The sequence below is a fragment of the Rhinolophus sinicus genome, chromosome 4 (assembly GCF_057876585.1).
Source record: "Rhinolophus sinicus isolate RSI-liver-muscle chromosome 4, RSI-T2T, whole genome shotgun sequence".
Classification (NCBI taxonomy): domain Eukaryota; kingdom Metazoa; phylum Chordata; class Mammalia; order Chiroptera; family Rhinolophidae; genus Rhinolophus; species Rhinolophus sinicus.
In genome coordinates this window covers 59,087,810-59,220,357 of record NC_142504.1, presented here as the reverse complement: position 1 = coordinate 59,220,357, position 132,548 = coordinate 59,087,810, and the positions used below count along the sequence as shown (strand labels likewise).

Here is a 132,548-nt window from a genome sequence, read left to right as displayed (position 1 = left end):
TTCCTCAAGAACAGCTTCTTGAGTACTGTTCCTCTTGATCTGAAGATCTGTGAGCTACAGACATGTTATCTGCTCTCCACAGACTCAACAAACAGAATTGACAAACATAAGATAACCGGAGCAGACACTTCTGTTCAAAAAGGGGAAAAACAGGAGTGACATAGTTACCACTGGGTCATAGCAATTCTGAAATCCAGTTAGGCACAGTTGGCAGTTCTTTGATGAGGGTCCAGTCCTGCTTCCTGGGAATGATTCTTTGCAGCTGTTGCCTCCACCTTCTTGGTTCATGGGTTTCTTCTGAGTCCTCCTTTCTTTTCCATAAGAAATAGTGTACATTTACATCTAAATAGTCATCTCAGTCTGCTTCTTGGAAGACTGAGCATTCACAAGTCTATTTTTCTCTTTTTATTTTTGTGCTCTGCTTTTTCTTGTGTTCTCTGGTTGCTATTTTATCTTTAAACAGCATTTTGAATGGCTGTAGAATAGGGTCGAATTATCATAATTCTTGGCCTTTGAGACTATTTCCAATTTCCATTTCCCTGAATACTATGTAATTGGTACTCATTGAGCACATACTGTGTTCCAGCACTGTTCTAGAAATCAGGAATAGTAATGAATGAAACAGACAAAAATCCCTGCCCTTATGGAACTGCAATTCTAGTGAGAGAGATGGACAATAAGCAAACAACTAAGCAATATAAAGAAACTAAGGAAGGGAGATAGCAGTGGGATGTTTTGTATCCAGTGGTGATAGAAGGGGGAACTTCACTTGTCTCATTAGGGAGACCACCTCAGGGATGATGTAGATGCCTGATCACTGCACCGTACACCTGAAGCTGAAGCTGAATAATAATGAATGTCAACTACAATTTTATATAGATAGATAGATAGATAGATAGATAGATAGATAGATAGATAGATATGTATATACATATCTATATGTAGATACATATATCTATATATAGTTACAAGAAGCAGAGTACAGCATTAGGAATTGAGACAGTGGAAATGTAATGGCTGCATGCGATGTCAGAGGGGTAGTAGATGGAGGAGGGGGATTATCACTGTGTGAGGGATATAAATGATAAATGTCTATTACATTGTTTTGTACACCTGAAACTAATAAAAAAGAGTTTAAAAAGTTGAAAGACATAAAAATAAATAAATAAGGGAGACCATTCTTTCTCACTGAGATGACATTTAAGTCAAGACCTGAGGAAAGTGAGGGAATGGCCATACAGATACCTGAAGGAAGAACCTTCCAGATAGAAAGAAATACAACTGCAAAATTCTGAGTTAGATGTGTGTGTTCTCTTTTCTTAAACTAGTATAGTTTGAACACACTGATCAGAGGGGACATTATAAGGAGATGACGTCAAAATACTATTTGGGGTCAGGTGGGGTAGAACCTTTTGCTTGTATGAAGTGTGATCAAAAGATATAGTGAATGTTTAAATATTAAAAAAATTATTATAGTAGAGGACACATTGCCAGTAATCCCCCTCAAAATACTCCCCCTCGCTTAGAACACACTTATCCAATCCTTCTTACCACTTTCTGAAGCAGTTCTGGAAGTCCTCTTTTGTGAATGTCTAGTTCATCCTCCATCATGACCATGCTCTGTGTCACAAATCACTTCTGGTACGGCAATTTCTGTCAAACAAAAACATTACAATGTGTCCTCATCCACCTTATTCACCAGATCTGGCACCATGCAACTTCTGGCTCCTTCCCAAAGTCAAAATGACCATGAAAGGAAAACATTTTGAATCAATTCAGGACATGAAGGCAGCCATGACAACGTAACTAAAGACACTCCTGAAAGAGGACTTCCAGAACTGCTTCAGAAAGTGGCATGAATGATGGGATAAGTGTGTTCAAAGTGAGGGAGGGAGAGTATTTTGAGGGGGTGTTAATGACAATATGTCTTTTACTGTAATAACTTTTTTAAAAACTTAAACATTCACCGTATTGTTTGATCACACCTCAGAAAGCCTTTAGTTTTTGCTCTGACCTATGGGAAGAATTTGATTAGAAGAATGACATGGTTTGACATTTTTATAGAATTACTCTGGCAGCTACGGTACATTGAGAATTGGTAGAAGATGAGGTGGGAGCAGGAAACCAAGGTTGTTGGAATAATCCAGCTAAGAAATGTTGGAGGTTCAGACAAGGTGGTGGCAGAGATAGGAACAAGTCACATTCTGATTATCTTTTGGAGGCTTGGATGAAGCGTACAAAAGATAGAAAGGGGACTTGAATTAGTTTCCTAGGACTGCTGAGACAAATCATCACAAGCTTTGTGGCTTAAAACAACAGAAATGTATTTTTTCAAATACACTTCAAATATTAAAGTCCAAAATCTAAGTGTCCCCCTGCCTTTTTTATTGCCTCTTTCAGCTTCTGGTGGCTGTTGGCATTCTTTGGCTTGTGGCTACTCATTCCAGTCTCTGACTCCATGTTCACATGGACTTCTCTTTGTATTTGTATTCTGTGTGTCTCTTATAAGGACACTTGTCTCTGAATTTAGGGCCCACCTGGATAATCCAGGATGATCTCATCTCAGTAGCTTTAATTGTATCTGCAAATACGCTTTTTTCAAATCAGGTTACATTCACAGGTTACATCCAGGATGTGGACATATCTCTTGGGGGGTCAGTATTCAACAGGAGTCAAGAATGATTACAAAGTTTTGGACTGAGCAACTGAAGGCATGAAGTTTGCATGAACTAAGATAGGAAAAGACTATGAGAAGAACGTATTGTTGAAGATGAAGTTCTGAGTTGATCTTAATGTGTTCACACGGGGTAGGGTGCCCCACCCTCCTAAAAGCTCTTGTAAACGAAAGTCCAGAGATACCTTTTTGAAAAGAAATTTAAAGAGGGTTTACTCAGATAGTAATTTGCAAACCAGGAAAAGTAGCCCTCGCTATGAACAGAGAATACGTTCCAAAATGGAAGAGATAGGACAGGGTTAATAAGGGCAACAGTTGCAAGGAGCTGTTGATCAAAGAGATAGGTTATTAGGGGAAACCAGGCCATAAACTTACATCATTTGTTTTCTGATTGGGAGGGCAACTGGATGTTCAATGATTGGCTGACTCAGCAATCAAGTAAGTGGGGTTGTGAGGTAAGAACAATGGATAGTATATGACTAAGCATTTTATCAACGTCCTAGTTTCAGCCCAGGCCGTTAAACAAAAAGGCTGTCTTTGATCACACAATCATAGTACAAGGAGTATTATTCAACAACAATGTAAGGAGTGCAATTTATTAAACAGTATAATCAGTGCAGGGGGGCGTCTGGCTCTGCAGGCCGTTCTGGAGGCAAAAAGGGCAAAGTTGTGCTCTGTAAGCAGCTCAAACTATAAAAATCCAAATATTGGGCCAAGAATTATGAAATTAAATTTCTTGTAAGTCCTCATTTCCCCCTTTTTATCAGACCTCACAGAATGCGATGGTGCTGATGAATCCAGTGATTAATCCAGTTTCTCTGTTCTTGAGTCCCATTGTTGTTGCCAGAGTGGTATAGCTCCCTGCTCTGGGTCCCTCTTGTCCCATGGAGGAGGGAAATGATTCCAAAGTTTCATGAGTTTTAGCCCCAGTGGCCAAAGTCTATAAAGGCTGGATGACTAGGATGTAAGAAGTTAGAGTGGCAGAACATGGCTTTAAGCAAAAGCAATAGTTAAAACATAAGAGACTATACACTTATTCAGGATTATAAAAGTTAAACAAATGTGATATCCCGATTAATCATTTCTAGTTCATGTGCTACCATGATTTTAGTCTCTGCAGTTGATTTCAAATAATAAGGAAAGTCGTAGACCACAAAATTAAATGCTATAAACAAGATCAGTAAATCTATTAATAACATGACAATAATTTGTAATATCAATCAGAATCAATTTCCTATTCTGGAAGGTAACCAGCTAAATAAGTCATGTACTGGGTCATATTTCTCTTTTTTGTCCCATATACATTTATGTAAAAATATAAATATATATGTATTTATATATAAACGTATTTATATATATAATATATATTATATATATGTATATAATATATATACAATGAGGGGACCAAGGAGGGCTGTGTTTGAAGTTAAACTTAGATTTAAACTTAGTTTTGGCAGGATTGACAAGAACAAGTTAGTAATAATCAGGGAGTGGAGATTTTTCCTCCCTTAATGACATTTATTTGAAAGGTAGTGTTTGAAGAGAGCAAGTCTGGGTAAACAATAGGATCAGGAACAGTATCAAAATTGGTGACGGGGGCAGCTGGATGGCTCACTTGGTTAGAGCGCAAGCTCTGAACAACAGGGAACCAACAGGGTTGCCAGTTCGATTCCCACATGGGCCAGTGAGCTGCACCCTTCACAACTAGATTGAAGACAACAAGCTGCTGCTGAGCTGCCAGAGGGGCGGCCAGATGGCTCAGTTGATTAGAATGCGAGCTCTCAACAACAAGGTTGCTGGTTCAATTCCCCCATGGGATAGTGGGCTGCGCCTCCTGCAACTAAAGATTGAAAACGGCGACTGGACTTGGAGTTGACCACGCCCTCCACAACTAGATTGAAGGACAATGACTTGGAGCTGATGGGCACTGGAGAAACACACTGTTCTTCAATATTCCCCAATAAAATAAAATAAATTACTTAAAAAAATTGGTGACAGGAACTACTAATATTGGTTCTCTATTGACTTAGAGATTTGGTGACATATCCAACAATCAAAGAGGTTGCCTCTTTTAGCTGTACTTTGGGAAAGCTTTATCAAGACATTATCTTTCTAAGCATAAATGATTATGAAAAGGGATAAGAAGAAAAGGATGCTTGATTTCGTTGTCATTGTAACAGTTGAAAGCATAAACAGTAAAAAAAGTGGGAAAAGCAGAGTAAACTTTTAACAATTAATGTAAGGGACAAAGAGGGGATCAGGAAGTATAGAGCTAATGGAGATTATAAAGAGTTTATGAATTTATACCAGGGGTAAAAAAACAGAGATCCCAGGCTACTTCCAGTAGATCTTGAGGGTCTGGGAGCTGTCAGCTAGATAAAAGAGGGTAAAAATAGTAAGGAATAGAGTAAAAGCAGAATTGCTAACGTTGGGCATTTCTGATAAAGGATTAGGCATTAGGTGTCAGTTTCTTTACTCTCGGGATTGTCTAAGACAAAGTTCTTGTCTTAGAGACAACTTTGTCAGGTGTAATCTGGTTTCGGAGATAGGTTTTGAGGTCCAATGTTTGCCTGGAGTCTGAGCCTTCTTTAAATGAGAAAGATGAATCTAAGGTCAATACCTTATAATTTGGCAGCACAAAGATTGGTTAAAAGTACCCCTGATAAGGTCCTTTCCAATGAGGTTGGAGGGAGTCTTTGAGTTGATATCTTTTCTCATAGACAAACTCTCCTGGTTATAAATGGAGAAGCTGGTCTTCATCTCTAGGAGTGCACTGTGAAAGGAATCTTGAACAAGGTTGGAGTTATTTTGCAAGGTACTAACTAACTAACGTTGACAATAATATAAAAGGTCTCCTTTTATAAGAGGTTGTGGATAAAGTCCTTCAGTCAAATGTATAGGTCTTCCTGTTATATTTCAAAATGAGAAAATTTATGTTTACCAAGTGGAGTGGAGCAAAGATGAAAAAGAACCAAAAGGTGACAGCTATGGGTCATGAGAGTCCAAATGCCATGCAAATCTTGGCCAGTTGAGTTTTAATTGTGATGTTTGTGCATCTACCAAACGGGAAGATTAGGGGTGGTGTGCACAATGCAAGTGTTGGTAAATAGGCCACATTTTGCAAATGACCTGGACAATCTGTGTCATGAAATGAGCTCCTTAATCACTGAATAGTTCTGGAGGGACTCAAGTTGGTATAATCTTTTCTAGCAAGATTTTAGCTTTGGTCATAGTTGTAGCCTGATGACAAGGGAACTTATACAGCAGTTTGTGTTTTCAAAAGGCCACTTTCTTTTTTTTTTTTTTAACTTTAGTCTATGTGGGCAGTGTTTTGGTTAGTTACTGGCTGTTTACATTTCTCAGACATGATAAGAGTCACAACTTTCAGAGACAGAGAAAAACTAAGTATTTTAACATTTATATTATTTCATAAACATAAATATAATCAAAGGTTCAGTATTATTTATTTGACAATGTTTCCCATGTGACTTACACATACCCAATACTCCTAATTAATTTAATTTCCTCCTTTTATAAAGAGAGGAAACAAATATTTGAGGTATTTCAAGGGTCCTTCTGAAAAACACCAAAGTTCTTTAAAAAGGTTAAGAAAAAGACTATTTTTTGAATCTTCGGAAGCTCATCAAACATATCAGAAGTTCTAAAACATTTGATCAAGTAAGATAATAGGTCATTGTGGAACAATACTTAATTTATCCATATACATGGTGACAAACAAGCTTTTGTGGACAAATACAGAAAGTTAAATAGTTGTAAGCAAAATTTAGGTCTTTTAGTATTAAGATGACTCAGTTTACTTAACTAAAGACTTGATGATAAAGAGTACAGGAAATCATTTTATTAAAACATATCTTTGTTTTTCTTTTGTAATCTCTTATTAAAAGCATACTAATAGCACAGGAAATATCTCATTCTTTCAGCAGAGAAATAACATAACGCTTTAGCTTTGCATAAACACATCATTGATACTAAAGCTTAATTTTTTAGCCGTTATAATAATAATTTAAATTTAGCCAGCTTATGTATGAGGTAAAATTATCTTTCTTTCCATTCTGAAATAACCAGAACAAAATTATTTCCATTTCCCTTAATGAAAACATATCTCCATATTTTATACCTTTTTTTTAACTGAAAACATGTATCAATTTCTTTCATATTAATTAGAATTCTTAATCCATAGAAATCTTAATTTTTGTGACAACCAAAAGAAGCAATCAGCATTCTTTAGATTGGCAAATTTATTAATACATTTCATAACCTCTAGAAACATATGCTTTTTGGTAAATATATTTTACAATTTTTTAAAATCATGTATTTTCTTAATAGAGTATAAGGCATTTTTTACTAATAGACCCAAACATCTTTAGTTTTTCTGTATTAAAAAGCCCAAAGTAGGTAAAATTAGATTCACTTAACAATTAATGTTTCAGTATTTCTTCTTACTTGGAAATAGATCTAGATATTCAATCATTTTTATCTTTTAATTTATTAATTCCCCAAAAAATATGTTTACATTACTCATAAAAATTTTATGAGACATTAAACAGAGCCAATTGTTATAACTATCTTCCTGTTGACAAACCCTATAACAGAAATAACATGAACTTTTTTTCATAAACCTAGATAAAAATGAAATATTATATTAGATGTTAATAAATTTAAAGACATGTCTGTTTTCATTAAACTAAACTTAAATTAGTTTCAATATTAAATATAGTTTCAGGTAGTGTGATCCTGAAAAGTATTTGGGTTATTTTCTGTTATGCTTCTTAATCTACGTAAGTGCTTAATTTCTTTTAAGCCATTTAAACAGAGCTCTTATATAAACTAATTTTAGTAATTTCCTCAGAGGTAGATATGAGTATACATACACATATATGAAGTCTGACAATTAAGTTTGCGAACTCATCCTAGAAAAAGTGCTACATACCTCATTGCTGAATATCACTACGGTCACCTTCGAAGTACTCCCCTTGGGGAGCTATGTACCGATGCCAGTGCCTAGTCCACCCTTCAAAGCAATTTTGGAACTCCTTTTTCTGGAATGGTCATTAGAGCTGTCATTGTATTACCCTTGATGTCCTGAATATCATCAAAATATCTTCCTTTTAATGTTTCCTTTATCTTTGGGTAAAGAAAGAAATCATTGAGGGCTAGATCAGGTGAGTAGGGAGGGTGTTCCAATACAGTTATTTGTTTACTGGCTGAAAACTTCCTCACAGATAGTGCTGTGTGAGCTGGTACATTGTCGTGATGCAAGAGCCATGAATTGTTGGCAAAAAGTTCAGGTTGTCTAACTTTCACATGCAGACTTTTCGCCACTTCCAAATAGTAAACTTGGTTAACTGTCTGGTTGGTACAAATTAGTAATGAATAATGCCTCTGATATCAAAAAAGTTAGCAACATCATTGCAACAAGTTTGCAAACTTAATTGTCAGACCTCGTATAGACAGAGACATGCAGAGACCTGATAGTTCAGTCTAAAAAATTTAGCAATGAGACAGGTTTATAAGGCTAAAGAGAAAAAGCCATTAATTTATAACAGTTGGAATAAGTTAAGTTTATTCATCAGGTGGCTAAGGCTTTAAGATTTTCATCTCTCTTTGATAAACAAGTTTTAAGGAGACTGGGCAGGGCAGGGGTCTGCTTGGGAAAGGAGGCTTTCAGCGACTTGTATTTTTAAAAAGAGCTTTCTTTTCCATTTTTTTCTGTTTTCTTTGGGGTTAGTTCAGGCAGCTGAGGGCTGTGTTTACATTTTTGGTTATCTACTTCTACTTCCTATTAGACTTTTACTTAAAATTTCTAAACATAGAGAATAGTCATCTATCAGGGAAACTCCTGTAGATCGGACGATAGGGAGGGATATGTGACAGCAACTGAAGGAGCGTCTGACGGGCTTTGAAGAGAAGAAGGTGTAAGGAATTTTGAGAGTAAGGGAGGGATGTCACTTACACATGCCTTATCTTCTAATTTCTGGAGGTATTTATTAAGTTTAGAATTATTTTCTTGGAGGGAGGCAATGGTTTTCTTCTGGTTTTGAGGCCTCAAAATACCAATTAAAGAAAGCCTCTCATTTTCTTTGTTGGTTTTGAAAACCTTGGCACTTGAATTGAGATCTCAAATAAGCTAATTTGGAAATTTCAAAGGTACCCCATTTTGGCCAAAAAATGTTTAAAATTGTCCCGTGTAATTCTTGTTCAGAGATGAAACCAATTTCAACTATCAGGACCACAAGTTTTTTTTAACATAAATCTTGTAGGGTTGCTGGATGGCGGCTAGCCAGCAGAGGTCATTTTAGAACTAGAATTATTTACTATGTGAAGGCGTCCCTAGCAGCATAACTTGAGAAGATTTTTATCTAATATTTTACAGGTAACTCAGACTCTTGTGACCCCTATGGAGGCGCCTCGTCCCTCCATGAAAAGCCTTATAGAGGGGTCCTTCCCGTAAGAATACAACTGTCAGAATAAAACCCTCAGATCTCAACCAAAAGCATGGGGGATGGAGGATTTGAGAGGACTCAACCATGCATGCTTCCCCACAGTGGGGGAAGGCAACTTGAGCTCAAAGGGCTTTGAAGGCATGCCTAATGTAGTGAGTTCCACAACAAAGGGAGATTAGGGAGCTGCTTCAAATCCCATCTTCATCACCATTCATGTAAACAAAGTCCAGAGATACCTTTTTCAAAATAAATTTAGTTTATTCAGATAATGACTTGCAAACCAGGAAACATAGCTCTTGGTATGAACCAAGAATATGTTCCAAAATGGAGGGGATAGGGCAGGGTTTATAAAGGCAAAAGTTGCAAGCTATTGATCAAAGAAATGGGTACTAGGAGAAATAAGACCATAAACTTACATTTGTTTGCTGATTGGTGGGGGCAACTGGACATTCATTCAATGGTTGGCTGACTCAGTGATCAAGTAAGTGGGGTTGTGAGGTGAGAAAAATAGGTAATATGTGGTTAATCATTTATCGAGTCCTCGTTTCAGCCCAGGCCTGTAGAACAAAAAGGGTGTCTTTGATCACACATTGTATGGATGAAAAATGCGGTTCTATGAAAAGTAACCTCAAGGGTGATCTGATTATAAATTCCCTGTTGGGCAGGTCATGAGGGGTAGTCATACCCCAGGCCTATATGTTCTTTATTGAAAGGTTTTAAGCCAGCCCTGTCCATTGTTCTTGTGCATCTAGGTTAACACACCTTTTAATGCCAAAAGAATACACCTTAAAAGGGGTATTAATTCTCAAGAGAGCATGTAATTTTGTTAACTATCCTGCAATCCTATCCTCAATTTGCTTTCTGCAATCTTCCCTACATCCCCTCCTTAATTTCAAATGCATAAAAGAAGTTGCAAAACTGTTATTTTCCAGAGCATTTGAGATCTTGCTCCCTGGCATATGTAGTTAGGCTCAAATAAACTTTTATAAAAATTCTCTACAGGTTTGGATGTTTTTACGTTGACAATAGTACGGGGAGTATTATGTAACCGATAGATACAGCAGTACAATCAATTGATACAGGAGTACAATCAAACAATACAATCAACACAAGGGGGCTGTTGGCTCTGCAGGCCCATCTGGAGCCCAGAAGGGCAACGTTATGCTCTGCAAGCAGCTTCAGAGCTCAAGCTGTAAAAATCCAAATATTGCGCCACAAATTATGAAATTAATATTCTTATATTCTTAAATCCTCACTTTTCTGCAAGAGAAAGTGTTCTGTTAATGTGTAATTCTCCTGTGTCTCTACCACCTTGCTACATCATTGGTACAGTCATTTCCAGTTTACTAGAAAGATCAAACACATTGGTATCAGACATATTTGGTTCACATCCCTGCTTTACCACTTAGTGTGAGGTAGGTCAAGGTACCTGTGCTGGGTCTCAGTTCTCTATTTCCAAAACGGTTAAAATAATCTTAAAGTGGTTAAAGTAAGGACAAATAGAGATAATCCAAAGGTGTAGTATGGGTGCACAGTAGGTGCTCAGTAAATATGGATGCCCTTCCTCTCCCTCTGTAAATTTGTGAAATAACTTCTGCCTTGTCTCCCTGGGAAAACCCCCTTCCTAGAGCAAACTTTGTTGATGCTGAAATGCTCGGCACACAGGACTACTTGGTTGACTGATCAGTGTCTCCTGGAAAGTGACACTAATGGAAGGTTCAATTTATCCTCTCTTTTCTTCCCCTAGCACTCTTATTCCAGGGGAAAGGGGGATGACTGAAACATCGGTTTTGGGGTTCAACATAGCGCCGTCCTGCACCTAGCACAAGACTCAAAGATGGCGACAACCTTCCGGGGGCAGACATATTTGTAGCACGTGATCCAGGCTTAGGCCAAAGGAGGCCAAACGTGACGCGGGGTTAAGGCGGAGCTCCTCCCCCGCACCCTTGGCGTGTAGCGACTCGTGACAGGTACTTCCGCTCGGGGTCGCGGCGGTGGCGGAAGTGGGAGCGGAGTCAGATTCTTGGCCGTAAAGCCTGAGGCGGCGGCTGCGGCGGCGTTGGAGGTTTAGAGAGCGCCGAGGAGGCCTTTCAAACCGGAACTTGGACTTCTCTGCGCCTGTCCTCCCTTGCGTCTCCTCGGTGGGAGTCCTGTGACGCGCCCAGCCCGGAGCCCCCAGCGGAGCGGCAGCGGTAAGCAGCGGGCCCAGCCTGGCGGGTGGCCCAGCCCCATCCCCCTCCTCAGCCCCTCGGTCGCCAGGGCTTCGCGTCATCCCTTTCTTGGGTAGGCCCTGGGCCCAGCCCCGACCTCGCGGGGAATGTCCTTGTTGCTAAGGGCCCAGGAGCAGGCCCGGACCGCGCCTGGCCGGGGAGAGGTCAGAGGTTGCCGAAACCGGCCACCCGGGAAAGTGTCCTGACTTGGGTGGCCGCTGGGCACTGGGGACCCTGTGCTGCGGCGAAAAGAGCTAGCCGGTTGAGTTCGTTGGAGCGGCGAGGTGGAGGATGTCGAAGCCGACCCCCCGGTGCGGTGTCTGGCGGTGGACGCGATCCAGGCGCCACCAGCCGCGCGGGCATTGGTAAAAGGCGCCCAGGGCTGAGCCACGTTCCCATCTGTCTCTTCAGTTGAACAGCCTGACCCTGTTAGTGAGAGAGGTTTCCTGACGGCAACTAAATCAAGGCAGTGAGTCAGGTCACGTGCACTGGGCTGGCTTCAAACACTTGTATACATGTGATACGCCTTTGGCTCTGGGAGACGGGGAACTTTTTATCATAAACTTAATGGTAAATGCTGAAAGAAATTTTAAAACTAGATTGTGGGAAAGGTGGTGGTTGACTGTAGAGCTGTGTTTGAATTCCAACCATCTCTTACTGCATACTGATTCCAAAAAGTGGGAAAATCGAGAATAATAATAGCAAACATTTGAGCCTTATTGTATGCTGGACAGCCTGGCAAGACCTTTGCACAGGTTATTATATTTAATTCTCAGAACAACCTTCATAAAACTTTAGTACATAGGTTTTCAGCCAGTTGGTTCTTTCCTGTTGAAAATACTGTATCTTCTCTTTAGGTTTCAATAGAACAGGCTCTTGTCTCTTCCTTAAGCAGCCGATTTAGTCAAATGACTTCTCATCCATGGATCAATAAAATCTATTAATGTGTTTATCTTTTCAGACTTGGGAGAGTTTGTTCAGGTTTAAGTCTAAGAACTGGAAAGTGAGGTTGTGAGTACTTTTGAAGACACTGGCCAAAGAGTAAAGCTTAAAACTCGCAGCCCTATTATATTCTTTTTCTTTTTTAACTTTACCACCCAGCTTGTTATTTAAGTGGGTAATCAGTATGGTAGCTTTAAATAATATTTAATTTTAGGGGAGAGTAATGACGAGCACCTTTTCATTCATTTATCAAATGTTTTTAGAGTACTGTTCTTCCCCGAAAATATGACCTAACCGGACCATCCGCTCTAATTTTGGGAGCAAAAATTAATATAAGACCCGGTCTTATTTTAATATAATAATTAATATTAAATTAATATTAATACTAAAATAAGACCAGGTATAATATAATATAATGTAATACCAAATCTTAATATAATGTATAATACTGGGTCTTGTATTAGTTTTTACTCCAAAAGACGCATAAGAGCTGATGGTCCGGCTAGGTCTTATTTTCAGGGAAACATGGTATCAGGCATTGCTGGATATTGACTCAGGGAGATAGACATTTTTTCTGTCCTCAAGGAATTTAAAGATGGTGAGTGATCATTGCCTGGAATTGTGTGGTGGAATGGTGGTAGAACTTGAGGCTTTTGGAAAGAGGAGTTGTTTCTCATTTCTCATGCCTGCAAGTGAATCTGCAGTAATCCAGACAGTATGCTGTCCTGGCTAACTTGAAGGCTTTGTTACTTTTAACAACGTTTGTACGGTTTGTTCCTGAAGAGAGTATGGAAAATAATACTACATTTTGAATGATCATTCTTTTGAACAGTAACCTTCAACACTAAACTTATTTCTCCTTTTGCTCTGGTGGCATTTTTTGTTCATGCAAGAGGGAGTTCATGTCACTGCCATTTTACACTGCAAATGTTAGCTGTTGCATGCTCTTTGCGCAAAGGTACATTTGGCATGCTGGATTTTTCTTCAGCTGATGAAGAAAGTTTAACGTAGTGCCTATTAGTCATAGTACCAGTATCATCCTAGGTAAAACCTTACGCCATCTATCTGCCACAACTGTAATGGCTCCCTTTCTTTAAAAGGGGATGTGAGTTTTGCATTTGTGGTAGAACTGCATGAGTAAACAAACAGAAGGGTGGAGTGTAGCAGAAGGCATTCAAAAAACAGGTTTTTTAGTATATCCTTCCAGGTACTTCTTAGCAACCACTTGGTACAATATATATATATATTTTTTTTTTTTTATGGTGCCAACCGGGCGTAAGTCCCAGCCTCATAATCAAAGGGCATTGCTTTATAGTAAAGTGTGGCATTGAATCCAGTTCCTGACCCCACAGCCAAGTGAAGTAAAAAGGTTTTGGTTATTTGATTAGCTATTAATAAATCTCCGAAGAGATCTGCACTAATAATATTTTCACCCTTACATTAAGTATTAGCCTTCTGATGCAAAGGTGTAGCAAACCCAGATCACACATCTATGACAGTCATCTTATGTACTGTTCCTCTCTGAAATTTGACATGTTTACCATTATTCCTGTGATAAATTGTCTTCACTCTCCGTCTATATAATTCAACACATATGGCTAAGAAGGATTTGACCAGATATTGGGCTGGGAGTTACAGATGCAAGGTCTTCCATGGAAGTAAAGAGAGGAGTCCTCCTGAGTAAAGCTAAACAGTGGTTCCCCTTGGCACTAATATTCTCTGAAGGAGACTGAAGTTCTAGAAATTAACTGCTCCCCCCACCCCATTTTTGTGGCTGCTGGCTTTCTGTTGACTCTGATCTCCCATGTAAAAAATTGGCCATTGTATTCTCAGACATACGTTCCTATGTGTTATCAAACACTTATCTGTTAATGCTATCTAATAGATCTCTATGCTTCTCTGTCTGCAGTTTGCTGCAGCAACATTTTGCAGTGTGTCTGTCTCTTCAGTTATTTTCTTTCATATCTTCTATTTTCTGCTTTTTCCTTGCCACATACGGCATTAAACTCAGAAAAATAGTTTGTATTTATGTTTTAAAACTTGTTAATGGTGATTGTGGTCAGTGAATCAAAGGTAAAAGTGATGTGGTGGGTGAAATTAGAACAGGCTTTTTAGCAGTGTTTCTGACTAGTTTCAATTTTAGTAGTCCAGGCTGTGATTTCAAAAACAAATTTAAGAATAACTACTTGCAAAATGTCTGTGGGGGAGGAAGAAACCTTGGGTGTTGGTTCCAGTGGTGACATATGGTATTGGCTTTGTTCATTTGCCTGAAGATGCAGTACTTAATGCAGGGGACCTCAAGCCTCTGCCTGAGGCTCTCTGTTCTGTTGATGTCATCACTGCTGGAGAGATCAGTCTGACTGCTTCTGTTTTCCATTTTCTGGTTACCTAGGATTGCTTGCTGTCAGGACAGAGCAAGTTTGAGGAAGCATACTGTTAAGGGAGGCCTGGGCACCTGAGCAGTGTTAGGAATTCTGTAACCTTGCATGGCTCTCAAGTGGGCTTGTTTGTGTGACTGCTGCTGAGAAAGTGAAGGAGCATCTTTAGTTTTTCCCTACCCTTTCAAGTAAAGATGGCTTGCTTTTTACTACCGGCTTACCTAGCTCTGTTTGGGAATCCTTTAAATATTGTGAAGTAAATAGTTAAAACATTGGTTTCCAATCTTTGTATGGAATTTTAATTAAAACGTTTTATTTCCATTTGACAAAACTTCTAGTTTGAGTTATTTGAGACTGTATGACAAAGTGGCTATGAATTAACCTCTAAAAAACTGAGTTGTAACAACACAGAGTTTATGAAAAATAGTGCCTCTTACATATGGTATTAAATCTGTCTACCAACAATTCTCTGTGCAGTTACAGATCTGGGAATTCCCTGAAATAGCTCTGGGTCATCTGAGCAGCCCACAGGTTAAGAGCCACTCTTAAGTCCTCTGACCTGTGCCATTCAGTTAATAGTTGCTAAGGAGCATTAATGTTTTGTAGAAATTTCCTACCCAGTAGTTGTCTTTAAATGCTTTTCAGTATTTGTATAGTGCTTACAGTTTGCATAGGATTTCATTTGGTGCTCATAACAACTGTGTCGGCTTCAGAAGCGAGCCATTTCTGTATTTCTGCCTGAGATAGCTGAGGCTGAGACTGGATGGATGCTCAGGGGGCCCAGCTAGGAGAATGCTAATCTAAGTCTGTGGAAACATTGCTCACTGCTTTTTCTGATGTATCATCTGTCTTTTTTATTACATGTGATCACCATAAAGGCTTCAGCATTTGACTGCTTATAAAAATGTATCTTTCTTCCACTATCTTTTATTTAAGTGACATTTTTCTTTTGCTGATTCTTAAATTAGTCAGTTCATAGAAAAATAGCTAGGAAAATACAGAAGGAAAAATTACATTCACTACCCAGAGGAAGACCAAGGTGTTAACTGGTTATTTTCTTTCTATGAATGTATACCTTAATACTTTCCTTTAATGAAATTGAGTAAAAATATGGTGTAAGAATTTAACTGTGGAGGGCACTGGACACTCTTGGATCCTTTGACCTGTGGGACTTCTCCTAATAAAGACTCAGTGATGAGAAGTTGGAGATATCTCCTGGGGATCATGAGACTTGCTGTATTTTTCAAATGTTTAATGGCAGTGAGTAAAGAACCTGATGCATCCAGTTCCAGAATGAGGTTTGTTTGCCCTGGTGACACTGGATAAGTAAAGTGTTGCCCTTATTTTTAAGTGATTTGTCATTATTTTATTAAACTTTCAATTTGAAGTAGAACATACATACAGAAAAGTACACAAATAAGTGAACTTGGAGAAGTTCCATAAACTCAGTCTCTTGTGCCTCCTTCAGGTCATTATCATCCCCTCCTCCCAGGATAATGAGTCTCCTGATTTTTAACACTGTAGTTTAATTTTGCCTGATTTGGACTTTGTATAAATGGAATCATACACCACGAGGTGTGATTAATCAATACAGTGAATGCTTAATTAAAAAAAATTATTACAGTAAAAGACACATTGCCATTAATCCCCTTTAAAGTACTCCTCCTCACTTCGAACACACTTATCTCATTGTTCTTACACTTTCTGAAGCAGTTCCGGAAGTCCTCTTTCGTGAGTGTCTTTAGTTGTACTGTCATGGCTGCCTCAGTGTCCTGAATCAGTCTACTTTGGGGAAGAGCCAGAAGTTACATGGTGCCAGATCCAGTGAATAAGTTAGATGAGGACACTGTAATGTTTTTATTTGATAGAAATTGCTGTGTACTAGAAGCAATATGTGACACGGAGCGTTGTCATGATGGAGGATGATTTATGACACACTTTAAAACACCTACTCTCAACCATATTTCACACCGAACAAGTTGAACTTTGTCACCCACTGTTACTAAGGTTTGATGCACCACTTCCTGTATTGAAGATCCCTCCCTTTCTGTTGGATGGCACTCGACAGCAGCCATCCAACCATATTTTTTTATTCACTAGCCATTCACCATATTTTTTTTATCACAACAGAAAGACTTCATGTCACACATCTTTTCTATTACTGCAGTTTCTGTCAGATAAAAACATTATGGTGTGTCCTCATGCACATTCACCAGATATGGCACTGTGCAACTTTTGGCTCTTCCCCAAGTCAAAATGACCATGAAAAGTAAACTGTTTGAATCGACTCAGGACTTCAAGGCAGCCACGACAGCACAACTAAAGACACAAAAGAGGACTTCCAGAGCTGCTTCAGAAAGTGGCAAGAACAAATGGGGTAAGTGTGTTTGAAGTGAGGGATAGTATTTTGAGGGGGATTAATGGCAATATATCTTTTACTGTAGTAATTTTTTAAAAATTTAACTATTTATGTTTTGATCACATCTCATATGTACTCTTCTGTGTCTGGTTTCTTTGACTCAGTATTGTTTGTGAGACTTTGTGTTGAGTGTAGTTGTAACTTGATTTTCATTGCTCAGTAGTATTCCATTATGTGATATACCATAATGTATTCATTAACTTACTGATGGGCATTTGGGTCGGTTGTAGCTTATAGCCATTACAAATAATGCTGTATGAATAGTCTTGTGTGTCTGTTTTCTGATTGAATACCATGTTTCCCTGAAAATAATACCGGGAAAACACGGTACATATACACATTTCTATTAGGTTAATACTGAGGAACGGAAAGACTAAATTTTAGGGTATGTATCTGTATTCTTTTACTAGGGCTGCTGTAACAAATACCACAGACTGGGTGACTAACATACCAGAAATTTATTTTCTCATAATTCTGGAGGCTAAGAAGTCCAAAATCAAGGTGTCACTATATTTTTAGAAGCCTCTCCTTGGCCTGCAGATGGCCATCTTCTTCTACCTGTGTTTTCACTTGATGTTTTTTCTCTTCAGATGTCTGTGTTCTAATATCCCCTTATCAAGACATCAGTCATATTGATTAGGTCCCATCCTCGTAACCTCATTTAACCTTAATTGCCTCTTTAAATGCCCTATCTCTACATACAGTCACATTTTGAGGTATTAGTGATTAGGACTGAAACATGAATTTCGGGGGGAGACACAATTCAGGCCATAACAGTGTCTTATTATATTTTGGTAGTTACTGCCAATTTTCTAAAGTTGTACCAGTGGACACTCTCACCAGTAGTATATGAGAGTTCCACAAATTCCACATCTTTGCTAACACTTGTTATTTTTTTTGTCTCTTAATTTTGCTGCTCTGGTAGGAGCCTGTTTCTTTATGGCGCCATTTAGTACCAGTGTAGGCAGTCCTTGAGGGGGTGAGGAAGTTATTTCTGGAGCAAAATGTGCCATCGTTTGAGACTACGTCTTGTAAATGCTTCTTAAATTCATTGGGGTTAGAAAAGCAGAATGGCTTCAGTCTAGTAGGCAAATAGCCCTAAATAGTTCCCACTGTGGATTAGTTTTTGCATTTATAATGTGGACACATTGCCAGTGGTAGAATTGGCCCCAAAGTATCATCTATGGGGTATAAATCTAGCCAACCTAGTAGACTAAGTGCTTTCATTCAAACTCTTCTTTGGTCTGACACTTTAGTCCTTAAAATATGTATGCCCTCACACACATGCTAGAAGTAGTTCTCTTTTACATATTCTGACTACTTAGATATCAGTTAGTGTTTGACAGTTTTTTGGCTGAGTGATTTTGAGCTTTGTACATCTACTATAGAGCTTAGTTTTGTTGGAATATTATTACATGACTTTGTAATAATAGAATGAGAGGGCTCCCATTCTAAACTCCTTGAGGGCAGGGATGAATGTTGAAATATTAGTCAACTTTAAAGATATTTTCCAGTTCTAACTTTGTACAATTAGTTACTGTTTGTAGCATGTCAGTTATGCTTCTGGGCCAGTGATTAATATGTATGGCTTTCCTAAATGATAAACTATGTGCTCTGTGTTCACTTGACAGATTTTTATTGTCTGCTATTAGGAAAACACTGCTGGCAGCTATGGGGAGTATAAAATAAAGAACACCAGAGGTTTAGAAATTGTGAGAACAAGGCAGATGAGAGTCATAAAAATAGCTTAAAGAAAATGCTAGAGGTGTCCAGTGGCTGGATTAGGTGGGTGCTGAGTGGATTTTGGATAAATTGATGTGGAGGATAGACTTTAGAAAGCAATTACAGTTAGAGGGAAGGCGGCATAAGCAATGAATGGAGGTCAGGAAATGGTAAGGCAGATGGAGGGACTGCATTGTCTCCAATTTGGGAATGATTATATGTATAGGGGGCCAGATTGGGCTTAAGGGAAGATAGGCACTTCAGTGCCACATTGAAGGGTTGGTGTTTTAAAGTATCACCCAAGGTAATATTTCACTGGATAATGCTAGGATAGGGTAGATTTTGGTATCCCAATTATGGATGAGGAATGGTTTTAGTGTTTGTTATAATTCACTAAACAAACACATTTAGAAATTGATGGGGCTAGGCCTGAAGTACAAATGTTATGCTCAAACCTTCAAAGATGTGCTTCCTCTGCAGTACCTTTAATACCGATTAAAAGTGTAGAAGCTGGTTTGGGTGATGGGGTAGAGGAAGAGAGCAGTTTGGTTTTCCTCTAGCCAGCCAGCCCATTGTGGGCTCCTCTTAGCACTTTAAAGACAATGTATTTTACTGTTTACGAGATAAATGCCTGAGATGATCTAGGGTTGATATCAAAAGCTGTAAGCTATTGAAAATACTAATAGTGCTGTGTAACTGTTTTACTGTAGCTCTCTACTTTCCAGTTTCCTATACCAAAACGAAGAGGGAAAGGGACACCATCTTCATGGCTTCTTATTAAAAGACTCTTAGCTCTTGGTTTGGTACCTGCCTTTAGAAAGTTTAAAGGCAGTGGGAGTATCATGTTTACGAATATACTCATCTGGACTTCAGAATCCTCTTAACAAGAATTGCTTTCCAAGCAAGTTGCTTCTTTGTGAAAGTTGCCTTTGTTTTTTCCCTCCCTACATAAATGTGATGCCTGGAACAAAGTATATATATACATAAACGATCTCTTTCTATTTTATAGAGCTCAACTGTTACCTTGTTTAAACTTCACTTCAGAGTTCAAACTAAGCAGAATTTAAGTTGTCACCATCTTTTTTTCAGATGGGAAAATGGCCTGAAAGTACATGTTCACTGTCATGGAGTCCTGGAGTAGTCAGACTCAGTATTCCCAGTTGGCAGCTTTCTTTTCTTTTCTTTTCTTTTCTTTTCTTTTCTTTTCTTTTCTTTTCTTTTCTTTTCTTTTCTTTTCTTTTCCCTTTCCCTTTCCCTTTCCCTTTTCCCTTTTCCCTTTCCCTTCCTTTCCTTTCCTTTCCTTTCCTTCCTTTTTTCCAGTTCCAGTTGATGTACAATGTTACATTAGTTTCAGGTGTACAACATAATGATTAGACATTTATATAACTTACATCATCACCCCAATAAATCTAGTACCCATTTGGCACTATACATAATTATCACAATATTATTGACTATATTCCTTATCCTATACTCTACATCCCCATGACTTTTGTAACTACCAATTTGTACTTCTTTATCCCTTCACCTTTTTAACCCAGTTCCCCAACCCTCCTCCCATCTGGCAAACACCAAAATGTTCTCTGTATCTACGAGTCTGTTTCTGTTTTGTTTGTTTATTTATTTTGTTCTTTAGATTCCACATGTAAGTGAAATCATGTGGCATTTGTCTTTGTCTGACTTGCTCCACTTAGCACAATACCCTCCTGTAGGTCCATCCATGCTACCGCAGATGGTAAGATTTCATTATTTTTTATGGTGAAATAATATTCCATTGTATATATGTACATATATATATATATATGCCATCTTTTCTATTGATGGACACCCAGGTTGCTTCCATATCCTGGCTACTGTAAATGATGCTACAATGAACATATGGATGCACATGTCTCTTCAAAATAGTGTTTTGGGTTTCTTTGGGTAACTACTCAGAAATGAGATTACTGGGTCCTTCTTTATCACTTGTTATATCCTTTGTTTTAAAGTCTATTTTGTATAGTATAAGTATCGCTACCCCAGCTTTTTTTTTTTTTTTTTTTTGCATGAAATATCTTTTTCCATCCCTTTACTTTCAGTCTGTATGTGTCTTTCAATCAAGTGAGTCTTCTGCGCAGTATGTGAAAGGTTTGTTTTCTCATCCATTCAGCCACCCTATTTTTTTTTTTAGATTTTATTGGGGAAAGGGAACAAGACTTTATTGGGGAACAGTGTGTACTTCCAGGACTTTTTTCCAAGTCAAGTTGTCCTTTCAATCTTAGTTGTGGAGGGCGCAGCTCAGCTCCAGGTCCAGTTGCCGTTACTAGTTGCAGGGGGCGCAGCCCACCATCCCTTGTGGGAGTCGAACTGGAACCTTGTGGTTGAGAGGACGCGCTCCAACCAACTGAGCCATTCGGGAGCTCAGCGGCAGCTCAGATCAAGGTGCCGTGTTCAATCTTAGTTGCAGGGGGTGCTCCCCACCATCCCTTGCGGGACTCGAGGAATTGAACTGGCAACCTTGTGATTGAGAGCCCACTAGCCAATGTGGGAATCGAACCAGCAGCCTTCAGAGTTAGGAGCATGGAGCTCTAACCCCCTGAGCCACCGGGCCTGCCCCACCCTATGTTTTTTTATTGGAGCATTTAATCCATTCACATTTAAAGTAATTGCTGATGAATATGTAGTTATTGCCATTTTGTTATTCATATTTTTTATCTTTTTTCTTCTTAAAGAAGCCCCTTTAACATTTCTTCTAATACTGGTTTGGTGGTTATAAACTTTTTCTTGTCTGGGAAACTCTTTATCTGTCCTTCGATTCTAAATGATAGCTTTGCTGGGTAGAATAATCTTGGTTGTAGGTCCTTGCTTTTCATCACATTGAATATTTTGTGCCAGTCCCTTCTGGCCTTCTGGCTTTCAAAGTTTCTGTTGAGATATCATCTGACAGTCTTATGAGAGCGCCTATGTAGGTAACTAACTGCTTTTCTCTTCCTGCTTTTAAGATTCTGTTTGTCTTTAACCTTTGGCATTTTCATTATGTGTCTTGGTGTTGGCCTGTTTGGGTTCATCTTGTGTGGCATTCTCTGCTCTTCCTGGGCCTGTATATTTATTTCCTTTCCCAGGTTAGGGAGGTTTTCTGTCATTATTTCTTCAAATAGGTTTCAGTTCCTTGCGGTTCTTTCTTCTTCTTTTGATAGCCTATAAAGCAAATGTTGGTACACTTGAGGCTGTCCCAGAGTCCCCTTAAACTCTCCCGAATTTTTTTGGATTCTTTTTTTCTGTTCTGATTGGGTGTTTTCTGGTACCTTATCTTCTACATCGCTGGTTGGATCCTCTCCTTCATCTAATCTACTGTTGATGCCCTGTAAAATATTATTGTATCCTTTATTTCAGACTGGTTGTTTTTTATGTTTTCTGTCCATTTTTATGTTTCCTGTCTCTTTGTTGGAGTTCTTCATGAGATCATTGAGCATCCTTATAACCAGTGTTTGGAAATCTGTCTCTGTTAGCTTGCTTGTTTCCATTTTGTTTGGTTCTTTTTCTGGAGCTTTGTTCTGTTCTATCTGGGACATGTTTCTTTGTCTCTGAATTTTGGCTGCTTTCCTGTGTTTGTTTCTATGTATTAATACGATAGGGCTCCTATATCTCCTGGTCTTAGTAGACGGGGAGAATGGCCTAATGTAGTAGTTGTGCTGTGGGGTTCAGTAGCGCAGTCTTCCTGATCACTTGAGCCATGCACTCCGATTGTGTCCATAGTGTGGGTTGTGTGTGCTCTCCTCTTGTAGTTGAACCTTGGTTGCTATTTGCACTTCAGTGGCAGGGATTGACCCTCATGCTCATTGTTTGTGAGGACTGGAGGTAACTACAGAGGAGGAGTTGTGGTGCAGGGGCTGACCCTATAGCGCAGGATCTGCCTCAGCAGGGCTCTGGTGCTTGCCCAATCTGCCCCTTGGATGTTTTCTCCTTGGAGGCAGCTGGGTGCTGCCCCACCTCATTAGAGGCTTGCTGCTGGGAGCACCAGCCCCTGGGCCACCTGGGAGGCGACCCACTGCAGGTCAAGTTCAGCCAGAGCCAGTGCCCTACCCTGTGCCACCCAGCTGGAGCCACAAAGAAATCCACAGATAGCCACAGCCTGTGCCGTGCTTGGAAGTGCCTCAAGAGGCCAAGCAGCGAACCAAGGCCGGGTGCCGCTAGTGCCAGTCTTCGGGCTGGTCAGCCAGAGGTACAGGATATGCTTAAGCTAGATGCTGCTTGTCTGGGTTTCGTGAACCTTTGAAAGACCCTGGGGAAGTCTGCAGCATGAGCCAAGGCAGGCGGTTTGTACAAAAAAGCCACTGGAAACAGCGTGGCAGTGTCCAAAATTTGGGCAGGACGGGGTCTCGAATCTCTAGGGCGTGGCCGGTGAAGGGCATTAGCTAGCTTGATGGAGACTCAGTTATGGCAGCCGCCTGCCCCTGCATACTGGAAGGAAGAGGGCTAAACAAAGAAACAATGGCCTCCGCCAGCAACTCCGTCCAGGAGAAAGCTGCCTCTCCAGCCCCCGTCCTGAAGCTAGGCAGCTCAGTTCCCCACCATACGTCCATGCCACCTCTCCACCTGCTGTCCCAGCATTGGAGCTCATGGCCAGTGATTTCCGTTGGTGATTCAGTCCTTGCTCGGTCCCTGTAAGAGAAGTACCAGGATCTCTAGCCATCCTCTGTCTCATTCAGTCACAATCTCTGCTGGTTTTAACAGCCAGAATTTATGGGGACTTCTCTCCCCAGCACTGGAACTCTTGGGCTGGGGAGGAGTTGGGACCCTTCGCTTCTCTGGGGGGACCGCCACAGCCTAGATATCCCTCCCACTTTTTAATGGTAACACATGGGTGTGAGAACAGCCTGTTCAGTGTCTCTGCTCCTCCTACCAGTCTTGAGGTGGTGGCTTCTGTGTGTCCTTAGTTGTAGGGCTTTGGTTCAGCAAGATTTTAGGTGATTCTCAATGATGGTTGTTTTGTAGTTTAGCTGTAATTTTGATATGATCATGAGAAGGTGAGCACAGCATTCACCTACTGTGTAATCTTGACCGGAAACCCCAGTTGGTAGGATTCTTGAATTAATAGTGGTAAGAAAAAGAATAGCATCGTCTGTGTAAATTTTATTGTACAGTTTTTTTTTTGTTGTTGTTTTTTTAATTTTATTTTATTAAATTTATTGGGGTGACAATTAGTAAAATTACATAGATTTCAGGTGTACAATTCTGTATTACATCATCTATAAATCCCATTGTGTGTTCATCACCCAGAGTCAGTTCTCCTTCCGTCACCATATATTCGATCCCCCTTACCCTCATCTCCCACCCTCCACCCCCCGCCCCCCTTACCCTCTGGCAACCACTAAATTATTGTCTGTGTCTATGAGTTTCTGTTTCTCATTTGTTTGTCTTGTTCTTTTGTTGTTTTTGGTTTATATACCACATATCAGTGAAATCACATGGTTCTCTGCTTTTTCTGTCTGACTTGTTTCGCTCAGCATTACTCTCTCAAGATCCATCCATGTTGTCACAAATGTTCCTATATCATCTTTTCTTACTGCCGAATAGTATTCCATTGTGTATATATACCACAACTTCTTTATCCATTCATCTATCGAAGGACATTTTGGTTGTTTCCATGTCTTGGTCACCGTAAACAAAGCTGCAATGAACATTGGAGCACACGTTTCTTTATTTCTAAATGTTTTCAGATTTTTTGGGTAGATACCCATTATTGTACAGTTTTATGTATTTGTTTATCAATGATGCTTTGACTGTCGTGTTTCTTTTGGAATGTAAATTTCTAGGTAATGAATTTTCAAGCATTGTCGGTTGAATAGACTAGATTATTCTGTAGTAACAAATAACTTCAAAATGGCCCAAAACAACATAGGTTTATTTTCTGCTTATGCAGGATGTTCAGTATGGATTTTCCAGGGGCTCTACATCATTTTACTCCAGCTGAAGGAGCAGCCATGATATGGAATATTGCTCATTCTCTTGGCAAAGTGAAAAAGGATTTTGGAGGGTCTTGCTCCTGCAGTTAAATGTTCCAACCTAAAAATTACAAATCCCTTCTGCTTAGAACTCACTGGCCAGAATGAGCCACATTGCACAAGAGACCAAGAACTGTGATTCCACCATGGACTTGGAAAGCAGAGTTAAAATATTTGGGGAGGGGCCGGCCTGGTGGCTCAGGCGGTTAGAGCTCCATGCTCCTAACTCCAAAGGTTGCCGGTTCAACTCCTCGAGTTCCGCAAGGGGTGGTGGGCAGTGTCCCCTGCAACTAAGATTGAACACGGCACCTTGAGTTGAGCTGCCTCCCGGATGGCTCAGTTGGTTGGAGCACGGGCTCTCAACCACAAGGTTGCCAGGGAGGCAAAGGATGGTGGGCAGCGCCCCTTGCAACTAAAATTGAACACAGCACCTAGAGCTGAGCTGCGGCTGAGCTCCCGGATGGCTCAGTTGGTTGGAATGCGTCCTCTCAACCACAAGGTTGCTGGTTCGACAAGGGATGGTGGGCTGTGCCCCCTGCAACTAGAAAACGGCAACTGGACCTAGAGCTGAGCTGTGCCCTCCACAACTAAGACTGAAAAAAAAAAAAAATGGGGGGAAATGGTACTAGTTTTACATTGACTTGTTTTAATAGCTAATAACTATTGGGGAAAAGAATGCTTCATTTGTAAATTCTTGTTTTAGTTGGCTGGTAATTTAAATGCTAAAAGTATAATATGCTGCCCACCATCATTACTCGTAAATAGCCATCCAATCCTAAGAAATCTGTTTGTTTTAAATGATAGGTGTGATAACCTCAGTTCACGTGCCTTGAAAGGTTCTTTGCGTGAAGTAGGTGTGAAAGAAGTGATTGACTCTGAGCCCTCCCTTGCCTTCCATATTTTCAGTGTTGATATTATATGAGGTTTGACAATTTAGTGAACTTATTGTAACAATGTTGCTAACCTTTTTTGATATCAGAGGGATTATTTATTATAAATTTGTACCAACTGGACAAACAGATAACCAAGTTTACTATTTGGAAGTGCTGAAAAGGCTGTGTGAAAAAGTTAGACAACTTGAACTTCTTGCCAACAATTCATGGCTCTTGCATCACTACAATGCACCAGCTCGCACAGCACTTCTGTGAGGGAGTTTTTAGCCAGTAAACAAGTAACTGTATTGGAACACCCTCCCTACTCACCTGGTCTGGCCCCCAATGACTTCTTTCTTTACCCAAATATAAAGAAAGGAAGATATTTTGATGACATTCAGGACATCAAGGGTAATATGGCAACAGCTCTGATGGCCAAAGAGTTCCAGAATTGCTTTGAAGGGTGGACTAGGTACTAGCATCGATGGCATAGCTTCCCAAGGGGAGTACTTCGAAGGTGACCATAGTGATATTCAGCAATGAGGTATGTAGTACTTTTCTAGGAGGAGTTCGAGAACTTAGTTGTCCCACCTAATATAAGATTCCCTGTCTTTTTCTTGATTCCTCACCTCCTACCCCTGCTCTCCTTTTTGTAAAGTGCTACCAGATAGTTTTAAAGTACTCTTTAGGTCCTATTCCTTCCCCGTTTTAAAAAAACAAAAATCAAATAAATTTTAAAGGTCGTACTTACTGGCTTTATTCAACCTTTCATGAATCAGGCAGCATCCCATTTAGCAGATAGGAAGAGCTGTACAAAATGAGAGACTTTTATAGGGAGAACTAGGCAGAACAGGGAACTTAACTAGCAAAGAGTGGATTGTTTGTAGTAAGGTCACCTTCCTTTAGGGGATGATGTCTTTCAAGCACTGTTCCTTACTACTACTTACCAGGTAATTCCAGATTGGCTAGTTTAAGATTCCATTTCGGGGGAAGCTGAAACTAAGGTAGGCATTAAGTCTTGGTTTGCTGACATGGAGCTTAGTACAAGTGACTCCATTTGGGGACTTGTCTTTTTTTAATACTTGTCCACAGAACTTAAATGTTTTCCCATTGCCCTTGGTTGTGGCCCTCCACACCTGTCTTTAATTTGTCTTTCTGTCTTTGTTCTTCCTTTGATGCATATCCCATATTGCCCCTAGTTGCTTTACTTACTTTTTCCTTACTAAACTTTATTCCCAGCTTCCTTCAGCTTCGTTCTGCTATTTTCCTTCATTTCTATGTTCTATCTCTTGGCTAACTCTAGTATTGCCGGTTCCATTTTAAAGCTTTTCCTGGCCACTTCAGTAGTATTTCCTGGCCCATTCTACTTTCACCATTCACTGGATCCCTGTGATCTGCAGTTTATTTATGTGTGTTGCACACATTATATCTAATATCTATATCTATATCTATATCTATATCTATATCTATATCTATATCTATATCTATCTATCTTACCATAAAAGAGGGTCCTCCGGGTAGATCCTAGAATGAATTACCTGTTTCCTTCCAAAAGTTAACTATTTGAAAGAAAGCTAAAAATATATTCCCCAAGTGACTTTTGATAGATGCATATACATGTACATCTGTGTGTTCCCCAGCTGAAAAAAGAAATAACTGTAAATTCCTCACATTGTTTGAAATCATTGGGATTCCAGTTAAGGTAGTGGAGTAGATAAATGCTGTGCTTGCCTCCTCCCAGTGACCAAATCAAAATTACAACTAAATTACAGACCACCCATGAAAACCACCTGAGGAATAGCTGACTAGAACCCCTGTAACTAAGGATTTAAAGAAGCCACATGGAGACAGGAGGGGTGGAGACATGAAACAGTCTGGTGCCACACCCACGTGTGTTGGTTAAGAATCTGGAGGGATATCTCAGCTATAGAGGTTTCCTCTGAGGAGTGAGGGATCCAAGCACTACACTGGGCTCCCCAGCTAGGATCAGCAGTGGCAGAAAGAGGTGTTCCCACAACATCTGGTTATTAAAATCAGCAGGAATTCTGTCGGGGTGAGACAGAGGGCTGCTGTAGACCCAGGTGTCCTCTTAAAGGGCCCACACACAGACTCTCTTGCTCACAAACAATGGCCCAAAGGTCCAGTGAATGGACAGCAGCTTTAAAAGTGCCAAGAACATACAAAAAGGAGCTGAATAGTATGGCTGCAGTGCGAGGGCTGGAGGGGTGGCTCTCTCAGGGACTGCTGGCAGGCACCATTGTTCCCTTGTTGAGCTTTATCCCACACAGCTGGCAGTCTAAAGTGAGCAGAACAAGGAGATAAATATCAGAGCGGGAATAAATGAAATAGAGTCTTAAAAACAATACAAAAGATCAGTGAAGCCAATAGCTGGTTGTTTGAAAAGATAAACAAAACAGATAAACCTTCAACCAGACTCATCAAGAAAAAGAGAGGTCCCAAATAAATAAAATCAGAATTGAAACACAAGCGACAGCTGACACCACAGAATACAAAGGATTATAAGAAAATATGAACAATTACATGCCAACAAATTGGACAAGCTAGAATAGACAAATTCCTAGAAACATAGAATCTTCCAAGATTGAATCAAGATGAAACAGAAAACCTGAACAGAAAGATTACTAATAAAATTGAATCAGTAATCAAAAAACTCCCAACAAACAAAAGTCTGGGATTGGATGGCCTCACAGGTCAATTTTACGAAACATTCAAAACATTCAAGAGAAGTGGAGGCTTCACTCATCCTAGGAGGCCATCATTGCCCTGATTCCAAAACCACACAAAGAAACTACAAAAAAAAAAAAAGTACATATATATATATATATATATATATATATATATATATATATTATGTGCATGCCAATATACCTGATGAATAGATGCAAAACTTAACAAAATGCCCTCTTTCCCCCAAAATAAGACCTAGCCAAACCATCAGCTCTAATGTGTATTTTGGAGCAAAAATTAATATAAGACCCGGTCTTATTTTAATATATAATATAATACTGGGTCTTATATTAATTTTTGTTCCAGAAGACACATTAGAGCTGATGGCCTGGCTAGGTCTTATTTTTGGGGAAACACGGTAGCAAACTGAATTCAGCAATACATTAAAAAGGTCATACACCACAATCAAGTGGGAGTCATTGCTGGTATGCAAGATTGGTTCAATATGCACAAATCAATTAACGTGATGCACCACATAAACAAAATGAGAGAGAAAAATCATATGATCATATCAATAGATGGAGAAAGGCATTTGACAAAATCCAGCATCCATTTATTGTAAAAACTAAGGAAAGTGGGAATAGATGGAACATACCTCAACATGATAAAGGACATATATGACAAACCCACAGCTAACATCAGACTCTGGGGAAAAGCTAAAAGTGTTTTCCTTATGATCAGGAACAAATATGTCCACTTTTACCACTTACATTCAACATAGTGTTGGAAATCCTAGCACAGCAGTCAGACAATAAATAAAAGGCATTCAAAGTGAAAAGGAGGAAATAAAACTGCTATTACTTGCAGATGACATGATACTGTGTGTTGAGGAAACTGTAAAGGTTCTACCAAGAAATTACTAGAACTGATAAATGAATTTTGTAAGATAGCAAGGTACAAAATTAATATTCAGAAATTGGTTGCATTTTTATACACTGATAACAAAAACTATCAGAAGTTAAGAGAACAATCCCATTTACAGTTGCATCAAAAAATGAAAATAAAATACCTAGGAATAAATTTAACCAAGGAGGTAAAAGACCTGTACTCAGAAAACTTCTTACGTATTGAAGAAAGAAATTGAAGAAGGTACAAATAAAGGGAAGCATATACTGTGGTCATGGATAGGAAGAATCAATGTTGTTATAATGTCCATACTACCCAGTGCACTCTACAGATTCAGTGCAATCCCTATAAAAATACTAGTGGCGTTTCACAGAACTGCAACAAATAGTTCTAAATCTTACATGAAACCACAAAAGACCCCGAATAGCCATAGCAATCTTGATGAAGAACAAAGTTGGAGGTATCATGCTCCCTGATATTAAACTATACTACAAGTTTATAATAATCAAAATAGCATAAAACTGGCATAAAAACTGATATATAGGTCAGTGAAACAGAATAGAGAGCTCAGGAATAATATATGATCAATGAATCTGTGACAAAGGAAGCAAGAATATACACTGGGGTATAGTCAGTCTCTTCCATAAATGGTTTTCGGAAAATGGCAGGTGCAAAAAAAAGAAGAAGAAGAAAGAAACTAGATCACTTTCTCTTACCATGTATGAGAATAAAATCAAAGTGGATTAAAGATTTACATGTACGTAAGACCTGAAACCGTCAAACTCCTAGAAGAAAGCATACGTAATAAACTCTGACATTGCTCTTAGTAATGTCTCTTTGGATATGTCTCCTTTAGCAAGGGAAATGATAGAAAAAATAAACAAATAGGACTACATCAAACTAAAAAGTTTTTGTACTGCAAAGCAAACCATCAAGAAAACTAAAAGACATCCTACTGAATGGGAGAAGTTATTTGCCAGTGACACAACTCATAAAGGGTTAATACCCCCAAAATATAAAGAATTCATACAACTTAACACCAAAAAAACAAACAATCCGATTTAAAAATGGGCAGAGGACCGAATAAACATTTCTCCAAAGAAGACATACAGATGGCTAATAGACATGAAAAGATGCTCAGTGTCACTAATCATCAGAAAAATGCAAATTAAAACCACAATGAGATATCACCTCACACCTGTTAGAATGGCTATCATCAGAAAAAAATCAATTGTTTGCAAGGATGTGGAGAAAAAGTAACCCTCATGCATTTTTGGTGGGATTGCAAATTGGTACAGCCACTATGCAAAACAGTTCTTCAAAAAATTAAAAATAGAACTATCATATGACCCAGCAGTTCCACTCCTGGGTATTGATCCGAAGAAACCCAAAACACTATTCAAAAAGATATAGGCACCCCTATGTTCATTGCAGCATTATTTACAATAGCCAAGATATGGAAGAAACCTAAGTGTGTATCTGTAGATGAATGGATAAAGGTGGTGCATTATATATATACAATGGAATATTACTTGGCCATTAAAAAGGAATGAAATCTTACCATTTATGACAACATGGATGGACCTATAGGATATTATGCTAAGTGAAATGAGTCAGACAGAGAAAGATAAATACCATATGGTCTCACATGTGCAATCTAAGAAAAACGAACAAAGAAAGAACTGATGGCTGCCAGATGGAGGAGGTTCGGGGGTGTGAAAAAGGTGAATGAATTAAGAAGTACAAATTGGCAGTTACAAAATAGTCACAGGGATGTAAAGTGAAGTCAATAATATAATGTAGTAATAACTATGTATGGTGTCAGGTGGATACTATACTTATGGGGGGAATCACCCTGTAAGTTACATAATTGACCACTTTGCTGTGTACCTGACATTCAGTATAATACTGAATGTCAGCTGTAAGTGAAAAATAAAAAAAATTTAAAATACAGAAGTAAAGATAAAACTTTTTAAAAGAGGGGAAAAAAAGAAATCAATATACCAGATGCTACAGTATATAGAGGCTTTCTTAATTAGGGTCACAGTGTGGCTCTCAAGTGAATTACTAAAGCAGTTTCCACTTCTGAAAAATGCGAGTAGATTAGCTATCATAAAGATCCTTTCATGTTTTGACTTTATTTGGCTCTTGGTCATACTGCAGTGGCTTTTGCAATATCCAAACTGGCAAGATGACATCATCTAAAACTTAAAGGACCCTTTTGGCCATTTTAAAAGCTCTCACCTACATGGAGCCCTGCTCATTCACTTTTTTCTGAGGGTCAAGGGTGACCTCACTGCTAGGTGGTTAGATTTTTTTTCCTAAAATGGATGTGTTCCTTATTTACAGAAGCAATATAGTAGTCTTAATATTGAATAGTTCTCTATGATCCTCTGGATAATTTATTGACTATACTTCCAAACTTACATTTTTATGTTTAAATGGGATCATGCAACACACTTGTGTAACTTGCTTTTTAACAATTTCCCTGTATATATATATATACTAGACACCTTTCCTTGTCAGTACATACTGTTTTTAAAGGTTTTGTAATATTTACTATAGTTTCACCATCCTCTAAATGAACAATTCAGTTATTCTAACTTTTCTCTTTAACAAATTATTTAATGTTTGTCCACTGAATCATTTCCTTATGATATAGCGGTTATACATATTTAAAATTTGGTGTTTATTGCCATATTGCCTCTTGGAAGGTTGTGTTTTTAACATTTATAGTTTGAGAATTTTATATATGTAGTTGCCAATTGTCAATTTTCTTAATGGTTCCCAGTTGAACTAGTGGAAAAAATTTAAATACTGCCTCATTGTTTAACATTTCCATTTCTTTGATAAATTAAGCCTTTAAAATATATTAGCCATTTATTTTTCTTTTGTGAGTTGCCATTTGTTCTCTAATGCCCAGTGAACGTGGGTTTTGTTCTTTTTAAACCTAAACTTTTTATAGAGAAAGAATATTTACCCTTTTTCTTGTTGCAGACGTTTCTGGCTTATTTCTCTTGGCTTGGTTTGTTGATGTTTTTGTAGTATAGAAACTTTTCTTTAGTCCCATCTGTGAATGTGTTTTCTTTTCTGGGTTTCATTTTATACTTAGGTTTTCCCCATCCTTAGGACAATACAAACATTTTTTTCTAGTACTTAGCACACTTGAAATTCTTCTGCCTGATGTAATGTCAGAATCTTTTTCCAGATGCATAATTGTCTCAGCATTTCATTGTATTGTCATCCTTTCCTCACTGACTAAAAATTTATTATCACACACTAATTTCCCACCTACATGCATCTTTTTAAAAACTCTTGTTCCATTCTTTGTTTCTGGGACAGCCTCACTGTCTTATTTGCTTCTGCTTTATAAAACATTTTGATAATCTAGGCAGTTTTTCACTTTTCACTGAACTTTGTTGAAGTTAGGCTCAAATACAAGTTTGCGTTTAATGAAATGGTGCTCTTTCTACCCCTTCTCCTGGTCCAATTTGTCCGGCAGACTCATTCATCAAGAAATTTAGACGTAGGCTTGTCTAAGGTGCCCTTTCATAGGGAAGACGCTAAATCTCCCCTTATCCCCACTCCCCATGTATCTGGGACAGATACTGTGTAATTGCTTATTCAGTCAGGTTTTATTGAGTACCTACCATGTCCCAAGCTTCATTCGAGGCAGAAGTGGTACAAACAATAGAAAACCTGGTTCCTGACCACCCCACCACTACCAAGGAGCCTTGGGTTTGGTGGGGTAGTGGTACATATCTTTCAATCCTTGTATCCTGCTTTGTGTAATGGGTGGGAAAAATAATTTGAAAAGAAAGTATTAGGTTTTAAATTATGTTCATGAAGCTTTTAAGCATTTCATGTTTTGCCTTCTTTGGTCTTTTCTTGCAGTATTTGAACATACATAGTTACTTCGTAATCTGCACTCTAGATGGATTTTTACAGTTAATTGTTCTTGTTTAACTTTTGACAAATTAGATTTGTCACTCCTGGTGGAAGGTTATTAATAGCAGATTACATAGGAATGTCCTAGGCTAGGCATTCATTAAAAATGTTTCTTTATTAATTAATTATAACAGATAAAGAGGAGGTTAATTTTCACAGGTAAAGAAAGAGGAGACTGTTGGGCCAGTCTTAATTTTCAGGGCTTTTAAAGGACGATCAGCAGTTTGAATTGGGAAAAATGATGCTCTTTAGGTAGGAAAAAAGTACACTAGGTCAGCCAATTCTTTCCTTTTTTAAAAATCTTAGTTATCTTGTAAAGATGTAGCTAATCATTTCTGTATGTTGTTATATGAAATTTTGTCTACATGTGATTGACCAGCTTCCCCTGCGAAGTGGCAGTCTTCTGTGGCTTGCTGTTCTGTGAGCCCATAATTTCGCCTGGAGTTGTACAGCCTCCACAATCTGTGTGAAGGGTGGAACCTGTGGCCAGGTTCCATTCGGAGAGGTGAGGCAGAACTTTAAAGATTCCGCTTGGGGATGGGTGAAGGTGCTGAGGGGGTTAATGAGGAGCTAGGAGCTCGTGTTGCCCATCCCTGTAATGTACCTTCTGCTTGGGCAGATGGTGTACACAGTTAATGAGTAACTTCACCTGTGTTGTTCACAGACCAAAATCAAACAATGCATGTCAGAATCAGAGAAGTCAGTTGGTTTTTATGCTTCCGACTGCAGTGGTAGAGAACACGAGTTCTGCCCCTGGTGGTACACGGGAAGTAGAAGTGTAGTCAGTCAGACATGCAGGCACCCAAAGGATGCAGTGTGCTGGGTACTATTCTAGGAAATGCCAAAGGAGTAAAGAAAGTTCCTGTCCTGGAGGAATTCTGTTTGGCTATGTGACAGACACGCGAAGAGCCAGCTACAAAAGGGGTTGATGTAGTATGAAAAAAGACTTAATAGTGGCTTTCTGGACAGGTGTTCATTTTTTGTGTGTGTGAATAGATAATGATGTACTTGACAAACCCAGTTGTACAAAAGGAAACCTTAAAAACAAGGCTTTGTATCACCTCAGTCTGTCCCACCTAGAGATAACGATGAACCCCATAAAATTGCTTGGCTTTGATCTATGAAAATAACATTTTCATAGAACTTAACCTAATAAACACAAATGAGAGCATAACTTGTTTTGTGCCTTACTTTAAAAAATCGAACTACATTTTAGAATGTTTAATAATGTATGCGAGTCAGCCTGGTGTTTTGAATATGTATTTTGAAGTAGGGGCAGTTTTTCCCTCACTTGGGTTTGGGTTTTCTTGGCTAAAAGAGATGCATCAAGGGGAGGAGAGAAGTGGACTTATTATCTTCCAAATGTGTTAATGTGGCAGAATCTGGCAGAGGCTGTCGAGATTCTTGGCAGTGATTGATTTGAGATGGTGATAGGCTTGAAAATGAGGAGGAGGAATTGAGACTCAGTACAATAAGAAAGCTAGTGTGGTATGTAATACCACTCTGGTGATTTCAGGTGTGGTGGGCTTTGCATTTTTCAGGTATGTTATTATTCAAGTGCCCAGGTAGGAAGTACTGTGATGTGGTCAAAGCAGCTTTGTGGTGCTTTCATTTTTACATTAGCCACGTTTTATCATGATCATCTGTCCATGTTTACATATTTGAAGGAAATGACAGGAAAATACAGGGGAGATTCTTGTTGAAACGATTTGCAACCAGAATAGATGAAAATGACGTGTGCAAGCCTGGTCTAAAATGATGGCTGTGGCTATAAAAGCAAGGAAGCCTGTTTGACAGGCTTTGCACAGATAGGAGGTGCGCTTGGGCTTGGGCAAGCGCAGCAGAATCTGTGAAAGAGGAAACAGGGCTAATTCCTGAAAAACAGGATTAACCAAAGATACCTCGGCAGTTCTGGCATGATGTTTGTAGCAATTTCTGGTGATACAGAAGGTCTAACCCTCTTGCTGCTCACCAATGATCACATCATAGTCATGGCCACTAGACCATATAATTGATATAGTTTGGCTGTTTTTGGAGGAAGAACTTGTTTGGTGGAAATTGCTGACCATTAGAATAATCAACTTCCCAAACATTGTAACTCCTCACTTATCCTACTAATACAAATTAATTGTCTCAAAAGAGGTATGCTTTAGAGAGAGAAGTTTTCAGGAGTGAGATTTAAGTACTTTCTCTGCATGAAGTATTGTTTGTATCCTTCCTTATGTATGCTTCCAGAAAGATGCTTCTATCAAGACAAAGGAAGCTGAATATTTTAGGAAACATTCAAATTCTAAATGTGTGTTGGGCACAGAGAAGTATTAACTCCAGCTGCAATTTCAGAGCACTGGGCACTTGTTCCTAAAATGACTCTTGAGATATATTCTATGTCATGCTTCTTATCATCACTTCTTAATACTACTGCATTTCACTTAATACAATAATGCTTAAACCCAGGAGCCACTAGTTTGATGTATTGAGTCTGTGCTATTATATATTAGGTTATCTTTGTCTTCCGCCACATGTCGAATCCTTTCTGTGGTAGTCTTCTGTGGTCACTGAGATTTAAGGAAGGAGTGACCTTTCCTGATTCTTTATCAAACCTAGAAAACAAATCATACCTTATGTCCTAAGACTATAATATGCACATACTTGGTGCTTTCTGTTGAGAGAATGAGCAGCGATTCAAGGGCTTGAATGAGTTTGGTCACCAGGTATTTTGGATACAGTGCTTCTGAAGGTTATGGAGATGGCTGGATACCCCCACTTGATATGAATCCTGGGCAGATAACGCCGAGGAGTCTGCACACCTCCGGCATCCAATGGACCAAGTCATTTTGCCTGGGGTTCCTTCACACACAGTGTTTACGTGTTGCACTGCTCCCACCCGCAGCTGTTTGTGTCTAGCCTCTGACTGATCTCCTGTACCACATTGCTGGCCTCGCTGGAGCTCAGCATCTTCTTGTTTTCCATTTAAAATTCAGGGAGTGTGTTGACCTCCCCAGAGTCTTTGATTGTAGCCCTGCCTTGGCCCTCGACAATTTTAAAAATTACATTGGCTTTACTCTGGTCCATTTGCCATGATGCTTATTGCTGGATGCCCTACAGCAGAGATGTCTTAAAATAAAGTTCAGATACCCCTAGCCAACCCCTGCCAGCCCTGACTGGCCAGAGGGAGAGGCTGGGAGGTCACACCATCAGAATGCCCAGCGTGGAGGGAATTTTTGTTGTAGGACACACCCTAGGGGCATTTGGTTTCCTCTGGGGCTCCACTGCTGCTGTTGGTGTGGCTGATGCTGTTGGAGGAGGCGTGGGAGGCCCCAGGAGCATGCTAGTGGGGCTAGGCTTGGGGGGGGGGGTGTCCTCGACTCCATGTTGTGTAGGGGACTGACAGATTTTTTGGTCTTCTGCCCTGAATCTTGGTCCTCCTCAGGCTGCTGATTTTCTGCCTTGTAGAACCAAGTGGGAAAAGCAGGCTCACTACAGCTGTGTTTCACTGGGTGTGCAAAGACCTTAGGTGAACCTTGTGGGTTGGGGAAGGACTGCAGCTGTTGGGGGTCAGGGGTCAGGGAGGATCTGACCATGATGGTGTGGCCCTGCACCTTGGGTTTCTTAGAGCTCAAGGTCAGGTACGTGGCCATCACTCTGTCGTCGTATCTCCTACCTGTTAATGATATCTTAGATCTTGTCCCACTCAAAGTCCATGGTCATCATCACCTCTGTCACTTGGGGGTCCCTGTTGTCACAGGGCAGCTCACTCTAAGTTCCTCCTCCTGGCCCATGTTTTAGCCACAGGTCCCTCATTATTTCTTCTGAAGTTTCTGTCTCACTGGAGTCCAGGGTCATCAATTTCTTTACAAGCTTTTCACACTCTAAAGACATGAAATAGGGTATGTGGTAATGCCCACTCAGTATCTGCCACCGCAGCTCCCAAAAGTCTTATCCCACAAAAGGCGGGTTCCTAGTAACCATCAAATACAGAACAACTCCCAGGTTCCACACACCCACTGGGGCCATCGAAGTTTTGGCCCAGGCAGAGTTCTGGGGCAGCATAAATGGGGCTGCCACAGAATGTATTCAGCCTGTGACCAATAAACTCATTGCTGAGGCCAAAGTCTGTAATTTTTATATTCGCCTCACCATCAAAAAGCACATTCTCTGGCTTCAGGCCCCTATGTATGATTCCCCTCTGATGGCAGTACTGCACAGCTGATAGTAGCTGCCAGAATTTGCCTCAGGCCTCATTCCTAGTCACGCGGCCATGGACCTATAACTAATCAAACATATTTTCACCGCATGAGGAATAATGTTTTCTCAGTGTCAATCACCTCAAATAACTTACTTATTAGGGCGATTCAAGGTCTTCACACAGTGGACTTCACACAAAACTCCCTGGAGGCTGGAGATCTACTGACTCTTAATAATGTTCTGTTGCATAAATTAAGATAAGGTACACTATTAACATCCGTAAAGGTGAGAGAGAGATAGCTTTCATCATAGTTTTGCCAATAAGTTTGTGAGCAGATTTATCATCAGAAACCTTGGAGGCCTGAAGGTTGATGCATTCAGTGTTGAAGGAAAAAAGCTGTCAACTAAGAATCCTGTATCTGGCAAAAATGTCTTTCAGAAATGAGGGAGACATTAAGACATTGCCAGATGAACCATAGCCGAGAGAGTTCTTCACCACTAGACCTGTTCTGCATGAAGGGAGTCCTTCAGGTTCAAATGAAAAGATGTTGGACGAAAACAAATCCCTATGAAGAAATAAGGATGTCTGCTAAAAGTCAATACACAAATGATTTTTATAAAAGCTAGTACTATTGTAACTGGTTTGTAGTTCCATTTTTTCTTTTCTACTTGATTTGAGAGACAAATGTATTTAAAAACCAAATGATTAGTCTGTTTTTGAACACACACATAAAGATTTAATTTTGTAAGAGCAGTTTTTATATGTTATTGAAGTTAAGCTAATATAAATTCACATAAGAGTATTATAACTGTAGGATGTAAAATGTAATCCCATGGTCACCAGAAAAAAAAAAAAAGCTATAAAATATACTCAAAAGAAAATAAGAAGGGAATTAAAATGTTTCACTATAAAAAGTCAACTAAATGCAGAAGACATTCATGCAGGAAATGCGGGACAAAGAGCTATAAAAACGTATAGAAAGCAAACAGCAAAATGACATATCTTTCTTCATCATTAATTACTTTAAATGTAAAAGGACTAACTCCAATCAAAAGACAGATTGGCAGATTGGATAGACAAACGCGATCCAAGTATTTGCTATATGTAAGAGACTCACTTTAGATCCAGCGACACAAAAAAGTTGAACATGAAAGGATAGAAAAAGATAGACTTGGCAAATAGTCACCAGAAGATAGCAGGGGTGACAGTACTAATATCAGACAAAATTGACTTTAAATCAGAAAAGGTTATAAGACACAAAGAAAGACTATATATATTAATAAAAGGCTCAATACATCAAGAAGATAAAACTGATATTTGCACACCTAAGGACAGGCAATCAAAACATACGTAGCAGAAATTAACAGAACCAAAGGGAGAAATAGACAGTTTTACAATAAGAGTTGAGAGTGTGTAGAACCAGACAGAAGATAAGTGAGGAAATAGAGGACTCAAGAAACACAAACCAATTAGATATAACAGACATACACAGGACCCTATCCAACAACAGAATACGTATTTTTAAGTGGACACGGACATTTTCTAAGATAAGAGCATACGTTAGGCCACAAATTAAAAGTCTAAATAGATTTTTTAAAGGTAGATGTACAAACTAGCTTCTCCAATCACAGCAAGATGAAGTGACAAATTAACAGGAGGAAAACTAGAAAACATTCAAATTTATGGATATTAAAGAACACACTCTTAAAGAACTAATGGGCCAAAGAAAAAATCACGGCAAATTTAAAAATACTTTGAGATAAATAAAATGAAAATACAACATACTAAAACTTACAGGACACAGCAAAGCAGTAGTGCTAAGGGTTGGGGAGATTTATACTTATAAATGCCAACATAAAAAAAGAACAGGGGCTCAGGCGGTTGGAGCTCCGTGCTCCTGACTCCAAAGGCTGCCGGTTCGATTCCCACATGGGCCAGTGGGCTCTCAACCACAAGGCTGCCAGTTCGATTCCTCGACTCCCGCAAGGGATGGTGGGCAGCGCCCCCTGCAACTAAAATTGAACACGGTACCTTGAGCTGAGCTGCCGCTGAGCTCCCGGATGGCTCAGTTGGTTGGAGTGTGTCCTCTGAACCACAAGGTTGCCGGTTCGACTCCCGCAAGGGATGGTGGGCTGTGCCCCCTGCAACTAGCAACGGCGGCTGGACCTGGAGCTGAGCTGCGCCCTCCACAACTAAGATTGAAAGGACAACAACTTGACAAAAAAAAAAAAAAAGAACAAAGATCTCAAATCAACAACCTTACTTCTACTGCACTAGAAAAAGAACAACTAAACCGAAAGCTAGTAGAAGGAAAGGAAATAATAAAGGTTAGAGCAGACAAACCTTTAGCTAGATGGATTAAGGAACAAAAAGGCTCATATTACTAAAATCATGTAAGAAAATGGGGGTGTTGCTACCCATTCTACACCAGTAAAATGGATGATAAGAGTTCTATGCAAACTTGAATGCCAACAAATTGGATAATGGATGGAATTGACAAATTCCTAGAAACATTATCCAAACTGCTTCAGTATAAAACAGAAAATCCTACTTGTGAAGTAAGGAGATTAAATCAGTTACGAAAAACCTAACAAAAACCCTGGACCTGATAGCTTTACTGGTGAATTCTAACAAACTTTTAAAGAACTAACGCCAATCCTTCTTAAATTCTTCCTAAAAATCAAAAGGGGTGGGGGGGAGACACTTCCTGACTCATTCTATCAGACAAACACTACAAAAAAAGAAAACCACAGAAGTACACCTTGAGAACAACGATGCCAAAACCCAGAAAAAAAATACCAACGAATCAAATCCAGCAGCATATTAAAAGGATTATATACCATTATATACCATGATCAAGTGGGATTTATTTCTGGTATGTTAGGATGGTTCCACATTCAAAATAGTGTTATAGTTTGACACATTAACAGAATGAAGGGAAAAGGTCACATGATTATTTCATTTGATGCAGCAAAAGCCTTTGACAAAATTCACACACTTTCGTGATGAAAACACTCAAAACATTAGGAATTGAAGGGAATTACCTCAAAAGAATAAAAACCATATGTGAAAAACTCACAGTGGACATCACACTCAATGGTGAAAGACCGATAGCTTTCCCTCTTAAGATCTGAAACCAGGCAAGGATGCCCACTTTCATCACATCTATTTAACATAGTACTGGACATTCTAGCCAAAACAGTTCTGCACGAAAAAGAAGTAAAAGGCATCCAAATTGTAAAGGAACAAGTAAAACTATCTCTGTTGAAGATTACATGATTTTATAGTGTGTAGAGTACACTAAAGATTTCATACCATAAAAACAATAAAAACCTGTTACTGTGTTTCCCCAAAAATAAGACCTTGCCGGACAATCAGCTCTCATGCGTCTTTTGGAGCAAAAATTAATATAAGACCTGGTCTAATTTTACTATAATACAAACCTGATCTCATATAAGGCCAGGTCTTATATTAATTTTTTCTCCAAAAGATGCATGAGAGTTGATTGTCCGGCTAGAGAGTTATTTTCGGGGAAACACGGTAGTACTAATATACTAATTCATCAAAGTTACAGGATAGAAAATGAACACTCAAAAACCATTTGGTATGTTTATATACTAATGAACAATCCAAATAGGAAGTTAAGAAAATTCCATTTTTAATAGCATCAAAAAAGATAAACTATTTAGGAATAAATTTAACTTGGTAAGTGAAAGACTTGTAAACTGAAAACTAAAACATTGTTGAAAGAAATTAAGGAAGATACAGATAGTGGAAAGACGTCCAGCCAGTGTTCATGGATTAGAAAACATTATTTTTAGGATTACGTTACTACCCAAAGCCACCTACAGATGCAGTGCAATCCTTATCAAAAATCCCACTGACTTTTTTTTTTGGCATCCAGACCTAGTCCTTATTATGTGTTTTAATAACACTGTAGAGGCGGGAAGGATGATGGGATAGCTGAAATATCTACATTTTTGACAAGGTAATGGGTAAAAATTTAAGTGAAATTATTCTCAATAAAAAACCGATAAATACAAGTTTTTGTATTTTTATAATATAGCAGCTGCATAAATAGATGCATTTTTATTATGGGTTTCATTAAACATCAATTTAAAGGCAGTCATTTACAGGTAATAATTTTACAATTTTTACCCTGAAGTACAACTAAAAAATATATGCTTACTTTATTGACTCTTAGTTTGAATTATAATGTATGGTACTAATTTAATATCATGCCTGTCACTGTCTGACTAGACCCTGAATGTTATTTATTTGGAAATGTTGAATATTTACTAACTGCAAGGGTTGTTTTTTTTTTAACTTTTTTTATTAGTTTCAGGTGCACAAAACAATGTAATAATAGTTATACATTTATCATTTATATCCCTCACACAGTGATAACCTCCCTCTCCCTATCCACTACCCCTCTGATATCACACATAGCCATTACATTTCCACTGTCTATTCCTATTGCTGTACTCTGCTTCTTGTAAATGGATGTGTGTGTGTATATATATATATAGCTGAAGTTGAATAATGAATGTGAACTGTACTTTTATATATATATGCATAAAAGTATAGTTCACATTCATTATTGTTCAACATCAGCTTCAGGTGTACAGTACAGTGATCAGGCATCTACATCATCCCTGAGGTGGTCTCCCTAATGAGACAAATGTCCATCGGATACCCTACAAAATCTTTACAACATTATTGATTACATTCCCCAAATTGACTTTTGTAACCGCGTGGCAATCTTGTGGTTACTGATTGTGCTTTCTAATCCTCTCACCTTCCCCCTTATCCCCACCTCCCCGCCCATCTAGCAACCCTCAGTTTTTCCTTTATGTCTCTGAGACTGTTTCTGATTAGTTCATTCATTTCTTTAGATTCCACATATAAGTGAGATAACAGGTATTTGTCTTTCCCTGTCTGATTTATTTCACTTAACATAATGTTCTCTAGGTCCATCCATATTGTTGCAGCTGGTAAGATTTCATTCTTCTTTAAGGCTGCGTAATACTCCATTATATAAATGTATCACAGTTTCTTAATCCAGTCGTCTACTGATGGGCATATCGGTTGTTTCCATGTCTTGGCTATTGTGTATAGTGCTGCAATAAACGTAGGGGTGCATACATTTTTTTGAATTAGAGTTTTGGATTTCTCTGGATAGATAACCTAGGAGTGGAATTGCTGGATCATAGGAAGTTCAATTTTCAGAGGTTTGAGATACCCCCGTACTGTTTTCCATAGTGGCCGCACCAATCTGCAATCCCACCAACAGTACACGAGGGTTCCCTTTTCTCCCTGTCCTCGCCAGCACTTGTTGTTTGTTGATTTATTGATGATAGCCATTTTGACAAGGGTGAGGTGGTATCTCATTGTGGTTTTTATTTGCATTTCTCTAATGATTAGTGAGGTTGAGTATTTTTTCATATGTCTGTTTGCCATCTGTATGTCCTTTTTAGAAAAATGTCTCTTCATGTCCTCTGCCCATTTTTTAATTGGGTTGATTGTGTTTTTGGAGTTAATTTTTTTACAAATTTGGGATATTAACCCCTTATCGGATATATCATTGGCAAATATCTTCTCCCATTCAGTAGGATCCCTTTTTGTTTTATTGATGGTTTCCTTTGCTGTGAAAAATATTTTTAGTTTGATGTAATCCCACATATTTATTTTTTCCTCTTACTTCCCTTGCCTGAGGAGATATATCAGTAAAAATCTTACTCCGGGTAATGTCTGTAAAGTTTCTTCCTACATTTTCTTCGAGGACTTTTATGGTTTCAGATCTTACATTTAAGTCTTTAATCCATTTTGAATTTATTATTGTATATGGTGTAAGGAGGTGGTCCAGCTTCATTTTTCTGCGTGTGTGTGTCCAGGTTTCCCAGCACCATTTATTGAATAGACTGTATTTACCCCACAGTAAATTCTTGCTTCCATTTTTGTAGATTAAATGACCATATAGGCCTGGATTTATTTCTGTGCTCTACTCTGTTCCATTGATCTGTGTGTCTGTTTTTATGCCAGTACCATGCTGTTTTGATTACTGTAGCCTTGTAGTATAATTTGATGTCAGGTATTGTTATACCTCCCACTTTGTTCTTATTTCTCAAGATTGCCGAGGCTATCCGGGGTCTTTTATGGTCCCAGATAAATTTTAGGATTGTATGTTCTATTTCTGTGAAAAATGTCCTTGGTAGTTTGATAGGAATTGCGTTGAATCTGTATATTGCCCTAGGCAGTATGGACATTTTAACGATATTAATTCTTCCTATCCATGAGCATGGTATGTGTTTCCATCTATTTGTATCTTCTTTATTTTCTCTTTCAGTGTCTTATAATTTTCTGAGTACAGATCTTCTACTACTTTGGTTGAATTTACTCCCGGGTATTTTGTAGTCTTTGAGCAATTGTAAATGGAATTGTTTTCTTTATTTCCCCTTCTAATGTTTTATTGGTATATACAAATGCAGCTGATTTCTGAATATTAATTTTGTATCCTGCTACTTTACTAAATTCATTTATCAGTTCTAATAGGTTTTTGGTGGCGTCTTTAGGGTTCTCTATATATAGTATCATATCATCTGCATATAATAACAATTTTATTTCCTCCTTACCAATTTGGATACCTTTTATTTCTTCTTCTTGTCTGATTGCTGTGGCTAGAGCTTACAGCACTATGTTGAATAGAAGTGGAGAAAGTGGGCAACCTTGCCTTGTTCCTGATCTTAAGGGGAATGGTTTTAGCTTTTCCCCGTTGAGTATGATATTAGCTGTGGGTTTATCATATATGGCCTTTATTATGTTGAGATATGGTCCCTCTATTCCCACTTTCTTAAGAGTTTTTATCATAAATGGCTGCTGGATTTTATCAAATGCTTTTTCTGCATCTATTGATATGAGCATATGATTTTTATTTTTCATTTTGTTAATGTAGTGTATAATATTAATTGATTTGCAGATGTTGAACCACCCTTGCATACCAGGGATGAATCCCAATTTATCATGGTGTATGATCTTGTTAATGTATTGTTGAATTCTCTTAGCTAATATTTTGTTGAGGATTTTTGCATCTATGTTCATTAGAGATACTTGGCCTGTAGTTTTCTTTTTTTGTAGTGTCTGTCTGATTTTGGGATCAGGGTGATAGTGGCTTCATAAAAAGTGTTTGGGAGCCTTCCCTCCTTCTGGATGTTTTGGAATAGTTTGGGGAGAATAGGTGATAATTCTTTTTTAAATGTTTTGTAAAATTCACCTGTAAAGCCATCTGGTCCAGGGCTTTTGTTTGTTGGGAGCTTGTTGATTACTGATTCAATTTCCCTGGTGGTAATCAGTCTATTCAGGTTTTCTGTTTCTTCTTGAGTTAACCTTGGAAGGTTATTTGCTTGTAGAAAATTGTCCATTTCTTCCAGATTGTCTAATTTGTTGGCATATAGTTGCTCACAGTAATTTCTTATAATTTTTTGTATTTCTGTGGTTTCGTCACTTCTCTTTCATTTCTGATTTTGTTTATTTGGGTCCTCTGTCTCTTTTTTTTTAATGAGTCTGGCTAAAGGTTTGTCTATTTTGTTTATTTTCTCTAAAACCCAACTCTTGGATTCATTGATCTTTTGTATTGTTTTTCTGGTTTCTATTTCATTGATTTCCACTGATCTTTATTATCTCCTTCCTTTACTCCCTTTGGGCTTATTTTGCTGTTCTTTTTCCAGATCCCTTAAGTGTGAAGATAAACTGTTGATAGTGATATTTCTTGTTTCTTTAGGTAGGCTTGCATTGCTATGAATTTTGCTCTTAGGAATGCTTTTGCTGCATCCTGTAGATTTTGGGTCATCGTATTTTCATTTTCGTTTGTCTCGAGATATCTTTTGATTTCTTTCTTGATCTCCTGGTTGACCCATTTATTATTTAGTAACATGTTATTCAGCCTCTATGAATTTGTGTGTCTTCCAGTTTTTTCCCTCTAGTTCATTTCTAACTTCATACCACTGTGGTAGGAGAAGACAATTGGCATGATTTCAATTTTCTTAAGTTTATCAAGACTTGTTTTGTGACCTAACATGTGATCTGTTTTGGCAAATGTTCCATGTGCACGTGAAAAGAACGTGTATTCTGCAGCTTTGGGGTGAAATACTCTGAAAATATCAACTCAATCCAACTGGTCCAATGTGTCTTTTTTTTTCTCTTTTTTTAAAATGAAGGAAGATTTATCAAAGTAAGAGGAGGGTTGGTTGGGCAGAGTCTGCTGGAAACTACTGCAAACTACCGCTCCAATGTGTCATTTAATGCCATTGTTTTCATATTGATTTTCTGACTGGAAGACTTGTCTGTCCCTTGTTGTCAGTGGTGTGCAGAAGTCCCCTACTATGATAGTGTTACTGTTGATCTCTGTCTTTATGTCAGTCAATATCTGTTTTATATATTTAGGTGCTCCTATGTTGGGTGCATAGATGTTTACTAGGGTTATGTCCTCTTGTCGGATGGATCCCTTTATTATTATGTAGTGACCATCTTTGTCTTTTAATATAGTCTTCATTTTAAAGTCTATTTTGTCAGATATAAGTATTGCAACTCCAGTTTTTTCCCCATTTCCATTTGCATGAAATATCTTACTCCAATCCTTCACTTTCATCCTGTGTGTGAATTTTGATCTGAGGTGAATCTCTTGTATACAGCATATACAAACGTCTTGCTTTCTTATCCACTCAGCCACTCTATATCTTTTTATTGGAGCATTTAACCGTTTACATTTACAGTGATGATTGATAGTTATTGCCTTTTTTTTTTTATTTGCAGTTAGATTGTTTTCATCTTTTTTCTGTTTACAGGAGCCCTTTTTATATTTCCTGCAATTCTGGCTTGGTGGTAATAAATTCCTTTAGCTTATTCTTTTCTGGGAAGCTCTTTATCTCTCCTTCAATTGTAAATGATAGCTTTGCTGGATAAAGCAATCTAGGTTGTAGACCTTTGTTTTCCATCACTTTGAGTACCTCCTGCCACTCCCTCCTGTTTCTGTAGAAAAGTCATATGATAGTCTTATGGGAGTTCCCTTGTATGTAACCCACTGTCTTTCTCTTGCTGCTTTTAGGATTCTCGCTTTGTCTGTAAGCTTTGCCATTTTTACTATAAGACCTGTTTGGGTTCATCCTGGTTGGAACTCTCTGTACTTCCTGGGCTTGTATGTTGGTTTCCTTCATCAGGTTAGGGAAGTTTTCGGACATTATTACTTCAAATATGTTCTCGATCCCTTGCTTCCTCTCTTCACCCTCTGGTATTCCTATGATGCGCATGTTGTTTCACTTGATGTTATCCCAGAGGTCCCTTAAACCATTTTCATTGTGTTTTATTCTTTTTTCTTTTTGTTGTTCCATTTGGGTGATCTCTGCTAATTTGTCTTCTAAGTCACTGATTCAATCCTCTGCTTCATCTAACCTTGCTGGTAATTCCTTCAAGTGAGTTCTTTATTTCACTTATGGTATTCTTTAGTTCTAACTGCTTGTTCATTATGATTTCTCTATCCTTTATGTTGTCACTAAATCCTTAAATATTCTTATTAGTGTTCTGAACCTTGTCTCTGATAGGTTGGTGTTGTGCGGGGGACCCTGCTCGCTGCGCCATTTGTCGTGCAGGGCGGCCTGCGGGGTCTCTGTTCCCGCTCCCCATACTAGAACGCAGGATATGGTGAGGCCAAAAAGGAACACCCACGGAGCCATAGGTAGGGGAGTCATACCACTATATTCTCTCTGGCGGCACTCTACTCTCACTGGAGGCTGGATCCACACTGTCCGCAAACCGCCATCCACACTTGCCAGCCCAGCCGCCATCTTCTTGCTAGCCCCCATTCTTTCTCTCTTCTCTCCCTCTCTGCTAGCGTAGCCACAGCAGTTATATTGTGGCCAATGGCTCACTGGTTACAGCTGACGGCCAACTAGCCACAGCTGATGGCCATGCAATCACAGTTGATGGCCATTTACTACCTGAGCCAGCACCTGTCTATGTGAGGCCGAGAGCCTGCAAACTACTTTCTGGGGCTCTGCCCCCACAGTTGGTTACCTCTATTTCATTTGATTTCAATTCTGGAGGTTTCTCCTGTTCTTTTTTGGGGGACATGTTTCTTTGTTTCCCCAGTCTTGCTGACTCTCTGGAATTGCCCTTGGGTGTGTTGAATCTTGTGCCTCCTGAGCTGGGCCCTGGTATAGGGCAGTTTCAAAACAAAGCAAATCACCAAGCACAACAACAACAACAAAGAAGAAACCAAATACATCCACATGTAAAAACAACCGATAACCCACACTCAACACAGGCAAAAATATCAAAAATACGAAAACAAAACAAAAAAAGCAGCGCTAGTCTCGACTTAAGCCCACCAAGTAATCTCCAGGTTGTCCTCTGCTGTACCAAAGAGTCCTGTGCCTCTTGTGCAGGCAGAGTCGGCCAACTGGACCCCAGAGTGACCCTGGGACTGCAGTTCTAGATGAGTGGGGCTATGGGGTCTGGATGGTAGTTTTTACTAAATCAGTGCAGTTTCTGCTCTTGCCTGCACATATGCACACTGAGAGTAACTCAACCAGCCCTGTGCCCAGGTCTCCTGAGTTTTAGGGCACTTCTTCCGTGTGTGTGTGTGTGTGTGTGTGTGTGTGGAGGGTGGGAGGTTTCTGAGTTGCTGAAAGCCCAGAGCTGGGTCTGTTGCCTGCTGCTGACCCCTGGGAGTGTCTCCGCAGTTGTAATTGCCCTGCCCTAGGCAGGCCAGAAAGGGTGGGTGCTGGGATGGAGGGGTCTTCTCTCTCCCTGCCCAGCTGTGTCACATTCTTCCCAGCCTCTTTCCTGGGTCAGAGCTGCAAGCCAGGTCTTTCCAGATCCTGAGTGCTATGGCTCCTCTGTAATCTGACACTACTCCTCAGTTCAGGGGCCAACTTGAGTCTCCGGAAGAGCGGGGGTAAGATTGGCAGAGTGGGTGGAGGGGCCCAGGTATGGTGTTTATGTCCTTTGTCCAACCTAAGGCCCAGCTGAAGGTCTCAGCTGAGGTTACTTCCTCAAATGCTGAATATGCTGCTCTCTTGGCAGGAGACATCAGCTGTAGGACGCAGGGAAAGAGCCCACCTCCTGGCTCTTGTGGTCTCTGTTCTGTCCTGGAACCCCCTGTGTCTCCGTACCCGCCAGTGCGGGGCAGTATCTGCACTCTGCGCTCTTCCCTCTTCCCCTGCTCGCCCAATTTGCCCACCTTCAAGTAATCCTCATATGAGTCTCTTAGCGGTTCTGTGTGATGAACAGAGAGTCCTTTGATGGGTTTTGGCTGTTCAATTTGTGGTAAGTTCCGGAGAACTCAAGAGGAACACATCGCTGCCGCCATTCCTATGACGTCACGCCCAATGACTTTTTTTTATATAAATAGAACAACCTGTCCTAAAATCATGGGACCCTGAACAGTCAGAACAGTCTTGGAAGCTTAGAACAGAGTTCACGCTCTCCCATTTTCTGATTTGAAAACTTAACTACAGAAATCAAAACAGTGTGGTATTGTCATAAGGATACATGTGTAGACCACTGGAATAGAATTAACCTTGACATACATGGTCAATTGAATTTTCACAAAAGTGCCAAGTCAACTCACCGGTGAAAGGACAGTGTCTTCAACAAATGGTAATGGTGCTGGGAAAACATCCATGTGCATAAGAATGAGTAGGACCCTTAATATCACTGTATACAAAAAAAAAAAAAAGAAAAAGAAAAATCAAAACTAATGAACGACCTAAATCTTTGACAGTTAAAACTACAAAACTCTTAGAAGAAAACATAGGGAAAATTTTCATGACATTGGATTTAGCAGCAATTTAGTGGGTATGAATCCAAAGGCACAGGCAACAATAGAAAAATATAAGTTGGACTTCATCACAATTAAAAATCTTCAAATGCTTCAAATGACACTATAAAGGAAAGTAAAAGTCCACAGAATGGAAGAAAATACCTGTAAGTCTTACGTCTGATAAAGGATTAATATTCAGAATTTTTAAAGAACTGCAATTCAACAACCACAAAGAAAGAGCCCTATTAAAAATGTGCCCAGGACCTGAATAGCCATTTATCCAAAGAAGATACACAAATGGCTAATCCACACATGAAAAGTGCACATCAGTCATTAGGAAAATATTATACAAATCAATGAGGTGCCAACCACTTCACACCAACTGTGATGACTATTAAGAAAACACAAAAAAACATGTTGGCAAGGGTGTGGAGAAATTGGAACTCTTGTATTGGTGGTGGGAATATAAAATGGTGCTGGCGCTGTGGGAAGCCGTTTGGTTGTTACTTGAAAGGTTACACATAGAACTACCATATGTCCTGGCAAATTCACTCTTAGGTATATAGCCAAAAGCTTTGAAAACATCTCAGACAGGTATATAATATTGTTTACAGTAGAATTATTCACAACAGTCAAAAGGTAGAAACAACCCACATGTCCAACAGAGAAATGGATAAACAAAATGCTATATACAAGCAATAGTATATTAGTCAGCATATAAAAGAATGAAGTTCTGATGTGTGCTGCAGCATAGAAAGAACTTTGAAAACATGGTACGATAAGCTAGACAAAAAGTAACAAATACTGTATGATTCCACTTACATGAGTTATTTAGAAAAGGAAAGTTCATAGAGACAGAAAGTAAAATAGAGATTACCAAGGGCTGGAGGAGCAGGAAATAGGGAGTTACTGCTTAATCCGTATAGAGTTTCTGTTTGCTGTTTAGAAAAAGTTCTGTAAATAGATAGTCGTGAAGGTTGCACCATAGTGTGATGTTTTACAAATGAGGAAATTTAAGATCACTATCTTTTCAAAGTCTTCCAGGTTAAAGCCAGACTGCATCTTAACTGACAGATCTCTGACCTTGAAATGTGATTTCATAGTTACATTGAGGTTGGTAAATACCAACAGGGAAACAGAACCTCTATTCTAAAGCAATTACAGTAACCAAGAGGAATAAAATCATCAACTATGTAATATCACCTCTTAGTGGTACTCATCATTGCATTGTGATTTGGTAGAAAAGTACAGGAACCTAAGCTAGTAGTTAGGGAATGTTCGTCCCTTTTCCTTTTTAATGTGGTAGTGGTGCATTTCCATCTTTATAGTTAGTATATAGCAGTAATATCCTTAAGTGTTATCTGAAGCAGGCTGAGCATAGATGATCTTGTGAGGCAGGCAGATCTTTATTTTGCCAAAATCTTGCAAGCAAACTTTGAGTCCCTGTAAACCTACTGTTTAATAAAGTCACCTTTGAAATGGAAGTAATGTGTTTTGAAATTTTTGTTCTAAAACATTCCGTTCTTTAGCACTTCCTCCTCAGCCTGAAGAGCTGGACTTGTGCTCGAGCATTACAGCTCCCCATATTACTTGAAACCTCAAATGGGTGAGGACTGTTAGGTTTTCATATCTATATTTGTGTCAATTTGACTGGGCCTGGGATACCCAGATAATTATTCTGGGTGTCTCTATGAGGGTGTTTCTGGATTATATTTACATTGGAATCTGTAGACTCAGCAAGGCAGATTGTCCTCATCCGGTCATTGGAAGTCTGAATAAAACAAGGTACGAGGAACTCTATCTGAATATTTTTGCCTTTAGACTCAGACTGAATCTTACACCATCAGCTCTCCTTGTTCTCAGGCCTTTATATTTCAGACTATAGATACTGGGACTTTTCAACTTCTGTAATCATGTGAGTAAGTTCCTTATAATCTCACGTATATATTTATATACTGATACATTGTTATATATATAAATGTCATATATATGAAGTTTATTTTTAACAACAGATTTTAAATCTCACTGAGGCTTACAAGGTGTGACAATTAAGTTTGCGAACTTGCCACCATGCACTTACATTGGTAGCACTGTACAAACAGCTCAGTCAAGTTTCATAACCTTGGTGTATCAGTGTCTTACTGCTGTGTTTGTGTCGATGTGTGGCAATGTCTTGTTGAGTGGCGTTCATTGTTGGGTGTTTTGTATGCCGTCGCGTCGCGAGAATGTCTAAGCTTGAATTAGAGCAACGAACAAGCATTAAGTTTCTTGTTAAACTTGGCAGGAGTGGAAGTGAAATCAGGGACATGTTAGTCCAAGTTTATGTGGATAATGCCATGAAGAAAATGGCAGTGTACAAATGGATTAAACGTTTTCTGAGGGGAAAGAATTTGTCACTGATGAAGAGAGGTCAGGGTGGCCGGTAACAAGCAGAACTGACGAAAACATTACAAAAATTCGTTGAATTATGTGTCAAAATCGTTGGCTGACTGTGAGAAGCATAGGAGACCAAGTAAACATCAATAGAGAAACAGGAAAATCTTCACTGAAAATCTTGGCATGAGAAAGGTGTGTGCAAAAGTTGTCTGGAAGGAGCTCACTGATGAATAAAAGCGAAGGAGAGTCGAAGTTTGCCAAGACCTTTTGGAGAGGCAAGACGATGTTTTGGGCCATGTTATCACTGGTGATGAAACATGGGTGTACCAATATGACCCTGGAACAAAGCGTCAAAGTGCACAATGGAAGTCAGTCAAATCTCCGTGACCAAAAAAGTTCCGTCAGTCCAAATCAAGAGTCAAAACGATGTTGCTAACCTTTTTTGATACCGGAGGGATTATTCATTATGAATTTGTGCCATCTGGACAGTTAACCAACTTTACTATTTGGAAGTGCTGAAAAGGCTATGTGTAAAATTTAGACAACCTGAACTTTTTGCCAACAATTCTTGCCTCTTGCATCATGACAATGCACACGGCACTTCTGTGAGAGAGTTTTTAGCCTGTAAACAAATAACTGTATTGGAACACCCCCGCCCCCCGAGTCACCTGATCTGGACCCCAATGACTTCTTTCTTTACCTGAAGATAAGGGAAATATTGAAAGGAAGACATTTTGATGACATTCAGGACATCAAGGGTAATACAACGGTAGCTCTGATGGCCATTCCAGACAAAGAGTTCCAAAATTGCTTTGAAGGGTGGACTAGGCGCTGGCGTCGGTGCATAGCTTCCCAAGAGGAGTACTTCAAAGGTAACCGTAGTGATATTCAGCAATATGGCACTTTTTCTAGGATGAGTTCGCAAACTTAATTGTCAGAGCCAACAGAACTGTTAGGTGCTGTCCCTCCATTCTAATTGTTCTGTTGCTTCTGTTTATCTGGATAGCTCTTGACTAAAACTCCCAGCATTAATAATGTCAGTCTTTTCTAGAGATAGGTCCCAGAGCATCCTTATATTGATCCTTTCCATATCTCTGATTTGTAAATACCTAGCTGTACTCTGACTGGCAAAAAGGTCAGTTCAGCGACCTAGCCAACAGGCCTTTGATGGTCAGTCTTTGGGTAGAAGTGAGGGAGTTCATCCAGCAACCGTAACAGAAGTGAGATGTAGAAGTGAAAGGTATGTAACGTTTTGGCTACTGATTGCTGTAAGAAAATACTCAAGTCTCTATGTTTACTGACTGATAAACTTATGGGACTAGTGTTAACTTTGAAATCTCTAGTCTAATCCTCTGTTTATGGGGAGCAAGGCAAAACTGTCATTCCTAACTGCCAGTCCATAGCAACTTTAGGTAAGTTGCCTAGGGACCTATGTAAAGTGTTTTATTGTTACAAGGCTTCTTTACCTATTTACCTATGGAATTCTCCCTACAACCTTAAGAGGTAGGCAGGAAAGTCTTTCTTACAAATGTGGAAGGAAATTGAGGTGCAGATGAGAGAATTTATTTATAAAACTATAAGTAGAGAACCTAGGAGTCAGATTTTTCTAACCCCCAAATGCATTCCATAAGTATAAATAAGTAAATACAATTGTTCCTGAGATTATTAAACTTTATCGTATGTATATATAGGAAAAAACAGTATATATACCATCTATAGTTTCAAACGCCCACTAGGTTTCTTGGAACCTAGCCCCCTAGGATAAGGGGGGACTGCTATGCCAAAGCCTGTCCATCCATATTGGCATGACCTCTAAGCTAGCCGTCCTTTCTGTATTTAGATCTTTAAGACGTACCGTGTTTCCCCGAAAATAAGACCTAGTGGGACAGTCAGCTTTAATGTGTCTTTTGTAGTAAAAATTCCTGTAAGACCAGGTCTTATGTAATATAATGTAATATAATGTAAGACCAGGTCTTACAGGAATTTTTGCCCCACCATCAGCATTAGAGCTGATTGTCCGGCTAGGTCTTATTTTTGGGGAAACATGGTAGTTCTATACAATAGATTCCTCTTCTGGAAAAATGAGGCACATCTACTCTAGAGTAATAGCTGTCAACAGTAATCCTGTTTAAAAAAAATAATTTGATGGGGTAGCCAGGTGGTTCAGTTGGTTAGAGCGCGAGCTCTGAGCAATAGGGTTACCGGTTCAGTTCCCACATGGGCCAGTGAGCTGTGCCCTCCACAGCTAGATTGAAGACAACCAGCTGCTACTGAGCTGCAGGAGGGGAGGCTGGATGGCTCAGTTGGTTAGAGCATGAACTCTTAACAACAAGGTTGCTGGTTCAATTCCCGCATGGGATGGTGGGCTGCGCCCCCTCCCATGTTTCAACTAAAGATTGAAAACTGCAACTGGACTTAGAGCTGAGCTGCACCTTCCACAACTAGATCGAAGGACAGTGACTTGGAGCTCGATGGGCCCTGGAGAAACACGCTGTCCTCCCATATTCCTCAATAAAATTAAAAAAATAATAATTTTTGAGTTTTAGTCAAATTGCAGGGACAGACTCTGATTATATTGAATTGAATTAGTATGTTGAAATGGTAACCTGAATAACTGACTACTTTAGGCATTACTGAAAAGCAATTGGACATTTAGTATTTTCATTTATGTTGATGCCTGTCAATCTGTGGCATCATCTCGTGGACAGACATTTATTGTGCTCTTCCTGTACAGTAAGTATGTAGCCTTTGCCTTACCATTTTCCTCCCCTGGACTTGGCACCATATATAAGCTCATGTTTTGCTAGTTACCTTCAAGTGAAATTTAAAATCTGTTGTTAAAAATAAACTTCATAAAAAGATAAATAAAAATAAACTTCATGGTACTTAATTGGACATTTAAAAATGGTTAAAATGGTAAGTTTTAAGTATATTTTACCACAGTAAACTATAATATATAAATTAAAACAAGAGTGCTTTCTATAACTATGCTAATAAATTTGAAAACCTGGGTGAGGGGTGGAAATACGCAATGTTGAGCTAAAAATTAAAAGTTATAGGTCAGTTTGTTCTAGGCTGTAAATAGGTTTTGTTGTGTGAAGATCAAAGATGAAAAAGGCTAAGGGTGAGGGACAAGGGATGAAAAAAAAGGGAAATTGAAGGGTTTCTGCTGTGTTCCCCACAAGTTCAAAAGAATGTGTACCAATGTTCATTCCCTTACAAGCTCTTCTCCCCCATGCAGTAAACTACACAAACCATGTTATTTACTCTATTACAGTACCCCCACACACACACACTTTTTTTTTAAACTTTGTGAAGTTTTATCACACGCCCTTACAAAAAAAAAAAAAATCCACAAGAGGGATGGCTTGAATCTGAATTATTCCTAACCTCGGTGATTAGGAAGTGAGTGCCTACTTGTTTGTGGAGGTGGTGGGTGTTTACTGTTAAGCACACCTGAAGTACTTTGGAAAGTTTGGCTTGAGGCATTTCTACATGTTGAAGTTTCTTTGTGTGTGTGGGGTGCAGATGGGGGTGTCTAACAGCCCATGGTGCTGGTGAGGGACCCTGGAGGCAAGTATCAGAAGCTCTGTTATGATGTGATTAGAGATGATGCCCTATCAGCAGTGCTTCAGGAAGTCGCTCTTCTAATGTGGAGTAGCCATCTCTTTTTAAAATGTTTTATTATGAAAACAATTCCAAACATACACAAAGTAAATAGAGTCATACAGTAAATGAACACACATACACTCCTACCTAATTTCAGCAGTTAGCATTTTATCTATTTGCTTCATCTGCTCTTTTGGTTGAACCAACACAAAGTAAATTAGACATCATGACACTTTACCCATAAAGTCCGTTCATCTAGGTGTGTTCCTTTCCTCTCCCCATTTTTATGTCATTACCTTTAACTTTGAAAAGGTCAAGCCAGTTATTTTAACAGAATCTTCCACATTCTAGGTTTGTCTGATTGCATCCTTTGATGTTTAATATATTCTTTTATCCCTGGTATTTCTTGTGAATTAGAAGCTAGATCTAAAAGCTTGAATAAGTTTAGGTTTATACATAATGTCTGAATGTCCCAATATTAGTGAAGATAAGTTTAGTCACTACAGTCATGTGCTGCATAATGACGTTTCTGTTGATGATGGGCTGCATATGATAGTGGTCCCATAAGATTATAATGGAGGTGAAAAATTCCTATCACCTAGTGGGGTGGTAGCTGTCGTAACATTGTAGTGCAACACATTAGTCACATGTGGTAGGTAATGCTAGTTATACAGACCTACTGCTCTGTTAGTTTTGTAAAAGTATAGCACATATAAATAACAGTAGTAGGCTGTACCATCTAGGTTTGTGTAAGAATATGATGTTCGCTCAGTGATGAAATTGCTTGACAACTCATTTCTCAGGACATATCCCCATTGTTAAGCAGCACTTGACTTGTATACTGACATGGTCACCGCCATATTACTGCTCTTTATTCCTAACCTCTGTGATTAGGACGTGATCTATACGGTGATATTTTGGAGCGATGTAGATCTCTAGTTCCCCACTCATCTTTCACCTGTGGTATTAACATCGTTGATAATCTTTTGTTTTCATTAGGGTTGCAAAATGATTTTTTTTTGTTTCAGTCATTGCTTCTATAGTTCTACTGGCATTCATCTGTTAAAATTTTTTCCCCTGCTTGTCAACTGGTACAATTCCTATTAAAAAGGCACCCTACATTAATTGTTTTCCCCTAATTGCAGATTTTCTGAGTGAGTAATTATTATATGAGATACTCATCTTTAATGAAATAATCTTGTTTGTTAGAATTTATGCTTTGTAACATTTTTGGAAGCTGATTATAAAATCATGAAGCCAGAAAGGAATCACGTGGTACATTTAGTCCAATCTTACACTTGCTGCCCTGATTAATGATCTATCTTCTGCTTCCCATGACAGTGTTTACCCAGTACTTCTTGGTGTATCCTGCTTTATTGTTGAGCAATTGGTAGTTACTCTTTGATTCAAAACTTGTTTGTTAAACAGCTGGTTCAGATTGTGTCCTCTGGAGCAATACAATTTGTGAAACATTAATTTATTGTATACTGAGGCTGCCATGTTTGAGTCTCTGTATTCAGTAGAGCAATGGCAGAGTTAATATTAATTTTTTGTATATGTGCATGTATAGGTAGAGGGGCCAACCGAAGACAGAGATTTCTTTATTTCAGGAGGTGTTATTTAATTGTGTTACTTGAGGTGGGGTTAGGGAGGGTAGGTAGGTAAGAGTGAAAAACAGGGATGGTGAGGAGGAGCAAGTAGGTCATTCAAGTTAAAAATACTGTCACTGGCAGAGTCAGAGGTAGAAAAGTAAGGTACTGGAAAAGGACTGATTTTGGCAAAGTGAGAACGTTGTAACTAGAAGAGCTCTTTATGACGGGGGCAGGAACATGGTGTGCAGTCAAGACTCTTCAGTGCTCTACTTATCGCTCACATTGGGTGGCAAGAGTTCCCAGAAGGATACTGAGGAGAACCTTAAGGAATTCGTTTCCAAGCCAGCTTAATGGAAGTGGGAATGTTGTCATCTCTGTGGGACATCTCAGGGTTTCTCTTGTCTTCTCTCTTTTTGACCTCTTTAGTTCAGATTATTTTGCTTACTCTTAGCTTGTTCTCTGTTCATCCGTTGATACACATTTGGGTGGTTTCTCTTTTTTTGGCTGTTATGAACAATGCTGTTACGAATATTTGTATACAAGTTATTGTGCAGATGTGTGTTTTATTTTACTTATTTTGGGAGTGGAACATATCTAGGAGTGGTATTAGAATGGAATTGAGAAATATCTGGGAACAGTCATGTGGTAAAACCATGTTTAACTTTTTGAGGAACTGCCAGACTTTTCCAGAATGGCTGCACCATTTTACATTCCCACCAGCAGTGTATGAGGGTTCCAATTTCTCCACATTCCCATCAGCACTTGTTACTGCGTATCCTTTTGATTATAGTCATCCTGGTGGGTTCTTCTTTTCTTTTGACTTACACCTGGGTCTGACTTACCTGACACCATCTCTTGCTGCAGCCATGCAATCATTTTTGTTGGCAATCAAATAATATCGTTGAGAATCTGAGTGGTTCTAGCCCCTACTGTGGATGGAGTTTTCCCTTCAGTTGGGTGTTTACCTCTAGTCCAATCAGGAGTTACTGGGTTTGAGTCACAGAGCGCAACAGGGATGCTCCTTCTAGGAACTGAGAACTGGCAAAACGGGGAGAGGCAGGTTAAGGTAGAAGGGGAAGTTGGATATGGTTGAGCAAATAGATCTGTGTTGTGGTACCTCAAAAGGCAGCTGGTGCCATGCTCTGGGAGGGCCGGAAGAGTGAGCCCAAGGAGCTCTGTCTTTGGTAGTTAATAATATATATAGCAAAGCATGCCAGAGTAGAGTGGAGGGAGTCTGGGGATAAGGAAATAGAGTCAGGAAATAATAAGGGTTCAAACTGGGGTTGTTCAAATGGAAAGAAGAGATTTGGGGGAGATTAATATTCGTAGGACAAGGCCAAGTGATGATTGGTGTAAAGGAACAGAGGAAATAGTTTTGAGTCTGAGAACAGGAGAGAATGTTCTCCTTGGTAAGGACAGATTTGGGTGGGTGGAAGATTTCTATGTGTAATGTGACTTTAGGTGTTAACAGAACACATCACAGACATGTATACAGTAGAAAAGCCTAAAGTGTAACCCAAACTTGGTATCCTGAGTGAGAACTGAAGCAACACAAGGTCACTGTTTCTTTCATGTCATCCCCTCATGTATCTTCAGATAGCTTCTGATTACCTTTCTAAAATATAGAGCAGCTTAATTGAGGTATAATTGTCATAGAATAAGCTGTACATATTCATACTATACAATTTGAGTTTTGATATATGCATATGTATATAGTATCTGAAATCAAGATAATGAAAAAATCTATTACCCCCAAGTCTCTTAATACCCCTTTGTAATTCCACCCTTCTGCCTGCCGCTCATTCCCTACCCATCCCCAGGCAACAACTGACCTGCTTGCTCTAGTTTGCATTTTCTGGCACTTTATATAAATGAAATCTGTGTATGTACTTTACATATATGTACATACTGTATATGTACATTTGAAGGAGAGGTGTCTGGCTTCTTTCACTCAGCGTCACTATTTTTAGATTGATCACACGTTGCATGTATCAATAGCTCATTCCCTCTTATTGCTGAATGGTATTCTATTATGTAGATATTTCACAATTTGCGTACCCATTTTCTTGTTGATGGACATTCGTTTCCAGTTTTTGGCTATTACAAGTAAGGCTGCTGTGACATTTATGTACAAGTCTTTTCTGGACATATGCTTTCATTTATCTTGGGCAAATACTTAGAAGGGGATGGATGGGGCATATGGTAGGTGTACAATTAAACTCTTTTTTTTTTAAGATTCTTTTTTTTTTAATTGGTGAAGGGGAACAGGCCTTTATTGGGGGACAGTGTGTACTTCCAGGACTTTTTTCCAAGTCAAATTGTTGTCCTTTCAATCTTACTTGTGGAGGGTGCCGTTCAGCTTCAAGTTGTTGTTCTTTGAGTCTTTTTTAAAAATAATTTACTATGCAGTTTTTTTTCTAACTTTTCATTTTTTATTTTTCAATTTTTTTTTAAATTTACTGGGGTGACAATTGTTAGTAAAATTACATAGATTTCAGGTGTACTATTCTGTATTACATCATTTATAAATCCCATTGTGTGGTCACCATCCAGAGTCAGTTCTCCTTCCATCACCATATATTTGATCCCCCTTACCCTCATCTCCCACCCCCCACCCCCCACCCCCTTTACCATCTGATAACCACTAAACTACTGTCTGTGTCTATGAGTTTCTGTTTTTCATTTGTTTGTCTTGTTCTTTTGTTGTTTTAGGTTTGTATACCACATATCAGTGAAATCATATGGTTCTCTGCTTTTTCTGTCTGACTTATTTCACTTAGCATTATACTCTCAAGATCCATCCATGTTGTCACAAATGTTCCTATATCATCTTTTCTTACCGCCGAATAGTATTCCATTGTGTATATATACCACAACTTCTTTATCCATTCATCTATCAAAGGACATTTTGGGTGTTTCCATGTCTTGGCCACCGTAAACAAAGCTGCAATGAACAATGGAGCACACGTGTCTTTATGTATAAATGTTTTCATATTTTTTGGGTAGATACCCAGGAGAGGGTTTGCTGGGTCATATGGCAATTCTATTCGTAATTTTTTGAGGAACCTCCACACTGCCTTCCATAGCGGCTGCACCAGTCTGCATTCCCACCAACAGTGTATGAGGGTTCCTTTTTCTCCACAGCCTCTCCAACACTTGTTACTATTTGTCTTGTTGATGATAGCCATTCTGACTGGGGTGAGGTGATACCTCATTGTGGTTTTCATTTGCATTTCTCTGATGATTAGTGATGTTGAGCATTTTTTCATATGTCTATTTGCCGTTTGTATGTCCTCTTTGGAGAAATGTCTCTTGAGGTCCTCTGCCCATTTTTCAATTGGGTTGTTTGTTTTTTTTGTTGTTGAGTTGCATGAGTTCCTTGTATATTTTGGATATAAGCCTCTTATCGGAGGCACTGTTTGCAAAAATCTTCTCCCATTTGACTCTTTATTTTTGTCGATGGTTTCTTTTGCTGTGCAGAAGCTTTTCAGTTTCATATAGTCCCATTCGTTTATTTTAGCTTTTACTTCCATTGCCTTTGGAGTCACATTCATAAAATGCTCTTTGAACCCAAGGTCCATAAGTTTAGTACCTACGTTTTCTTCTATGCAGTTTATTGTGTCAGGTCTTATGTTTAAGTCTTTGATCCATTTTGAATTAATTTTGGTACATGGTGACAAATAGCAGTCCAGTTTCATTCTTTTGCACGTAGCTATCCAATTCTCCCAGCACCATTTATTGAAGAGGCTGTCTTTCCTCCATTGTATGTTTTTAGCTTCTTTGTCAAAAATTATCTGTCCATATTTATGTGATTTTATTTCTGGGTTCTCAATTCTATTCCATTGGCCTACGTGTCTGTTTTTCTGCCAATACCATGCTGTTTTGATTATTGTAGCCCTGTAGTACAAGCTAAAGTCAGGGAGTGCGATACATCCAGTATTGTTCTTTTTTCTTAAGATTGTTTTGGCTATTCGGGGTCTTTTGTGGTTCCAAACAAATCTGATGATTCTTTGTTCTATTTCTTTAAAAAATGCCCTTGGGATTTTGATGGGGATTGCATTAAATCTGTGAATTGTTTTGGGTAATACGGCCATTTTAACTATGTTGATTCTTCCAATCCATGAGCACGGAATGTCTTTCCATTTCTTTCAAAAATGTCTTATAGTTTTCAGCATATAGGTCTTTCACATCCTTGGTTAAGTTTATTCCTAGGTATTTTATTCTTTTTGCTGCAATTGCAAAAGGTATTGTTTTTTGTATTTCTTTGTCTGAGATTTCATTGTTAGTATATAGGAAAGCAATGGACTTTTGTACATTGATTTTGTAGCCGGCAACTTTACTGTATTCGTTTATTGTTTCTAATAGCTTTTTGGTGGAGTCTTTAGGGTTTTCTATATGTAGCATCATGTCATCTGCAAAGAGTGACAATGTAACTTCTTCATTCCCAATTTGGACGCCTTTTATTTCTTTCTCTTGCCTGATTGCTCTGGCAAGGACTTCCAACACTATGTTGAAAAGCAGAGGTGATAGGGGACAGTCCTGTCGTGTTCCTGAACATAGAGCAAAGGGCTTCAGTGTTTCACCATTAATTATGAGATTAGCTGAGGGCTTGTCATATATGGCCTTTATTATATTAAGGTATTTTCCTTCTATACCTATTTTATTAAGTCTTTTAATCATAAATGGATGTTGTATCTTGTAAAATGCTTTTTCTGTATCAATTGATATAATCATATGATTTTTGTCCTTTATTTTGTTTATGTGATGTAGCACATTGATGGATTTGCGGATGTTGAACCATCCTTGTGCCCCGGGGATGAACCCCACTTGGTGGTGATGAATAATCATTTTAATGCATTGTTGCATTCGATTTGCTAGAATTTTGTTTAGGATTTTTGCATCTGTATTCATCACAGATATTGGTCTGTAGTTTTCTTTTTTTGTGTTGTCCTTACCAGGTTTTGGTATCAGGGTAACGTTGGCCTCATAAAATGAGTTAGGGAATACTGTCTCTTCTTCAATTTTTTGGAAGAGTTTGAGCAGGATTGGTATTAGATCGTCTTTGAAGGTTTGGTAGAATTCACTAGTGAAGCCATCTGGTCCCGGACTTTTATTTTTGGGAAGGTTTTGGATGACTGATTCAATTTCATTACTGGTGATCGGTCTGTTTAGATTTTCCAGTTCTTCGTGGTTCAGCCTTGGATCAGCAGATTGGATGAAAAAACTAAACCCAACCATATGCTGTCTCCAAGAGACACATCTCAGCTAAGTTTCTAAGAACTTGTCCATTTCTTCTAGGTTATTGAATTTGGTGGCATATAGTCCTTCATAGTATTTTTGGATGATCCTTTGTATTTCTGTGGTGTCTGTGATAACTTCCCCTTTTTCGTTTCTGATTTTGTTAATTAGTGTCTTCTCTCTTTTTATCTTAGTGAGTCTAGCAAAGGGTTTGTCAATTTTGTTAATCTTTTCAAAGAACCAGCTCTTTGGCACATTAATTTTTTCTATTGTCTTTTTGTTCTCTATTTCATTTAGTTCTGCTCTGATTTTTGTTATTTCCTTTCTTCTGCTGACCTTGGGTTTCACTTGTTCTTCTTTTTCTAGTTCTTTAAGGTGTAACATGAGGTTATTTATTTGGGAGTCTTCTTGTTCCTTGAGATAGGCGTGTAATGATACAAATTTCCCTCTTAAAACTGCTTTTGCTGCATCCCCAAAATTTTGGTAGGATGTATTTTCATTGTCATTTGTTTCTATATATCTTTTGATCTCTCCTCTAATTTCTTCTTTGACCTGGAAGTTCTTTAAAAGTAAGTTGTTTAATCTCCATGTATTTGTGTTTTTCCCTGCTTTCTTTTTGCAGTTGATATCCAATTTCAAAGCCCTGTGATCAGAGATATGTTTGGTATGATTTCAATCTTCTTAAATTTGCTGAGGCTGATTTCATGTCCCAGTGTATGGTCTATCCTTTAGAATGTTCCATGTACACTAGAAAAGAATGCATAGTCTGATGTTTTAGGATGAACTGCTCTATATATGTCAGTTATGTCCATTTCATCTAATGTGTCATTTAGGCCTGCTATTTCGTTATTTATTTTCTGTGTGGATGATCTGTCCATAGCTGTCAATGATGTATTTAAGTCCCCTAGTATAATTGTGTTTTGGTCAATTTCTCCCTTTAGTTCTGTTAGTAGTTGATTGGTATATTTCGGTGCTCCCTGATTGGGGGCATAAATATTGATGACTGTTATGGCTTCTTGTTGTGTAGTCTCCTTTACCATTATGAAGTGTCCATCTTTGTCTCTTGTTATCTTTTTCACGCTGAAGTCTGTTTCATCTGATATCATTATGGCTACACCTGATTTTCTCTGGGTACCATTTGCTTGGAGTGTCAATTCCACCCTTTCACTTTGAGTCTATGCTTGTCCTTGTAGCTGAGATGTGTCTCTTGCAGACAGCATATGGTTGGGTTTAGTTTTTTGATCCAATCTGCTACTCTGTGCCTTTTTATTGGTGAGTTCAGTCCATTTACATTTAGGGTGATTATTGATATGTGAGGATTTCCTGTCATTCTATCTTTAGTTTTCTGGTAAGGCCATGTCTCCATTGTTTCTTTGCCTTTTTGTTGTTGTCTGTTATTTCTGTGTGGTGGTATTCTATGATGTTTCCCTCTGTTTCTTCTTTTATTACACTATATATTTCAGTTCTGGATTTTGTTTGAGTGGTGACCCTTAAGTTTATGTAAAAGAAAGTTTGATATTTAGAGTATTCCATTTTCTTCAGCACGCTTACTTTCTCCATTCCCATGTTCCGGTTCAGGCCTTTACTCTCCCCTTTTTATGTTTCGGTTGCCACAAATTGTCCCTGTTGATGGTGGTCGAATAGCCTCCTTTAGTATTTCTTGTAGTGCAGGTCGTGTATTAGAAAATTCCCTTAGCTTCTGTATGTCTGGAAAGGTCTTTAGTCCTCCTTCATATCTAAAGGATATCTTTCCTGGATATATTATTCTTGGCTCATAATTTCTCTCTTTCAATAGTTTGAATATTTGGTTCCACTCCCTTCTGGCTTGTAGAGTTTCTGCTTAAAAATCTGATGATAATCTACTGGGCTTTCCTTTGTAGGTTTCCGTCTTCTTTTCCCTGGCTGCCTTGAGGATTCTTTCTTTGTCGTTGATTTTAGACAGCTTCAATACAATGTGCCTTGGAGAAGGCCTGTTGGGATTGAGGTAATTAGGTGTTCAATTTCTTCTTGGATTCGAGGATCCAGTTCTGTCCACAAGTTTGGGAAGTTCTCATCGACAATTTGTTTGAATATATTCTCTGTTCCCTTCTCTCTTTCTTCTCCTTCTGGTATGCCCATTATTCTTATATTGCTCTTTCTGATGGATTCAGAAAGTTCTTGTAGAGTTCTTTCATTTCTTTAAAGTTTCAAGTCTCTTTCTTCTTCCATCTATCTCATTTCCAGGTTTCTATCTTCGATGTCACTGATTCTTTCCTCCATCTGGTCAACTCTACTACCTAAGCTTGTTATTTCGTTCTTAATTTCTTCTATTGAGTTCTTAATCTCCAGAAATTTTATTTGGTTCTTTTTTAAAATTTCAATCTCTTTCATAATATGCTCATGGTGTTCTTTGATTGTGTTTCTGAGTTCATTAAACTGCCTTTCTGTGTTTTCTTGCATCTCGTTGAGTTTTTTCAGAACTGCAATCTTGAATTCTCTGTCATTTAAGTCACATATTTCCGTATCTTTAAGTTCCTTTTCTGGAGACTTTTCACTTTCTTTCTGAGCTGTCTTTTTGCCTTGGTTATTCATGGCCATTACTGATTTATTATTTCTCTTCCTAGACATCTACAGGAGTGGCTTCTGCAACAGGTTAATAGGAAGAGGTCTTTCTTTTGTTTTCCAGTACTTGTTGGTAGAATGTGTTTTTTTTTCTCCGATTGCAGCCTTTTTCTTTTCTCTCTCTCACATGGTAGTGCTATGTTTTCTCTGCACTATTCCAGCTTCTCACACAATGGGGGGATTCCCTGGGAGACGGGCTTCTCCTCTGTTAATAGTTCGCCTGGGTCACAGGGCGCAGTGTCCGTGTGGGTATGCGGAGAGTTTTTGAAGTTCCAAAGCTCTTCCTGCACCAGATTCAGAGCCCGTGTGTTTCAGCAGTTCTGTTTACTCCTGCAGGGATCCGCCCAGGTAGGTGGGGCCAGAGGCGGGGTGAGTAGTGAGAGGTGGTCCAGAGCAATGGCGGCGACCACCACCACAGCGGGTTCTGCTGCCACAGCTCCCTCCCCTTTGCCGGAACTAGTTGGGCTGCGAATCTGTGTCTGCGGTCCACAGTTCTCAGAACTGCAAATATTCTGTTCTTTTGATCTGACACTGCTACTGTTCTGCTTCTAGCACCGGGCAGGTGGGGGTGGGGCGAGCTCTGGGAGGGTAGGGAGGGGGTGGCTAGTCTCAGTGCCTATGGCTTCTGTTCTCTGTGCGGCAGTGAGGGCTTAAACTACCGTTTTCAGCCTTCTTCCCTCAGTCTTTTCTGCGAAGTCTCTGCCGTGAGCGTTGGGTTCAGCCGTGTTATATGCTGTCCCCTCAGCCCTGTGGAGCCCTGGCGGAGCCCTAGCAGTCCGAGTTCTTCCCTCTCCCGCAGCTGCGGTAGTTCCAGGATGCAGCGAGCCTGGAGCACTGAGCTGGGTCTGCATCATGCGCCCGCTCCCCCCTCCGTCTCCTCACTTCTCCCTTCCCTCCCCCTCTTGCGTGATTCTCCCACTTGTAGGTGAGTTCAGTAGTGGGCCTCTTCGTCTTGCCTGTCTGCTGTGCAGGGAGTCCTTTGTGGAGTTATTGTTGTTCGATTTGTTGTAAATTCCAGGGGAGCTTTACAGAGGCTCGCTTAACGCCACCATTTTGATGACGTCTCAAACTTTTTATTTTAAATGTTTTTCTAGGACCCATCAGCTCCAAGTCAAGTAGTTGTTTTAGTCTAGTTGTGGAGGGCGGAGCTCACAGTGGCCCATGTAGGGATTGATCCGGCAATCTTGTTAAGGGCACCGCACTCTAACCAACTGAGCTAACTGACCGCCCCAGAACCAGATCTTAATTTCATTGATCTTTTGTTGTTTTGTTTTGTTTTTTAGCCTCTATTTCCTTTCTTGTACTCACTTTGGGCTTTGTTTGCTGTTCTTTTTCAAGTTCCCTTAGCTGTAAATTTAGATTGTCTGCTTGAGATTTTCTTACTTCTTTAACGCAGGTAGGCCTGCATTACTCTGAATTTCTCTATTGAGGACTGCTTTTGCTGTATCCCATATATTTTAGGTATTCTGTTGTCATTTCATTTGTCTCAAAGTATCTTGATTTCTTCCTTGATCTCATCATTAACCCATTCATTCTTTAGTAGTATGTTATTTAGCCTCAATGTCTTTTGTGTGTTTTTCTGTTTTCTTCTTGTAGTTGTTCTCTTTTGTCATGCTATTGTGGTCAGAAAAGAAGCTTTGATATGATTTCAGTCTTCTTCAGTTTATTGAGATTTGTTTTGTGGCCCAACATGTGGTCTGTCTTGGAAATTTTTCCATATGCACTTAAAAAGAATGTATGTTCTGCTGCTTTGGGGTGAAATACTCTACAAATATCAATTAAATCCACCTGGTCTAGTGTGTCATTTAAGGCTGCTGTTTCCTTTTTGATTTTTCTGCCCAGAAATCTGTCCATTGGTGTCAATGGGGTGTTACAGTCCTCCACAGTAATTGTGTTGGTGTTGATCTCTCCTTTATTTCAGGCTATATTTGTTTTATATATTTAGGTGCTCTTATATTGGGTTCATAGATGTTTACTAGGGTTATGTCCTCTTTTTGGATTGAACCCTTATCGTTATGTAATGTCTTTCTTTGTCTCTTATTACAATTTTGTTTTAAAGTCTGTTTTGTCTGATTTTTCATTTCCATTTGCTTGAAATTCTTTCTCCATCCCTTTACTTTCAGTCTGTGAGTCTTTCGATCTGAGATGAGTCTCTTGTATACAACATATATATGGGTCTTTTTTTCTTATCCATTCAGTTACTCCATGTCTTTTGATTGGAACATCTAATTCATTTACATTTAAATTGATTATTGATAGGTACATAGTCATTACCATTTTATTCGTATTTTTTTATCTTTTTTTGTTTGTTGTTCCCCTTATTCTTAAAGATGTCCCCTTAACATTTCTTGTAATACTGGCTTGGTGGTAATGAATTCCTTTAGCTTTTTCTTGTCTAGGAAGCTATTTATCTCTCCTCGTTTAAATGATAGCCTTGCTGGTTATAGTAGTCTTGGTTGTATGTTCTTGCTTTTCATCACTCAATGTTTCCTGCTACTCCCTTCTGGCCTGCAAAGTTTCTGTTGAGAAATCAGCAGTCTCATGCGAGCTCGCTTGTAGGTAACTAATTGCTTTTTTCTTGCTGCTTTTAAGATTTTCTGTCTGTCTTTAACCTTTGTCATTTTCATTATGATGTGTCTTTTTGTGGGCCTCTTTGGGTTCATCCTGTTTGTGACTCTCTGCACTTCCCAGGCTTGTATGTCTATTTTCTTCACCAGGTTAGGGAAGTTTTCTGTCGTTGTGTCTTCAAATAGGTACTTGATCCCTTGCTCTCTCTCTTCTTTTGGTACTGCTGTTATGGGAATGTTGTTACACTTGATGTTAAACTATCTTTATTGGGTTTTTTTGTTTTCCCCCCTTCTTCCGCCTTCCCCCGCCCCACTCCGGTTCAAGCTGTTGTTTCTCAGTGTAGTTGTGTAGGACAGAGCTCCCTGGCCCATGCTGGTATTATGAGCCTTGCACTCACCCCGGCTGAGGCAGTCAGTCGCCAGTTGTCGGTTGACTGCTCACGGCAGCTCTTGCCGGCTGCTGGCCACTCACGCTGTCCGCCGGCCACTCAGGTTGACCACTGGCCACTCATGGCAGCACACAGCAGCCCATGGCAGCTCCAGAGAGAGCCATTGTTCACAATCTTAGCTGTAGAGGGCGCAGCTTACTGGTCCATGTGGGAATCGAACCAGCGACCTCGGTATTAGGAACGAGGCGCTCCAACCACCTGAGCCACCTGGCTCACCCCGATTTCTTTATTTTATGGCTGAATAATATTGCATTGTGTATATGGACCACCTCATCATTATCCACTCATCCATTGATGAACACCCAGGTTAACCCATATCTCGGCTATTGTAAATAATGCTTCAGTGAGCATATGGATGCATGTGTCCCTTTCAAGTAGTGTTTTGGGTTTCTTCAGATAAATACCCCAAAGTGAGATTACTGGGTCCTCTTTGTCTCTTATTATAGCATTTGTTTTAAAGTCTGTTTCGTCTGGTGTTAAGTGCTGCTACTCCAGCTTTTTGTTTCATTCCCATTTTCATGAAATATTCATCCACTTACCTTCAGTCTTTATCTTTCGATCTGAAGTGACTCTCTTGTAGGCAGCATATGTAAGGGTTTTTTTTTTCTTTGTTATCCATTCAGCCACCCTATTTTTGATTGGCATATTTAACCCATTTACATTGAAAGTAATTGGTGATAGTCATTGCCATCTTATTGTTTATATTTTGGACCCCCCCCCCCCCCCCAAAGAAGTCTTCCTAACAATCCTTGTAGCACTGTTTTGGTGGTAATGAACTCCTTTACATTTTTCATGTCTGGCGAGATCTTTATCTGTCTTTTGATTCTAAATGTTGCCTTTGCTGGGTAGAGTAATCTTGATTGTAGGTCTTTGATTTCCATCACTTTGAATATTTCATGCCAATCCCTTCTGGTCTGCAAAGTTTCTGTTGAGAAATCAGCTGCCTCATGCGAGCTCTTTTCTCTTGTTGCTTTTAAGATTCTCTCTTTGTCTTGAACCTTTGGCATTTCAATTACAGTGTCTTTTTATGGGCCTCTTTGGGTTCATCTTGTTTGGGACTCTCTGCAATTCTTGGGCTTATATGTTTATTTCCTCCATCAGGGTAGGGAAGTTTTCAGTCATTCTTTCTTCAAATAGGTTTTCAATTCCTTGCTGTCTCTCTCCTCCTTCTGGTACCCCTATTATGTGAATGTTGATACGCTTGCTGTTGTCACACAGGTCCCTTAAAATATCTTTTTCCCCCTTGTTGTGATTGGGTGTTTTCTCTTTCCTTGTGTTCTAAATCGTTGATTTGATCCTCGCCTTATCTAATCTAATGTCAATTCCCTCTAATGTATTCTTAATTTCAGTTATCATATTCTTTCTCACTGGTTCATTTTTATGTGGTCTTTTTTTTTTTTTTTTTTTTTTCATCTCCATTTTATGTTTTCTATCTCTTTGTTGAAGTTCTCATTGAGATCATTGAGCTTCCTTTTATAACCAGTGTTTTGAACCCTGAGTCTGGTAGATTGCTTGTCTCCATTTTGTTCTTTTTCTGGAGTTTTGTGCTCTTCTTTTATTTGGGACATGTTTTTCTCCTCATTTTTACTTCTTTCTGTGTTTGTTTCTATATAATACATAGGGCTGCTATGCCTCCTGGTCTTAGTAGAATGGCCTTACGTTGTAGGTGTCCTGGGGTGCCCAGTGGCATAGTCTCCCTAGTCACCTGATCTGGGTGCTCCAGGTGTATCTCTTGTGTGGATTTTTTGTGCCTTCCTATTGTAGTTGAGACTTGGTTGCTGTTTGCATGTCAATGGAAGGGATTGTCCCTCGGTCTGATTGGTTATGAGGACTGGCTGTGACTACAGTGGAGGAGCTCTTGTACAGGGCCTGACTGTATAGAGCAAGATTTGCTTTCGCTGGGCTCTGGTGCCTGCTGAGTCTGCTCTTTGGGCGTTTCATCCTTGGAGGTGGCCGAGTGATACTTCTAATTTGTCCAAAGCTGGCTACCGCATGGTAGCCCCTGGCCTTCTGCAGGGGACCCTACCACAGGCCAAGTTTAGCCTCAGGTGTGCCCTGTCCAGTGCCACCTGGCATGAGCCACAAAGCAATCTGCAGGCGGCCACCACCTGCTCTGGGCTTGGAGGTGCATCGGGAGGCCAAGCTACGAACTGAGACCAGCTATTGCTAATGCCAGGCTCAGCAAGAGGTTTGGGACACACCAAAACCAGATTCTACTTGTTTGGATTATTTTAACCTTTGAGAGATTTTCAGAAAGTCTGCAGCATGAGCCTTTGGTTGTACTGTAGGAAAAGCCACAGGAAGCAACTTGGGCATGCCTAAAAGTTGAGTTTGGCAGGGTCTCAGGATCACGACCATGGAAGGTAGGGGATAAATGAACCATGTTGCCAGGTTGATGGAGACTCAGATATGGTGGCTGCCTCTGTCTGCCCACTGGGAGTGGGGAGGGCTCAACAAAGCAACAATGACTTCCTCCAGCTCCTCTATCTGGGAGAAAGCTGCCCCTCCAGCTCTGGCCCTGAAGCCAGATAACTCAGTTTTTTCCTGTGTGTCCCTGGTAACTTTCAAGCTGCTACCCCCATGATGGAGCTCAGCGTGCGTGACTCTGTCAGCTAATGTGGTGTGTGGGCTCTTAGAGGAGTGCCAGGGAATCCAGCCATCCTTTTTCTCACTAATCTACAATCTCCGCTGGTCTTCACAGCCAGAAGTTAGGGGGACTGCTGCTCTCCACAGCAGTGGAACCCTGTGCTGGGGAATCCTCGCTCTTCAGGGAGGACCTCTGCAGCCAAGATATTCCTCTCTCTTTTTAATGGTCACACACAGGTGTGGGACCAGCTGTTCCATGTCTCCACTCTTGCTACCAGTCTCAAGGTGGCTTCTCTATATCCTTAGTTGTAGAGCTTCAGTTTCAGCTAGACTTCAGGCGATTCTCAATGATGGTTGTCCTGTAATTTAGTTGTAATTTTGATGTTGTAATGAGAGGAGGCAAGCACAGCGTTTACCTGTTCAACCATCTTGACCTGAAACTATTATTCCTTGACCTTATAATTTGAAGAGGGTAGGGCAGTTGCGGTGGAGTGATGGTGCAGAAGTCTAAATTGCAGTTCACCTTTCTGAAGAAACAATTCAGTCTTACAGTTGGAACACCTTTGGGACGAAATGGCTCTTGGATACCCTGGAAACCCAGCAGGCATTGAAAGTCCTTTTTATGCCCTTCATTTAAAAGTTTGAGGGATAGGTGCCATGCAGGGAAAATCCTGGTTGGGGCCTGTTGATTAGATATTATCAGGAGTGCTGGCGCTGAGAGGTGGCAGTAATGCAGCCTTGACATTTGTAGCCTGGCCTTTGGCCTCAACTTGTGTTAAGATGGCAACTGGTAGTCTGCCTGGCTTTAGTAAGGCTCTCCACTTTACCCTCATTTGAACGTTGTTTGACTTGCTGAGCTCTTGTTGAATCTGTCTTCCATTAGTCTTCACTGTTTTTACCCTAGGAGGGGAAAAGACACATTTGCTTTCCTACTAATACACAGTGTGATCAAAAAATACGGTGAATGTTTAAATTTTAAAAAATTCATTACAGTAAAAGATACATTGCCATTAATTCCCCTCAAAATACTCTCCCTCACTTTGAACACACTTATCCCATCATTCTTGCCACTTTCTGAAGCAGTTCTGGAAGTCCTCTTTCATGAGTGTCTTTAGTTGCACTGTCGTGTCTGCCTCAATGTCCTGAATCGATTCAAAATGTTTACCTTTCATGGTCATTGTGACTTTGGGGAAGAGCCAGAAGTCACACGGTGCCAGATCCAGTGAATAAGGTGGATGAGGACACACTGTAATGTTTTTATTTGACAGAAATTGCCATATACCAGAAGTGATGTATGACACAGAGCATTGTCATGATGGAGGATGAAACCATTTGCCATTTCATGTTAATGTGTTGTTCATGACCTGTAATTCACACACCTCAACCATAGCTCACACCCAACTGACTGCACCGAACAAGTTGAAACTTGTTACACTGTTACTAAGGTTCAACATGCCGCTTTGCGTATTGAAGATCCCTGCCTTTCCATTGGATGGCACTTGGCAGCAGCATTCACCATATTTGTTGTTCACACCTCATAACTCATAACCCTTGCCTCTTTGACTTCTTTCCTTTTTTCTTAGCAGCAGTACTATACCACATTACCTGTACTTCCCTATTTGAGAACACTCTGTTAATGTACTCCTTGAATGGTGTGAATTAACTTTTGGCATCTAACCTAGGCAGGCATGATACTACATTTTGCATTATCTGCTATGCTTGTTTTGGAGCTTTAAAAAAATTCCAAGTATGGAGACATTATTATTTACCTGACTGGATTTCTTTTATTTTGGCATTTTGTTTCAGGAAGTAATCAGGAAGAAATTGTTTTGGAATATAAATGTAGCCATATGAAACACCTCAGTGCACCATGGTTCTTATAAGAGTACTTAAGATAAAATTCATGGAACTGCCCTACAAAATTGCATACAATTCCTAAAGAGGACCTTCTCCAATCTGATGAAACCATCTAAACTATCACTAGCACCTAATCAGAGAAGGATTTTAATTTTAATTAACTCTTTGTTACTACACTTTACTCGGGCAAGGAATCTCTAAACACTGTTCCTGTTGATCAGTGCGATCAGTTTGTGCTCCTTAGTGTTCATTATATTGTTAACAATATTGCGTGCTTTAATTTCAACGTCCTTTGTTCCTGTGCTTACCTCATTCCTGTAAGCCAGTGATTTGTAAATAGTTAACTGAACCTCAGTCTCAGTGGGTTGTAAAAGACCTAGTATAGTGTTTGGAGTCCTCTGTTCTGCTAAGGCAAATGGCTACAAATATTTTTAAATAATTATGATATCATTGCTGTGCTGTAGTAGTCTAATGAAAAATTTAGATGTTACATAATACCTAACATTTGCCATTGAAGAACCAATATCTTTACTGTGTTTTCAAGAATGAAAGAGGATAGACTGGATAATGAGTATTAGCCATAAATTGAGATTTGAAATGTTTGAGGACTATATTTTAATCCTAGTAAAATGCTTCAGAATTGTTTATACCAGCACTATACACTAAAAGTTTCTGTAAGGATGGAAATGTTGTATATCTGCACAGGTGGCTAGTATGGCTGGCGAACTGTACTTGATTTCATTTAATTGTATTTAAATAGCCATCTGTGACTAGTAACTACAGTATAGGTCAGCACAGCTCTAGACCAGCATTTCTCAACCTTTTTTCATTACTGCATCTCCCTTCCACCCCCCTGGGCCTTTTTAGACATTTTCTCCTTAATTGTCTTCCCTGCCCCAGTGAAACTGTAATACCACAAATATATTGTGTATATCCATTTATATAGTGTACCTTCTAAAGGGCCACTAACCATTGTTAATGTCACCCCTTTGGGAGTGCATGGTCTTAACCAGTTGAGGGTTGGCATTATAGTGAAGCTTACCCCAATGTCAGTACAGTACCAGGACAATTATAATGACTACTAAGGCTAATGGTACCTACAAGTGCAAATGAGAACTTCAAAGCTGTGTAAGTTTTTAGAGGTTTGTAAAAAAATCAGTCATCCTTTTTTGTCCTTGGGTGATATTCTTACGGCATCAACATGTTTTGGTAATAGATGATACTTGTACAAAGAGGCAGACATTTTAAGAGATATACTGAATTTAATCCAGTCAGAGGTAGGTAACCAGTAAGTTGAGGGGTCTAGAAACCATGTTGCATGGAGAGGAGTGGAGAAAAATCAAAGATGTTGGGGTTGGTGATGGAGAGACTGGGTGTCTCTAAGTCACTTTGCAGCTTCTGAAGATTGAATACTGCACAGAAGGTAGTTCATAATCACTGTTAGTGTTCAGGCAGAAACTGGATGATGGATGTATCAGTGTTCTGGAAGAAGTATCTCTCCTAATAAAAAGTCGAGATTAAGTGACTTTAAAGGACCTATTATGGTTGAATTTAAGGTGCTTTGATTTTGTTCTGTAACTGGCCTCACTGTCTGTAGAATTATATAGAACCCCTTGTCCAGTAGGGAGTTGTGAAATAGCCAGCTTAATTTGGCCAGTGAGGTTTTCTAGTTTAATCTTTAAAAAGCTACAAAACAGAATGCTTTGTTTAGCTTATAGCGAATTGATGATCTCCTTTGATGTAAAAAGTATTTGCAGTTATCTGTAGCTCAGCCCGACATCCAGTCCAGTAACTGACACTTAATGGACACTCAGTAAGTGTTAGAACTGAACTAGGTGTGCTTACCCCCTAGTTCATAGTTAGTGACCACTGTTCCTGAAAAAGTTGAGACCCGTGATTGGACATGTTTAAAATTGATTAAGGCATAGAAAATGTCAAAACATAGGATATTTTTGTCTGAGGTGGTCCAACCAACATGGGTTAGGATCATGTGAGCAGTAACCCATGCTCTTAGGACTCATGTGCCTATACTGTCACTGCAAAACAATAAAAGTGGAGGCAAGAATTCAAATTGGTGTATGGGAGTAAGTCACTTAGTGATCCAATGCCCACCTCTCAGTTCTGCTTTTTCTGCTGTTGGCATTGGCCATATATCTTCCTCAGTTGATAAGAGTCATATCCTAAATATGATTCTCCACTGCGTTGTTTGTTAACATATGGCACAATGTGCTGATACACATTATAATTTCAGGTAGTACATGATAAGTGAATGTGTGATATAAGAAATATAGCTGGGACCTCAGGTACATTTCAATGAGTTGACATATAGATATAGCAGATATCATAAAGTTAATATAAGAGACTGCAGTAATGAGATTTGGAAGGTGAAATAATACTAGTTGACTAGGTACAAGTTTTTCATCACAGTTAGAAAAGCCATCATGTAATATTAACCACTTACTGAATATATTTCATGTGCCAGATGGAATGTTAGGAGCTTTCTCCTCATTATCTCATTTGTAAAGAATCCTCATTTTTCACATGAAAGCAGAGGCATGTTTAAGTTCACACAACTGAATGTGTTTGAGATGGGATTTGAACCCATGGCTGTGACACCAAAGTCTGTGGTCTTCCCACTGCTCTAGCAATTCCCCATGAAGGGGAGTAGGCTTTAAATTGCCTTGTTTAGGCAATTTCTAGCCATCCTTCTCTTCCTCGTATTCAGTATACCGTTTAGCCACCTCTTTGAGAGTTTGGGAGTATCTGCTTCTGGTTATCATTTCGTGGGGGCTGTGATCTCAAGTTCCTTAAGCAAATTTGAATGAGACAGTCAAAGCAGAACTATAAAGTAGAATGTGGCCTGGTACTTTGCACTTAGATACCCAGCAAACACTTGAATGTTGGAAAAGTAGCCAGTGATTCTTGTTGAAAAACAATTTAAGGGCAAGAACACTGGAGCTTGACTGCCTAATTCAAATCCTGGATCTGCAGATGACTAGCCTGCCTGGCCTTAGACAAGTTACCTTACTTTTCTGTGTCTATCTTGAGTTATAAGAAAGAGGCTGCCATCTGAGCTGTAGCTGAATGGACAAACATTGCATTTGCCAGACAGTTCTCCCTTGGTGGCAGAAGCTGATACCCAGATGGGTGGGGAAACTTGCTATCTGCTTCCTGCTCCCTTTCACCTGCCTTACAACCAGGCTAGACCTAAGGGACAGCAGTGCTTTAATAGCACTGAGTTGTGCTATGGTAAGTAACAGCAAGCATAACTGCATTCTGATGTCTAGCCACTCCTTGATGTGAACATGTACCAATTTCCCTTTTTGACCATGGTAAACTCTAGTGAGATGCAGGGCTTTCCACAAAAATTATCTAAATTTCGTGAGGAAAAGAGAGTACCAAAGGCATTTCTTCATGTCTTGCATAATCCTTCTAGATTTTTGCTTACTCCCTTTAGCCTTTATTGCTAAGGACCACAGATTACTGCACACAAAGAAGTAATGGCTCTACTTTTCTTTTCTTTTTTTTAATTTTTATTGGGGAACAGTGTGTTTCCAGAACCCATCAGCTCCATGTCAAGTTGTTGTTTTCAATCTAGTTGTGGAGGGTGCAGTTCACTGACCCATGTGGCAATCAAATCGGCGACCTCGGTGTTATGAGCACTGCGCTCTGACCACTGAGCTAACTGGCTGCCTGGCTCTACCTTTTAAGTGAGAGCATAGGCAACACTTAGTACTGTGTCTGCTTCAGAGGCTTTGCCCTGGTCAGAACTCAGCCAGCCTTTCCTACTAATTGACATACATGAGGTGTCATGATGGGCAAGAGACTCAATGTCTTCATTTGAATAAGAGCTAACTAGCCGTGTGCTAAGTCCTGGGTGGAGCCTGTAAGAAGACAATGAGCATCAGCACCCAAGAGCTGTGTATGTAACCAGGAAAGAGCGCTGTGCTCCAGGTCCCTTCCTTGGCCTCCAAGAGTGCACTGTCTGAGCACTAGTTATTTACCAAGCCGGGACATGTGACAGGCACTGCTGGAACTGGGGATTCAGAGATGAAGGAAAGGCTGCCTTCAAGGAGAATTGGCCTCTTCCTCTTCCCCCAGCTGGGTGACAGGCAGATAAACAGGTAGTCATGATTCAGTATGTTAAAAGGGCACCCTAACTCCCAGATGCTCTGGGGCTTGTGGGAGTGGTGTCCAGGAAGACAGGCTCTCAAGACTACCTACACTTCACCCCCTCCCAGATGAGCAGGATTCTGGGTACAAAGGAGGAGGGGTGGAAATGAGGCACATTCTGGAGAAGTGTTGCAAGGTTGGACTACATAACTCCCTCGCATGGTTGTCTGGCATGCCCATGGTAGCCTGGGCTTTAGCTTTTGTGTGCCCTCTCAGGCCTCCAGTCTTGGTGAATTCTTGCTTCTCCCACATCCCCACTATCTTGGCCCCAGACAACTCTTTCTCGTCTCTCTGACGTCCACTGCTTCCCCAACCTGACATTCCACTCTTGCTTTTTCTCATTTCAGTTCCTAGGAACTCCTCTCAAGTTTGTAAGAAATTGAAAACAAGTGAAACATCCTCAACAATTAGTGTTTTTTTAAATGTTTTATTGGGGAAGGGGAACAGGACTTTATTGGGGAACAGTGTGTACTTCCAGGATTTTTTTCCAAGTCAAGTTGTTGTCCTTTCAGTCTTAGTTGTGGAGGGCACAGCTCAGCTCCAGGTCCAGTTGCAGTTGCTAGTTGCAGGGGGCGCAGCCCACCATCCCTTGTGGGAGTCGAACCCGCAACCTTGTGGTTGAGAGGACACGCTCCAACCGAGCCATTCGGGAGCTCAGCGGCAGCTCAGCTCAAGGTACTGTGTTCAATCTTAGTTGCAGGGGGTGGAGCCCACCATCCCTTATGGGAGTCAAGGAGTCGAACTGGCAACATTGTGCTTGATGCCACTGGCCCATGTGGGAATCGAACCGGCAGCCTTCAGAGCCTTCGGCGTTAGGAGTATGGAGCTCCTAACGGAGCCTGAGCCACCGGGCCGGCCCCCTAACCAATTTGTTTTGACACACTGAGTGCTCTTTAGGCATTGCATGTACAGGTGTTTAGTCTTACTTTTGAAAACTGTCAGTATTTCTGCTGATAGTGTTCTCTCTCTTGCTCTGCTACTCTTAAAGTACTCTGTATTTATATTTCCCTGTGCAGTGATTATGTCTTCTTGCCTACCAGACAGCAAACCTCTGGAAGGCAAGGTCAGCCATCTGTTATTCTTTGCACTGCCCTCCATGTCTGGTGAAAGCTGACATTCCCGTTTTAGCACAGGCATCTAAACCTAAGTCATGAAATCCTAGCACAGACAAGCATTCCCTCAGTTAACAGTGAAACAAGATATAACTAAATACAATCGTATCTTTTAAAAATAGATTTGATTGCAAGATTACTCCAGGCCTTCAAGTATTGGAGGAAAGGGGAATATGATAAAATTTAACTGAGCTCATATTTTTCCTAGTGTTGGAAATCCCTGTAGACTATAAGAGGGAAGTAGTTGAATGTGAATTTCAAAATACATGTTCCATACCACATCCTTGAGTCTGTAAAAGCACTGGTTCTTGAACTTTCCAGAGTACAAACTGCTTCAGCAAGACAAGAAATGCCACAGGACTTGCTCTCTGTCTGCAGCCACCTATGTTCCAGGTATGAGTTCCCTGTTTTGGCAGGTTCCACTCTGGGTTTGTCACAGCTTAGCCCCACCCAAAATATCTTGGCTTTTACTGGGTTTTTCCTACAGTGAAAGGTATCTATTACTCAGATCCTTTATTTGTGTTTTGGTCCATATCTATCCTCTACTCAGTTATACATTTACCATTCAAAGACATTTTGAACATTAACCAAAATAAAACACATATTTAATTGAGTAAAGACCATGTCTTCTTTGTGTGTCAAGGTCACTTCAAATGTAATTCCCTTCCAAAAAAACTCCTGGCTCTTTTTTAGGATTCCCTAATCCAAAAGACCCTTTGGTTGCATGAGACATAGACCTACGCAACTTCCTCGGCGCTTTCCTCGTTGCCTGTACCCTCACCAATCCAATCCGTAACTTGATGCTGTCTGTCTTTACTTCACACCTTAAAACGCATCCATTTGCTTCCACTTTCACCACTACTCTGGAGTACTCATCCTTGCCTGAAATTTATAGCAGCCTCCCCTCAGGTCCACCATAGGGTCTCCTTCTGTTCTAGCACCATCTCCCCACCCACGGCGGGCAGGGCTCACAGTACGGACACCACTGCATGAAAATCCTCTTTCTCTGACCTACCCGTGTGATCAGTTCATAACCTCCTCCAGATTTTTGTTCCTCCTACAACAAGGCTTTTGCATGTGCTATCCTTTCTGCCAGGAAAACTCTTTTGCTCTCTTTCCTCCTTCAGATCCAGGTTCAGTCAGTTCTTCCTGGAAGAATTCTTCCGTAACTCCCAGCCAAGGTTTTACCCTTAAAATAAATTTAACATGTCTTTATCACAGTCATGTTTTACTTTTGCAGTTTATGTGATTTCTGCTTATCGTCTAATGTCTGTTCTTGCCCTTGATATTTATTTAATGAATGAATATAAGATTAATGTGACTCTAATTGGTTGGTAGTCCTGGGGCTTTAAGAGTTCTATTCATTTCATGATCAGAAAGGCCCTCTTTTTAGGTGTTTCTAACTAGGTGTTTCTAACCTCAGATTTCTATGGAGGCAAGACTTAATCTTGCTTGCCTTCCCACCAGAGGCAGATTATTACAGATAACCAAAGGTGCTTATCAAGCGTTAATCTGGAGTACGTTTGTCATAGTATTTTTATTAATGGAAATAAACTTATACATTCCCTTTTTTTCAAAGGAAGGCACAGCTCACAGTGGCCCATACGGGGATCAAACCGGCAACCTTGGTGTTATCAGCACCACGCTCTAACCAACTGAGCTAACCGGCCGCCCCTAAACTTACACAGTCTTGATTTTTTCTTACAAATATTCTGAGTTTGTTAAAAGTATGAATTGCATTTACAATTTTTATGTAAAATCTCAAATATGTACAAATATGTGCAATAGTAAGAATAGAATAGTGTTACGTACGCGTCACTCAGCCTTAGTTATCAACTCGTCTGCCAGTCTTGTTTTTTCTGTGCTCATCATCTCACCATCTTTTATTTTGAAGCATGAAGTGCCTTTTTTGATCTTGGTGATCACCCAACGTAGTGGCTGAGATGAGGGTCTTTGTAATCAGTCTAGGGCTCTAGTCTCACATCTGAATATTTTTAGAAACCTAGTGACCACTTATGAGCTTCTATTTTCTTGTCTGTTAAATGAGAATTTGATCTTCTGGGCTTGTTGTGGGGATTAAATGAATGACCTCAGTAAAATCTGTAGTGCATTACCTAGCACAGAGCGTGTTCAGTTAAGTGGTGTTTATTTCTTGCTGTTTAATAGGCTGTGCTCGTCCACTGTTTGGCCCCTAATCTGATTCCTCATTTTGGAAAATTAAAAAAAGATCTGCCGGGTGGCTGGATGGCACAGTTGGTTAGAGTGCGAGCTCTCAACAACAAGGTTGCCATTGAAGGACAACATCTTGGAGCTGATGGGCCCTGGGGAAGCACACTGTTCCCCAATAGTCCCCAATAAAAATTTTATAAAAAAAAAAGATCTGCCTACAACAGATACTACTGTTCAGCTTGACAACCAGCATAGTAGTGTGTGTGTGTGTGTGTGTGTGTGTGTGTGTGTGTATGTATGACTTCAAATGCCTTCCTGGTCTCACCCCTGTAACACCCAAAACTTCATCAGCCAGTGTTGCTTGCCTACCTCAGTCTGAGCCTTGAAGTTCATCAGTTTTGAAGGCAAGATGACTGCTGGGTCTTCTGTAATGTTCAGGTACAGAGCACAGAATCTTGGAAGAAAAAGCCTTGGAGATGTTTCATACTAGTTAAAAGTTTAGAATGGTGCCTTTGAATCTGCTCAGAAGCCTGCTACCTCTGAAATCTGTGTCTCTTTGATGCTTTTTCATGCGGGGCGGCCTGCGGGCTCTCAGCTCCCGTTCCCCACAAAGAACACAAAACATGGTGAGGCCAAAAAGGAACACCCACAGAGCCATAGATAGGGGAGTCATACCACTATACTCTCGCTGGCGGCTGGGTTGGAGACACAGGAAACAGGAGCCACACAATTCTCAACCCTCATTGCTCTGCTTGCAGGCTCAGCCACCATCTTCTTGCCAGCCCCCATTTTCTACCAGCAATCTCTGCTTGCTAGTGTAGCCACAGCCGTTATATTAGTGGCCAATGGCTCACTGGTTACAGCTGACGGCCAACTAGCCACAGCTGATGGCCATGCAGTTCACAGTTGATGGCCATTTACTACCTGAGCCAGCACCTTTCTATGTGAGGCCGAGAGCCTGGAAACTGCTTTCTGGGGCTCTGTCCCCACATGCTTCCTTCCCAATGCTATAGTTAGAATGTGCAGTAAATCACATTCTGGTAGATAAAACCGGCAAGACCGTTAGACAACTGAAAGATACATGTTTAAAATGTTTGACTACTTATCTTAAGAAGCGCAGATGGAACCAGTCAACCCTCATTTCTACCTACAGGCATACTTCATTTTATTGTGCCTGACAGATGTGTTTTTTACAAATTGAAGGCCAGATCCTCAACCAGCAAAAAGATTATTACTCACTGTCATGCGGGAGACCCTGCTCGCTGCGCCATTTGTCATGCAGGGCGTCATACAGGGTGGCCTGCAGGGTCTCTGCTCCCGCTCCCTACACAAGAACACAGGATATGGTGAGGCCAAAAAGGAACACCCACGGAGCCATAGGTAGGGGAGTCATACCACTATATTCTTTCTGGCGGCACTATACTCTCAATGGAGGCTGGATTCACACTGTCCGCAAACCGCCATCCACACTCGCCAGCCCAGCCGCCATCTTCTTGCTAGCCCCCATTCTTTCTCTCTTCTCCCCCTAGCATAGCCACAGCAGTTATATTAGTGGCCAATGGCTCACTGGTTACAGCTGACGGCCAACTAGCCACAGCTGATGGCCATGCAATCACAGTTGGCCATTTACTACCTGAGCCAGCATCTGTCTATGTGAGGCCGAGAGCCTGGAAACTACTTTCTGGGGCTCTGCCCCCACACTCACTTTATTGAGATACTTGCTTTATTGCAGTGGTCTGGAGCCGAACTTGCAATGTCTTTGAGATGTGTCTGTATATGATTAACAATTACTTGTGCAAATGATAGCTGGAGTATGGTGAAATGGAAAATACGAGTTCATTGCTGATAGGGGTGGAAACTATTCTGGAAAATTATTTGTCAGTATGTTTCAAGAGCCTCTAAAATATCTGTACTATTTAGCTGAGTAATAGCACATTTGTGAATCTGATCAGATTATGATAACAGATGATATACATAGGTTCATCTCATAATTAAAAACAACTGTGTGCTTATATAACAAGGAAAGGAGTGGAATTAACCATATGCTGAAATATCATGCAACCTCAGTGTTAATAACATGGGAAGATATTCAGTGTAGAAAAAACAATGCAAAATTTAAACACTATAATCTCAGTCACTTGCAGGAAAACTAGAAGGACTTACACCCTGATGCTAATAGTGATCGCTTCTTAGGAGATGAAATTGTGAGTGGCTTTTTGTCTTTGCTTCATTCCTTAGTACTTACATGAACTTTCTAAAATTCAGTACTTTAATTGGAGGTGGTAGATGGGGGGCATGGCAACAGAAAAGTCAACGTTTTGGTTAAGATCTAGGTGTTCATAGGTAGGCAACTTGGAAACACCAAGCAAGTGAAAAATGTTAATGGACTGTAGAAAGGCAATTGGTTTAACTGCCTCAGCCTTGTTGAACCATTAGCGTTTATTCAGATATTTAGTACCATCGTTACATATGCACATTAGACACACATGTAAATCAGAACAGCAGTTATTGATCTCTCATAGTGGTTTCCAAGCCTGGTGCATGCGCCTCAGTTGCCAGAGGGAGCTTTTAAAAATGCCTAATGGAGTTCTGCTCCCCACACCTGGTGAATCAGAATCCACTTTGTGGTGAGAGCTGGTATTGCAGAATGGCATGGTTAACTGTTGGGGCCTGGACTGACACCTGATAATTCCAGCTCTGCCACTGAATTGCTGTGTGACCTTGGACATGATAAACACCTGGTTCAGTTTAATTCCCTGTGTTTTACGCTGTTATCTTGATGACTTTGCAAAAACTTTGCTTTCAGTTCCTTGATACTGCAACTCCCTATAGAACCTGACTTCTACTTGAGCATAGTCATTGTGTATTTCTGATTACCATGCAAAATTGTTCTACTCCAAGAATTCAGACTTTGAAATGGCCCCACTGGCCCAGAACTTTGAACTTCCTACCACTTCCCGACTCTTCTCATTTTTCCTACATCAGTCCTTTGTTCTCATTGCCCCATTTGCATTCTCTGTCAGGTGCTTTCTTCCCTCACTAACCATGCCCAGCCTAGACCCTTGCACAGCATTTTCCCTGGCCTTTTTACCTGCTTGATGTTTCCCTATTATGTTTGCCTATGTGGTCATTTGGCATCTCTGCTTCAGAAATAAGGAAAGTGATAACTCCGGGATAATGGAGGGAAATTCTAGGTTTTGATTTATTACACAAGAAACATCCTTGAGGGAAAAAATCAATTCAGCATAGAATACTGTTAGTGTTTGCTCCAAAAATACTTGTTCTTCCAAGGAACTCAATCTAGAGCACACTGATGAGGTTTGATGTGATACCAGAAAGAAGTGATAGGTCAGTTGGTCAAGGAACGTGTGTGGAAGTTTTTATTGTAAGAGAGAAAAGTATATTGGACTGAGCAAAGACCCCTACAGTGCAGGCTGCACACCTAAAGGAGACTTGCAGCCCCGAAGGAGGGGGTGAGGAGGATTTTATAGGAGCTGTGCTGACAGAAAATGCTGACTGCCTGCAAGCCAGTAGCTGTTTTGTGGCATTTTCTGTTATCGCAAGTTTGGCTCTGTCTGCAGGTGCAGGCCAGCAGACTCTGTCTGTAAATCAAGGTCTCTGAGACCTAGCATTCAGAGACCTAACATTAAGTCGAGGTCTCTAACATTGAGAGAGCTAACAGGAAGGAAATTTGTCATGAATATACCTTATTCTAGAAAGGTTTTAGGAGATACTCATATGTAACCAGATTAATGGATGTTATCTGAAATGTTCATTTCCAAGGAATGGGTCAGGGGCCTTGTATACAGCAACTTGTTTCTTTATTTCTGCTCTGCCTGCTTCGTTTTCTCCTGTAAAAAGAAGTAGTCTGTGCATTAGAGAACTGTTTTCCAGTTAGAAATTTCTAACTTTGTAGAATTTAAAGAGGTAATTTCAGTCTTCAGAAATCCATGAAAATGGTGATAGAAGTGGGTAACAGAAAGCAAAAACTGCCAGTGGAAATTTTAACAGCTCTACTGCTTGGGCAGCTTCTTGTAACAAAAGTTCTGCAGAAGTTTTGCTTTTTTCTAGAAACAAGTGTCCCATTCTTGATCCTGGACAAGATTTAGTACAAAAAAAAAAAAAACCAAAAAAAAACAAAACCAGAAAACAAACAAACCAAAAAAAAAAAATAGCTCTTAACTTTTGCCAGTTTAAAGCCATCAACGTCCTGGTGAGACCTGATGTGGGATTTCTTCAGATCAGCTGTTGAGTACCATTTGCAGTAACCCCTGACTGTTTAGCAAGCCCTAAGTGAAAATGAAAATCTACATTGATGTGTAGTTTGTCTTTCATGATGAGCAAGGAATATTTTTGTAATCATAAAACTTATTTGCAATATCAACAGGTTACCATATTTCTCAAAAATGGAAATAGCCTTTTGAGTTTAAAGGTAATGTGCCCCTCTAAAGATTATAATAAGTGAGTATAAAGAACACAAAACTATTTGTGATCCCACTGTTACTGGAGTCATGGTTCTTCTTGCCAAAGCAGTGAAGAATCAAAGGTCAGCATTGCTGATTAATATGCAAGCAGGGCTTATTAGTGATGCATTCTCAGGGAAGATGACGGGCCTAGCCAAGATGGGAGAGGCAGAGAGAGAGAAGCCTAGGCCCCTGGTATTAGTGATACGTGCTCGGGGAAGAGAACGGGCCTAGCCGAGGTTGGGGAGAGGGGGAGAAAGAGACAGAGACAGAGACAGAGACAGAGACAGAGACAGAGAGAGAGAGAGAGAGAGAGAGAGAGAGAGAGAGAAACAGAAAGACAGAGAGTGAGGGCCAGAGAGAATGAGAGAGCACGAGAGCGAGAGCTCTCTTGTCCTGAGGACTTAGTTTGCTGGGTGAGGTGAGGGAGTTACATATTGATTTAGTGGAAGAAGTGGTGCATGCTCTTCCACATGAGGTCTGTTGACTCAGATCCTTATCTTGCTGCAGACCACCTCTTGTCATCTGTTGTTACAAAAAACAGATGCGTGGCTGGAGGCAGTTAATCAAAGCTAGTTTTGAGCTTTTTCTGTGGGCACTATGGACTCCCTCCCACCCCTCAGATTTTCCACCCCTACTGGAAATATCTCTTCTTTCCTTATACTGCTGTTTAGGCTTTATACCGCCTCTTTCTCCTACCTACATTTTCTATTAGGTTGGTGCAAAAGTAATTGCTGTTTAAAATGTTAAAAAATAATTGCAAAAACCGCAATTACTTTTGCACCAACCTAATAACTTGTACTTAACACCACCACCCAGGAAAAACCTGCTAATATTGTGTATCTCTTTCAACTTCATGCATAGCCTTTATGTGTTTAAGTTTTTACTCCTTTGGAATCTGTTGTGGAAGATGAGGTGTAGGGATGTTAATTCTCACCAAAATTTTTCTGGTTTCCACCACTTAGGAATTGTTCATTTTTTTGCCATTGAATTTTATATGCTATATTTGTCCAGATTGTTCATTTACAAAGTCTCTGTTTAGTCCTATTCCAGCCCCACACTGTTAAGGCAAGTCCCCTGTCATTACTTTTCTTTGGGAGGAATGGGAGGGACTATTATGTGTTTATTTGTATGACTAAAGTTAGAATTATTTCATCAAATTGCCCCCAAATTTTTGGAATTGCTTAAATAGGGAAGAATTTATACCTTTACATACCTCTTCCTACTGGAAATATCTTTTCATTCAGATTTTCTTTGTCTCAGTAAAATTGTCATCTTTCTCATTTATACTGTTAATCACTGCAGTATAAATTTGGAATGTCCTTTAGGAAAATGAATTAGCAGAAGTTATGAAAATGTTAATACTTTCGACGTAGTAATCCCATTCCTAAACAATATCTGTGAGTTAAGATTAACAGAACACTTTTTCCCCTGTATGAGAATTTGACTTTTGGTTAACTTTCTAGCTGTTTCCCTGGGACCCCGATAAAAGCAGACTGTCATCTCTGTTGCTGGGCAGCACTGCTTGTGGCAAACTCACTCCTAGTTGGTAATTGTATCTGGATACGGAGGGCTGTGAGTACCTGATGACCCCCATAGTTGGGCTTCATGGAACACAGTGGCTTTTGTGCTAGATGTGTCCCTTATGGGGAACCAAAGGAGCTATCAAAATATTGGCTCCCCTTAGGAATAAGGGCTCTAAGTCAGGGTGTTAAGTCCACATTATCTCCTATGTGGACTGTTGCAAGTACAACCAGCAAGTTTTGTTCTTGTGCTAGTCCTCAGTAAATGGGTACAAGGTGTGGCCTGTGACAATCTTGTGGGTCTGAGTCTGAGAAGGCCTCCCCCCCCCACCCCATGGGCTTTGCCCTGTCCCAAGGAAATGAGCCCACAAATGGAAGTTCAAAGATGTTTCTTGCAGCATTACTTTTCTATAATTTTTCATATATTAAATAAAAGGCAGGAATGGCTATTTAAACACTTAATTCACTCGAAGGAATATTGGACATTAAGACTATAATAGAAATAAGGATAAATGATAACGCAGAAGGAATAAAATACCAGATTGTATGCTGAGGCTGTGGGACTGCTCTCCTAAGGATGTGGGGGACTTCTGTACCGCATCCTCAGCTGCTTTCGGGGATTATTATGACTGGGTTTGCAGATGAGGAAGGAGATTTAGGCGTTGTGCTCTGCTGTCCAAGAGGGTCAGCCTGACAAGACAGCCCCACAGGCACACCTGCAGCCTGTGTAAGCAGAAATACAAAGGAAACAAACATGAAATCTGTCATGTGGGACCAGGGAGCTTGTGTATTTCTTGTTTTTTGTGTGTTTTTTTTTTCTTCCTAGTAGTATACCGGTGAAACTCACAACCAAATTATGGAAATCCCATTTCCTATTCTTGAATTTTTAAAATATTCTTCAGTAATTTCTTAAGAGAAGGTACCATTAGAGCATGAACTCTTGCTTCTCCATTCCTTGATCAAAGAATAAAGTTTTTACTCAAAAAAAAAAAATGTGCAAAGCTTCTCATCTTTACATCCATTTCGTTAATTTGCTCTTCTTTGGATTTGAAATTTGTCTCAGCTGTGATAATCTGATCTCTAGTCCAAAATGTGGTACCAGACCTTGGGATGAGACTCTTAAACTTTGGTCAAAGCAGTTCCAGGGAGGAAGATGGAGCTGTAGGACTCTACAAATAAGGGGTGATTTGGGATATACAGGCATACCTAGCTTTACTGTGTTTTTACAAATTGAAGGGGTGTGGTAACCCTACTTCCAGCAAGTCTTTCAGCACTATTTTTCCAATAGCATTTGCTCACTTTATATCTTGCTCACATTTTGGTAATTCTCCCAATATTTCAAACTTTTTCGTTAGTATTATAATTGTTGTGGTGACTCCAGGCCTCCCTAAGACACAACAATATTGAAATTAGGCCAATTAATAACCCTACAATGGCCTCTAAGTATTCAAGTGAAAGGAAGAGTCACATGTTCTCTAACTTTAAATCAAAATCTAGAAATAATTAAGGTTAGTGAGAACGGCATGTTGAAAGCCAAGATAGGTCGAAAGCTAGGCCTCTTGTGCTAAATCAACAGTTAGCCAAGTTGTGAATGCAAAGGAAAAGTTCTTGAAGGAAATTAAAAGTGCTACTTCAGTGAATACATGAATGATAAAGCAAAACAGCCTTATTGCTGATGTGGAGAAAATTTTAGTGGTCTAGATGGAAGATCGAACCAGCCACAACATTCCCTTAAGCGAAAGCCTAATCCAGAGTGAGGCCCTAACTCTCTTCAATTCTATGAAGGCTGAGAGAGGTGAGGAAGCTGTAAAAGAAAAGTTTGAAGCTAGCAGAGGTTGGTTGATGAGATTTAAGGAAAGAAGCCATCTCCACAACGTAAAAGTACAAGGTGAAGCAGCCAGTGCTGACGTAGAAGCTGCAACAAGTTACCCAAAGATCTGGCTAAGATAATTAATGAAGGTGGCTACACTAAACAACAGACTTTCAATGTGAATGAAACTGCCTTATATTGGAAAAAGATGCCATCTAGGACTTTCATAGCTACCGTGTTTCTATGTCTGGCTATTAGAGCCAGACAATCAGCTCTAATGCATCTTTTGGAGCAAAAATTAATATAAGACCCGGTCTTATATTACATTATATTATATAAGACCTGGTATTGTATTGTATTGTATTGTATTGTATTGTATTGTATTGTATTGTATTGTATTGTATTACATTACATTACATTATATTATATTATATTATATTATTTTATATTTATTATATTATTATGCCCAGTCCTATATTAATTTTTGCTCCAAAAGACACATTAGAGCTGATTATCCAGCTAGGTCTTATTTTCGGGGAAACACAGTAGAGAGAAGTCAATGCCAGGCTTCAAAGGACAGGCTGACTCTGTTATTAGGAGTTAATGCAGCTGGTGATGTTAATTTGAAGCCAGTGCTCATTTACCATTCCAAAAATCCTCGGGTTCCTTAAGAATTATGCTAAATCTACTCTGCCTATGTTCTGTAAGTGGAATAAAGCTAGGATGACAACACGTCTGTTTACAGCATGGTTTACTGAATATTTTAAGCCCACTTTTGAGACCTACTGTTCATAAAAAAAGGATTCCTTTCAAAATATTACTGCTCATTGACAGTGCACCTGGTTACCCAAAAGCTCTGATGGAGATGTACAGTGAGATGAATGTTGTTTTCATGCCTGCTAACACAACATCCATTCTGCAGCACACAGATCAAGGAGTAATTTCAACTTGCAAGTCTTATTATTTAAGAAATACATTTCATAAGGCTGTGGCTGCCATAGATAGTGATTTATCTGATCTATGTTGGCAAAGTAAATTGAAAACCTGGAAAGGAGTCACCATTCTAGATACCATTAAGAACATTTGTGATTCAGAAAGAAGTCAAAATAGCAACAATAATAGGAGTTTGGAAGAAGTTGATTCCAACCCTCATGGATGACTTTGAGGGGTTCAAGACTCCAGTGGAGAAAGTACAGATGTGGTGGAAACACCAAGAGCACTAGAATTATAAGTGGAAACTGAAGATGTGACTGAATTGTTGCATCTCAGGATAAAATTGAATGGATGAGGGGGTGCTTCTTACGATCAGCAAAAGAAGTGTTTTCTTAGGATGGAATGTGCTCCTGATAAAGATGATGTGAAGATTTTTGAAATGACAACAAAGGACTTAGAGTATTACATAAACTTAGTTGATAAAGCAGTGGCAGGGCTTGAGAGAACCGACTTCAATTTTGAAAGAAGCTCTGCTGTGGCTAAAATGCTATCCAGTAGCATCACATGCGACAGAGAAATTGTTCATGAAAGGAAGAGTCGACCGGTGCAGCAAACTTCATTGTTGTTGTCTTGTTTAAGAAACTGCCATAGCACCCCCAGCCTTCAGCAGTTACCACTCTGATCAGTCAGCAGCCATGAGCATCGAAGCAAGACCCTCTGTCAGCAAAATGATTATGAGTCATTGGAGACTCAGATGATGGTTAGCATTTGTTAGCTATAAAATATTTTTAACTAAAATACGTACACACTGCTTTTTTTTGATATAATGCCATTGCACACTTAATAGACTACAGTATAGTGAAAACATAACTTTTATATTCTCTGGGAAACCAAAAAATTCATGTGACTCCCTTTATTGCAATATTCACTTTATTGTGGTGGTCTGGAACCAGGCACATAATATCTCTGAGGTATGCCTGTTACCTCTCACTGCTTATAGGAAAACAAACAAAAAAACCTAGATATGATGGAAGATAAAGGAAATGGGCTTTGCACAACTCCCCCTCATCTTATACTGCTTTCTAACTAGCACCAGTGGGAGCTTTATAGACAAATACTGGGAAGCTGAGATATGGTGTCTTCATAGACCAGCCATGGGCACAAGGCTTTGGGCACTGAGACACCTCATGGTATGTAATGGGGCCTGGTTTAAGTGCCTAGTAAACTACCTGTAGTCTGGGCCCATTCCAACACTGTTTCTGAAGCCATGGAAAATGCCACTTTCAGTAGCGTAGGACTCATTATCTAATCCTGCCCTATGGAGCAGTAGTTAGGTCTAATATTGCCTTTCAGTTTGTGGTTTTTGGTGCAGTACCCCTTTGAAAGATAACAGTTGGCAGCCAAGCATCTGGAAACAGCAGAGTGTAGCTTAATTTCCTTGCCTGTGCTCTGTATCCTACTGGTTCTCTCATTGTCTTCTGGACTCTGTGTTCTGTTATTTATTCATCTCTATTTGGCACACCTTATGATAGCAGCCAACATTTACTAACCACTATATTCTAATCACTGTCCTGAACATTTTACTCATTCAGGTTTCACATCATCCTTAGGACTTAAGAACTATTATCGCTGTATCACTATCCCAACAGAGGTTAAATGACTTGCCCAAGCTCACACAGCTAATAATAAGTAGCAAAGCCAGAAAAAAATCTAGGCATTCTGGAATTAGAATGTGCATGATTAAGCCACTCCCACTGTAGGCAGTACTATCAGCTCATCCTCGAGGAAGCTAGGTGGTTAAAGATGAAACTAAGAAGTACCTTTTCTGAGACCCATTCTTGACTGTTTTGTTTTCCCAAACTATAGAAGAATAACACCAGGCTGTATAGAACCCATTTCCTTCCCGTTTGTTTATGTAGAAACACTTTTCCCCCAGTTCTGCTGAAGCCAGGAGTTGGAGGTTACCTTATTACTCATAGTCTCCTACCCTGCCTATTTCAATGTCTTGAGGATAATGGGCCAAAGTTAGGGGTTCTCGGAAGGCATAGGTGCCATTTTTGAGGGCAGTCACATTCAATCTTGAAATCTGGATTCTAGAGAACCAAAGCTTCCCAGTGGGGATTCCAGCATCTGAGGAGGAGTGCTTCTCCAGCAGTCTTTAGATAAAGTTGCATATTGGGATCCAGAATTTAGGACTCCTACTTTTCTGAAAGCAGCTCATTTTCTGAAAGTCACTGAGTCAGGCTCTGGGACTGAGACTTAAGACAGGAGCACTGTCTTGATAAATAAATAGACCATGCTGTGGCCAGTTGTAGAAGAGAGTTAAGCAAAGATTAGGCATCTTGCATATTGTCTGGTCAAAGGTAGGGAAGGCTGCCTGAAAGGTTTTCTGATAAAAGGTGGTCCCGAGAGTTTCAAAGTCAAGTATTATTCACGCACTAACCCAATATTGATAATTCTCTACTTGGCACTGGAGATACAGTGGGGAATAAAACTGTCTTCATGGAGATTATTATTAGAAAAGGGAGAAAACAGACAAATATAATATGTAAAAAATGTCAAGTAGTGGTAAGTTTTCTTTGCTCTGAAGAAAAATAAGACAGAGTAAAGGAATACAAAGCAAGTACAGAACAGTGTGCTACTTTAGATAAAGTGATTACCTCTCTGAAGAAGTGATATTTGAGCAGAGACCTGAAAAAAGCAGGTTTGAGCTGAGTAAGTTGGAACATTAACCCAAATTAATCCTGTATCCACGCGGGAGAATCCATTTTCTCAGACTACTCCCAGGGGCAGGGTGGTCTTGTCATTCTGTTTTGCCTAAGTTTGGAATGCAGAGTTGTAATGACTGGTACTGCTCTCTGTCACAGCCCCTAGATGGTAGCGAAATAGCCAGCAGGAAGGCTCAGGGCACTTAGATGTTTGTGCTAAGGGAGATGCTTCACCTTGGTGTCTCCATCCCACTCACAGTGCTTTCTCCTTCCTTTTTTCAGTTTGAAGAATGACCTCTAGGAAGAAAGTATTGCTGAAGGTTATCATCCTGGGAGATTCTGGGTAAGTGTTTCTCATAAATTTGAGCTAACAAATTGGTTTGGACTCAAACTTCAACTCCTTGGAACCCTTTTGTACTGACATTTATCATTTCTCTAATGGCGGTGACATTAGGGCCCTAGGTCTCCCTGCTGTTTTGGAATACAGCAGAAGTTTGAATTATTCCTCATTATGTAACCCTTTTGTTCCCTGATTTTTGCCATGATTTTGGGAAAAAGGTGGCTATTTGAACTCAGCTAATAGTACTTTCATGAAATCTCTTTTTTCCAAGCTGGTTAGATCTAGGGAGCCCTGTGTATGTAGATTGTTGCCACTGGCATTGTGCCTCCCAGATGTGTCTCTGGAGTACACTGAAGTATCCTACTCTTGCTATGCCTGATTCGGGTCTATATTTGAAAGAGCCTGGTACTGGAGAACTGGATTCTGATCTGCGATCTGCGACAAACCAAATAGCTTACTCTTTAGTAGCTGTTAAGATTCTGTGGGAGGCTCTTTTAGACTTGGCTTCTGAAGTGACCTGTGAAAGCTTATATCTACTGGAGGCTACATATTTTAAACAACCATAATAAAATAAGGGTTTTTTAAAATAAAAAATCTTATTCCAAAGTTCCCTGCCCGTCCTTTAAAAAAGGCAGCAATTTTCCTACCCTGCTGGGTTTTTTCAATTACCTGCGGAGCCTTTTAAAGTTAGCATTTGCCCAGACTAGTGGGGTAATAACTTAAATCTTCTCTCTCTCCTCTCCCTCTCCCTCTCCCTCTTCCTCCCTCCCTCCCCCCTACCCTTGTGTCTCTCTGTCTCTGTCTGTCTCTCTCTCTTTCATTCACCCACACACCCACTCTCCTGGTGATTCTGGTATGCTGTCAGGGTTGAAAGGTACTTACTGCTTTTAGGCCTGTGTTACCCACATTTGCCTTAAAAGAACAATAACTTCTTCAATTATTGATGATAGATTTACCAATCTCCCCAGGAAGTTCTGATTCAGGTGGCCTGGATTGGAGAACACTGCCTTAGGCTGTATCTGTACTTTCAGGTCCTCTGCGTATGAATATGTTATTTTGTGGGAAAGGAAGGTGATATTACTGGCCATGAGGAAGCCTTTTGCATTATCTTCAGCCTGTCCCAATAAACTCATCACCAGAAAAACCACACATTGTCTCTTTCTTTCTTTTTTCTTTTTTTTTAGATTTTAATGGGGAAGGGGAACAGGACTTTATTGGGGGAACAGTGTGTACTTCCAGGACTTTTTTCCCCAAGTCAAGTTGTTGTCCTTTCAATCTTAGTTGTGGAGGGCGCAGTTCAGCTCCAGGTCCAGTTGCCATTGCTAGTTGCACGGGGCACAGCCCACTATCCCTTGAGGGAGTCGAACTGGCAACCTTGTGGTTGAGAGGACGCGCTCCAACCAACTGAGCCATCTGGGAGCTCAGCGACAGCTCAGCTCAAGGTGCCATGTTCAATCTTAGTTGCAGGGGGCGGAGCCCACCATCCCTTGCGGGACTCGAGGAATTGAACTGGCAAACCTTGTGGTTGAGAGCCCACGCTCCAACCAACTGAGCCAACTGGGAGGCAGCTCATTTCAAGGTGCCCTGTTCAATCTTAGTTGCAGGGGGTGGAGCCCACCATCCCTGGTGGGACTTGAGGAATTGAACTGGCAACCTTGTGGTTGAGAGCCCACTGGCCCATGTGGGAATCAAACCGGCATCCTTCGGAGTTAGAGCTCTAACCGCCTAAGCCACCGGGTTGGCCCCCACACATTGTCTCTTGCTGAATTTTCTTACTGAGGGAGCATACTTTGAGGTAGATCCTGGTTTGGTGGAATATTGGTGCCTTTTCTGCTTCTGATTTGAAACTGAAGGAGCAGGTTGGCTGACTGGTGTATGTGTCTCTCGAAGCCAATGGCTTTCTCTTGCTATTAGTTTCTTGGACTAAATAGCAACCACTAAATAGAGAGACACCCAAGGCAGCAGATATATTTTTGGAATAGTGGAGCAGTCTTATTGCTGAAGCTTCTTTCAGACGGTGAGTATTTGCTGGCATCCTTCTTGACGGAAAAAAAAAAAAAAGTTCTACCATCTTAGTTTCCTGTACCAAAACTTACAGTTTTTAATGTCTGGCCCACATCTATACCCTGTATTTTTATCCCAGGAGAAAGAACAATCTCAAATGAGTAATGCTGGTACGTTTGCTGGCTGCCCTCTGTTGTGAGGGTAGCTCCTTGTTCTTCACAACAGGCAGGTTCCTTCAGAGCTGCAAATGTCAGAATCAGCTTTCACTTCCTTTCTATTTGATTTATATTCATGGTTTTCTTCAATTTCAGAGTCGGTAAGACATCACTCATGAACCAGTATGTGAACAAGAAATTCAGTAATCAGTACAAAGCCACAATAGGAGCAGACTTTCTGACAAAGGAGGTGATGGTGGATGACAGACTAGTAACAATGCAGGTAAGCACATGTCTGAACTTGGCCAGCCAAGCCTTGTTGGTTCATTCAGTCGTAAACCTTTTTTCATTCCCATGCATTTTCCCTCCCTGTTCTTCAGATCCCACTGTTACATTCATTGATAATTGGCTGCAGGTAGAACTGCTAGATAAAGTACAAGACAGCAAGTATGTCCCAAATATAGCATGAGATATACTAAAAATTTAACTGGACTTTGTTTTTTGTTGTTCTTTTCTTTTTTTTGCTAAATTTGTCAACCTACAGATCCCTGTCTTATGTCTCCAAAATGTCTAATTCATCCCTTAATATCTTTGCCTAGTGCTTTAGGCCAGAAAAAAACCTGTGTCTCTCCTAGGTTCTTACAGCAGACATTAAAACTGTTTCCCTGTTTTTCTGGCTCCTTTTAATCTATCCTATCTGTAGCCACCAAAGTTGTGTTTCTATTAAGCCAGTCTGGTGTTTTCATGTATCGGTGCTTAATCTTCCATGGTCTTCCCTTTCAACAGTTAGGATAAAATATGCATTCCTCTGTATGGCTTTTTGAAAGTTGTCACATTGTAGCTACAAAATATTCTTCATTCTTGCCAGTTCTTCTAAATCATGTGCTGTTCTTACAAACCTGTCTTTGCGCATGACTCTGCTGCCAGTGAGGCCCCTTTGTCACATATGCACTTATCCTGAAGTCTCCAACTTTTAATCCAAATGTTGTCTTTTGAAACACCTACCTCCATAGCAGTTGTTTGTGTGTATATTAAAATGACGTCCCTGGGTGACTCAGCCTCTAGAGACAAATAAAATTTTTATCCCATTATAGTACTAGCAAGCACCAGACTCACTGAAATGTTTGACTACTACAGGTTACAGGTAGAAGTTTTTACATGTGTCGATCTTGAGCTGAGACAACCTCCCAGAGGATGACTCTTGATACTTCCTTGACTTACACATCCAGGACAGAACTAATATGGATCTCCCTTCCTCACCGCCCCACCACATGCACATAGAGACATTCAAAAAGTTACTAATGAGGCCAAGCTTGAGAAATTTCCAGATTACAGGAAAGAAGAGGGAACTGAAAGCTAGTGATAAGCTCAGGGGCTCCTGCCATGCGATTTGCAAATTTATAACCAGGACTGTAGAGTTTTATCAATCATCAGAGAGAAGATATGTGACTGCACAAGGTGGAGGAGCTAGAACTGAGCATCCCCTTAGACACACATGCACAAACATACTTGTCTAGGGCCTTGGAAAGATGTGAAGATGGGTCAAATACCTCAACCAAAGGAAGTGGCAAAGCTTGTGTGTGAAGTATAGGCTTGGGGCTTTGCCTCCTTGTTAGAGAATCCCACTATGCTCATGTGTGGATTCTGAGTGTATACTCTGCACACAAGTCTTTGTCTAGAAGAATTTAAAATAAATCCCTGTCACTTCTGGCAAAAACAAAGATTAAGACTACTTTATAGGGACACTTACAACCCCTGGACAGAATATGAGCTCATAGCCACATGAGGAAATAGTGTACCACAAAAAATGTTCACAATGACTGGAGACTTTTGAAAAAGGAATAGAAACCATAATGAAAACGGATACTATAAAAATGAGGATATGGAAAACTTAGAACTTTAAGAAGTGAAAAAATAGTCATTGAAATAAACTAAATAAACAGTTAAACTGCAGGTTAAACAGCTGAAGAAAACAGTAAACTGTAAGAGCTGAACAAATTACCTCAAAGAAAACTCAAAATTGCAGAACACTAAAAAGCAAAATCACAAAAGCAACTAGAGAGAAAAGACAGATTGCTTATAAAGGAAGAATAGTTAGATGAGTTCTCAGCAGCAACAGAAGGCAGAAGGGAATGGAATACCTTCCGGGTGCTGAGGTAAAGTACCACCTGAAGATTTTACATGTGTACCAACCAGATTAAAAGTTGCCTTCTATACAAGGAGAAACAGATCTGTGGAACCAAGCTATGGTTTTGATAGCCTTGTGGGCTGATTTGGAAGTCAGAGCCTAGCCCCTCCTGGGTTGGGGGCATTATACTAAAGCCCCACACACACACTACTAAGCTGGGACCCTGGAGTGTTGCACTTCTGAAGTAAGCACCGTCTGAAGAACCACAGGGCACTGAGTGGAGTCTGGAAAGAGTGGGAATGAGCCTAGGTTCCTGAGAGGTTGAAGCAAAAGGCTGACCTTGTGCTTTTGCAGCCAATTTAAAAGACTAGAAGTTAATGAAAACCCATCATCTCTGGACAAAGGCACTGTCATCCTAGATCTTGAGGAATCCTCACATATTTTTCAGGGACTTTCAGCAGCTTACTATCCATATAAGAAAACAAGACAAGAACCAGTGGAAATGGTAATTTTAGAGTATTTTTTTATATTTAAAAAAGTAAGACAATCATATATCTTCAGAAAAGAAACTAGGGGGGCCAGCCCGGTGGCTCAGGTGGTTAGAGCTCATGCTCCTAACTCCGAAGGCTGCCGGTTCGATACCCACATGGGCCAGTGGGCTCTCAACCACAAGGTTGCCAGTTCAACTCCTCGAGTCCCGCAAGAGATAGTGGGCTCCGCCCCCTGCAACTACGATTGAACACGGCACCTTGAGCTGAGCTGCCTCCCAGATGGCTCAGTTGGTTGGAGCGCATCCTCTCAACCACAAGGTTGCCGGTTCAACTCCCTCAAGGGATGGTGGGCTGTGCCCCCTGCAACTAGCAACGGCAACTGTACCTGGAGCTGAGCTGTGACCTCCACAACTAAGACTGAGAGAACAACAACTTGAAGCTGAACAGAACCTTCCACAACTGAGATTGAAAGGACAACAACTTGACTTGGAACAAAAAAAAAGGCCTGGAAGTACACACTGTTCCCCTTCCCCAGTAAAAATCTTTAAAAAGAAAAGAAACTAGGTTAATAGAACTTGTATAAATGAAATACAATAGTCAGTATTTTTAGCAGCAGGTAAGATACATGAGAAAAGGGCTGAAAGGAAGAAAAATAGTGGAAAATATTAAAGAGGTAAACACAGGATTCAGTGAGTAGGTTGGACCTATTTTTAATCAATCTCAGAAGACAGAATAGATGACAGATATTTGCCAAGAATTTTCCAGAACTGCTGTGGCACCATTGCACAGATTCAGGAAGCCCAAATTCCATGAAGGATAAATAAAAAATCTACCTCAATCATAATGAAATTGAAAAAAGAAAAGACAAATTTGAAAGCAGCCAGAGGAAAAAGATGACCTTAAATGGAGCAATAATGAGGTTTACTGTCAATGGTAAGTAACAATGAAAATCAACAGGTAATGTAATGTATTCTCAAACTGTCAGCATAGTATTGTGTCCCTACTGAAAATAATCCTCCAAGAATGAAAGCATACATCCTTAAGTTCAAGTGGCAAAAATTCTAAAGTATGTACTTTAGGCAGAAGGAAAGTGATTTCATTTGGAAAGGTCTGACATAAGCTAAACTGAGATAAACTTGTTTTTTTTCCTTCCCCTTCTTCCGCCCCCCCCCCCCCCCCCCCTCTGGTTCAAGCTGTTGTTTCTCAGTTTAGTTGTGTATGACACAGCTAGCTCCCTGGCCCATGCTGGTATTATGAGCCTTGCGCTCCCCCCACCCACCCCCCCGGCTGAGGCAGTCGGTTGGCAATTAGACGCTCACAGCAGGTCACGCTGGCCACCGGCTACTCACGCTGTCCACCGGCTGCTCCTGCCTACACACGGTAGCCCAGCTCCAGGGAGAGCCGCTGTTCACAATCTTAAGCTGTAGAGCGTGCAGCTCACTGGCCCTTGTGGGAATCAAACCAGCGACCGCGGTGTTAGGAGCATGGTGCTCCAACCACCTGAGCCACCGGGCTGGCCCGAGATTGATTTTATGCATGTATCTATTTTTAGAATTATAATCCTAATATAAGAGCATGTGACTTCCAAACTAGTATAAGGAAATGAAGATTGGAACTGTGTAATTTAATGTGTAGGGGAGGATTAGTGACTTGTGGGTTTATAAAAATTTCTTACATTGTTCTGGAAGAAGCTAGAAGTCAATCAATATTAAACATTAGATGGAGTCAAGTATGCATGAAAAATTTAAAGGTAACTTATTATGAAGCCATAGTAATTTAAATGGTATGATATTGTCACAGAGATAAACAGATCAGGGAATAGGACACAGAAACAGGGCACACCAAGGTAGACACTGGATAGAGAGCTGACTTGGAAGAAGACTAGGGGATGGAGGAGTTAACAGTAAACAAGGCTGGACCAGTGGCTTTCCATTTAGGTGAGGAGTAGCCAGAGGGTTCAAGATCTGAATGGCGAAAGTACAAAATGAAAACTTTAATAATGAAAATAGAGAGTTTTTTTTACCGTCAGCTTTTAAAGTAGAGAAATTAAAAATCATAAAAAGTTAAAGATTGATAGTAAACCACATTAAATTAAACATCTGAACAAGATTCCCAAATAACAAAAACCATAGAACAAGAAAAAAATGTTGATAATGCATAATAGTATCCAGGCGACAGACAACTGGGCAAAGAGTTCAACAGGCAGCTCTCAAAAGAAACCTTAACATCCAGTGGCTTGACTTCAGGCGATAACAAATTCAAAAGGCTGATTGGACAGGCTAGTGCCACCTTAGGCACAGGGGACCCTTGCTCGATCCCTCCCTTTTTCTTTCCCTCCCTCTCCCCTTATGATGCTGTTTGGAAAAATTTTCCAGCAGTTGTGTGGCTTAAAGAAACTCCCATGGCCATGTGACTCCAGATACTTCTGGGGCTGATTAGATCATGTTTCATAAAATGGATTATGCAAAAAATGGATTATGAACACATCAGGGTTGTTACCCTCAACAGGGCAGCATCTGAGAGGCTGCTGTACTGTAGGGCCATGGTGTGCTGCCATGGCCAGGAGACATGGCAGAAGGACTACAGCAACTCCCCAACTGGCCCTCTGGAAAAATACAAGATTAAGGCGGTTGATGCCACCGACTCTTGTGTCATGAGCATTAGATTTGATCACATGGAGGACCTACAGCATGTTGAAAAGCTAAAGCTATGCAAGTGTCATTATATCAAGGATGACTGTTTAGACAGACTTGGCGAAATTGAAACTTTACCCAAAAGCCTGTTGGAAGTAATTTCATGTGGGAATATCACAGACAAAGGCATCATTTGCATCACTTAAGAAACCTTAAGTATTTGTTAAGTGATCTTCCTCGAATAAGAGAAAAAGAAAACTTTATCCAAGCCTTTAAGACAGCACTGCCTTCTCTGGAACTGAAACTAGACTTAAAGTAAAATAAAATTCAGTAAGTATCTTATTTCAGTATCTTATCATTTGAATTGTTGATCCTAAATAGCACCAAATATTATTTAGTCATCAATAAAAGTATAAGGATATCACATTATGACATTTTAGAAATGAGAGTCATCATGTAGAAAATAAAGATTCAGATATGGGTCACTAAAGTTACTGAAATGTACAACACAGATATTCTTTATTGTATTTTAACAGTAATTTGTTATATTTTAAAGTTACTGAAGCATGTTACTACTATAAATGTACAATTATGGGGGTAAAAAGACCGACTAAATCAAGTTTTGGCTAGAATATAGGGAGTAGAATATTCTCAAGCTGGTGGTGGAAATGCATTAGTGTAGCCTTTTTAGAGAGACTACCATTTTGCTCTCCATTGTTAAGCATGTGCAGTCTAGCAATTCTGTGTACAGGTATATATCCTAGAGAAACAGGTGTGTAGCCTATGGAAACTTACCTCTGGGCACAAGAAGAGAAGTGTACTAAGAATGCTCATTTCAGCCTTGTGTATAATAACAAAAAAACTGCAAAATAACTCCGATGACCAAGGAATAAAGTGCAGTATATTAAGGCAATGGAATACTATATAGTGGTTAACTTTGGGAAAAGGAGAAAGCAAGTTGCAAAAAGATGTACAGGATCATACTATTTATGTAAGACAAATCTTCAGGAACTGTTTACTTCTGGGGAGGAAGGAAAGGGAATGCTATGAAGAAGGGTTAACTGTTTCTTTTTTTTAAATGACGTTAAAATGGCAGTGTTAGCATTTGTTACTTTAGAGTACTAGGTGTATTTTGAATGTAGAAAATAAAATATTTTAATTAAAATATTTAAAATTTTAAAAGATCACAGCCATAGAACTGTTCTTTCCTAAGTTTGAAGTTAAATTAATTTTGGAAACTTGCTAATAATAACCCCAACGTATTTGATTATTCTTTTTAATTCCTTACTTTGCCTTCCTTCTCTGTGTATCTGAGACCTAGTTACCCATTTTGTTCCACCCAAGAATTCTTACATAGTTCTCCTCATGGGATTCTATCCTAAAAAAGCAATCTGATACAGAAAAGGCTCTGTATGTTAATGTTTATTATTGAGTTATTTACAATTATGGAAAATTGGCGGCAATATTTTTGTAAAAAACAGGAATGAATTTGTTCACTGAGTTTATTTTCTGAGTTTGTTGAGCAACAATAAAGATAGGAGCTATTGCTGGGATGTATGTTGTGGTGTTTTGAAGGACAGAGAGGAGTGATAGAGAGTGTGGACTGATGGGTGGCACAAGGTTTCAGCTACATAAAACCCTACAATGTGGGTACCTAGAATAAGACATGAGCTAGTAAAGACAGTCTCTGGGAAGATGTCAAGTATTTGAGTTTTGCTTGTTTTGTTTGCTTTTGCTTATCCAAATTACATAGTAACGATGTTATTTCTCTAATGAAAGATATTTTCTTAAAAATGTCCAAGCCCAGATTAAAATTTTTCTTTTCTACTTTTTCTTTATAGGAGTAATTGTCTCTTTCTGCTTTACTTATATGACCACGTTCTTTATTTCCCCTCCACCTCGGTCCCCCTTTATGAGAAACAGCTCACTTTTTCCACTCTCAAGAGATACATATTCAGTGTGGAACAATGGACAACCAGAAAACCACAAAGGCAAACATCATCAGCAGTCCCTCTACTGGTTATCTACTATCGATAGAGATCCTGTTTTGCCAAATAGATGTACTTTGCTTATTATATTTGGAGCAGGCAGCATTTATTTCCCTACCCTGCTGAGAGGCAGGTAGAATAGTTCGATTTGAGTTTGTCTTTATTGCCCTTTATCCCTATATCTTTGCCATCATCACGTTCTTCTCATCCTGTTTGAGTGGCTATTTCCTTTTCCCAGTGGTTTGAGCACTCGTATGCCACGTGCAGACATTCACGACAGCCTCCTAACTCCATTCCTGCAATCAGGGCCAACCTCCACAGCTGATAGGACATGTCCTATTTTAGAAAAGGTCTTCGTAGAGTGAGTAGTGTGTGTATTGGTTGGAGTTGCCTGGGAATGGAGTGGGCTGCCAAGATCAGGCTCCGTGCTACCAGAGTTGTGGCCGAGAGTCTAGTCGACCACATTGTCATGTACTGCTGATTGTGGAGGCCACACGCCTCAGAGGAAAAGGCTGAGGCCCTCATAGGAGCAACCCTTGGGCTCCTGGGAATTATTGTTAGACAGAAAGTTGAGGTGTGCTGTCTGCCCGGGACTAATACTGGTTACCACGGTAGCCCCTTCCAACATGCCATCCATTCACCTGGGATATTTTTGGCTCATCTGTGAGTGAGAGCTCAGCCTGTGTCGTCATGTTTCTTTATTGAAGCTTCTCTAGGGGGTTTTAGTGCTGCCATTTCCAGCCTTCTAGGTAGTATTTAAGTCCTGGCTCTGCTCCTGTTTTGCCACTGTGGCATTTGAGCCTGTTCCCAAGAATAAACTAGCTGTCTGGAATTGCATATTATGATTTAGGACTCCTTCTGAAGAACATATTGGGAGGTATTGTGTTTAGAATATCATAAACTTTGTTTACCTTGGAAAGATCCCATAATACTGTCCTGTCCTACTTTTTTGCCTTTGTGCATATTTACTTACTCTAACCAAGCATCATACCCTCATTTTATGTAATGAGGCTCATCCTACCTCAACTGGGAGCTTAGTCTGTGGCCTGGGTGCAGTTGACATGTTCCCCAAGTGTTTTGAATAATAAGGAGACAGGACTGACTACCTGAGAGGCCTTCACAGAAGAACTCGACTGTCCTGCAAAATCTGGTTCTGGATATAAAACTCTAGTGGCCCAGTCCCTACTCCATTTTGGTCCAAACCCTGGGCTTTTGGGAGAATTGGCTGGTGTTTTGGACATAAAGTTGGAATTTATTTAGGTTATGAGACTGGTCCAAGTTCTCATATTCTGAAGCTAAGTGGTTTTCCTGAAAACAGACAGTAGATCCATCAGTTGAAGACTCCTGTCAGCTGGAAATAACTGCATGCTCTTTCAGGCACTCTCTTAAACCAGGTGCCTTGCTTGGGGGTGTGGGACATTCCTCAGAACACTAGTCATCTCTCCAGGCTGACCAGGGTGGCCTTGTTGGGGACCCGGGGCAGTGAGGAAATCCAGCCTGGCATGGCAAAGACTGGTGTGAAGTTCTTTGAGCTGGTCACTAGTATCTGGTGTTCTTCTGATTAAAAGCTGACTTTCATCTATGCTCTACAATGTTCTCTGTCTTTTCCTTTATCTCTCTCTCAGGACTTTTTCTTTGTTTTTTAATTGAGGTATACTATAAATAAAACACTGATTTTTTTTTTTTTTAAGTAAACTAAAAACTTTTTTAGGTGAAATGCTTAGGTTTATATATACAATTCAGTGAGTAATCACACCCAGAAAGTTCCCAGAGTACATAAATGTTAAGTTTATAGTGTAAATTTTACATAAATATCTACCATTGTGACCACCACATGGGTCAAATTAAATTAAAAAAATTTTCTAGCACCCCCAAGTTCAAACTCATGTCACCCCTCATAGACACACACACTCACTCATGCGTTATTGTCAGGGCTGTTTTGTATATAGTGGTGTTGAAATCTGTTTCCTGAATTCTGAATTCTCTTGTCTCTGGTGGCCCTGTAATCATCCCTTTTCCTCCGGCATCCTGCCACTCCTGGTCCTCTGACCCCAAGGAATAAATGTTTTGTCTGTCTCTCACAGATCTGGGACACTGCAGGACAGGAACGATTCCAGTCTCTTGGTGTAGCCTTCTACAGAGGCGCAGACTGCTGCGTTCTGGTATTTGACGTGACTGCCCCCAACACGTTCAAAACCCTTGATAGTTGGAGAGATGAGTTTCTCATCCAGGCCAGTCCTCGGGATCCTGAAAACTTTCCCTTCGTGGTGTTAGGAAACAAGATTGACCTTGAAAACAGACAAGTAAGTGCTAAAAGATGGTGGGAATCATGAATGTGGAGGCTTATGAACCTAACCTCGTGTAGGGTATAGCTATTGAATCATAGTAACGGCCTTGTTTTTAAAAGTGACAGCTAAGTTTGGAATGACAAGTGCTGTTTTTAGCTTTGATTAGTATAAAGCCACATGCCTCAAGGACCAATACCCAGTATGTCTTGTGCCCCCATGGTGGGGGAAGGGGAAGGGATAACTAACAAGTTACCTGCCCGGCCTTTGGAGTGGGGCTTTGGTCTCTAACCTGGTAAAGGCATACCAGCTTGGCTTCCACTGTGGCAAAACAGGGACAGTGAAATCTGCAGTGGTGTTCCCTTGGAAGTCATGCCAGCAAAGCAACAAGTCTGCTCCGTGGAGCTGCCTGTACTGGTCACTCCTCTTGGCCCATCCCAGTGAAATAATTTGACTTGAGGAGATGTGGTATTCTGCATTTGATCTTTTGGATTTAAAGGCAGAATTGAATTCAAAACTTGGCTCATGCACTCTTAATTTGGGAATATTGTTTAGAATCTGAGTCTTCACTAATATAACAAGAACACTCTGGGATCAGATAACAGTGCACGTGAAAGCCCTGGCATCCGGGAGGAGCTTGGGAAATGGTGACTTTCTAGTGGTCCCATTGCTATTTTTTTCTCCTACTAGAGACACCTGTTTCTAAGGTGCCGCGTAAATTTGAAGGGTTCTGTGCTGAGCCCGGAATAGCTCTAGAAGGTGCATGTGGGAGTGTGAACGACCTTCAGGCCAGCTGCCTTTGAGGACCAGTGCCCAGGAGATCTGGTTTAAATCCCCATGCTGCCCCCAGCTGGATGTCACTTTGGGCCATTGCCCTTGCCCTCTGATCTTGAGTTGCCTTTCTACACTTGAAAAGAAGGGATTAGATTTTGTTGTTCTCAAGTACTCTCCCAATGCCTCAAGGACCCGCCTGGATCTTCATGGGTGCAGAAGATTGCTTTGAGCTTTGAGTAAAATTGTTCTGGTTTACTCTCAAAAAGCATTCCTCTAGGGAACACAGACTCTCTCTTTTTCTCCCTTTCCTAAAGGACTGAAAATGGGCTGAGGTGGGGTAAGGAATTAGGATATGAGAGGCAAGGGTGGTGTGAAGAGCTGCAGAATTCTATAGCACTTGGGTGTGTGGCACAGGTGATGTAAAATGAGCAGTAGTGGGGAAGGAACTGCAATCCTTAAGATCAAGCTGTCAAGCATTTCCTATGCTGGGACCTCTGAAATCTCAGCAGAGACGATTCGTCTCTTTCTGGGTGGGCTTCTATTCCCTTCACAAGCTGCTTTTATGTATTAGCTACGAGTCTAAAGCTGTGGTATGTAGACAGAGAATGGGCTTTGGGTTTGATTCCTAGCTATATTATACGTAACTAGCAGGGTGACCTTGGACAGGTCTGTAGGTCACTGTCCCTCCCCGCCCACCTTCCTGAAATCTGCTAACTCAACTGTAGACTAGGGACAATGATCCTTTCTGGGAAGTGTTGAGTCAGTGCAAGCTGCTTCTATTATGAGCACACATGCACCCTGCTTCCTCTTGCAGGTGGCCACGAAGCGAGCACAGGCCTGGTGCTACAGCAAAAACAACATTCCCTACTTCGAGACCAGTGCCAAGGAGGCCATCAATGTGGAGCAGGCGTTCCAGACAATTGCACGGAATGCACTTAAACAGGTGGGTCTCTAGCAGCTGTCTGGCTCCCTCTGGTGATTGACCATTGACCCAGCCTCTGCCTGGCTTACTTGTTCTTAATCTTGTTTCTTAGCTGACTCTTTTCTTTGTAGCCAGAAAATCTTGTATGTTTATCTGGGAAGATAATTACACATTCTGCTAAAGCTTCTAAAAATTCTACTTGTTTGTGAATAACCTACACGAAGCAGGGGCAGTGACGACTTTAGCTGAGGCTACCCTTGTTTGACTGGGCATGTTCTTACTCTCTTGGCATGCTATTAGGAGATCAGGATACTAGGAGGCCCCTGGTCACATTGCTCCTGTTTATGGAGGGGATAAACTCAAATTCGAATCCTAGTTCTGCTAGCCATCATTAGATCTAGTTTTTTTAATCATATATGAGCTGTTCAAAAAGATAACCAATTGTTTACAGATAAGGATGCCCTTATCTGTAAAATGAGAATACTGACTTTGCACAGTGGTTGTGCAGATTAAATGAGATACTTGTTTTCATAAATGGCTATATTTGACCACCAGAAATGTTAACTAGAAGCTCAGGAATTATATTCCTTGAATAAAATTTTCCTGTATTCTTTCTTGTGTTGTTTACTCAACTGTTCACAGAAAAAAAGGTACTTGTTGACATGGGGAGTTGGAGGTTATTTTTGATTTAGCAGTTCTGTTAGGGCCAGTGAGTTAAGGTAAGTCATGAGGCATTATCAGTGGTCTGTGGTAGTCAGATACAGGAATGGATGTCAGAGGTGAGATGCACTTCAGGGATGCAGAGAACATTTGTGGGGGCACATAGAGGTTGTAAAGGGCCAGGTGGGTTCTCTTCGCTCCAAATAACAGTGTCTATATAGAAGGCAGCAGTTCTCAGCAGGGCAGGGCATCTGGACCTGTGGGCAAGGAGATATTTGGAATGGGTTGTTCCAAGGGCTGGGGGCTGCACTGAGTGTTCCATAATGAAAAGGGACAGCCCTACCCAGTGAAGAATTGGTCCACCCAGAATGCCAGGAGAGCCCCCGCTGAAAAACACTGATACAGTGGGAAGGAACTGACAAGGATTCAGATGTAAGACCTTTTGCCTCCCTCTTTCCCCCTACCTTTAACCCACCCTCTCACCTAGATTAATAACCTAGTTTTTCCTAATGTTCACATAATTGCATGCAAATCTAAATACATATGGGGAGTTGTTTTCCAGCAATTCCCTGCCATCACTGTTGGAGTTTTTCTTTCCAAATATTGCTGTCCCTATTGCCTTATTATAATGCTTTTATTTCTACAAGCTAGCCTCCCAGGAGTAAGATTGTTAGATTGAAAGATACGTGTATTTTTTTTTCCCAAAGAAGGAATTTTTTTTTTTTAAGATTTTTGAAAAGTATGTGTATTTTTAAGAGATAGTGCCAGATCGTTTTCCGCAAGGGCAGTAACACTTCAGTTCCCACCAGCAATGCAGGTCTTTTTTTCTCTTACCTCCCTAACAGTAAGTGGTAGGCATCATCTGTAACTCCGCTGACACTGCCACTCTTTGGGTTTTCTCTACTGCAGATAACCAGTATATAAGCATTTGCCTGGGCACCTGTCAGTTCTCATGAGCTTTTTGTTAATGGAAATTAACTTCACCTGTATTGCAAGTGATTTTTCCAACTCTGCTGTCTGGATGGATGGATGGATAGATAGGTAGATTAGATTAGATGGATTAGATTAGATTAGATAGATAGATTAGATGGATTAGATTAGATAGATAGATGATAGATAGATAGATAGATAGATAGATAGATAGATAGATAGATAGACAGATAGATAGACAGATAGATATAGATAGATTAGATAGATATTCTTTGGCTGTAGGAAAAAAGTAATTTTTTAGTCGGGTATGTCATTTTCAATTTCTGGGTTTCCTGTGTCTAGATTACATGTTGTCTAATTCAACTGGAATTTACTTTGGCTTATGGCCCGAAATAGGGACTCATCTTTTTTGTTCAAAAGGATAACCAATTGTTTCAGATATTAGCTAGTTGTTAAATAAACCATTTGCCCCACTGGGTTGAAACATTACCTTTGTTATAGTAAATGTTTGTGTGTATTGGGATCTATGTCTGGTCTCCCCAATCTGTTCTGGCGACTTACGAATGCCCTACCTGGACCATCTTGATTTTACTGCCTTTATCGTATGATCTGACTTCTGATAAGGCAAATCTCCCTCTCCCCTCACTAGTCCTGTTCATATATATAAATATTTTTTTTCTTCTTTTTTTAATTGGCTATTTTTTAATTGGTGCATTTTCCATTTAGACTTAAGACCTAGAGATTTTATTTTAGTCCCACCTTATTTCTTCCTCACCCTCCCCTAAAATAAAACTTTGAGATTCTGATTGGAATTGCATTATACTTATTGTATTACTATCCTCTGGGTGCCATAAAATACCACAGATGGGGGTGGCTTAAACACAGAAGTTTATTTTCTCTCTGTTCTAGAGGCGAGAAGTCCATAATCAGGGTGCCAGCAAATTCATTTTTCCTTCCTCACTTGTATACTGCTGCCTTCTTCCTGTGTCCTCACGTGGGCTTTCCTCTGGGGGAACGTGCAGAGGTGGGGAAAGAGGAGAGAAAGAGAAAACCTGCTAGCTCTGTAGTCTTAAAAGGACATACTAATGCTATCAAATCAGGGCCCAACCCTTATGACCTCATTTTAACCTTAATTACTTTCTTAATCCAAATACGAATCACACTAGGAGTTGGAATTTCAATATACGAATTTTGGAGGGATACATTCAGTCCATAATAGCTATTATTTTAGGTCTTCCGTTACGTCATTCAGTAAGATTTTATAATTTTTCAGATTCTTTGCCTTTCTTATTAAATGTATTCCTAGGTGCTGGTGGGAATGTAAAACGGTGTAGCCACTTTGGAAAACAGGCAGTTCCTCATAAAGTTAAACATAAGAGTTACCGTAAGACCCAACAATTTTTCTAAGTATATACCCAAGAGAAATGAAAATATGTTTACACAAAACTTTTATATGAATGTTCATAACATTCATAATAGCCAAGAAGTAGAAACAACCCAAACAAACATCCATCAAATGAAATGTCCAAAATAGGCAAATCTATTAAAATAGGCAAATGTCCAAAATAGGCAAAACAGAGAATAGGTAAGTGATTACTAAAGGACTGGGGAAGCTAATTTTTTTAAGTATGTATTCCTAGAGGTTTTTACCCTTTAAAAAAAATAATTTTTTTCAATTAGAGTTGACTTTCAGTATTATTTTATATTAGTTTCAGGTGTGCAGCATATTGGTTTGGACATTTATATAATTTATGCAGTGATCCCCCCAATTAGTCAAGTACCCACATGGTACTATACATAGTTGCAGCATTATTAACTATAGTCCCTATGCTATACTTTACATCCCCATGACTATTTTATAACTTCCAATTTGTATTTCTTAATCCCTCCACCTTTTTCACCCAGCTCCCCTACCCCTCTCCCCTCTGGCAACCATCACAGTGTTTCTGTATCTGTATGAGTCAGTTTCTGTTTTGTTCTTTTATTTTGTTTTTTAGATTCTACATAAAAGTGAGATCACATGGATTTGTCTGTCTGATTTATTTCACTTAGCATAATACCCTCTTAAGTCCATCCATGCTTTCACAGAGGTCTTCACTTTTATATATACCTATTGTGAATGGAATAATTTCTCCTAGAGGACTTTTTTTTCAGTTTCATGTGTACAAAACACTGTAATAGTTAGACATTTATCATTTATACCCCTCACAAAGTGATAACCCCTCTCCCCCAATCTTCTACCCCTCTGATATCGCATACAGCCGTGACATTTCTACTGTCTCTATTCCTTATGCTGTGCTCCACTTCTTGTGAATATATATGTATACACATACATAATACATATACATATATATACACACACATATATCTATATATATATATATACATAGAGAGAGAGATATTTATATATATATATATATATATATATATATATATATATATATATATATATATATAAAATTGTAGTTGACATTCATTATTATTCAGCTTCAGCTTCAGGTGTACAGAGCAATGATCAGGCATCTGCAGCATCCCTGAACTGGTCTCCCCAATTCCTAGAGAACTTTTAATTAATAGAAACATTCCCTGCTTTATCTCCAAATCTTAGAACAGTTCCTGGCACATGGGTACTCAGTGTTTAAATGACAAATTATTTTCCTACACCAGGAAGTAGAAACCTCCTCACTGGGAAAATGTTAATTCAGCAAAAGTCCCACTAAACTGACCACAGTCCATCTCCTGTGATCTCTCACCACAGATGATGATAAAATTCATCCACAACTGGTTTGCAGTATTTGAAGACAAAACTCTCCTAAACCTTTGGATGAAAAAGAAAATAGACCCTAAATCCAGAAAAATTAGTGGCATATAGGAAAATTGAGGACTGTTTTGGGACTGAGAGACAGCTAGCACTCATTTTCAGCACACTGTTTGCCTTGTGGAAATGCTAAGAGTTGCCAAAAATCCAGCCATGTAAAGTATAACTTCTTTTTAAGTGTTGGTGACTATATGGACCATACTGAAAGCATCTGTGAGGTGGCTATGGTCCTCAGGCCACCAGATTGTGGTCTGATTTATTTATTTACTTATTTCTTATTGATTGGTTGATTGATTGGAGAATATTGGGGAACAGTGTGTTTTTCCAGGACCCATCAGCTCCAAGTCAAGTTTTTGTTTTCAACCTAGTTGTGGAGGGCGCAGCTCAGCTCCAAGTCAAGCTGTTGTTTTCCATCTAGTTGCGAAGGATGCAGCCCACTGGCCCATGGGGGAATCGAACCAGCAACCGTGGTGTTGAGCACTGAGCTCTAACCAACTGAGCCAACCAGCTGCCCCTGCGATCTGATTTAGAGAATGAATCAGCTTCTGTCCTGACTGCTCAGTGTCAATTGCTACTATTCCTGCTTAACTTCTCTCTTCACACTGTCCTGGAATTATTACAAAACCTGTCTTCTTCTTGCTTGGTCTTTGAGGGTTGAGTGCCTTCTGCAAGAGCCCTTCCTTCACTGCTAGGTCTGTCCCTGCTCCCTACCCATTGTGCCCAGGTGGAAGTGCCCTTCTAAGGGCCAGACCTGAACATAGGAATTCCCCTGTGCCCTGAGTGACAAACCTTTCTTTCTCTCTCCCTGCCCAGGAAACAGAGGTGGAGCTGTACAATGAATTTCCTGAACCGATCAAACTGGATAAGAATGACCGGGCCAAGGCCTCAGCAGAAAGCTGCAGTTGCTGAATGAGCAGTGAGAGCAGAGCACAGAGTCCTTCACAAACCAAGAACACACTTAGGCCTTCCAACACAGACCCCCTCTCCTCTTCTGAAAAAAACATAATGTGATTTCTCTGGATCCAGTTGCCAAAAGAAATCCCACCAAATACACTCACTCACCCCCCCACCCATACCACACACACACACCCCTACACCTACACACCTGACACAAGCCCAGGCAGACTCCAGCCCAGGCCTGGGATGGCCCCATCATGGTCTCCCCACCCACCACATCAGCCGTTGTATGGCCGCAGGATGGGCCAGCTGTAGACATCATTCTGACGTAGAGTTGGCATCCGAAGCTTATTCTTTTTATCCACCAGGGAGAGAGAACTGTTTACAGTTAATCTGTGTCTAATTAGTTATCTGATTTTTTTTTAACGGTCTTGTGGTCTTTTTACCCCATCCCCACCCCCCCTCCTGTGAAGGCTACCACTTGGGAAGGCTGGTGCCCCATGCTTCATTACAGGCTCACACCCAGTCTGATCAAGCTGAGTTTTGTATGTATCTGTTAATGCTTGTTACTTTTAACTAATCAGATCTTTTTACAGTATCCATTTATTATGTAATGCTTCTTAGAAAAGAATCTTATAGTACATGTTAATATATGCAACCAATTAAAAATGTGTAAATTAGTGTAAGAAGTTCTTGGATTATGTGTTTAAGTCCTGTAATGCAGGAGTGTAAGATGGAGGGTTGAACCCTGTCTGGATTGCAGTGTTAGCAACTCAGAATTCAGAAATCCAGCTAGAGGCAGTATTCTGTACAGTAGACACAAGAATTATGTACGCCTTTTATCAAAGACTTAAGAGCCAAAAAGCCTTTCATCTCTCCAGGGGGAAAACTGTCTAGTTTCCTTCTGTATCTAAATTTTCCAAAAGGTTGATTTGCATAATACAGTGGTGTGTGCAGTAGATAAATGGCTGTTAAAATTCTCATTCCCCACCCCCTTTTTTTTCCTGCTCCACACTTTGAAACTCCCCTATTAGATCAGCATCCTACTTATAAGAGGAAAAGGAATATCCTAACAGATCTGTCTAGTGATTTTACCTTTGTTATAGAAGGCACTCCTTTCAGGGTTGTGGTATCCTTAGGTTAGCAAACCTTCTCCTTTTCTCCACTGACTCCCCAATATTGCCCATTATTAATTAACCTGTTTCTTTGGTGTGGAATCCTGGAAGTTCTGCCCCCTCTCTAGGATCTTCTCCTGCACTATAGCTTGCTTAACAGAGCACTTCCCCCTTTTCCAAAGGTCTACATTCTAGAGTGTAGGCCAAGTTCTTCTGTAAAGAATGAACGTGATGCCAATAAAATGTAACGAGAGCAAAGATCGTCTGCCTTTGCCCTGTCGTTTTTCCTTCTTCCATACCACTAGCTCAGTAGACACCATGTTAGCTAATCATAACCATGCTTTACCAAGCAAAACAGCCCTCCGTAACTGGGCATGTGGTGGTGCTTTGAGGCAGAAAGCCTCAAATCCAGCCCTGCGTTACCTATTCCTAGTTTGTTTTCTGTTTTTTGTTTTTAATCACAGTATTGATGGGGACCCTGAGTGGAGAACACATTGGCCCTTTAGAGGAGCAACCACAAATTGCTGGTGACCTATGGACCACCCACAGCCTATGAGTGTAACTTAGCCTTTGTGTTGGTTTTTTTGTTTGTTTGTTTGTTTGTTTTTTAATTGGTCTAGTTGCTGGTACTCAGATATTACATAGTTCTGGATCTCTGATTTTTCACAGGAGAGGAAGATTTGGCAGCAGGGGCCCTTTATTCCAGCATATTTAACCCACCAACTGGAACTGAATAGATGCCACCTAGAACCAATTTTAGGAAACAGTGTTTCAGTCAGTGTGTTAGGTATAGGTTTTGCAGAAGTGCCCTGTTGACTTAGTTCTTCAATTCTACTTTGCCATGCTTTTCTACATTTCCACTTCTAAGGCTCCTCAGTTTGTTTCTTTTCTTGTGCCTGCTCTTGGCTCATACTTCATGCATTAAAAAATAGCATTCTTAGACACTCATGACTACAGTTCTACCATGGCTAGTGGTGTATGGTTTTAATCTTCTCTGGTCCCATTTCCTGAGCTGGGTCTAATTGGTATTGTGTTTGGCTTCTAGAGAAGCAGAGTCCTCAGTGACTGAGGGGCCCAGTGACTGAGCCATGGTTTATGGACCCTGTGTGATGTTCACCTCTACAAACCAGGCTACTATTCCTCTCTGATCATGTTTCTCTGGTCCTAACCTTGACCACGACATGGAAATGGACCTTCACCTCTTGATCTCAACCATCATCCTAAAACTGATGATCTTCCTGACGTTAACCTGTATCTTGAGATAAGCTTGAATGTTACCTTATAAGTGGCCCTGATCCCAGTCATAGCTCACCCTAATTTTAAACTTGATCTTAAACTGACCTTGACTCTGATCCTAAACATAGCCACCTTGAAATGACCTTAAATCTGACCTTAACCATAATTCTGACTTTGAAGTTAACATTGAACTCTACTTTGACAAACTTACTCTGCAACCTGAGACTAACCAGTCTAATATCCCATCAGCCCAGGGTCTGGCTGATCTTGATTTCATTGTATATACGTAAATTGTATACATACACACTATGTTCATCTAAGTTTGGTTTATCCACGGTAAGAAATAATGGCTCGAACTGAACTCTGCACTAATATAATATCTTTTTCCACATTATTCTTAGATTCAACATAAGCATGAGCTTTTGAGAGAAACAAGTCCATTTGCTTCAACAAGCAGTAAGGATTTTTTTTCAGTAATACTCAGGTTAATTTGAATTTGCCTTACCTCCCAGTAAGAATGTGAATTGAGATGAATGTGTGTTGTGTTAACATTCATCTCAGTTTGCTCTAACGATAAGTTACTTTTGAGAAGAATGAAAATGAATTTGTTGCACTAGTCCAAATTCATTTCAGTAGTACTCCTTAGTTTCATCCCTACTCTGTCTCACACTATGAATGTGAAATACAATACTGTGCTTACTTTCATCTCACATTACTCTAACAAGCTATGAGGAATCCAGGACCGAGTTTGTTGCACTAACAGGAAGAGGTCTTAATCCAAACTCCTATTCAGATTGATCCTAATTTTTCTTACCTCTCAGTAAGAATATGTCTTTGAGATTAATGTGTTGTGTTATTCATGTTTATGTTACTTAACACTAACCAGCTGTAAGATTTTACCTTTGAGAAGAATGTCTGAGACTGAGCTTGTTTGCATTAATACTGAAGCTTTCCAATAGCACTAATTAGATTCATGCTAATTTACCCTACTCACAGTAAGAATGCTATAGAGATGAATGTATGTAGCACTGCTTATGGCCATTTCAGTGTACACTAACATGCAATTAGGAATTACATTAATTGAATGATTGAGACTGAGCTTACCACTAATTAGACTCATCTTAATCGCTTCAAACTCGCAATAAGATCTTGCTGTTGAGGTGAATGTATCTTGCTGAGTTTATGTTTATCTCATTTCACTAATCGTAACCCAGACCCTGATGCTCAGCCAGATACACTCTAAAGACCCATGATTTTGCCCCCAATCTGACCTTGCATGTGGAACTTTACTTTGATGATCAACTTCTTAACTTCATCATGATCCTGAAGGTCTTCCTGGACTTCACATTGACCTTGACACCTCCTGGCCTTGAAATGACCTTAAAACTCATTCTGACCTTGTCTGACTTTGAACTTGATACTGAAATGACCTTCATCCTGATTCTGACCATGTCTCACCCTAATTTTAAGTTGACCTTGTACTTTACCTCAAACTGGACCTTTACCATGAACCTGATCTCAACCCACCATGGCTTTGAAATGACCTTGACCTTACCCTGATCCGGTTACTCTGTGAATATATCATGTTCCTTATGAATTACCCTATTTTGAGTTTGAACTTGCCTCTAAATGACACACTAATGTTCATCACATCCTTGAAATAAACTTGGACTTCACCTTAAAATTGACCTTCAACCTGATGCTGACATGTTAACCACGGTGAATGCTGAACTTACCCTTGTATTATATTAGCTTGAAGTTGGCCTTAAAATAGACCCTTATCCTGTCCCTGATCATCTTGCCAATGTCTCACACTGTGTCACTAATTTTAACCTTGAATTACTTGACCCCAAACTTGTCCTTCAAACACTGGTTATCCTGATGATTATCCCCTTGAAGTGACCTTAGATTAACTTTGAAATTGACCTGGAAGCTGACCTTGATCACTAATGTTCTGACCATGTCTCACCCTTTTAAAACTTGATTGTGAATATGATTTCACATTGATCATGAACCTTGCATACTGACAAGCACCCTGACCATAACCATCTCTGAACTTGAAATGACCATGAACTTAACCTCGAATTTGAAAGTGATCTCAATCAGCATCCTGAGTCGGGCCCTAATTCTGACCCTTGTTCTTACCCTATCCATTATTCTTACCATATTTCGCCCTCATTTTTAAGTCCTTGAAACTGATGTTGACTGTGATACTGAACTCAAACACTGACAGATGCATTTCATGACCTTGGACCTCAATCTAAAACATCCTGATAATTGTCCTGGCCATGTTATGCCCTAAGGTTATACTTGGTCTTGAATCTCTCATCCTGTCACTGATGATAGTTTTGATTTTTGAGCTACCTTGAACTTAAAATGACTTTGACCCTGGACTTAATCCTTAGCCTTGTTCAGTGTTTCACTTTATCCTCACCCTGACGCCAAGCAGCATCCTGACTGTATCTTTTTCTAAGTTTTTTTTTTTTCTTTTCAGTTTTCAGGTGTACAGAGCAGTATAATAGTTAGATGTTTAAAACCCTCATAAAGTGATAACCCACCCCCCAAAGCTACTACCCCTCTGACATCATATAGCTGTTACAATACCATCGACTATCTTCCCTATGTTGTACTCCACATCCTGTGACTATATATACCTATATAGTTAGTTATAGTTGACATTCAGTATTATTCTACTTCAGCTTTTTAAGTGTATAGTGCATTGGTCAGGAATCTACACAGTCTATGACGTAATCCCCCTGATAAGTCCAGTGCCCATCTGGTACCTCACATGATCTTTACACAACATTGTTGATTATATTCCCCATACTGTTATTAACTATCAATTTATATTTCTTAATACCTTCACCTTTTTCACCCTGACCCCAACCCCATTCCCATCTATCACCCTGATAGACCTAGTGCCTATCTGGCCCCATACCTAGTTAATTACAATATTGTTGACTATATTCCTTATGCTATAACCTACATCCTCATGACTACTGTGTAACACCCAATTTGTTCTTCTTCATCCCTTCCCCGTTCACCCGTCCTTAACCCCCTCCCATCTTAAAAGAAGTCCCTCTAGTAAGATTCCTTGTAATACTGGTTTGGTGGTGATGAACTCCTTCAGCTTTTTCTTTTCTGGGAACCTCCTTATCTGTCCTTCTATTCTAAATGACACCTTGCTGGGTAGAGCAGTCTTGGTAGAGTATGTCATTTGCTTTTCATCACTTGGAATATTTCCTGCCACTCCCTTCTTGCCTGCAAAGTTTCTGCTGAGAATACAGCTGACAGTCTTATGGGGGCTCCCTCGTAGGTAACTAACTGCTTTTCTCTTGCTGTTTTTAATATTCTCTTTGTATTTAACCTTTGGCATTTTAATTATGATGTATCTTGGTGTTGGCCTCTGGGTTTATCTTATTTGGGACTCTGTGTTCTACCTGGGCTTGTATGTCTATTTCCTTCACCAGGGTAGGGAAGTTTTCTGTCATTATTTCTTCAAACAGGTTTTCAATTCCTTGCTCTATCTCTTCTCCTTCTGGAACCCATATAATGCGAATGTTGGTACACTTGATACTGTCTCAGAGGCCCCTTAAACTCGCCTCAATTTTTTGGATTCTTTTTTCTTTTTGTTCTAGTTGGGTGTTTTCTGCTACCTTCTATGTCGCTGGTTGGATCCTCTGCTTCGTCTAATATGTTGATTCCCTGTAATATAGTCTTCATTTCCATTATTGTATCCTTTCTTTTTTATTTTCCAAAGACTTTATTGAGGAATATTGGGGAACAGTGTGTTTCTCCAGGGCCCGTCAGCTCCAAGTCCAGGAGCTGTTTTAAATTTTTAGTTGTAGGGAGCACTGCCCACCATCCCATGTCGGAATTGAACCGGCAACCTTGTTAAGAGCTCACACTCTAAACAACTGAGCCATCCAACCGCCCCTTGTATCCTTTATTTCCGACTGGTTCAGAACCATTTTTTATGGTTTCCATCTCCATTTTTTATATGAGATAATTGAGCATTCTTACAACCAGTGTTTGGCACTCTGTGTCTGATAGATTGCTTTTCTCCATTTCGCTTAGTTCTTTTTCTGCAGCTTTGTTCTGTTCTTTCATTTGGGACATGTTTCTTTGTCTCCCCATTTTGGCTGCCTCCCTGTGTTTGTTTCTATGTATTAGATAGGGCTGCTGTGTCTTCCAGTCTTAGTAGAGTGGCCTTATGTAGTAGGTGTGCTGCGTGGCTCAGTGGTACAGTCTTTCTGGTCACCTGAGCCACGTGCTCCAGGTGTGCCCCTGTGTGGGTTGTGTGTCCTCCTCTTATAGTTGAGCCTTGGTTGATAATTGCACATCAATGTGAGGGACTGACCCTTGGGCTCATGGGTTGTGAGGACTGGCCTAGACTATAGTGGAAGTTGTGCAGGGGCTGATCCTACAGAGCAGGATCTGCCTCAGCAGGACTCTGGTGCCTGTCTAACCTACCCCTTGGGTGTGTCTTACTTGGAGACCGCTACATGAAGCTCTAGCTTGTTTTAAAGCTGGCCACTGGGCATGCCAGCCCCAGAACCACCTTGGAGGGGATCCGCTGTGGATCTACTTCAACCATAGCCTGTGCCCCACCCGGGGCCACCTAACAGAAGCAAGAAAGATACCCACAGATGTCTGCCACCGTGTTGTGCTTGGAAGCACCTTGAGAAGCCAAGTCACAAGCCAAGGCCAGCTGCCACTAGTGCCAGCTTAGGACTGCTCAGCTAGAGGTACAGGACACACTCAGGCCAGATGTTGCTTGAACTGGGTTCCATGAACCTTTGAGAGACCCTAGGAAAGTGCAGCTTGAGCCAAGGCAAACAGTCTGCATGAAAAAGCCACAGAAAGCAGCCTGTGTGTGCCTGAAAGTTGGGCAGGACCAAGCCTCAAATTGCCAGGGTGGGGCAAACAAACAGCGGAGACTCAGAAGTGGTGGCTGCCTGTGTTCATACTCCAGGAGAGAGGAGGGCTCAACAAAGAAACAGTGGCTTTCGCCAGTTCCTCCATCCAAGAGAAAGCCACCTCTCCAGCCCCCATCCCAAGCCAGACAACTCAATTCCCTACCATTTTTCCCTGCCACCTCTCCAGCTACTGCCCCATCGCTGGAGCTCAGAGTGAGTGATTCCGTTGGGTAAGTCCGCACATAGTTCCTTTAAAGAGGAACACCTGTGAGTGCAGCGGTGCTGTCTCAGTCACAATCTCTGCTGTTTTTCACAACCAAACATTATGGGGACTTCTTGCACTGGAACCCTGGGCTGGGGTGGGACTAGTATCTCTCACTCCTTTAGGGGGTGGGGGGACCCCCACAGCCGAAATAGCCCTCCCGATCTTTAATGGTCACACGCGGCATCGCTGACATTCCTGCCAGTAAGGTGGCTGCTTTTGCAAGTCCTTAGTTGAAAGGCTTCAGTTCAGCTTGATTTTAGGCGATTCTCAATAATGGTTGTTCTGTAGATCAGTTGTAATTTTGATGTGATTGTGAGAGAAGGTAAACACAGCGCTTACCTAGTACACCATCGTGGTTGTCTCTAAGTTTTGACTTGACCTTGAACCTGACCTTATTTCTTAGCATGACCCTCTTCCTCACACTAACAATCTTCCTTACTTTGGCCACGCTGACCTTGAAGTGAATTTGAATTTGAGTTTTTTCTTGAATCTGACTCTTATCCTGACCCTGACCTATCATTTTGACTGTCTTGCTTTCATTTAAACCTGACCTTGACCCTGCTCTACTCACCTTGACACTGACAATCTTCCTGACTTTTCTCAGCTTGACTTTGAAGTAACATTACCTTCATACTGATCCTGCCGCTGTATTGAAAATGACCCATTCTGACCTTGAACTTATACTGACCCTGATCCTAATCCTGTGGTTACAGACCATTATTCATTCTTCGACCCACACCAACAATGAAATGATCTTATCCTTAAAATTGACCTTCATACTCTTAACCTTTATCATGAATCTAATGATAATTGACCAGAATTGCCACATGTTGAATTTATCGAGATGCCGACTCTGATCCTGTCCATAATGTGTCCTTCTAGAGGCCTTTTCCTGATCCTACTACATCTATCATCTGTGATCTACTATCATATCCAGATCCCACTTAGTTTTTTTTTTCATTGATTCTTCTCTTACATAAGTCCTGTATTAGTAGCTAGGACTGCTAATGGATGGCTTAAACAACAGAATTTTATTTTCTCACAATTTTTGGAGGATAGAAGTCCAAGATCAAGGTATCGGCAAATTGATTCTTTCTGAGGGCCTCTCCTTGTCTTGTACATGGGCATCTTCTTCCTGTGTCCTACCTCTATGTGTTTCTGTGCCCTAATCTTTTTTTTATGTATAATTGTTTTCAGTTACAATTGACACAATATTAGTTTCAGGTATATCCAATCTTCTCATTTTACGAGGACACCAGTCCCACCCATATGACCTCATTTTAACTTAATTACACCTGTAAGGAGTCTACCATGTTTCCCCGAAAATAAGACCTAGCTGGACAATCAGCCCTAATGCATCTTTTGGAGCAAAAATTAATATAAAACCCAGTCTTACCAGGTCTTATATTAATTTTTGCTCCAAAAGACACATTAGGGCTGATTGTCCGGCTAGGTTTTGTATTCGGGGAAACAAAGTATCTCCAAATACAGTCACATTCTGAGGTACTGGGGGTTAGGGCTTCAACATAGGAATTTGGGAGGGGACACAATTCAGCTCTTAACGTATCCTATCTACATATTAGCTCCAATGTCTGTCATTAACTTTACCTTTTCTTTATTTCTTAAAGCTGGCTTCATGCTAGCTTTACTGCCTTGTTTTAATCCTTTTAAGGTACAAACGACCCTCTATAAATAGGAGAAAACAAGATGAGAAGGTCCAAGATGGTGGATTACATAAATGCTATGCCTACTGTCTCCCAGGATCACACCAAAATTATAAATAAATCAGAATAATCAACCTTAAGAATCATCTGAAGACTAGTTGAACAGAGCCCTGTAAGGATATAAAGAAGAGGCCACATTGAGACTGGTAGGAGGGGCAGAGATGTAAAACTGGCTGACCCCAAACACAGATAGTGGTTAAGTATTGGGAGAAACACCTCAGTGGCAGGAGTTCCCCCAGAAGATGGAGGAGGAGTCCTACCCAGCCCGGAGTTCCTGTGCTGGAAAGGGGAGTTCCCAGGAAAAATCAGAACTGTCAGTCCTACCGAGAAGGAAGGTGGCTGGAAACCACCTCTTAAAAGGTCCCACACCCAGACTCACTTGCTTACAAACACTCACATGGGCTCCAGTGGAGGGGTGACAACTTGAGAGGCACCAGAGACATACAGTGAAAGACCGAGTTGTGTGGCTTCTCAGAGCAAGGGCTGGAGGGACAGGAGCCATTGTCCCTGTATGGAGACTGCCTCATGTGTAGCCTACAGGAGGGTGCCATCTTTTCTATGTTGAACCCTCACCCAACGAACCAAATCTGAGACCAAATTGGTCTGGTAAAATCCATGCGTGAGCATGACCTTTGTGATGCCCCACCTCACACTGCTAGTACTGCATCGCTGGAGGCACTCCTGGCTCCTGGGCGCCAGCTGCATACCACAAACTGTGGAAGCCTTTTATAGCATCAGACAGCCCACAGTGGTCCGGGAAACTTTTGGGGCTGGGCAGTGAGCTACAAACAATGTCACAGTCTTTCTTGGGCAGCTTTCAGGGACCTGTGGGCCTGATGCTAGCAGTGCTTGACCAGTGTTCTCAAGGTGTTTTTGCAAAGTGGGCACAGGCTCAGGACTGGTGCAAGAACCAAAACTGCATTAACTGTAAAAACCACCGCCCACCCCTGTAGCTCCTTGGGACCATGGCGTGCCCACCTAGAGCTGCATTGCCAGGAGCACTCTTGGTGCCCAGGTGGGCAGCCCTGTCACACAGGCTGTGGAAGCCTACAGCAGCAGAGGGCCCACTGTGGCTCAGGGAACTTTCAGGGGTTGGCAGTAAGCCACAATTTGCACCGCAACCTGTCTTGGTTGTGGAAATCTCTGGGCTTGAGGCACACAGTGGCTAGCCACAGTGTTCTTAGGGTGTTTTCCAAAGTAGTCAGGCACTGGCACAAAAATTGAATCTGCATTAACCTGGTAAAAACCACTGTCCATGCCTTGTGACTCTCTCGGACCCCACCCTGACGAGTGATGCATCGCCAAAGGCAAACTCAACACCAGGTTAAACAGACTAGCCCATGCCTTATGGGCAGCCAGCAGGTGGCAACAGGCCTAGAGGAACCCTGAAACTTTTGCTAAGCTGCCTTAGGCACAATACTGGTGTCAACTGGCCTCGGTTTATAGTGAGGCCACATGCATACACCTCCAGGTCCAGCAGAGGCAACAACCAACCACATACAGCTTTGTAGGTCATACCAGGTAGCCCCAGGTTGGTCACAGACGAGGCTGAAATTGGCCTGCTTCAGAGCCCCTCCCAAGAGACCAGAAATAACACAGAGGCCGCCCTCAGACCACACTAGAGTACTCTGCACACCCAATGGGGGGGTCTCAACAGCCACACGAGCCCATGGAGATGAATACCCCTCTGAGGGGTCACATACACACACATATAGCAGCTCATACACACTGGGCTAAGGCAATAGTCAGCCTGGGAGTCAGTCAATCCCACCCACGGACACATCAAAAGCAATCAAGGCTCAACTACAACAGGAGAATACACACAACCGACACTCTTGAAACACATGCTCAAGTGAGCAGGGAGACTGTGCTACTGAACCATACAGGACACCTACTACATAAGGCTACTCAACAAAGACTGAGAGACATAGGAGACACTACATATGGCTACGCAACAAAGACAGACACACACATAGAAGCAAACACAGGCAGCTAGAATGAGGAAACAAAGAAACATCCCCAAATCAAAACAAAACAAACAAAGAAAAGAAATCTCCAGAAATAGAACTAAATGAAATGGAGGCAATGAACCTACCAGAGACAGAGTTTAAAACACTGGTTATAAGAATGCTTAAGGAACTTGGTGAGAATTTCAACAGAAATAGTAAGCATAAAAAAGGACAGGAAACATAACCATCAGAAATAAAGACTACAATAACTGAAATGAAAAATACACTACAAGGGAACGTCATAGGAATGGCGGCAGTGGTGCGCACTTTTTGAGTTCTCCAAATCTTACCACAAACGGGACATATATAACCCATCAAAGGACTCTGCTCATCACGCAGAACAGCTAAGAGACTCGTGCAAGGATTACTTGAAGGTGGGCAAATTGAGCGAGCAGGGGAAGAGGGAAGGGAGCGGAGTGGAAACGTGGTCCGCACTTTTGGCGGTGGAAACACAGCCGGCATCCGCAACTGCAGAGACGCAGGGGATCCCAGGACGGAACAGAGGACACAAAATCCAGGAGGTGGGCTCTTTCCCTGCATCCCACAGCTGATCTCTCCTGCCAAGGGGGCAGCATATCCAGCATTTGAGGCAATAACCTCAGCTGAGACCTCCAGTTGGGCCCTAGGCCAGACAAAGGACACAAACTCCATACCTTGGGCCCCTCCCCCAACTCTTCCAATCCTACCCCTGCCCTTCCAGAGACTTAAACTGGCCCCTGAACTGAGGAGTCGTGTCAGATTGCAGAGGAGCCTTAGTGCTTAGGCTCTGGGAAGACTGGTGTGCAGCTCTGACCCAGGGAAGAGGCTGGGAAGAGTGTGATTTTTGCTGGGCTAGGAGAGAAGAGACTCCTCCACCCCCAGCCACCACCTTTTCTGGCCTGCCTAGGGCAGGGAAATTACAACGGCGGAGGCACTCCCAGGGATCAGCAGTAAGTGGCAGACGCAGCTCTGGGCTTTCAGCAGCTCAGAAATCTCCCGCCACCACACACACACACACAGACACACACACACACACACGGAAGAAGTGCCCTAAGACTCAGAACTGGACACAGGGCTGATGGTGCTACTCTCAGTGCGCATATGTGCAGGCAAGGGCAGAAACTGCACTGACTTTGTAGAAACTACCATCCAGACCCCTCAGCCCCATGCATCTAAATCTGCAGTCCCAACGTCACTCTGGGCACCAGGTGACGGGCTCAGCCTGCACAATGCGCAGGGGAATCTGGTACAGCAGAGGACAACCTGGAGATTACTTGGTGGGCTTAAGCCAACGCTGGTGCTGCTTTTTGTTTTGTTTTGTCTTTATATATTTGATATCTTTGCCTGTGTTAAGTGGGGGTTGTCGGTTGTTTTTACATGTGAATGTATTTGATTTTTTCTTTGTTGTTGTTGTTGTGCTTGGTGATTTGCTTTGTTCTGAAATTGCCCTACCAGGGCCCAGCTTAAGAGGCACAAGATTCAACATACTCAGAGGCCAACTCCAGACCAAACCAGAGTACTACCGGGTTTGACCTACAAGTGACACACCCAGAGGGAATTCTCTACAGGCACAAGAGCCCATAGAGGCCAAACCACATTTAAGCGGTCAACCCTCACGCAGCAGAACACCCTGCGGTGGGCAAAGCCAAGTCTCACAATTAGTCAGCCTAGGAGTTAACCCCACCTACTCACAAGCAGAAAAGCAAATAAAGATCTTCTTTAACAGGACAATATACACAGCACAAGAATCACCTTTGGAGCACACGCAGAGGAGAAGAATGAAGTAGTGCAGGTCAAATATAAAGGACACATACTACATAAGATAACCCAGCAAGAACTAAGAACTCTAGGGGCTCTACTTAATACATCGAAGCAAACACAGAGAGTCAGCCAGAATGGGGAAACAAAGAAACATGTCCCAAATAAAAGAACAGAAGAAACCTCCAGAAATGGAACCAAACGAAACAGAGGTAACCAACATATCAGAGACAGAGTTCAGAACACTGATGATAAGAATGTTTAAGGAACTTAGAGACGACATAAAGAAGGATGTAGAAATCATAACGAACAACCAGTTAGAACACAATTACCGAAATAAAGAACTCACTTGAAAGAATTAACAGCAGGTTAGATGAAGGAGAGGATTGAATCAGCGACTTAGAAGACAAGTTAGCAGAGATCACCCAAACAGAACAACAGAAAGAAAAAAGAATAAAAAAACAATGAAAATGGTTTAAGAGACCTATGGGATAACATCAAGCGCAACAACATGCGCATCATAGGAATACCAGAAGGTGAAGAGAAGAAGCAAGGGATTGAGAACATATTTGAAGTAATAATGTATTTTACCCACCATAGCTAAAAGGCGTATATTAATTAAAATGGTTGTCAGTATAAAAACTATATTTACCTAGAATACTGTCCATGAAATCAAGGAAGAAATCAAAAGATACCTTGAGACAAACAAAAATGCAAACACAATGACTCAAAATTTATGGGACACAGCAACAGCAGTCCTAAGAGGGAAATTCATACCAATGTCTACATAAGAAACAAGAAGAACAGCCTAATTTACACCTAAGGGGACTGGAAAGAAAACAGCAATCAAAGCCGAAATTGAGTTACAAGGAAGGAAATAATAAAAATCAGAGTGGAAATAAAATACAGTATGAAAAATACAAAAGATCGCTGAAACCAGGAGCTGGTTTTTTGTAAAGATAAACACAACTGACAAACTTTTAACCAGCCTTAGCAAGAAAAAAAGATCCAAATAAATGAAATCAGAAATGAAAGGGGAGAGTGGCAATGGACACCACAGAAATAGAAAAATAATGTTAAGAAAATACTATGAGCACTTATGCGCCAACAAATTGGACAATCTGAAATAAATGGATAAATTCCTAGAAGCATACAACCCTCCAAGGCTGAATCAACAAAAAACAGAAAATCTGAACAGACTGGATACTACCAACAAAAATGAATCAATAATCAACAAGCTCCCAACAAACAAAAATTCTGGACCAGATGGCTTCACAGGTAAATTTTACAAAACATTCAAAAAAGAATTAAAACTTATTGTCCTGAAACTATTCCAAAAAATCCAGAAGGAGTGAAGGCTCCCAATCTCATTTTACGAGGCCACCATTACCCTGATTCCAAAACCAGACAAACACATTACAAAAAAAGGAAACTATAGGCCAATATTCCTAATGAATATAGATACAAAATCCTCAACAAAATATTAGCAGACCGAATCAAGTGGGATTCATTGCTGGTATGCAAGGTTGGTTCAATATCCACAAACTAACGTGATACACCATGTAAAGAAGATGAAAAATAAAAATCATATGGTCATATCAATAAATGCAGAAAAAACATTTGACAAAATCTAGCACCCATTTATGGTTTAAAAAAAAACAGCAAAGTGGGCTACAGGGACCATATCTCAACATAATAAAGGCTGTATATGACAAACCCACAGCTAATATCATACTTAATGGAGAAAAGCTTAAAGCATTCCCCTAAGATCAGAAATGAGACAAGGATGTCCACTTTCCCCACTTTTATTCAACATGGTAATGGAAGTTCTAGCCACAGCAATCAGACAAGAAAAAGAAAAGTCATCCAAATTGGGAAGGAGGAATTACAATTGTCATTATTTGCAGATGATATATATATATAGAGAACTCCAAAGATTCCACCGAAAAACAGAACTGCTAAATAAATTTAGTAAATTAGCAGGATACAAAATTAATATTCAGAAACTGGTTACATTTTTAATAATGAACTGTCAGCAAGAGAAATTAAGAAAACAATCTGATTTACAATTGCATGAAAAAAATACTTAGGAATAAATTTAACTGAGGAAGTAAAAGACCTGTATTGAGAAAATTATAAGACATTGAAGAGAAAAATTAAAAGAGATACAAATAAATGGAAGCATATACCATGCTCATGGATAGGAAGAATTAATATAGTTAAAATGTCCATACTACCTAAATATATAGATTCAACGCAATCCCTATGAAAACACCAGTGACAATTTTCACAGAACCAGAACAAATATTTCTAAAATTTGTATGACATCATACAAATAGCCACAGAACTCCTGATAAATAAGAACAAAGTGGGAGGTATATCAAATTATACTACAAACCTGTAGTAATCAAAACAGCATGACATTGGCAATAAAAATAGACACATAGATCAATGGGACAGAATAGAGAGCCCAGAAATAAATCCATGCCTATATGGTCATTTAATCTATGACAAAGGAAGCAAGAATTTACACTGGCGTAAAGACAGTCTGTTCAATAAATTGTGCTTGGAAAACTGGACAGATACATGAAAAAAAAAAGGACTCTGGGCCACCTTTTTATGCCATATACAAGAATAAACTCAAAATGGATTAAAGATTTAAATATAAGACCCAAAACTATAAAACTCATAGAAGAAAATACAGGAACTAAACTCGCAGACATTAACTTTAGTAATATTTTTTCTGATATATTTTCTCATGCAAGGGCAACAAAACAAAAAATAAACAAATGGGACTCCAAACTAAAAAGTTTTTTCACAGCAAAGGAAACCATCAACAAAAGAAAACGACATCCTACTGAATGGGAGAAGTTATTTGCCAGTGATACTTCTTATAAGGGATAATATCCAAAATTTATTAAAAAAAACTCATACAACTCAACACCAAAAAAACAAACAACCTCATTAAAAATGGGCAGAGGACCTGAATAGACATTTCTCCAAAGACCTACAGATGGCCAGTAGACATATGAAAAGATGCTCAACATCACTAATCATCAGAGAAATGCAAATAAAAACCACAATGGGATACAACTTCACTCCTGTCAGAATGGCTATCATCAATAAATGATGAACCCTCATGCACTGTTGGTGGGATTGCAAATTGGTGCAGCCACTATGGAAAACAGTATGGAGAGTCCCCCCAAAATTAAAAATAAAACTACCTTATGGCCCAGGAGTTCCACTCCTGGGTATTTATCCAAACACTAATTTGAAAAAAATATATGTACCCCTATGTTTATTGCAGCACTATTTACAATAGCCAAGCTATAGAAACAACTGAAATGCTCATCAATAAACAATTGGATAAAGAAATTTTGGTACATTTATTCAATGGAGTATTACTCTGCCATAAAAACAATGAAAACTTACCATTTCCAAGAACATGGATGGACATAGAGGATATTATGCTAAGTGAAATAAGTCAGACTGAGAAAGACATCTTATGATCTCATATGTGGAATCTAAAGAACAGAATAAATGAACAAAAAACAGAATAGACTCATAGATACAGAGAACAAAGTGATAGTTGCTAGATTGGAGAATTGTTGGACGGATGGGTAAGAAAGGTAAAGAGATCAGGAAGCACAAATTGGTAGTCACAAAATAGTCACAGGAATATGAAATACAGTATTTGGAATATGGTCAATAATTTTGTAAAAATCTATGTATATTGTCAGGTGGGTACTAGACTTATTGGGGGATCACTTCATAAATTATATAAATGCCTAACCACAGTGCTGTGCCCCTGAAACTAATATAAAAGAATATTGAATGTCAACTATAATTAAACACACACACACACACACTCACACACACACACACACACACACACACACACACACACACACAGGTTGCCAAAAAAATGTATACACATTTTAAGAAAGGAAAAAACTGTATTAAAATTGTAATACTCAATATATACTGATAACAAAAGATGAATACAAGTCATGTGTATACATTTTTTTGGCAACCCTGGTATACACACACACACACACACACACACACACACACGAGGTCTGACAAGTTCGTGAACTCATCCTAGAAAAACTGCTACATACTTCATTGCTGAATATCACTATAGTCACCTTCAAACTACTCCCCTTGGGAAGCCATGAACCAACGCCAGCGCCTAGTCCACTTTTCAAAGCAATTTTGGAACTCTTTCTGGACTGGTCATCAGAGCCGTCATTGTATTACCCTTGATGTCCTGAATGTCATCAAGATTTTCTTTATCTGAGGCAAAGAAAGAAGTCATTGGGGGCCAGATCAGGTGAGTAGGGAGGCTGTTCCAATACAGTTATTTGTTTACTGGCTAAAAACTCCCTCATAGACAGTGCCCTGTGAGCTGGTGCATTGTCGTGATGCAAGAGCTCCTTCGGGACCATTTTTGCACACACCTTTCTCATGCCAAGATTTTCAGTTAGATTTTCCTAACTGTTTCTCTATCAACGTTTACTTGGACTGCTGTGCTTCTCACAGTCAGCTGACGATTTTGATGCACAGTTCGATGAATTTTTGCAATGTTTTTGTCAGTTTTGCTCATTACTGGCCACCCTGACCTCTCTTCATCAGTGACATGTTCTCTCCCCTCAGAAAAATGTTTAATCCATTTGTACATTGCCGTTTTCTTCATGGCATTACCCTCATTAACTTGGACTAACATGTCCCTGATTTCACTCCCACTCTTGCCAAGTGTAACAAGAAATTTAATGCTTGTTCATTGCTCAAATTCAAGCTCAGACATTCTCTCAATGGCACACAAAAACATGCAACAACAATAATGACTGCCACTCAGCAAGACATCACCACACATCAACACGAACACAGCTGTGAGACACCGATATACCAAGGTTATGAAATCTTACCGAGCTGTTTGTACAGTGCTGCCAATGTAAGCACGTGGTGGCAAGTTTGCAAACTTAACATAGTCATGGGATGCAAACTTAATATAGTCATGGAATGTATATAGTCATGGGATGTAAAGTTCAGCATAAGGAATATAGTCAATGGTATTGTAATTGCTATGTGTATGTACAGTATCAGATGGGACTTTTTGAGGTTATCACTTTGTGAGGTGTATAAATGTCATTATATTGTTTTGTACACCCGAAACTAATAATAATAAAAAAAATACACTTATAAAAAATGGAGGAGAGAATAAGTTAATTACTTGCCAAAATTTGGCTGGAAGAAGGTTCCTTTCTCTTAAGCCTGGCTGTATATTAGAATCATTTTAGGGCCTGGACCCTACCTGATTTGCTGAATTTACATAACTTGGGTGGGACCCAGGCTCTTAAAACCTGTCCTGAAACCATGTGATTCTAATGTGCAGCCAGAGTTGAACTGGTGTAAAAATATTTCCCCATATATCTTATGAGCTACAGTTATGTGTAAGACCTACTGTCGTTTCCTAAGAGATTTAGCCTTTTAAAAAACTTAAAGATCTCAAATATGTCATTTAACCCTCCCCTCCACCACTAAATTGTAATATTGCCCATATTTTTTGATCCACTTCCCCTACAGAAATCCACCCAATATTTTAATATTGGGAGATACCCCACAAAATCCAGTTTTCTGGCTGTTCTTTAAAAATTCAAAGAAAATGCAACACTGTGATCTCATTCCTGAATTCCTCATAATGATCAGTAATTGAGGACCCACCTCACTTAAAACTTACCTGTGTCCTGTGTTAAAACAAAACAAACAAGCAAATCATCATGTGTTATATGTCATCATAAAAGAAAATCAGCACTTTTGCATGCTAAAAACACTGTATGAACTAGCAATAGAAGGAAATTTCTCAACATATTAAAGACTGTATATGAAAACCCCCACAGCAAACTATCATACTTGATGAAAAGCTGAAAGTCTTTTCCTTAAGATTAGGAAAAAGAGAAGTATGCCCACTTTCATCACTTATATTCTACATATTACTGGAAGTTCTATCCAGAACAATTAGGGAATAAAAATAAATAAAATTGGAAAAGAAGTAAAAGTATCTGTGTTTACAGATGATACAATCTTATATGTAGAACACCCTAAAGAATCCATACAGAAAGGCCATTAGAGCTAATAAACTAAATCAGCAACATTGCAGAATCCAAATCAACATACAAAAATCAGTTGCATTTCTAAATACTAACTGAACAGTCCAAAAAGTAAATTAAGAAAACAATCCCATTTATAATAGCACAAAAAATAATAAAATATGAAGAATAAATTTAATCAGGCAGGCGAAAGACCTGTAAATTGAAAACTACAAAATATTGCTGACAAAGACCTAAATAAATGGAAAGAGAGCCTATGTTCAGATTGAAAGTCATTATTTGGGGTGACAATACTACTCCAAACTATCTACAGATTTAATGCAATCCTTATTAAAATCCCAATGATGTTTTTTGCAGATGAAACCTGTCCTAAAATTCATATGGAATATCATGGGACATTGAATAGTTAAAACAGTCTTGAAAACGAAGAATAAAGTTGGAGACCTCACATTTAATTTCATGATTCAAACCTTAATACAAAACTGTAAACAAAACAGGGTAGTGCTGACATAAGAACAGGCATGTGGACTAACAGAATAGAATAGAGAATCCAAAAATTAACCCTCACATACATGTCAACTTTTGACAAAGATGGAGAATGTCAATGGAGAATGGACAATCTATTCAGCAAATCAATGCTAGGAAAACAGGATAGCCACAGTAAAATAATGAAGTTGGACCTTTATTTAACACTATATAAAAAAATTAACTCAAAATGGATCAAAGAGCTAATGTTATAGCTAAAACTATCAAACCATTAGGAAATAAAACATGGGGGAAACCTTCATGACACTGGGTTTGGCAAAGATTTCTTGGATGTGACACTAAAAGCACAGGCAACAAAAGAGAAAATTGGTAAGTTGGACTTCATCAAAATTAAAAACTTTTGTAAATCAGAGGGCGATGATGTCATAAAAATGGTGACATGAGGTGAGCCCCTTGAAATCTCCCCAAGAATTTACAACAAATTGAACAACTATAACTCAACAAAGGACTCCCTGCACAGCAGACAGGCAAAAAACTAAGAGGTGCCTACTGAAATCATCTAAAGGTGGGCAAACTGCTCGAGCGGGAGAAAGGAGGGAAGGGAGAAGTGTGGAAACGGAGCCGCAGAGGTGCAGGACAAAGACCTAGCTCTGAGCTCCCTACATTCCAGAAATACCGCAGCTGTGGGAGAGGGAAGAACTCAGACTGCTGGAGCTCTGTTTATGGCCCACAGGGCTGAAGGAACAGCATATAACACGGTGAACGCAACGCTCACGGCAGACACCCTGGAGCAAAGACTGAGGGAAGAAGGCTCAAAACGATGGTTTAAGCCCTCACTGCCAAGCAGAGAACAGAAGCCTAGCTGCCCCCTCTCTATCCTCCCAGAGCTCGCCATGCCCCCACCGGCCCAGTGCTAGAAGCGGAATGGTAGCAGTGTCAGATCAAAAGAACAGAATATATACAGTTCTGAGAACTATGGTCTGCCGCCATGGACTCGCAACCCAACTAGGTCCAGCAAAGGGGAGGGAGCTGTGGAAGCAGGACTGACTGTGGTGGTGGTTGCCACCATTGCTCTGGGCCACCTCTCACAACCCACCCTGACCCTATCCCCATCTATCTGGGCGGATCCTGCAGGAGTAAACAGAACTGCTGAAACACACGGGCTCTGAATCTGGAGCTGGAAGAGCTTTGGAACTTCAAAAGCTCTCCACCTGCTCCTCACAGAGGGGGCACCCAATGACCTACGCGAACTATTTACAGAGCAGAAGCCCGCCTTCCAGGGAATCCCCCCATTGAGTGAGAAGCAGGAATAGTTCAGAGAAAATATAACACTACAGTGTGAGAGAGAATAAAAGGCTACAGTCAGAGAGAAAATAAAACATTCTACAAACACCTACTGGAAAACAAAAGAAAGACCTCTTTCTAGCACCCTGTTGCAGAACCAACTCCTGTAGATGTCTAGGAAGAGAAATAATAAATAATTAATTGCCATGAATAACCAAGGTAAAAAGAGCTCAGGAAGAAAATGAAAAGTCTGCAGAAAATCAACTTAAAGACATGGAAATATGTGACTTAAATGACAGAGAATTCAAGATTGTAGTTCTGAAAAAATTCAATGAGATGCAAAAAACACAGACAGGCAGTTTAATGAACTCAGAAACACAATCAAAGAACAAAATAAACATTTACCAAAAAGACTGAAATTTTTAAAAAGAACCAAATAGAATGTCTGGAGATTAAGAACTCAATAAAAGAAATGAAGAATGAAATAGCCAGCTTAGGTAGTAGACATGATAAGATGGAGGAAAGAATCAGTGACAATGAAGATAGAAATCTGGAAATGACACGGATGGAAGAAGAAAGAGACTTGAGTCTTAAAAGAAATGAAAGAACTCTACAAGAACTTTCTGAATCCATCAGAAAGAGTAATATAAGAATAATGGTCAGACCAGAAGGAGAAGAAAGCGAGAAAGAAACAGAGAGGATAGTCAAACAAATAGTCAATGAGAACTCAAACGTGGAAAGAACTGGATCCTCGAATCCAAGAAGCAAATAGAACACCTAATTATCTCAACTCCAACAGGCCTTCTCCAAGGCACACTGTATTGAAGCTGTCAAAAAATAACAACAAAGAAAGAATCCTCAAGGCAACCAGGGAAAAGAAGATGGTAACCTATAAAGGAAAGCCCATTAAGTTATCATCAGAATTTTCAGCAGAAACTCTACAAGCCATGAGGGAGTGGTCTCAAATATTAAAACTGTTGAAAGAGAGAAATTATGAGCCAAGAATGATATCCTTTATATATAAAGGAGGAATAAAGACCTTTCCAGACATACAGACACTGAGGAAATTTTCTAACACGCAATCTGCTCTTCAAGGAATACTGAAGGAAGGTATTCGACCAGCATAAATAGGGATAATTTTTGACAACCAAAACATAAAAGTGGGGAGAGTAAAGGCCTGAACCAGAACATGGGAATGGAGAAAGTAAGCGTGCTGAAGAAAATGGAATATTCTAAATATGAAATTTTCTTTTACATAAACTTAATGGTAACTACTAAAAAAAAATCTAGAACTGAAATATACAATGTAATAAAAGAAGAAACAGAGAGGGAAATCATAGAATACCACCACATAGAAGTAACAGAAAACAACAAAAGGCAAAGAAACAATAGAGACACAGTCTTACCAGTGAACCAAATATAGAACGATAGGAAATCTTCACATATCAATAATCACCCTAAATGTAAATGGACTGAACTCACCAATAAAAAGGCACAGAGTAGCAGATTGGATTAAAAAAGTAAACCCAACCATATTCTGCCTCCAAGAGACACATGTATGTCAGCTACAAGGAGAAACATAGACTCAAAGCGAAAGGGTGGAAATTGACACTCCAAGCAAATGGTATCCAGAGAAAAGCAAGTGTAGCCATAGTGATGTCAGA

General features: G+C 40.1%; 1 protein-coding gene and 1 pseudogene across 2 annotated transcripts; both read left to right on the top strand.

Moving 5' to 3' along the window:
* The first annotated feature begins 11,110 nt into the window (after positions 1-11,110).
* Positions 11,111-111,375, top strand: RAB7A (RAB7A, member RAS oncogene family). Of its 2 annotated transcripts, XM_074340486.2 has the most exons (7): positions 11,111-11,330; positions 77,690-77,761; positions 91,257-91,317; positions 93,630-93,756; positions 102,798-103,016; positions 104,587-104,715; positions 109,916-111,375. In XM_074340486.2, exons 3-7 carry the CDS (start codon positions 91,265-91,267, stop codon positions 110,009-110,011), a joined length of 624 nt encoding a protein of 207 aa, XP_074196587.1. In that variant the 5' UTR covers positions 11,111-11,330; positions 77,690-77,761; positions 91,257-91,264; the 3' UTR covers positions 110,012-111,375. The 2 variants fall into 2 exon arrangements, with proteins under 2 accessions (XP_074196587.1, XP_019572749.1); XM_019717190.3 differs by lacking the exon at positions 77,690-77,761.
* Positions 95,296-101,553, top strand: LOC109437768 (ATP synthase subunit s, mitochondrial pseudogene; annotated as a pseudogene).
* Positions 111,376-132,548: the final 21,173 nt, after the last annotated feature.

Bases quoted from the DNA above. Each gene is read 5' to 3' on its own strand.
- RAB7A (XM_019717190.3), top strand. From the start codon at position 91,265: ATGACCTCTAGGAAGAAAGTATTGCTGAAGGTTATCATCCTGGGAGAT. The intron at 103,017-104,586 runs GTAAGTGCTAAA...TTCCTCTTGCAG, and splicing joins TTGACCTTGAAAACAGACAA to GTGGCCACGAAGCGAGCACA. The intron at 104,716-109,915 runs GTGGGTCTCTAG...CTCCCTGCCCAG, and splicing joins CACGGAATGCACTTAAACAG to GAAACAGAGGTGGAGCTGTA.